The sequence below is a fragment of the Limanda limanda genome, chromosome 2, assembly GCF_963576545.1.
Source record: "Limanda limanda chromosome 2, fLimLim1.1, whole genome shotgun sequence".
NCBI lineage: Eukaryota > Metazoa > Chordata > Actinopteri > Pleuronectiformes > Pleuronectidae > Limanda > Limanda limanda.
The window spans coordinates 4243965-4386991 of NC_083637.1; the positions used below are offsets into that span (position 1 = coordinate 4243965).

Below are 143027 nucleotides of genomic sequence, written 5' to 3' on the forward strand. Positions count from 1 at the left end.
CTATACTTTCTATGAAACTGCTGTGTTTGGAAATGTACTTTTCCTGCTTCTAACATCAGATTGAATGCACAGCAGCAGAACTAACAGATACACTTTACAGGTACATGAGGACTTCCTATAAAAATCGACATTTGTAATCCATCAAATGTTTTCTATATAAACCCCTTTGTTAAATAATTCCTTGATGTGTGTAAATACATTTACATATCTTGCTTAAGTTCCTCTTGTGTTTTTACTGTTTCCTGTTTTGGCTTGTGTCATTTAAAAACCAAATAAAGAGTTAATTATAAAATGGAAAACTGTGTTGGATCCCACCTACGACATCTGAAGAAGGACATGTGTGTATATTCAGTGTCCTCTCCTGAGTTTCTCATGTATCTGCCCCTCTTGTCTGAGTGAATCATCTCCCAGGAGCTCAGCTGATGCTGCTCCTCTCAGATCAGAGGGTCTCTGAGCAGCTGAGCTCATTACCCGGGTCACAGGCTGCAGATTAGCTCGACAGATTTACTGCCACAAAGTGGAGCGACACATTTTCCCTCCGCACCTCAACTGTGTCTTCACGTGAGACCTCATGCACACCACAGAATGTCTTTACTATTTCCTCCTTTGCCATGTGTAGCAGATTATTTAACTTGATAAGGAAATAGAATTCCAATCAACATGAAATTTGTCATTGACTGTGTTACGACATAAGAGGGTAATATTCCTTCTCTCTTCCTTTCCTTTCCTTCTCTATTTCTTTTATTGTGAGGACCAATATCTTTTGTGTGTGCGTGTGTGTGTGTGTGTGTGTGTGTGTGTGTGTGTGTGTGTGTGTGTGTGTGTGTGTGTGTGTGTGTGTGTGTGAAGTCATTTCATGGCATAGTAACTGGAAACAAGGGCGGGAGAAAGAGGAAGAGTGTGCTCACAAATGTGATCTTCTGCAGAAAGAGGAAGTTACAACACAAACCAAACAAAAGAAGAGTTCCTGATAAATTGGTGCAGATGGAATTTGAGTGATAAGGTTTTACTGCACCCTTGTGTTCTAGTTGTTCCTGATCATTGTATCTTCTATAGTGAGTCACTGTCTTTTAATCTGCAGCTCAGGAGCTTCCTCTGGTGTCACTTCTTCAAACTGCAGCCAGAGAGTTTCTGAGAGCGTGTTGAGCAGAGACAGGATATAAAGAGTTGTTGACCTTTACAGTCCTGATGGAGGGACCTGGTATAAATGTAAAGACAGACAGACGGTCTGTCAGACAGACGGTAAATAGATTGATAGAGGAAGTGCACAAAGAAATGTTCAGTACTCAAACCCCCAAACCAAGAATCAGCATATCAGAGTAAGAATCAGATATATTTCATCGATCCCAGGGGAAGAATTGATTTTCATTTCATTTTTTTTACAGTTGCTCCAGCCAAGATTACAAATATGTACTGACCAAAACAATAAAATATAACAGAAATACAAATACAGAAAAGACTATTGAAAAAAAGTTTGTAAAAAAAACGATACAATGTATAAAATGAAGCTAAATAATAATATATAAAGTACAGTATATACGATAAAGACAGAACTGGGATAAGTAGGTCAAAAAAAGTGTAAATAGTTAAATAAATGCAGAATTTAACAATTTCATGCATAAATGAAAGAGAAACAATTTCTACCTGTTTTTTCACATTTCCACATTTATTTCTACATTTTATTTTTGAATTATACATTTCTACTATGATGTATTTCTGTTTCTATGTTGTTTCACCCTCTGGGCCACTGTGCTACACCTTCAGTCCATTAGATGGGGGTAGAGGTTTTTGAAGCAGTTTTACAAAACGCCAGAAGAAGAATCTGAAAAGAGGAAGTGTGAGTTTTAATGTTTCTGTTTTTAAACTTGTTTGTTTTCTATAAAGAGGAAGAGGAGAAGAAGAAATCAGTTTATTGTAACGTGGTTACTTGATGTTGTTTTCAAGCTTCATCCTCAGAAGGTCGGTTCAGTTCATTTTTTAATTAAAAACGTTAATTTAAGAATAAAACAACCCGGAACTCGACGAGCTCACGATCCAGACTCCTTTGAAAAAACAGCTAATTTAACACACAAAGCGTCATTTTCACGTTTAATACAATTGATTTTCACTTTGATTCTTACTTTGACTGAGTCCTGTCACTCAATTCTGAAATGCGGCTCACATGTCATTTATTTAGTTGCTCGTATTTTAACGCAAAAGCTTGATGTTGGTGTCACATTATTTATAACGTGATCAAAGCTGTAAACTGAAATCCTCCTTTTGTATTTATTTATTTAAGGAGGATTTCAGCTTTGATCAGTGAGATCAAGAGTTAAATTTATTTTAATATCTGCAATATTGAGGAGGAAACTTGAAAAAAAATACGACAGAATAAACACAAACAGGCTAAAAAGTTATTTAAAAACTACAAATACAACAAAACATATAGAACTGGAATATAAAACATATTCATTAAATGTTTTCTTTATGTAAATATAAACCATCGGGGTCTGCATTGAATTAAATCTATACAAATGTTTGTTTTAAAAACCATCGGGTCTGCATTGAATTAAATCTATACAAATATTTGTTTTAAAAACTATAAAATAAAGATAAAAAGATGAACTTCAGCTTTAATTGAATCGACAATATCAGAACATTCGTAGAAAATACAGCTTTATCACTACATAGCTTAATGAAAATAAAACACATGTTCCCATCAAATTTAAAAAAGAATCTTATTTTCCTTTTCATTATGTTTTGTTTTATTGTCATGTCATTTTCATATATGAATATTTGACTGTAACACAATGTTTTGTACTATTTTGAAAAGAAGAATCTACGTGTCTCACTTCAATCTTCCACCATGATCTTCTCCTCTCGCTCCACAGAATGTCCTCCGCTCTGTCCCGTCATGTCCTCTGGGAGTCTGAGGGTCTGGTGGCCTACCTCCACCCACGGCCCTGGACCCCGGGCTCCGTCATCCTGGAGAGCCGGACCCCCGGCCGCCCGGGAGGAAGCGTCTTCCACCTGCAGGAGCCGGAGTACCTGTCCTGGCTGCTGGGAGCGAGAGCTGTGGCCCAGCTGCTGTGTGAGAGGCTGGGGGTCCGCAGGTGTGCTCTGGTCAGCAGACCCCACAGGGACAGGCCGGCCCAGGTGAGAGCTGTCCAGTGAAGCCAGTGAGACCTGTAGAAGGTTTACCATCATACTTTAAAGCTACTTTACTGCCAATATTGATTTGTCAGCACCAATGTGTTGAAAAGTTATACTTCTGCCATGATGTGGAAAAACCCCTGAATATTTTAGTCCCTGAAACGTTCCACAAGGGAACTAAAAGGTTCTGGCAGACAAGTGGAAATAAATTTAGCCTATACAGGGCTACAACAAGCTGTTCCACTCCAGTCCACCAGGTGGTGATATTGCTGAACACTATACAACACATAACAACATCCTCCAGCACTTCAACAACAGTAGACATGAAGACTCAAATCGTGCAGCTGTGGATTCGACAGTTTGTTCCTGTTTTCATTTTTTATGTCCTTTTCATTTCCACAGATTTGTGTCCTGCCCTTACATGGTCTGGATGACGAGTGGCGCCCTCACCTGGCGGGAGAGGAGGAGCACAACGCCCAGGACCCGGGGTACTGCACGTCTAAGACAGCGCCCAGATGGAGCGACTCCAGCCTGACTGAAATCCAAACCAAGATTCGAGCCAAACTCCCGTCTCCGGACGCCCCCCCCAACCTGACCTTCCTGGGGTCCGACCCGGCCCACCCCGGGCTGTTCTCACGCATCGTGCGAGGGGAGGAGCAGCAGTGGCGCGTGTGGGAGGACGAGGGTCACGTGGCTTTTCTCACGCCTTTCCCCAACTCCCCTGGACTTACCGTGCTGGTCCCACGCCGACCTTTGACCTCGGATATATTCAGATTAGAAAAAACGGATTATGAAGGATTGGTGCTGGCGACTAAGAAGGTGTCCCGACTCCTGGAGGAGGGGTTGGGTGCCTCGGGGGTGGGGCTTATTTTCGAGGGTTTTGAGATTGACTATGCACATGCCAAGTTGATGCCACTGTTTTCACCTCCGTCATCAGTGGAAGGAGGTGACCTCACTGAACCCAGAACGCCCCGGTTCTACCCGACCTACCCCGGGTACGTGAGCTCAGAGGACGGACCTGAAGCCAGCCTGGAAGCTCTGAAGGAGATACACAGCAAAATGACTCAGGTGTAAAATGATTCCCACTCATTTACCCCCCCAAGGAGATCCCTTTAATTTCAATCTGCACCGAACTGCACACACAGATATCAGGTCCCTAGATATGCCAGATTTTTTTTCAGCAAGATTTATATATATTATTCTCTGGGAAATCAGTAAAAATGTAAATCCACTCCTGACCCATGAAACAACGTCTCATTAAAAAACTGTTCAGTTGTTGTTGTGTATTTTTTTCTTGAAAGAAACAAACAAAGGGTGAAAACTTAACCTTCTCGGTGGAGGCAAAAATAAGTTTCAAAATATAGATCACAAAGACAATTCTAAACTTCAAATCTTTTTAAAACAACGAGTGCAGCGAGTTTTTAATCAGAATAAACTGGATGTATATCTGTGTTCTGTACCTATTAAAGTGTGTTGTGTATTTATGATGTGGACCAATAACACAATGTGGCCGCTCATTACATTCCTGCTAATTGGTCTCACAGTGTGTTTCCCATGATGAGGCTTAATAAAGGACTAATTGCTTAATCAGTGCTCTGTGCTGCAGCCACCGCTCCGGGCCGTCATTAACGTGATGAGGTGAAATAGGTGCAAATCTTTATTTGCTCTCTTGGAATATTCACTTAAACCAGAGACCTCATCTACTTTCATTATTCTCAGTTATCTTTGAAAACTGTTTTCTTAAACTTCTCCAATAATGTTCTGTGAACCAGCTGCTGGTTTCAGGTGGAGACCACAATGAGAACTCTTCCACGACATTTAAAACCGAAACGTTTTCCTTTACGTTTATGAATGTTTCGCTTTTGGAAATGTTTCATATGGTTGTTAGAGTTAAACACTAGTTAAGAAAGAATCTTTTACTCGTATACGTTTATATACGTTTATAACCACGGAAGTTTCAAGTGCATTTAAAGTTTTAAGGCAGGGAAAGAATTTCACAGACAAAAAGATTACAAAACCATAAAATGATTTATTTTCAAATGGTTATTTTACTTCACACATTATTCTCACAGTTTCTACTTTGTAGTTAAAACATTTGGATTCTGGAAAATCTGCAAAAATGAGAGGAGGAAACGCAGCAAACAAATATGTGTTGAATCCATCAAATATGTGTTGAATCCATCTTTAACTAGTTTTACAATGTTATGCAACTTATGTGTTTAAATATATTCCACGAACATTTACTTCCACTGTAAATGATAAATTAATGATGTAATATTCTGGAAACTGACCAGAAAGAGTAAGTTTGAACCAGATGTTGTAGAGACAGCGTTTTGGTTTTGTCCAGCTGTCCAGCTGTCATTTACTTGTGATTGGTGACTTGATTCCTACACCCTGACCTCCTCGGGCTTCTCGGACAGACTCCGCCCGCAGCACTTGATCTCCTTCAGCTCCATCTTGGTGATGTAGAGGAGAGGCTCCAGGCTGCTGCTCAGGTCCATGAGGGCGAACACGCTGGTGCTGATCTGGCAGCGGTACTGCACCAGCGTGTAGTAGGCCACGAAGGGCATGAGCGCCACGGGGGGCAGGTAGTTGACCACGATGATGACCAGGATGTTCAGCACGGTCTTGAAGGCCCTCTTCTTCACCGGGTGCATCACCTCCTTGCCCGCCACGGAGCGCCGCAGCACCCAGATGATGGAGATGTTGCAGAAGACCATGACCGCGAAGGCGAAGAGGATGACCCCGCTGAAGATGCCGCTGGCCTTCACCACATCCAGGAGGCTTTTGGCGACGCCGTACGCCAGCGTGAAGCCCCACACGACCACGGAGATGCCGATGCGCATCTTGTTGTCCCGGATGCTGGTGAAGAGCACCGGGTGGACCACCGCGATGTAGCGGTCCAGGCAGATACACACCTGGGGGAGCAGAACAGTGAAGGAGTGGGGCGTGACTGTTGGTTCTATTTCTACCTGTTTCAGTTTCAGTGACTTTCATCTAAATGAGTGGAGAAGAATTTAAAATGAATACTAAACTAGAGAAAGTGCAGTTTATTATAAGAATAATCTTTCAGAGGCAATTCTGGTATTTTTCAATCTGGGCCCTGAGTGTGTGACTGAATGTTTCAGATTCAGTTCGGTAGTTCGTCTCCATGGCAACAGTGGCTTAGAACCATTAATTTACAAACACACATTAAATAAACATAGGGCCCAGGCAGAAAATACTGGAATTCTATTTTAATTTATTTGGAAATATCCATACGTGAAATTCATTACTTTTTCTTTTATTAAAATATTGAATGGAAGGGAGATAAACAGATGAATTACATAATTTCTCATTAAATTATGAATATTATTATTATTAATTTACTTATTTCCCCTGGAAACAAGGTCCTGAAATACCTTGATGAGATTTCTATTTAACAAAAGAATAAATCTAAAAAGATGAGATTCATATTCAATTCAGAGACACTTATATAAGCTGTGAGTTTTAAGAGCTTTATTAAATCTAAAATAGCAATAGAAATGGATGTTGTACATGAATAAATATATACACTCATGCCTTCTCTATAAACTCTGAAATATTGGGAACAATTACTCACCAAAAAGAGCGGCGCTATATCTTTGACCCCGTACGTGAATCTCAGAAAGTACCAGAAGTTGCTGTCCCCCAGCAGCAGGCGGTTGATCATGTCCACGGGGGTCATCAGGCAGAAGAAGGCGTCCAGCACGGCCAGGTTGAAGATGAACGTGTCCGAGGTGGAGGCGTCGCTCTTCTTGGAGATGATCTGCCAGATGACCAGGATGTTACAGGGCGTCCCCACGAACAGGTTCAGAATCTTCACCACGAAGTAGAAGACGTAGCCGTAAGGAGCCACTGAGCACATGTGGTACTGGTACCATGGAGGAGGCCCAGCGGGGGGGCCGGGGGTGGTGGAGTTGACGGAGAAGTTGCTGGTGGGACTCCACGTGGAGTTGAACATTGTCGGTGGATGCAGGGAGATTAGGCTGGAAGGAAAAGACAGAAGATGGAATAATATTTCTGAGCCTTGCCGTCAGAAATGTGATTTCATCTTCTCACCTCAACAGGGTTTACGGGGTCCTGCAGTCCGACGAGCTGCACCATGTGGGGACCTTCTGCATGTGGCACCACCTCATCAGGACCAGTGGCTTTTAAAGGACCCCCCCCCCCACTGGGACCAGGGCCCCTTTCGGATCGGACCAGTCTGAGCGTTAACAGGTATCAATATTGTGCCTGACCTGAACTACGATTGGACAGTTGTGTTAAACAGAGCCGCTCAGACGTCTTCAGTGATTGGACGGTTTCAGTTGGCATCTCTCCCGTGTAGAAGTAGAAGTTAAAGATGCCACTTGGGTAAATGTTAGTGACTTAATTGCCTCGGTCTCTGAGTAAATGAAAGAAGGTCTTTGCCTGCAGGACGTCAGTAATTGCCAAACAACCTTCCTGCAGAACATAAGCAGTAATTGCTTTTGTGCAAAGACTGGAAACGTGTCTCTTGTGCACAAAGTTGTTTTCTGAGTTGCTGAGTTACAAAGACATTAATCGTAAATTTACATTTTCCCTTTTATTATTTACGCTAAATGCCAGAGTGTAAAAGAGTTAGCTGATCCCAGGTCTGATCCTGTGGGTGCTCTATCTGCAGCAGCCCTGCAGCCGAGCACTGATGCAACTGTTCAGTAAACAGCTGATGCAAGGTAAGACCAGTGAACATGAGAAATCGAATGCAAGGTGTTACTAACGGGCCCCGGCTGCGTTCAGGGTGGAGAGAGAATAGGCCTGAGGGGGTGCGTAAAAACACATTTTAAAAACACATTTTAAAAACACATTTTAAAAACACATTTTAAAAACACATTTTACACACCAGCATGTTCCCGGTCATGTGATCCCATTTGGACTGTTACAGCAGTAAAGGAAACGCAAATTTATGGATAAATAACCTTGAGATGAAGAAATCAGCACTACAAACATCTGGCAAGAGCATTTACCAGAAAGACCCTCCTGTTGCATTATGGGAATTGTAGGATTCTGTGTTCTCAGAGCGTAACCATTACTTTAATTAAGTAAAACATAAAATTACGGCATTTTACACGTACAAAACACCACATGTCTATGGAATGTGATCTGGTTGACACACATATTATATAACAAAAGTCCAATAAAATCCCAAATGATTTAAATACAATAAAAAGATAAATAGAAAGTGATATAAAGAGATAGAAAGTGAATATCCAGCTTCAAGCAGAATGTAGCAAATGAATTCAAACAGATCAATGACGACATTCAATAGATTATTGTGGTTAAATCTGTGGTTTGTGATTTTTATCTCCCGACTCTTTGGTGTTTGTTCATTTAAAACCAGAGCAACAGTCAGAAACTCTTCTGTTTGTGTCAAGTTGACTCAAGTCGATGATGTAAAGATCACGTTGTTGGTTAAACAGGATGTGAGGATGCATTTCATGTCCAGGGATTAGTTAAATTCCGTGGTGTCACAGAATGCAGATGATGCTGTCCCTATGCACCGGGTCTAAAAACACACACAACTTTGAATTTACATGGATCAATCCACGTATAGACGAGGCGTTGAGGAAAAGGTTTCAGTTGTTTGTCTGCGTCTGAGCTGATCTCATCTCTGCCCAGTGACCAACGCCACGGTTTGTGACAGGTACAGTGATTATACATGTTGATATGACGGAAGGTGTTTTTATGTACTTGAACGTTTAATGTTTCTTTTTGAGTTAGATGCACGGGTTCATGAAACTTAATCTTAAGATAAGGGAAAGATCCTTCAAAAGGGAAAATTGCTGTGTTGCAGCTGCAAAGATGAAAATCTAAAAGAAATGGACGTCAGTAAAAGTAATAAATAAGTAAACATGCAATATAAATGTGGATCTGGATGATAACCTACAAATAACTATAATGCTAAGGGCAGAACATTGATGCTGCTGCTTCATTAAAAATGTTCACAAGTGACTTCTGCAAAAGAAGAAAACAATTTAAGTATGTTCAAAAATAGCCTCTTATTATTTCCCTTTGTTGCATCGTGCTTTATCAAAAATAATAATAAGTCATATTGGGTTATTTGTCGTCTGGCTTTTGCCTTTCACTTGTTTTATTTTCTAAATAAATGCAAAAAATACGTTATTTGCAATGATTGACTCTAAAAGATAAAAGATGTGAACCTGTGAATATCAAGAAGCTCTCATCATCTGCAGCCACAAGAAAAGGGATTCAAACTATCTGATCAAAGGAAGTGGTTCTTCCACAAATGTTTATACGCCCAAAACGATTGTTAGTAATAATCTGATATACTATAGACTCACAGTAGTTTTTATTTGACATTGAAGATCCCACAGTTTCCTAAAATATGACTAAATGTCGTGATGATGCCCCAGATATTTAATTATCTCCACCTGCTGCCGAGTCGTGGGTTTGAAAACGTTGAGTCTTAAAACTGAAGATCTGGAAAAACTCCTGATCCAAAATAAATGTTGGTTTCTGACATAATGATGTAAACTTACCTGATTTTACCGACATGCTTCTTAAAGACGCGTCAGAGGAAACAACTGGAAAGGTTGATGTTAGAGAAGTGGGTTTGTTGCCATGACGCTGGACTGAATCCCCAGAATCCTCCGATGCAGAGTCAACACAGACAGTGGTTCGACCGGACAGATCACACGCCACCGTGTCATTCCATCAGGAGAGCGGCCGAGCTTCTCCCAAACATCATGAATACTCAAAAATAAAAGAAAAACTCTGTAAAACTCAACCGCACAAAATAAACTCGGAGCTAAAAGAACTCACGATTTGAATGTGAGGCTTCAAAGTGAATTTGCATCGAGTTAAACACCTGGTACAAGAAAAATAATCGGATGTTTTGCCTGGAGGTTATGTTTTCACCCGTCTGTTTGTTTGTTTAGATAATAAACCACGAAACCTGGAGGGATGGAGGACGAGTGGATCAGGTAACATCCCATAATACAAGATTTCTTCACTTTCTTGAACTTTGTGGGCAGTTTTCAACATTTTCCTCTTCTGCCTCAAGTCTAAGCATTTCTTTGTTGATGCATCTATCAGACAAAGTTGTATGTTTTTCTAATTTTGGTTTTCTGTTCCGACAACATTCTTTCTTTAGCAATTAGGTTCCAACAAAAACCAAAACAAAGATCGCAAAGAGTCTCAAAACTTGGTGATCTGTAGTTTTCATCACATGTTTGACTACTTTTTTAGATACGTTTGGTTTAACTGAGCTATTTGATGCTTTTAAACCGAGGAAATGATCGATAGCGGAGGTTGGCAGGGTGTGTGTATTTGGCTCCACACCATGATTACATCTGCAGTCAACACAAGATGGCAGCTCCTGTCTCCAAGATATTTTGGCTTCATTTCTGCACCGAGGGAGGAAGTGGAGATTCGTCACCGATCTCACACACACATACTCGACCTTAGAACCCGATCAGATGCTGTATGTTACCTGAGCGTGGAGCATTTAGAACGAAACACCTTCATTACGTGATAAAGTTCTGCGTGTTGTTTTTATTTTACAGATATTCAACTGAGAAATTCAACTCAAACATGACCCACGTCTCCGGTAATGGAACGATGATCCCGTACCAGCAGATCCTCTACTGCTACCTTCCCACGGTGATCATCGTGCCTCCACTTGCGATTCCGGCCAACGCTCTGGTCATCGGCCTCCTGCTGTTCAAACCTGGTATCTGCTGCACCTCCGAGATCTTCACCCTCCAGCTGGCCATATTTGACATGTTGTTCTGCTTTATGATCCTCACTGAGTACATCCAGTTCGTGTGGCTTCCATCAATGGAGTCGGCTAACTTCGTGGCTTGGAGTTTGAACCAAGCCGGGGGGCCGCTGCTGCTCTGCCTCCTGAGTCTGGACAGCTACGTGGCAGTCCTCCACCCGCTGGTGTTCCTCCGGCTCAAGGTCCCCAGACTGAGGCTGTCCCTGTGCTTCGTGGTGAACGTGGTCACAGCTCTCTGTTGCCTGCTGATGAAGTTCTCCCGACCCTTGCGGTGGAAGGTGATGATGGTTCTCCTGTGCTCTGTCATCGCGATCATCTCCACCTGCAACGTACGGATCCTCAGGTCCCTCCGGCAGACCGGGCCCGGCGGGAAGGAGCTCCACCCGATGAAGAGGCGTGCGTTCAAAATAGTGCTCACCTCCTTCGTGCTGGTCATCGTCCACTACACCCCCTCCTTCATGGAATACCTGGTGAGGGTGTGTGTTCCCGGTCTGCTGAGTCCCTACTCGGCCCTCACCAGTGTGACCTACACAGTTCTGTCTCTGAGCAGCGTGGCTCAGCCGCTGTGTTATCTCACCCGCACCAAGAAGCTGCCGTGCTGCCGCGGCTCCGCTGCCGAGACCAAGACTGTCACCACGGGTTAGAGACGCTCGTGAACCACAGAGATAAATGAAATATTTCTTTGCAGCGTTTCCCTCCAAATTCATTCAATCTATGGCTGCGGTGCACACACGGGCGCACAAAGGTCATATGCCACTTGTAAACTAGAAGGTCTGACTAATGTCATCAAGTTAGAGACGTCTTACGTTATTTTGAGAGGTGTAAGAATAATTTTTGGTTCTTTATGAAACTGTCGCAGGACAAATTAAAAAACAGTTTGCTGCCACATTCGAGATAATTAATTGGAGATGCGCATTTTCATCAGCGTTTGTTTGTTAGTTAGCAAGACTACGTAATATCTATGTAACTGATTTTCTTGAATTTGTGTAGATGGTTGGGGCTTTACTTTCTTTTTCATTTATAATTTCTACTTAAAGAATTTGACATGTTTCTGATTGTTCAGCCTTGGTGGAGGTATGAGATCCTCTAGTCACTTCTGAGAATATTCAAAAGTTGAAATAAGTACAGTTAGTTTCTGCGTGTGTGTAAATTCTTGTTTGCAAACCTGAAATTACAAAATTTGTATCCTTGATCTTCTTTAAATTTGTGAAACTGATGTAATATGTGTGATAAGGAGTCGATATAAAAAAAGGAACATACTCAACATAGATTGTACGTCCACAACAACATTCATTATTTGGTCATAGGCTACAACATTGTGTTTGTGTTTCTGAATCTGTTTCTGTAATGAGCCTGTGCAGGATTAGAAAACATAACTTTTAAAACAATAAATGCAATAACAAACTATACATATGTTTCAATGTTTTTATTTAATAAATCATACAAACATCCCAGTTTGTCTTACAAATAGGATTTGTAGTCAAATAGAGAACACGTCAGGCAGTAGCTGTAAAGCGCTATAGTTCAATTTAAAGAGAAAACTATTGTTAGAAAAGTAAAATAATCATTCCAGTTACTTTCAGGATTTCTATGAAAATCAGATGTGTAAATATAAAAAAAGAGGAAGGTAATTGACTCTGATAAACACTTTGCTCTCTGTGTTGTTCATATGGCTTTAAACACAAAGGACCCACAGTTCTCATTCTGTGTTCAGGGAACAGACACAGCCAATCAACTTAATTCAGTATCTAACAAAAGTGCCTCTGAATCATAATTCATGGTTACACATAATCAAAACATCTAGAAACTGTTTGGAAATACAAACACCAGTTTAGACACGAAATGCAATGTATGACAATTGTTAATTCATGTTACCAGCACAGATTATATCAATGTTCTGTCCAGGAAAGTTTCATCCTCGCCGAAGGGTTCTCAGTTGGCAGTTTATTAGGAACACCTCGTACTCTACTGAGAGTTATAATGTCTGTGTTGAGACAGTTTCTGAAGTGTGGAACAGAGAGTACAGTGTTATTACACTGCATTATAATAAGTGTACCTAATAAACTGCCAATTAAGGGTTTATAAAATACCGTAACCAACACACAACTCCTGATACTGGGATGTAATTCTGCTTTGTCTTGATCCAAATCATAACTCTCTCTCTCTCAAGTGTTTCTGTTTTTCTACATCTCATCTAAATTTGAATTATGGAAATCAGAGAGACAGAGAGATCCTGGATTTTACCTGAAATAACAACAAGTGTTAAATATTTTCTAAACCAAACAAAACATACATGAACATGAAATGGTTGTGATCCTGAAGCAAGCGCTGCAAAGTGCAGTTTGTCATTGTATGAGCGGAGGAGATTTTCAATGTGTAAACTTTAACGATTATACACTCAAATAATAATTAAACTGAATTCTTGAGCTGAACACATGAATTCAGACATGAAAATTTTCATTTTATAAATAAATAACAATCTTTCTCTACTGGTTGCGTCGCTCATTCAAAACTAAAAGTTTCACGTACAAGAAAGAAGAAACGCTGACGTCACAGAGTCAACGTGACTCTCGGCTCAAAGAGGTTTAGTAAAAGAGGTTTTCAAGTATTCAAGTACCAGCAGTAAATCACTGAGTTGAAACTCACACAGGAAACAGAGAAGGTAAATGTATTAAGCTGCATATTTAACCTTTCAGAGGAATATTGGATTAAATTTAACATCCGGCGCTGCCTTGTGTTTACAGGACGTTTAGTCACAACATCAGCGACACTAGAATATGAAGTTTTGACCTTTGACCTGCACCGATTCATTATATAGTTGATAAACAAAACACATTGATCAACTCAAAACGTGAGATTTAATACTTTTCTTTACGTAAACAACAGTAAACTGAATAACTTTGCATTTCAGACTGTTGGTCCAACATATTAAATAAATTTGAAGACGTCAACGAGGGATTTGGGGAAATTTAAATTGCATTTCTATTATTTTTGGACATTTTATAGACTGAAGATTCATTCATTAATCAGAAAACAATTGTTATTATTTTGTTATTCAAGTCACTTCTTCACGAATGGGGGAGAAGCTAGTTAACGTACCACTGAGGACTGTTTAACATTCAGCTGCTGCACTTTGTAAAGAAACGTTTTTTACTGCGTTTTTCTCCGGTGGGATTGTGAAGCACGAAATATCTAATCACTATTAAATAACAATTAATAACAGCAAGAGTTAAAAAAACATTATTTTGTGGCACGTTCATAAGTCTGACAGCAAAAAGGCCCCCAAGGGTTTTATTAGGTAGATATTTGGTTTTTAGAAATATAATCAACACGTCATTATGTACATTTGTGTGCGCTTCAACTTTTGCATAAAAAAAAACAACTTCCTGTGATTTGTCACTTCAACATTAAGCAGTTTCAAACCACAGCAAACCTGCCGACTCAGAGAAGCTCCATTCATCAACATCAGACACGTTTCAGTAGCATAAGCATGGATTTGACTTTCATGTTCTAAAAGCCACATTTCAAAAGTCCTTCCTGATATGTTTTAACAAGACACGATGCTGCAGCCGGCCGGTCTCACGTGGTGGACGCCATCTTCCCGTGCACGCGGAAGCGGTAGAGACACGTGTACTCGATGTGACCCCAGTTACTGAGGACACGCAGCTCCACAGACCTGTAGACCTCCTCACTGGGCTCCTGGTGCCGGAGCACAGGCGAGAGGAGGGGAGAAGAGAGAGAGAGGGAGAGAGAGAGAGAGAGAGAGAGAGAGAGAGAGAGAGAGAGAGAGAGAGAAGGAGGAAAGGTGTTAAATCAAAAGGTGAAAGAGACATCATAGTGCATTCTGACATTAAAACAGTTTTTTATCTACGTCATCAGTTTCTGTTCTAATTTTGTTACATAGAACAGGAAGTAGTTAGGTCATGTTTTGACTTTATGTAAATATGGAGTCTCTGTCCATTTACGGTTCTTTCACATCTTCCTTGTTTGGTCCGAACTTTTCACTGAAGATTTAACCCTAATTTTCAGGGTTAAAAAGTTCCTCAAACCAAAGGAGCCAAATGTGGTCTGACCAGAAGAGAAGTCAAAGACGTTAATTTAGCTGGAAGTAATAATATCATGATTTTACAATGGCAACAAAATGAATGAAGGACAAAGGTTCATTTATTTTCTCCATTCAAACAGAAAGACCACAAACCAACCAGATGTTTAAAGACTTAAACCTTGGCTCAAGCTTCTTTAGATGTGATGGTGTGAACTCACCAGCAGCTGAAACGTCTGCGTGGATTCTCCTTCCTCATCGTAGGTGAAAGTTCCCAACAGAGTTCCTTCCTCTGTCTCGTCTCTTGCTCCCTGGGAGACAAAGTACAAACTCACTTTAGGAGACTTTCTCAGTTTTCCACTTGAGACTGAATCACAGAACATCCGCAGGACCTTGAACAACGAACGACAACGAGCGACTCACGTAGACTTCAAAGTCTTTGGGCGCGGAGTCGATGCGGCCGGTGGGGGAGTTGCAGCGCGGGAGGTGGTCCAGGGTCACATGGGTGATCCTCACAGGGTGAGACAGAGAGATGACGAGAAGCCCCTGGACGCCGTGGAACGCCCAACACTTCCCCGGGAGCAGCACCGGGTTACCCTGTAGAGGGAGGGAGGGAGGGAGGGAGGGAAGTAAAAGTAAGTCCCAGGTGAAAGCATCAGTAGAATAGAAGTTGAAATGTGGAAGACTCCACAGAAGATTTAAAGGAATCAGAGATGTGAGGTTTGATTGGACCTGAATAACGGTGCGTGGGCTTTCGGACGGATACCACAGAGGGAAACCAAACAGGGTGACACACGCCGAGCGGATCCGATACGTCTCCGAACACCTGGTGCTGATCACGCTGGCTCCTACACACAGACACACAAAGCGGAAACAGGTCGTGAGTATGAATGATGAGTAATCTGTGAAGAAGAACAGTGACGTGGAGATGTGCCCGACCTTGAGTTTCCAGGGCAAAGTCGGCCATTTTGTCGGCCATGGGACGTCCCAGGTCTGCGTCGCTTCCTTTGTCCCCAAGTCTGAGGAAGTCCTGCTCCTGAGAGACAGTCACACACAGAACATCATGAACATCTAGAGCCCATTAGCAGTCTCCGAGCCTTACATCTAGATCCGGAGTCTGTCTCCACCCACCTTGATGCGGTCGGTGAGCCACCTCTCCATGGCCTGCTGCAGCTCTGGGGTCAGGTGGTCCTGGACGGGGGCAGCGGGGGTTTCAGGACAAGGGGCTGGAGGAGGCGTGAGCTGGATGGAGGACAACTCCTGGGAGAGCTACAAGGAAGAGGCCGTCACATCTTAGAGTCACAACCTCAAGGAAACATGGCAGCAGGTTAGATTCCTGCACACATCTCTAGTAGAACCGTTACCTTGGAGTTCTCAGCCTCCACAGCTTGGATCCGGAGGCTGAGGCCGACGGCAGCAGACCGACTGTCCGTCTGATACTCCACAAACTTCCTGTCCAGGCCGGCGACTTCCTGCTTCAGACGCAGCCGAGTGTCCGAGTCCTCAGCGTCGAGACTGGCTTTGATCCCCTGCAGGTCCAGATTCATCCGCTCCTTCATCTGAGGGAAGAAGATGTTACACCAAACTTGAATTTCTTCTTCTCTGACTGATACAACGTCCTTCCAGTAAGTCTCATGTTCATGTGTTCAGTAATTTTTGTGTAACAAACACAATCATGCCAAAATCCGTGTGTTCTCCCTCATCACCACTAGATGTCACTGTGGTACATCTTAATTCTAATCTTGTCCACTTTGACCTCACCAGGTGAAGACGTCCCACCGCCCACAGAGCAAAGAATAAATGAACGAGAGAAGACACAGGAACGACGGAAAGAGAAACAAGTGAAAACTCAGACAGATTGTCTCACCTGGGAGAAAAGCTGCTCCTGCTTCAGCAGCAGCTCTGCCTGCAAACACACACAAAAAGAAGTTAGGTACCAGAATTTACCCTTTTTCTTTTCCTAGAAATCGACAGAGAATCGATTGAGTCGCTTTCTATCTATCTATGTGTTGATTTGTATTTTTAAGCTGGTTTACATGCTGCTAAAATATACGTTTTGGTAAAGTTGGAAAAGTAAAAACAGATAAACTGAGGATCTGCTTCTTACCAAAAGAATCTGCATCTTGGCTTCTACAGCAGCAGAAACAACAGCTGGATCCTGGAGGAACAAGAAGACACTGAACTTTCATCACAAATATACACTTTGTCATGAGGAACTCAATGTTCTTTACAGTTGTTTTCCAGAATTTCGAGCTGCGTTATGGTTTTATACACATACAAACATGTCCAATTACAAGCCCGGACCACAGCCCTGCGTAATCTGAACCAACAACCCGAAAAATGGCCGACCTGACCGACTGATTTGACAATCTACGATACCGTGAGTACCCCATACATATATTATTAATATAAAATGCTGTGGTTGTTGTGGTTAGTTGTTTGCTCCTTGTTTTATATGGTTTGACAAAACTTTTTATTTCTATTTACCATAATATTTGTCAGATTTGACTCAGATTTTTTTTACCAGCATCAAACTTGCTACAAGGTCTGTTAAACACAAATGAAGGAGTGCATACTTTATAAACAGTGATATATTTTGAAAATCTGTATTCTTAGCGGCTCAAATGAAATTACAGACAGACAGACAAAATGAGTGAAATGCAGGTGAGTCCTACCACCACAGGTGCATGAGGCATGGTGCTGGGTTGAGGAGCAGCAGGAGGAAGAGCAGGAGGAGGAAGAGGAGGAGGAGTGGCAGTGATGACAGGTCTACTCTCTGGTTTAGTCGGTGACGGGGTCTTTGTGACACTCATGCGGGAGATGAAAGAAGTCAACAAGGGGAAGAGGAACCAAAGACCTGGAGAGAACAGGAGGCACGGGGCTTTAAGAACAGTCCTGAGGAACATCAACCATCTCAATCAATCACACTGTGGCGGGGGTGCAGAGGAGATCAAAACACATAATGCCACCTGTGCAAAACAACTTCCTGGTGATCTACTACTACTCTCAGATGTCTTGAGTTAAAATCATGGTTTGGAATTTCATTCATCGCCCTAAAAAATAGTTTTTAAAACTCTACAGGTATGACAAGTCGTCTCCTAAATGTAAAACTTTATCAGATGACCTGCAAACCTGAATCTTGTAAAAATGCATATGTCACTTACACAGAATCAGGAGGAGGAGAAGGAGGAGGAGGAGGAGAAACTGAACACAAGCCTTCTTCCTGCGAGGGGTGAACCAAGTGTTTGCTGTGGGGACGAGAAGAAATGTAGAATTACATGGATTTTAATAATCTGGAGCTGAGAGTTGTGCAACGGCTGTGAACACACAATGAGACACGTGGCAGCGGGAACACAGGAAGCACCAGTGGACTTAAGGAAACCAGTGGAACAATGTGTACATTAACATTAACGTACACATGGAGGAAACACAAAGACACCGTACCTCCAGCTGTCAGATCCTTGACTTTGGACTGAGCTGCGACAAGTCTCGCTGCAGTTATTAAAACTGAGCAGCTACTTACTGAGTCGGTTTGTTTCCACGGGAACCAGATGTTTGCATTTCATCTTTCTATTCCTCTTTATTTTTTCACTACCATTTACAGTAGCGTTCAGCTGGAAGCCTGAGTTCAGTGAAGTTCCTCAAAACTCATTTTACAACCTTCCCCTTTATTGCTTGTAGCAGTTTTTAAATCTGCATCTCAGTTTATTTATTCAACTTATTACATGTATTTGTTTTAAACCAGACATTACTGTCATATTCTAGTCTTAGTGTTATGGAGTAGCTAACCTCTAAGCTAATTTCAGTTCACATAAGTTCTTATAGCAACTATGATATTTTGTAATTTATGTAATATGTTATTTCAAATTCTATACGTTTGGTAATACTTGTGGTTGGTTGCTATATATATGATTCATTATAAAGTTTATCATAATAAAATATAAATTTCTTTGAAAGTGCTTGACTATTCTTTTTACTTCCTAATATTGGTATCGTCTTCTGCCCCAGTACAGAAATAAGTATTTGTCTTATTACATACAAATAGTTCAAAGTAGTCAGTTAACTTGACACACTTTTAAATATTAAGCTTAAACACAGTAACACATTAACTTTAATGAAACTGAAGCATGAAACAGTAATCAGACATGTTTCTACAGCAATTACTTTAACTGTATTATAATGGTTATACATCTATTTATTACACATATCCTCACACTGTACCTATTCTTACTGTTTTTTACACTGTAAATAATAGTTTTTAGGGTCAGGAAACCAGTAGAACAATGTGAACATTAACGTACACATGGAGGAAAGACAAAGACACCGTACCTCCAGCGGTCAGATCCTTGACTTTGGACTGAGCTGCAGCAGCCGTCAACGAGGCCGAGTCTGCAAATAAAGAATGAGATTATTATCTATCATCAGGTCAGAGACATTAAAAACACATCATCACATGTTCGTACTCACCCATCAGACTGAAGAAGGCACTGCTGATCCTGGTCCTGTATCCAGGAGTGGGAGCCTCACTGGTTCTAACGGAGCTGCTGGGGGTCCCGAGGGTCTTCTTGTAAAGACCCTCGGAGGACGAGTAGCCCGAGCTGTCCACTGCGCTCTGACTCGGCTCCTTGTGGTTGGGCCTCAGGTGTAATCCTGGCCTGGTGGAGCTGTAATGTCCAGCGTACAGGCTCTTCTCCGGAGGCACGGAGGGGCAGCATGTGGGGGTCCGACTCCGGGATGATGACGGGGTCAGGGCAGGTCGAGGGGTCGCTGCCGGGAAGACGTAGGGCTCCGTCCTCAGGATCACCGGGGGCAGGCTGCTGGAGGGAGAAGGACTCGGGCCTGAGAGACGAGGACCAGGAGGAAGAAAAGCTTTGAATACATGGGTTTTATTCGATTGTGCAACTTTAAAGTACTTCCAGACATCTCTGTCTGTTTGTCTGAGGCTCTCAGAGCATCTCGAGAACTATTATCAGCTTCATAATTTCCACGTGTATTGTAAAGGGTCCGAAGAAGTGCAGCGTCAAATCTTGTGCTATTTAGAAATGCAAATATCACAATGACAGGTTTCTAACAGACTTTGAATTGGGGCTGCGACAAAAGACTATTCTAATAATTTCTCAATTTCTTTTAATTCAATTATTAATCAATTGAGCCAGTTGTTTCCAGAGTTGGGTGCAAACAACACCAGGGGGTCGTAGGTTAATTGCGATGCCAGATATTTAACTGGATCGACAGAAAGAAATATTAAAAACATGTAAAATTTATGTTCACTTTATCTTTAAGTCTTCAAGCCTCTTAACATGAGTCTCATTTTAAAAATGATTCTCATTCATGTTGAACTGGTCACAACCAGTAAATGTACGTTATACAGCCAGAGATGAATGGGTCAAGTAGACACATGAGTTTTCTGGACAGGCTTTTTCCGAATTGCCCCTGAAAGACCCCATCCAAGTTTCATTCATGCTATTGTTACTAAGGTTTCTTTCTTTTTGACAGGAAATTACGTCATCATTACTCTGAAGCAAAGGGGAAGTTGTAATGTAGTGTTTACCATCACGCTGGTCTGCAGTGGTGGGCGACTCGACACTGGGTGAACTGGTATTGCTATTGGCTCTGCTGGAGGTACGAGGGCTGGCCTTGCGGCTGCCTGCCTTCTTCTTGAAAACCCTTGGACAAGAAAAGACAGAAGAGAAAAACAGTGATTCAGATGAACTTTAACATCACAGTTTGTAAACAAGACCTTCTGAATCCAAGCTTGAGACACACACACAGACACACACACACACACACACACACGCAAACACACAGAGCTACATACTTGACAGGGTTTTCACGGTAGGATATGTTTGTCACGCTGCTGGAGTCCGACTCTTCGTCTGAGTTGTAGTAGCCACCGGACAACAGGCGAGAACTCCTCCGAGACATGACTGAGGGACCAGAGAGAAAAACAAGAAGATGATAAATACACGTTCAACACATTTTTACATTTTAGGTTATCACACTGATGAATGTACGTGTTTGTGTCACCTTGGTTTGGTTTGAATTAAATATCTAATGCTATAAAGCAGTGGCAGTATTAGCAGCAGTGCAAAGTGGTACCAGTTCAAAGAGGAGTAGTAGCAGATGATATTAGTGATACCAACAGTTTAAATTTCTGACAGATGCTCTCTCGCTTAATCTGTAATCCAGACTAATCTACAGGAGGCGTCCTGCTGCTCCAACACTCACTGACACCCACAAGAGCAGAAACTAAAAAACAACTAGAAGTATCTGAAGCTTCCAGAACAAAGAGAGAGATATTCAGAGAACAGACTTATCGTAAACACAAGCAGATTGAAAACACACAGATTAATGAGCCAACAAGTATAAAAGAGAAGAATAATCTGGAGGTAATATCACCGTTAAACAGATGAGAGCAGTGACAACCTCATTCTTTAACTTCCAGCTGGCGTCTGTTACAAAGAGACCAGTCTAACGTTTCACACACGCTGCCATCACAAAGGTTATGTAACAGGCGTCTTAATCTGAGCGATCCCATTGGTCACTGGTGTGTTGTTATGGGCGCAGGTCATTAGCATAAACCACAGCTCAGGAGTTTAACTACTTGTGTTGATGTTTCATGTTTATGTTTTAACGAGAGGGAAATCTGTGAAGGCATCATTTACTTTTTTAATAAGTAGCAGGGAGATTTATCACAGTGTCAGTGTTTCCAAATCAACTGTTATACTAATGCTAAAGCTTAGACCCTCCAAGATCTGCTTTACCTAAAACTACAGTAAACAGGAGCTTGTCTCTAATCCATGTTCATATAACTACTTCACTGATGTAAAGCAAGTTGTACAAGTATCGACTCATTTGAATCCAAGCTCTTGTCTTCACAACACACACAGCTTTTGTTTTACAAATGATCTCAATTCAGGCAAGAAAAAAACTAAAAACAAGCCAGTAGGTGGCGATAAAGACGACCTTGTTAATCCATCAAATACCAACGTATAATGGTCCAACCAATAATGTGTGGTGATGCAAAATTAAGCTGCAAATTTGAAATCAAGATTTGTAAACCGAAACACCGCCGTCATTGTTGTTGTTGTTTCTCGTGCATGCGGAGTTTTTGAAAATCGACACTTTGGAAGGTTCTTATGAAAAAGAAAAACTGTTATAGTGTCGACAACGTGGCTCAACCACGAGGAGGTGAAGATGAAGACGCAGCAAACTGAACAACAGCCACATGTGTCGGCTGACACGACATCTTGAGGGAACAGATATACTTTCATCATCAGGAAGTTGTTTTTACAATCATAACAAAGAGTTACGGGACAAATCGGCTATTTAATTAACACTAACATTACAAAATCTATTCTATAAGAAACCTCTGTAAAAGATTCCTCTCTGGGATCCCGTCTCGTAACGTTACAGTAAATCCTTTGACCCCCTGTGCCGGATGAACATGTTAAGTGTTAGAGGAACTAACCTGGTGAAGTTTGAGTCTTACGATATATCAGCGGAGAACAGGACTAACAGGAGTGCAGCGACTAGCTCATGCTGCTGAAAAGAGCGGCAGCAGAAGACAGAAAGGGGAAGCTGTGGTCGAGTGGCCTCGGCAGATAGAGACAGGAAGTCACTGTGATGTCAGATACACACATTCTCTGAAAAGGCAGCTCGGCTCAGATGTGTTCTCATCATGCTCAACATTGCTATATTGAACGTCAGCATCTTATTCTTTACTTTTATATTCTAAAGTAAAGAATGTATACCATTTGCATATTCACACTTGCATCCAGGGAGATTTTCAATACGGGTCATGGTAGAATTTGCTTAAATCACTTGAGTGATATTATAGGGATATTATAATAAGATGCTCACTGACCACAGATTCAGTTGCTTGAGTTTCAGCCAATATAAATAGCAAGGATTAGAAAATATGAAACTGAGAGTAGCGAGATATTAAACCTCCTCCTAAGGCCAACGCTCTCCCTCTGAAACCACATTTACATCTGCTAGATCCAAAAAAAGATTCTCTACCCACTCATAAATTTCAGCATCTAAATATCACAAATTCTTGTATATTTCCCAAAACACGTGTTTCTCTTGTCTAACACAAAACAAACAGCAGCAAGGGTCACAGATATTTCTCCTCTGTCACTGAGCTCAGACTTTCTTCCCTTTCACACAGTTACAGTCACATTTCTTTCCTAACAGCACGTCCACAGGCTTTAGCTTCGAGGCGAGAGAACGGAGCAGTTTGTACTTTAATTCCCTCAAATCCTCCCGTCCACTTGAAATGGCATCTGAGAGCAGCCTGCTGGCTCAGCACTTTTACCCTCCTGAACATACCAACCCCCCCACCTCAGTCGAATACAGGACACACATGCACAGAGCTGTTTCTCCTGCTTTGCATAATGCTTTCGTTCAACCTTTTAGGAATACACCACCCATTCTACGATAACCATATACTGTTTGTTTCTAGCTAATCCTACTATCCACTTAGTCTATGATTCAAATTACATGATAGAATTCTTGAAAGATCTTCATAATTCTTTCAATTTCAGTTTTAGGAGCCTTTGTATTTCCGCTGAAGGCTCAGAAAACAATGTTTTGCTCTAGTTAAATTGCGACTGCATGACTCCCCCTTGTCCCGAGGGGGGGGGGGGCCGAGTCATGAATAGGCAAATCTCAACAAGAAGGGGAATACTGCCAAACAGATAAGAACAGAGCAACCTGTGGGAATCACATGCACAAAGAGACAACAGCTGTTTATTCAGCGCAGGAAGCTTGTAGCCTATGAAATCTCATCATGATTCCAGTGGAAAAATGAGCCAAAACTCCCCAAACTTCACCGTACAGAGCCGCAGCAGAGGAGCACATCACATTTGGCTCTAAGTTCCCGTCTCAAGTGTTGTCAGTGACCACGAGAGTAACACTTGAGGGGGGAACTGCCTCCTGAACACCAGCATGCTGCCCCTGTGTCCTCATCAACTACACTGGCACAAAGTAGAGTCACTCATACCAACGCCCAACTGTCCTGTTACAGATCCAGATTTTAAATTAGATTTGCAACAACTCAGAAGCTATTTAAATCGAGATTTGCCCCAAAGTGTCATGGGTTTCCTTCCTGGCTCGTGTTCCATCATTTAACCAAGTTTTTGGGGAAATCCACAGAGGGTTTTTATTGTGTAATCCTGCTGATAAACAAACAGACCAACAAACCAACAAAGAAACAAATAGACAGGGGTGAAAACATAACCTCCTCCGTAAACTTAACAAATACAAGGGAAATTCTTTTGGGCATAAGACAATAATGCAGGATGGACTCACACTGGTGACTGTAAATCAATTAAGAACAGCAGATACACACACATACACACACACACACACACACAAATGCACAGCAGGGTCAGGGGTCCGAACCGGTCACAGCGGGGGTGGCGGGACGTGACAGCAGGTTCCGGGGGACTCACGGACGGTTGTTGTGACAGCTCCGACGGTTCAACCGCTACTGATGCTGGCAGCAGGAAGAGAGACAGCTTCCGGTTCAGGTTAACAAAATAAAAGGCTTCTCACATCCTAGTTCTCGAGATAAAAAAAGCACAATTTCCGGGTATATTTGTTCAAGAAGATATTCTAAACCTTATCTCTATGTTAGGGATTCCTATTTTTATTCATATATGTTCCTCTTTTGGGCCTTTGTGTGTATTTGAATCTTTGTTGTACTTTAATCTGAAAAATACAGTGTCATCATTGAGTGTACTACATTTTTTTATTTCCTACTGTTGCTCCATAAATGTATAATATTAATATTATTGTAAGTATAATGATTGTTTTATATATATATATATTCACATTTCTGTCAAATAACGTTTAATCTTTCTCAATTGTAAGTACATTTGGACTTTAAGGTTAATATATTCATATGTGAACTAGCTATAAATGAAGATTATTTCCATTCCGACTTAATCTTTCAGTTATACTAGATTGATATTTTGTTCTGTAATTCATCAGGAAATATGTTTAGGTCAGAGTTGATGTCTTTTTGGTATCCAGGAAACAATCCAAAAACCACTTGTACTCAGTTTGATATTATGAAACAACAGGGAGAAGAAGAAAATCCTCATGTTGGAGAAGATGAGACAATCACATTTGAGGTATTTTGGCTTCGTAAAATGACTCAAACGATTTGTCATTTCAAAACATTAGCTGAGCAACTTTCTATCAATCAATTAATCAATCAGCTGATTGGATATTAAGCCCGACAGTGAACGAGCATCGATCTAAACCGGATCAGAACCTGAGGATAGCAGAGATCTGGGTGTAGTGGTGCTGTTTGCTCTGGGCTGGGCCGGGGGGGCGGGGCGCTCTGACTTATTCAGTGGCATGACCGCAGACAGTGGCAGGGCACAGACAAAGAGAGAGAACATGACACGGGACAAAGGAAAGGTGGAGAGAAAGGTGGAGAAATCCCACAACAAAGATGAAAACCTGACACAAAGGGATGAAACGACAAAGAGGAGATGAACATGTGTGTGTGTGTGGAATCGCAGGAGGGAAAAATGTGTAACACGCTGTTGTGGGTTGAAGAGCCAGAGATGGAGTTTGATTTTCTTTTTTTATAAATGAGTGGAAAAAGTGCAGGAATGAGAAGCTGGGGTGAAAATAAGAAGGAAGGAGAGCGGGTAAAGAAAGGAATTCAGAGAATTGGTGTTCATCAAACCACAGCAGCACTGGCAGCCACTCTGATTCTGAGGCTAACTTTAGGCCGGAGCCAGTGAAACGTGACGCAGACACACGGAGCAGATGAGTCATCGCCTTGCAAGTAGAAGAGAAGACAACAAGTCTGGCTGCAGTTATTAAAACTGAGCAGCTACTTACTGAGTCGGTTTGTTTCCACGTGAACCAGATGTTTGCATTTCATCTTTCTATTCCTCTTTATTTCTTCACTACCATTTACAGTAGCGTTCAGCTGTAAGCCTGAGTTCAGTGGAGTTCCTCAAAACTCATTTTACAACCTTCCCCTTATTGCTTATAGCTGTTTAAAAATCTGTATCTCAGTTTATTTATTCAACTTATTACATGTATTTATTTTAAACCAAACACTATTGTACTATTCTAGTCTTAGTATTATGGAGTAGCTAATCTCTAAGCTAATTTCAGGTTCACATAAGTTCTTATACAAACTATGATATTTTTATGTAATATGTTATTTCAAATTCTAGATGTTTGGTTATACTTGTGGTTGGTTGCTATATATATGATTCATAATAAAGTTCATCATAATAAAATATAAATTTCTTTGAAAGTGCTTGACTATTCTTTTTACTTACTTATATTGGTATTGTCTTCTGCCCCCCAAAAATCATATTGATCTGACTCTATTCAGAAATCTGTATTTGTCTTATTACATACAAATAGTTCAAAGTAGTCAGTTAACTTAACTGACCCATATTTTAAAATATTAAGCTTAAACACATTACAATTATCTTTAATGAAAAAAAAGCATGAAACAGTAATCGGACATGTTTCTACAGCAATTACTTTAACTGTATTAATATGGTTATACATCTATTCCTCATCTCTTCACTACACATATTCTTCTTGTTTTTAGACTGTATATATTAGTTTTTACTCCATTCATAAGTTTCTATATCCCTTACACTTAAGTTTTGTCACTTTGTTACTTACTGTTACCTATTTTTTTTTTAACTTTTGCTGCTGTAATATCGCAAATTTCCCCATTGTGGGACTTATAAGGGATTTTATGAACTTATCTTATCTTAAATCTTCCCAAAATGTGTCCATATCTTCTTTTCATTCCATTAGAGTGAAATATGATTTGTACATTTGTGGTACAAAAGAAATTTACATAATATGAAGAATGTTTTCAAGACAAGTAAACATAAACTATGTAAAGTTCTTAAAGAGGATTTGACGCAATACAACATTGAACGATGCTGATTGGTCCTTGAACGCATCAGCAGCAGGAGCATCCTCCTGAAGTGACCGAGAAGAAACAGCAACTGGACCAGAACTCTGCTTTCCAGATGTTTCCCGATGTTTTAAAATGTTTAAAGATGTTTAAAGAAGATAATAAACAGCTCAGAGTCCATTTTGAACCGGGACCTGATCTCAGAGTGAAACTCACCTCGTCCTGTCGCTGTGAGTTTCACAAACTCTCCAGAATCCTCGACTTCTCCACCGGGAGTGTTTCACTCAAACATGTCCGACCGCGTCCCGACGGAAGCAGCGGGGTCAGGGGTCCGAACCGGTCTCAGCGGGTCCGGGGGACTCGAACACACGGACGGTTGTTGTGACAGCGCCGACGGTTCAACCGCTACTGATGCTGGCAGCAGGAAGAGAGACAGGTTCCGGTTCTGGTTTACAAAATAAAAGGCTTCTCACGCCCTAGTTCTTCAGATAAAAAAACACACACGGTATCGTTTAGTGGATTTCCGGGTATATTTGTTCAAGAAGCTATTTTAAACCTTATCTCTATGTTAGGGATTCATATATTTATTCATTTGTGTTCCTCTTTTGGGCTTTTGTGTGTATTTGAATCTTTGTTGTATTTTAATCTGAAATATACAGTGTCATCATTGAGTGTACTACATTTTTTTATTTCCTACTGTTGTTCCATAAATGTATATTATTTATAATATTGTAAGTACAATAATTTTTTTTAATATATATATATTCACTTTCTCAAATGAAATTACATTTGGAGACTTTAAGGTAAATATGTAAATGTCCATGTTCTATATAAATAGGTTGTATTTGTGTTAATTTTGTATCCATGGTTATTAATAACAAAGTTTATAGTCAAACTGTAAAATATTGATTACATTTATTTGTCGTAAGACATTTTTTTAATACTACAGAAATATATTTCTCATTTTTCTTAATTTATAAATTAGATTTGAATGCTGACAGTTTATACAGAATATTGTCAAAACTAGAACAATACTTTCATATCTTCATGTCCTCTTTACGTCTTTTTTTTATTTATGTATATTGTTTTTGGTCCACGTTCATAGAAATGATGCTGCACACTCACACTGAAACTGTTTCCGGTCTGGTCCTAAAGGTGCCAGACACAGGATCTGACAGGAATGAAACATAATTGCGCCCCCTGGTGGTGGTATGCAGTGTGTGGACTCTGTTCGGCTGCATTTAGAGCTTCTGACACACAGTGGAGCCAAATAACTGTTCATGTTCCTCCTGCATCAATGCAATATTATTCACCTGCTATAACATAACGCTTGTGGCTTCTCTCATAGCTTTATATCATTATATATGTTTTTATTTGACAAGGGATTCTACCTGATATGTGTTTTATTGTGTGTTTATCCTTGCATCATTTTGTATTTTGTAATATAAAGCAGTTTAAAAGCAACACATTTATTGCAGCTGTGTTACTCTCCATTAGTTTTACAGAGACAGTTAAGCAATGTGCTGATTAACTGTTTATCCCCAAAAATCCACTGTTCATAAAACCTTTTAATGTATTTTGATTCTCCGAGTTTAAATATGCGACAACACCAGTAGCAGGTGATGCATCCAGTCAAGGTGAAAACCTCTGGGCAGGTTTTTGGGAAATTGTTCCTTTCTGTTGAGAGACTGAAGCCGCCCACAAGCAGAACAAAATGCTTTTAAGGGGAAACCCTGGGGGCTTGGGTTCTCTTCAGCGTTTCAAAGTAGCTCAAAATAAACCCGATCTGACCTTATCACCGGGCAGACCAGGTCCAACCCGAGGGGGGGGCGGAGGAGGAGGGAGAGATATTTACTCCACAGGTCATTTTTAGGGGGTGAGCAGCTCAGAAATGCGGCTGGTATGTCCGGATTGTTCTGTATTTGATAAATAATTTCAGAAGACTATCGGCAGCACAGGCCGGGCCCCTGACCCCCGAGCTGCACCAACACAATATCTGTGTGTGTGTGTGTGTGTGTGTGTGTGTGTGTGTGTGTATTTACGCCTGTTGAACCCATTGTCTCAGGGTCTGTTATCATTATGCAGCAGTTTCCTCCGGCTGGGGTGAGGGAGAGAGACAGAGAGGGGGGGGGGGGGGGAGAGAGAGAGAGAGACGGGAATACACTCGATTATCAGTTTCTCAACAATGAAGAGTCGACAAGCTCATCGCTCCCGAGGACGACTTTCATCACAACACTTTTTATGAGCTTTCATGTCGGGCATGTCCCTCCTCTCCTCAACACAACACACACACACACACACACACACACACACACACACACACACACACACTCACACACACACACACACACACACACACACACAAACACACGCACACACACAGGCAGACTCCCACCCTGCTTATCTACCAAGCTGGTGCCCCAGACACAACCACATTACATAAACAAACAGCTGACATCATAGGCGCACACACACACACACACACACAAACAGACACACAACTGCAAGTTACTTACATTAATTTCATGGAGACTTACTCTAACATTAACCACATTTCCCACTTGCCCAACACTAACCATTAAACCCTAACGATAACCTAAACCTTGACCTCACCTTAAAATATGTCATCCCCTTAAAATGTAATGACACACAGTATGACACACACAAACACACACACACACACACACACACACACACACACACACACACACACACAAACACACACACAACTACTCTAAGCTTTCCCGTTTCTGGTCTGAAGTCACTGGGTTGGAATGTGATCAAAACAGTAAGAGTGTTTGTATGTGACGGAGAGTGTGATGTCTGGGGGGGGGGCAGAGGAGCTATGGGCGAACACACACAGTGAGAGATGTGGAGGGTAAGAGATAATATAATCACACGTACACACACACACTTACAGAAGACACACAGACAGACACATCCCCAGCGATCTGTTATCGAGCTGTAGGAAGCAGCACATAGTGAATCCACCAGTCACACACTGAATGTACACACTGAATGTACACACTGTGCTGCAGCTGTGTACATTGTAGCTACACATGATGCACTTTTATTTACTCTGCAAATCTGACAAGAGCCGGACGTGTTTGTTTTGTTCCTGGATGAACGAGAGGCTGCATGAACACACTGTGTTTATAGAGATACTGCAATTTGCTGTTTGAGCTGGAAGATAAATTATTATATAAGAGATTAATATGAGTAAAATCCCATTTATTACCAAATGTATCCACATTAATGAGTTTGATATGGCTCCTTCCCACCGCCACCAGTGTACAGTCAGGTGAGGGGGGGGAGTTTGTAGGAGGCCGGACATCACGTAGAAGCTCTTCTGCCGAAAGCAACAAAGTTTTTGTTTTACGACACATCAACACAACTTTGAAGCTCTTGAATCTCTTTGTTTTTCCCAAGTTGACATCATCTACACGTCTGGTTCCCTATGAGATATTTGGATTTGGATTTTCCGAACATTCTCCTGCTCTATTCTCACACGGGCAGGACAGGTTTCGGAAAAAATGTGAAAAGGTGAACTGACAATAGAATTGCCCATTAGATTAAAACACACATATTGTTGGTTTCTAACAGATGTATTGTGTCCAGATGTTATAAAGCCTCTCCCGTGTGCAGAGCCAGGTGAACCCTGCCCCAGTGTTAGCGTGTCGTGTGCTGCACTGTTTCCCTCCGCTCCATTTATTCTGGGTCACATTCACTAAATATTTCATGGCCCAAGTCTGGTGAAGAGCTCAAATTTAGATGTTTAAATCTGGGACGGGATCCAGAGCATCCATCAGCCGACCTGTGACCACCTTTAGTGGAATGGGAACATGAATCTGAGTCATTCTGGGGATCTCATCCATTTCCAACCATTAGCTTTACAGCTAGGGTCACAGGGTGAGCTGTTATTATCCATCACAGCCTAACCTTCTCTTTATTTAATTGTTTTATTGGCTTTTTTATTTACTCCTTATTTTAACCAAGTATTACTCAGAGTGCAGCGTTTTACAAGTGAGGACACACAGATCCAACAAACACATGAAGTTGTTTGTGTGGAGTTTCACAGTCGCCTGTTCACAAGTCCACCAGACACAGAACAGCAATTCCATTCATCTGTTTACAGTCACGTGATGAATTTAAGTTCGATATTCAGCATCAGTCTCCACCAACTCCTGAGGGAAATATCTAATAAATAGTCCACTATGTTCACCAGCTTGTTTTGGACTCTGTGTTCCCCAGGCTGCTGAATAAGAAGCATCTTATTTTTACCTTTTAAATAGCTAAAGTTGGTGTTGGCCGTTAAAGCCATCAGCTAAAAGACACTAGGATCAAAAGACATGTATTGTTGCTCTAATCATTAGCTCAGCAAAGGCCCCACCTTCTTTTCCCGTATGATAACTATCATCATAAAACTTATCTGAAGAAGGTTACAAAGTGCTTTACAACACACACGGGAACAAAAGAAACACAGAACCAAACAAAAATAATAAAGATAACAAAAGATTATAGAAAATAGTCAGATGTTTGTTGTCTTCCAGTTTCACGTCCATCACGTATTTGAAACATCATCAAAAAGTCTGGTCGCTCACTGTGAATTTTCTCGCTGTATTCTCACATATTAAGTTTTTATAGCGTCAAACATCCATTTAAAACCAAAAAGTACCAAAAAGGAAAAACCAAGTATACATCAGTGGAATAAGAACTAAGTAAAATACCAATATTTATGTGTATTTTGACTTTTTACTTTGGTAATATTCGAGGAGACACAGTTTATGGTTTATACTGTGTCCCAACAAGAGAACACGAGTACTCACTCCGTGGCGTTGCAACATGCCACAGGTGACGTCTCTTACCGTAACACCTCTCACATCAGTCTGTGACTCACCTTGATGACATCACTGCAGTGAGGTCACAGCGTCCTGCCCGGTGGACAGGGCCCGAGCGGATTACAGCTGCTGTCACACTGGTCTCAGGGCGGCTTAGGCTTGACCACGCGGGTCCGCTCCGTGTGGCTCAGCAGATTAGAATGTGTGCCACGCCGCCGGTGATGTCATGAAGTTCAGCCGTGCACATGACCTATATGAGGTGTCCTCAGTGTGTCCTCGCTGCACAGGCGTCCTCTGCAGGATGCACGGCTTCAGTTCACAGGTACTGGAAAACTGTGTGTGTGTCGTTACTCCAGATATTGACGTTAATACAATGAACACAAAGGAAATGATTCCAACATTGTTTGCAGTTTCTGAGGATCTAAGAATTGAGGGTTTTGAATCAAATCCTGTTTCAATATGGTTGCTACAAAACACAGATTTTGGTGCCTTATTTTGTTTACAGGTCAAATAATCATCTTCACTGCACATGTCTAGTCAACATTAGACTCAACTCTGGTGACAACACTATCTCTACATGGCTCTGGCTACAGGTAACGTTAGCCTGCAGTTCGCTAGTAGCTACTTCAAACTCCAGGGGAGACAATTAATGACAAGTTTGGAGTTTGGAGTATTTTTACTGTTTAAATCCCTTAATTTGTTGTAGTGGAGTAATGGACAGACTTTTGCAGTCATTCACATTTATATATTTAAGTTCAGTAACTGTAAACGGTTAAATTTCAACTTCCAATTTGCCTCAGCAATAAAAAAAAACTGTTCTTTTATTTTAGAAAATCACCTCTGGCATTGTTTAGGCACCGGTGGCATTTAGAAAAAGTTTTAATTTAACTCCTATGGTATCTGGAAAAATCCAAAAGATAACCGACCCTATTAATAACGCCAATTATACAGCAATTACATAACAGAGACTAACACACATCTGTGATATTTAATGTTATAGTTACATCAAATCTAAGCCTCCATGGACAATATGTGACGTTTGAGAGAGTTTATACCCTTGTGTCACTTTTGGAGATTATGTTTAAGTTTACTTTCTGACTTAAAGGGACTCTTACCTTTGTTGCATTTGAGAATTACAGCACATTCAAATCATCCCGCCTTCCTCCAATGCCCCACCCCCTCGTTCCCATCCGCGGTGTTTTTTTGAAGAAACTTTATTTACAAGCAGACTTACAACCTACTGCCTCCGCGCACGCACGTGAGTTTTTGTTTACCAAAGCAATGGATTCGGATTCAGAAGCACCGGTAAGTTATATACATTGATGACGCGGGCCCGAATGCGCCACAAGAAGCAGACGGGCTTCCTGTCTGTTTCCATGCAGCAAACAGACAGGTCTGTCGGCCAATAAGGTCCTTCGGTCCGAAGAATTTTATTGGTTGAAGTTTTCACTAAATATTATGAGAGTGAAATAATTGTTTGTTTTTACTCCTGGTGGGTCTGTCTTGCATTTTAGAGTGTCATTACCTTATTAATACCAATTTAACCTTATCCACAAAAAGTGTAAAAATGCAACAAAGGTAAGAGTCCCTTTAATGTTATTGTGTTGTATGATCACATATTTCTGTTGTTCAACTTTTATATACATTTGGTGTAGTCTGTTTCATAACAACATAACACAACACCCTCAACTATAGACTCCAGCTGCTACACCCGATTACACAATCCTAAGCCCCCTGGTGGAACTTCACAGTATTGATTTGATTTGCCTGAGTGAGTTTGCTGTGCACAAGGAAGTTAAAGAAAAGTAATAATAGCTCAAACTTTCCAGAATCACTTTTCCAATGAGTCAACGCCTTTAATGACTGTGCCTCAGAAGAATAATGAAGGTGATTAAATAAAACGCTGCGTTCTTCCCTTCGAGAACAACATGATGCGGAAAATGCTTGTTATGGACGGAATCTCCATCCTGTTGATTCCATCCAGCACATTCCAAATACGACAGGTCGCACTCTGTCATCTTTCCTGCAGGAAAACAGATCCGAAGGTGGAAATGCCGCTCGGCCTTCTCATGAAAGTCACTCAGGGGCGTTCCTTGGAAAAAAATAATAAAAAACAGAAGAAAGCAGCTGCTGCTATGGAACTTATCAGCAAGTCTCTGTATTTGGCCAATCAGGGAAACTCCACCGGCTCTGTGTGATAACCATCATGCAGAAGAAGGGTCGCAGCACACGGGGTCAGAGGTCGTCTTTGAAGAAATACATAGTACACTTATCCTTGAGTCTGTTTCTGATTGTTTCCCTGGATTTGAACGTCTTTGCGAGTGCAAGTTTTCACTCTCTCTTGACTTAACTTCACTTTGCAGATGGAGTCTGAGATAGAGCTGTGGGCCTCTTTTCATTTTCAAGGTCAAGTGCTTCTGAAGGATGTGATCACAACGGCCACAGGGCTGGATGATGCTTGTTTGTGCTAAAAATATAAATAAAGATAGAAATAAACATGCTCCTTTGGGGAAGTGATGTGTTTTATTATCTTTAAAGTTTCCTCTTGTTCTTTGTGTGTGTGTGTGTGTGTGTGTGTGTGTGTGTGTGTGTGTGTGTGTGTCTTGAGTTTTAGACTTTTGGAGTGAGAGCATTTTGGTCGGCCCTCACTTTCTCCCACACCTTCAAAGATCTTAAACTAAGTTTTTAAAGTTGGTGGTCAGTGGTTAGTTTGTGGTTGAGGGGAAAGGTTCGGATCAGAGAGTCAGTAGTGGTGGATGAGGTTGAGGTTTGGGAACCGCATTATGTCAGTGTTTAAAAATGTGTCAGTATATAAATGTGTTTTTGTGTGAGTGTGTGTGTGTGTGTGTGTGTGTGTGTGTGTGTGTGTGTGTGTGTGTGTGTGTGTGTATGGCACAGGGGTAAGTCCCTGTCAGAGTTGGTCACCTATTAACAGAAGTCTCGCCGGCGGGGAATTCTTTATCAGTGACATCACAGGTAGTGGACAGAGAGAGAGAGAGAGAGAGAGGGACGGAGAGACGGAGGAAAGGTTCCTTAAAAGGACAAACTGTGTTGTTTTGTTGGTTTCAGTCGTTAAACATCATCTCATCACTTCCTCAGATTGTCCTGTGGATGAGTCGACCGGGACCAGGGAGAAGAATGAACCTCCTCAGACTTCTATCTTTACTGAGTGAGTGGGAGAAAAGGCTGTTTTTCAAGATTCTTCCACAATCCACTGAAAGTTCAGATAAAGCTTAAATCCTAAATAAACACAGCAGCATTGTCACAGGAAATCTCTTTGCAGCTGATATTGGTAAAATCGAATATTCAAATAGTAACTGGCTGTTGTCTTGGCAACTCGGGTGAAATGATGCTGCAGAAGAAGGGTTTTTATCGACTCCAGCTCTGATCAGCGGTGATGGAATCATGACACCCGGGCGTACGTGCTAATGTCTTCTTCTTCTTCATTTTCACCGTCTAGACGCTGACGCCGCACCTTCTCCGGGGCGATGCTGTGACGTGCACTGAACTTCTTCTTCAGCTTTGTGTTTGAAAGAGCGACTGAAGTAGAAAGATGCAGCACTGTCACTGGTCTCTGTCGTGCTGTCTTCTGCTGCGTGTTGTGTTTCTGACGAACATCGAACATGACTCAACACTGGAAAAACCAGAAGGGCAAACATGGGACAAACCTCTGTACATCACCTCGGTGGAGAAGAGGTTGTATGAGTCAGTTTGGTTTGACAAAATGAACTTTTTTCAATCTCTAAGAGACAAGCTTTACATTTTTCTTGTTTTAAATTGAGGTGTGAACCTAAAGGCTGTAAATAAAGATGGATGACATGTCTCTACTTCCTCATGTTTTACAAAAATGGCAAAATATCCAACACATGGGTTCGGCCAATTTATGCTTTTGATGTAATTCGGAAAATTTAAAGTTAACGTGCACTTTGGCTTTTTAGTTTAGTCCATGTCCCAACTGCTAACACGGAGGAGGGCTGGTTTTATGTTTCTTGTGCAAGTTTGATTTTCTTTTAGTGGTTGTTGTGTATAACTTAGTTCAAATACACATTTATATAACACACGGTATGAGTGAGAACTGTCTCTGTGCTTTTAGACCGTTCCCCTGAAAGTCATAAAAAATCTTATCATTTCTCTGAGTGTAAAAACTGTGAATCACTGCAGACGCACCACAACACGACTGTTTGAGGGTATAAATAGAACAAGGGCTGTATAGTGTGTAGCGATGGATACGACCACATCAAGAGAAGTACACACAGACACATGACGGAGAACACTGGGTCGTAAATGTTTCGACAACACAAATGGAAAATGGGACATGTTATCTTCTGTGTAATTCATTCGATCAGACAATCTGACTAAGAGACAAATTATGTTTCCACAGTAATGAACAATTCCTCAGCCTTGTCTGATAAAACCACAGCTTCTGCCGCCGGCCAAAGGGCAGAGCTGGAGCTGCAGCAGACTGTAGACACCACACACCTTCTCCTCCTCACCTGGTGGGAGCTGCAGACACCACACACCTTCTCCTCCTCACCTGGTGGGAGCTGCAGACACCACACACCTTCTCCTCCTCACCTGGTGGGAGCTGCAGACACCACACACCTTCTCCTCCTCACCTGGTGGGAGCTGCAGACACCACACACCTTCTCCTCCTCACCTGGTGGGAGCTACAGACACCACACACCTTCTCCTCCTCACCTGGTGGGAGCTGCAGACACCACACACCTTCTCCTCCTCACCTGGTGGGAGCTGCAGACACCACACACCTTCTCCTCCTCACCTGGAGGGAGCTGCAGACACCACACACCTTCTCCTCCTCACCTGGTGGGAGGTGCAGACACCACACACCTTCTCCTCCTCACCTGGTGGGAGCTGCAGACACCACACACCTTCTCCTCCTCACCTGGTGGGAGCTGCAGACACCACACACCTTCTCCCCCTCACCTGGTGGCAGCTGCAGACACCACACACCTTCTCCTCCTCACCTGGTGGGAGCTGCAGACACCACACACCTTCTCCTCCTCACCTGGTGGCAGCTGCAGACACCACACACCTTCTCCTCCTCACCTGGTGGGAGCTGCAGACACCACACACCTTCTCCTCCTCACCTGGTGGGAGCTACAGACACCACACACCTTCTCCTCCTCACCTGGTGGGAGCTGCAGACACCACACACCTTCTCCTCCTCACCTGGAGGGAGCTGCAGACACCACACACCTTCTCCTCCTCACCTGGTGGGAGGTGCAGACACCACACACCTTCTCCTCCTCACCTGGTGGGAGCTGCAGACACCACACACCTTCTCCTCCTCACCTGGAGGGAGCTGCAGACACCACACACCTTCTCCCCCTCACCTGGTGGCAGCTGCAGACACCACACACCTTCTCCTCCTCACCTGGTGGGAGCTGCAGACACCACACACCTTCTCCTCCTCACCTGGTGGCAGCTGCAGACACCACACACCTTCTCCTCCTCACCTGGTGGGAGCTGCAGACACCACACACCTTCTCCTCCTCACCTGGTGGGAGCTACAGACACCACACACCTTCTCCTCCTCACCTGGTGGGAGCTGCAGACACCACACACCTTCTCCTCCTCACCTGGTGGGAGCTGCAGACACCACACACCTTCTCCTCCTCACCTGGTGGGAGCTGCAGACACCACACACCTTCTCCTCCTCACCTGGTGGGAGCTGCAGACACCACACACCTTCTCCTCCTCACCTGGAGGGAGCTGCAGACACCACACACCTTCTCCTCCTCACCTGGAGGGAGCTGCAGACACCACACACCTTCTCCTCCTCACCTGGTGGGAGGTGCAGACACCACACACCTTCTCCTCCTCACCTGGAGGGAGCTGCAGACACCACACACCTTCTCCTCCTCACCTGGTGGGAGGTGCAGACACCACACACCTTCTCCTCCTCACCTGGAGGGAGCTGCAGACACCACACACCTTCTCCTCCTCACCTGGAGGGAGCTGCAGACACCACACACCTTCTCCTCCTCACCTGGTGGGAGCTGCAGACACCACACACCTTCTCCTCCTCACCTGGTGGGAGCTGCAGACCCCACACACCTTCTCCTCCTCACCTGGAGGGAGCTGCAGACACCACACACCTTCTCCTCCTCACCTGGTGGGAGGTGCAGACCCCACACACCTTCTCCTCCTCACCTGGAGGGAGCTGCAGACACCACACACCTTCTCCTCCTCACCTGGTGGGAGCTGCAGGCACCACACACCTTCTCCTCCTCACCTGGTGGGAGCTGCAGACACCACACATCTTCTCCTGCTCACCTGGTGGGAGCTGCAGACACCACACACCTTCTCCTCCTCACCTGGTGGGAGCTGCAGACACCACACACCTTCTCCTCCTCACCTGGAGGGAGCTGCAGACACCACACACCTTCTCCTCCTCACCTGGAGGGAGCTGCAGACACCACACACCCTCTCCTCCTCACCTGGTGGGAGGTGCAGACACCACACACCTTCTCCTCCTCACCTGGAGGGAGCTGCAGACACCACACACCTTCTCCTCCTCACCTGGAGGGAGCTGCAGACCCCACACACCTTCTCCTCCTCACCTGGTGGGAGCTGCAGACACCACACACCTTCTCCTCCTCACCTGGTGGGAGCTGCAGACCCCACACACCTTCTCCTCCTCACCTGGAGGGAGCTGCAGACACCACACACCTTCTCCTCCTCACCTGGAGGGAGCTGCAGACACCACACACCTTCTCCTCCTCACCTGGTGGGAGCTGCAGACACCACACATCTTCTCCTGCTCACCTGGTGGGAGCTGCAGACACCACACACCTTCTCCTCCTCACCTGGAGGGAGCTGCAGACATCACAAACCTGCTCCTCCTCACCTGGAGGGAGCTGCAGACACCACACACCTTCTCCTCCTCACCTGGTGGGAGCTGCAGACACCACACACCTTCTCCTCCTCACCTGGTGGGAGCTGCAGACACCACACACCTTCTCCTCCTCACCTGGAGGGAGCTGCAGACACCACACACCTTCTCCTCCTCACCTGGAGGGAGCTGCAGACACCACACACCTTCTCCTCCTCACCTGGTGGGAGCTGTAGTCACCACACACCTTCTCCTCCTCACCTCCTCGGGGGAGTCTCCCTCTGAGCTCACGTCTGGATCTCTGCCCGCAGCCTGTCTGAACCCGACCAGCCCGGCAACACTCTTTGTTTTCTCTTACTCGACTGTACACGACAGCAGCAGCGCCTCGATAAAACCACTCTTTAATATTCATTAACTTTTAGTTTGTGAGCATTTAGCCCGAGGGGAGAATTTTCCTTTCACCCTGGTTCCCTTGTTTATTTAGGAATAAAGGGCGAAGAGTTTGTAAAGATGGACGATAAGACAACTTGCTCAATGCTCACTTGCAATAGTTTATGGGAAGTAGTTATATAGTTATATAGTTCCTTTACTATTAAAATATTTGTACTTTGGCTTTTTAAGGTATTTTTTGCTTTGAATTAAATGTTTTTTGGTCACAATTCATCTCACACCTGGTCGAACTGATTTGAAATTTAAAACTCTTTTTATGAGGATTTTCTGAAACGTCAGTGGAGACTATGAATGAAAAATTGACTTCAGAGCTGCAGGACCTGTTGAGCACCAGTTAAGAAAATAAATATTCCATTAAATCCAAAATCTCTTCACTTATTAGAATCTCTGCATCGTTTGCTACGTCCCGATAAAGTGACTTTAACTTGTGGAACAGCTATATTGGGTTAATGTAATTTGTTGTTGACTTATTGATTGAACACATTGAGCTTGTGTGAGTGTGTGGAAACTCTGGGTCAGAATGTCTAATGTCGGGCTGAGGCCTGAAAACCAGGATCCACCCAGAGAGCCTCACGCAGGTCTTATCAATGGAGCCATTGATACATGAAAGGCCAGGACGGGTGGAGCGGGTGTGTGAGAGAGCACGAGTGTCTGAGTGCGTCGGAGTGAGTGTGTGTCTGAGCGTTCGGGGGGGAAGAGATTTACGAGAACAAATCCACCAGATGTAGAGTGTGAAGCCAACTTCAGACAATCCATGTTTGCCCAGATCACGACCTGCAGACAGTTTGATTTTTTCCACGACCTGCGGACATTCGACTTCAACTTCCCTCTGCACGACCTGTCTTTACTCAATGCAACTGCAATGTTCTCCCTGTGTTGGTTTGCATTGAGCCACTGAAACAAACAGAAAACTTGTTGTGCGTAGATGCAGAGGCACACACGTAACTGGAGGACGAACACTGAGTTCCATCACAGGATGAGAAGAAGTTCTAATAACTGTTGATTGAGCTTTAATTGTTATTCTTAAATTGAAAATGCAAAAGAGTCAAATATGCAATCAGTGAGGAAAAGTCGCAAATTACACAAATTTATGTGGAATTTCAAGAGCTGATGAACCAAACAAAACTTCTATAAGTAAAGTTTCTGTTCAACAAAGCTACAGCAACACATTTATTTTGTAGGAAATGTAAAAAATTGATGTATTTACTGAATGAAAGAAGAGATCCTTTAAGTAATTAAAGTCTGTGGGTGGGTTCAGACAACAAATACATTTTGGTTAAGGGCAAGTAAATGTCACTTCCCTTAACATTAACAGACAGGACGTTTTTCTACGATTTCATCAATATGTAATGATAAGGAAATAAGGAAATGATAACTTATTTACAAAATATTGAATTCCCACTCAGTCCAAAGATTTGTAGTTTAGGTTAATTGGTGACCGAATGACTGAGTCCTGACTCTGTCCTCCTGCGACCCTCAAGGGAGACGGAAGTTTTACAATTTCCTTACATTTCAAAAGTTATATTTTAAAGTAAACATGACAATACTAAGTGAACACTACAAATCAGATTTGGAAGACTTTGGAGTCAGATCAAATCGACCCAAAGGACACAGATCTAGTTGTGGATATTTCCTGTGAATAGAAATTAAACATGTTGAGGTTTATCTCGCTAATGCTCATTACAACCTGTTCATTTACTCTCTCTTTACTGAGATCAGTGGAAATACTTGAGGACAACAGTGGTTCTGAATGGTTTTCCTCCTCCTCTCCTCCTCTCCTCCTCTCCTCCTCTCCTCCTCCTCCTCCTCTCCTTCTCCTCTCCTTCTCTCCTGGCCCGTCTGTCACCTCCTCATATCTGCCTCATCTGGTTTCCCCTTCATTCTGTGTTTGTCTGCGCTCAGTCTTCCACAGTGAGCTGGTGTTGGAGCAGCTGTCTCTGTTTTGATTTTCACTTGTTGCTCTGTGTTTTCAGCGCTACCTGAACTGTGGCTCACACTCTGTGTTCATCCGGCGAGACACACACAACCACACACACACACAAACATGCACGCACGCACGCACACACAAACACACACATACAAACACACACACACACACACACACATAAAAGAGTCTCACTCTGCATCAAACAGCAGCGACTTTGTCCACCACAGTAAATGACATCAACTTCTATTAAAGCCTTTATTCACAACATGAGAGGTAAGAAGACACTTTAATGACATAATGAAAATTACACTGAACATTAAGATGCAGCCACAGAAACATGTGGCATCAAAGTACATTCACATATTTACATAAAATAATCTTTCTTTTGGTCTTTCTTTTTTTCTTATGCCTCACTGTCTATAACTATGCACTATTACTATGGTCGTTTATTATTATGGCTTATAAAACCAAGATTAAACTGGGTAATAGTGGTTTAAATTATGAAATTATTCATGATAATATTAGATAGAAGAAGTACTGTAAAAATGTGTAAATGAAAATGTGAAAACTGTATACAATAACAATGTACACAATATTAATAATAATACATGATATAAATACTTGCAATAAAATGGAAGAAATTACTAAAATAAAAAGTCAAACCACTTCATAGACTAATAGATCAAGCTCATTTACAGCAGAACGAGTGTTTGGTGATTTGATTGTGTGGGAACACAGTTTTACTGTTTATACCTTCAAGCTTCAGATTCAAAACGATAAAAAGTGACGACAACCTTTTCTAAACACAGTTTTCGCTCTCATTTAAAAGGGATTATTTATTACTGTGATGAAGGATCATGGGATGCGTGGACAGAGTGATGCAGGCAGAAGTCAGGGATTAGGCAAAGTGAAGGATTTCCAGACGTGTCGATATTCATCCCTTGGAGGGAAGGAAAAAAGAGAAGGAGATTATCCTGATAGTTGCGTAATCTCGGTGTGTGTGTGTGTGTGTGTGTGTTGAGCAGACAGCACAATTAGTCACTCACTGAGTCGAGCCCTCGGGCTGCGAGCAGACACACACACACACACATACAGACACACACTTCACATCAGGCGTGCAGCTGCACAACGTTTCCCTGAGGAACACGACCGCTGATGAAAGAGAAGCCGTGTCACTTTTTCAACTTTGGTTTAATGGGTTTCTTGGATTTTCCCTTTTTCTCTCCCTCCCTCTCTCCTTGTCTCCTTTTTCCTTGTCTCCTATTCCATTTTTTGTGCCCTGTCTCCTTCTCACACCTTTCTCTTTTCCCCTTTATTCGTTCTTTCCCCTGCTCCCTCTTTCTTTTGTCCTCCTTTAATCCTTCAATATAAACTTTGTGTCTTCGCTCCTTGTCTTTTCCAGTGCTCAATATCATCTACACCTCCCTCATTCCTTGATCTTCCTCTTTCCTCCTTTCCTTCCCTTCCCCTTATCTCCTTCTGTCTTTTTCCCTCAATCCTTCCTCCCACCTTCTCTGATCTTCTCCTCCGATCTTCCATCTCCCTCCTTCTTCCATCTCCAATCCCCAAACCAACCTTGTTTCCTAACCTCTATAATCTAATTTAAGCAGCTAGACCCATGATGTCATTCTTTTTCTCCATCTGTTTTTTCCAGCGTCTCTCTATCCCTCTCTTTTTCACTCATTAACTTCTCCAGGGATTAGGTGGTGATGTCAGTGCACTTGATTCTCTCTGTTTCTTCCATTGTCTCAGAGCAGTAAATCCCCTCGATCTGTATCTGTGAGGCTGGAATCGTCTTTTCCATAATGTGAACTACAATAGACGTGTGTGTGTGTGTGTGTGTGTGTGTGTGTGTGTGTGTGTGTGTGTGTGTGTGTGTGTGTGTGTGTGTGTGTGTGTGTGTGTGTGTGTGTGTGTTCAACAGTAGTCGTTAAACACTCAACAAAAAGGGACCAGTGAGTCAACAATGGACATTTTTGAGGTCGACTGTTGGTCATTTTCTAAAAGCAAATTAATGTAAAAATACTAATAGCATCTTTAGCAAAAGTCAGAAAGTCAGATTTTCTATTTCTCTATTTCTCTGTATCTCTCTCTCTCTCTCTCTCTCTCTCACACACACACACACACACACACACACACACACACACACACACACACACACACACACACACACACACACACACACACACACAAACTTCAAGTGGAGCATCAACTTCTCAGCATCAGTTTTAGCCAACAGATTTACTTTACGGACTCATATGAGGTCACTGTGAACTTGAACTTTGACCTTTTACCACCAAAATCGGATCAGTTCATCTTTGAGTCCAACTGAACATTTGACCACATTCCTTCAGGCGTTCTTGAGATATCTTGTTCAGAAGAAAAGGATCGACTGATGGATGACCCACTGAAAATATAACAAACAGCCAAAAATTTCTACTGGATTTAAAAACAGTGAATGTATTATTTTTTAAATGTGTGTGTGTTTGTGTATGTTTGTGTGTACCAATCTGATAATGACACACACACACACACACACACACACACTCACAAACATCCTAAACAGCTTCTTGATCTACGTGGGCTCGTATGAAGATCAGAATTGCCATTATTATCGGATTCAGAAGATTAGCACACACCTGCATGGCAGCACATTAGAGAGCTCTCAGATTGGTGTGTGCCTGTGTGTGAGTGTGTTTGTGTGTGTGTGTGTGTGTGTGTTTAAATGTGTGTATTAATGCGCATCACACACTAAACCCCCTTGAAAGGCAGCGGGATGAAAAGAACTTTGGCCATTTGAACCTCTTTAACTTCCAGCTTCCTGTTATTACTCGGCTCCCACTGATCACTTCCTTCATGAAGGACAAAGCAGCCGAGGACACTGACACTATATTCCCTCGGATGGTTCATCTGCTGGTGTGAAGTCTCTCCGACGTACAGACGGATGTAAACAGGAAACCGTGGAAGTGACAGAAACGTGGACGATGAGAGAATCCAACGTTGAGCACAGACTCATAGTTCTCTTATCTTTTACTGTAAAGAAATTTAAAGTAAGATAAAAAAATAGGAGGTTATCTTCCATTTTTATTACCTGTGTTACCAGGAAACTGTGGTTGGTGGTTGTTGTTATGACCATCACATCAGCTCCAAGCATTAATAGTTACTTAGTTCCTTAGTTTATGTCTAAAGTTGGATGACATGACAGCTCCCCCGGTGGCTGGCCGCAGTATAGGTCATAAACCCCACCTCCTCCATGTTAGTGGATTTGCCAAACTAAAAAGTAAAAATACATTCTCAAGGAAGGTTTCTGTCCTTTGAGGAAGTTATAATCACACAGATGTGTAAATGTCAATTTTTCCCTATATGTATTTGATAATGTAAAAACTGAATGAAATAAATTACAGCTGAGACTGACTCGTGATTGGTAGAGAGTGAGTGGCTCAATCAGGAAGACAGCATTTGTGTCCAGCATATTTTTGCTTCATATCAGGACAGTACGATTAAGTAGAGATGCTTCAATCATCTTTATATACAGTCGATGGTCCTGCCAGCACATAGGCACAGTATATACACACGTCTGCAAAATATATCAAACACCAAAATTACAACCAGAAATCCTACTGTAGGGAGGGAGAGAGACAGATACCTTTACAGTGTACTGTATATATGTGAGGTAAAACAGAGATATTCAATTAAATTGAATTATGGGAAATCGTTTGACTCGTTTTTGCGTAAATTCTGCAAACTAACAAACCAACAACCTCCTCGGTAGCAAACATGTGCACAAACAAATTATGTCGAAATGCAAACACACACACACTGACACGCCTCCTCCTCTTCTTCAGGATTAACATTTATAAGTTTGTATATAGTTTCTGGCAGGAGTACACTCACACACACACACAGACACACACACGAGAAGCAGCACCCACACGGGAGTATTAATATCAAAGAATGTAATGAGCGCGCAGGAAGTCCCGTAAATCAGATGGTGTTTGTGGAGGCCGAGTGGAAACCCGACGCCCTTATTACCTTATCACAAGCTGTAGGAACAGGTTGGCTTGTCGCTGTGTGTGCGTGTTGCCTGGTTAGACTTTAAGAGAGAAGGTGCATTCCAGAAATAGTTTGAGCTCACAGTCATTTTCTACTCCAGTCTCTCTCTCTCTCTCTCCCTCTTTCCTCTTACATCTTTCATTAACCCCCTCACCTGCCTTCCAGTTCTGACCCATTTTCGTATCCTCCCCTCTTTTTCTGGGAATAGTGAGACACGTCTGATACTGTCACGCTGCCCAGAGAGTCAGAACATTTCTGATTTCCTGCATTTTGTCTGTAAATCTCTCCATAAACTCGTGGGATTCCTCTTCATGATTTAAGGGGAAGTTTCCTTGATATTAATAGACGGTAATCTCATAATAATCCCTCAATGAAAAAGGTGTTTGAAGCTGTGATCCACTGTTGTGTTGCATGAGAGCGAAGTGACTCACCTCAGTCTGGGGTCGAACATCAAGTCACTGCAGACACACCCAGAGTCTGTGAGTCAAGTCCTGTAGGTTGAATCCAGATCAGGTTACTACTCTTTAACCAATGTGCAGCTCCACGGAGGCGTGTTGCTTTCACCTGAGTGAATACCAGACGAAATTATTTAAAACATTTAGTTTTTTGCTGTTTTATTATGTTTTATTCATCTGCAGTTTTACAATGGGCTACAAGAGCAAAAAGAAACGTGTGCAGGCTTCACGGTTTTGATTTAATGTCCAACCATATCAGTCCTCAAGATTTTTATCATCAAGATCCATAAATCATTCTCTGAGAAACCAAGAGATATATTAAGAAAACGTCAGATCTCTCACGATGATAAAGAAAATGAAAAAAAAAAAATCCTGGATCCAGCTCAGAATGTAATGGTTTCTTCCTCGGGTCATATGCAGTAAAAATAAAGAGAAACAAATAGGATTCACAGTATTTCTTTACTTGAAGCAAATCTCCGAACCCTGTTTGTTCTGGATAATGAAAACAAAGTCCGGGCAGCAAACACTTCTTCTCTCAACTCCTGCGTCTGTTCACACTAGGGTTGCAAAATTCCGGGAATATTCAAAGTTGGAAACTTTCCATGGGAATTAACGGGAATTAATGGGAATATACGGGAATTAACGGGAATAAATGGGAATATACGGGAATTAACGGGAATAAACTGGAAATTGTGGGTAATTTATACTAACCTTGTCATATACAGACATAAATATAAAAATTTTGTTTTGTCATAGGCTGATTTGAGCCCTGAGGAAACTTTGGGCACTTGACTATATGCTTCTGCATCGTTGTGTCATTCTTAACATAGGTCTTTGCACAGTATTTGCAAATGTACACAGCCTTTCCTTCTACATTGGATGGGGTGAAATGTCTCCACACATGAGATAGTGCACGTGGTATTGTTCTGTAAAATAAGATGAGAAAAAAGTTTGTAAAAAAACACTAATGCAATGACAGAGATATAAATAGTTAGCCAAACAATTGGAATCGTCTGTAAACATATTTTACAATTGATGGATAAATGAATGGAAATAGGCTAGATGAACAGATGAACAATCCTCAATCCGCATGCTAATATATTTTGCCCAGTAATATCATGGAAACTTACCTGACTAGTCCTGCACACTACAGCAGGCCTCAATAGTCCTGCTGTAGAGTGAAGGATGCTGGGAGTTATCTGTGCATGTGATGGAAGAATGCTCAGTGGAGGGTTGAAACTCAACGTGCAGCGTGTGCTGCATTCCATACATCTTTAAAATAGAGTTTTGAATGATGTTTTTTATTGCTCAGCGTTTAATTTGCGTAGTTTTTTTTTTTTTCAAAATTCCCGAGCTAAACTTCCCATGGAAACTTTCTGTCCCTTTGCAACCCTAGTTCACACACAGAAATGATTTCCAGTGTAAAACGGCCGAAGCGCAGACAACCTACTTCAGAGGCTTTTCAAACTTCTCGTGTTTACCTGCAGTCTGAGCTGCATTCAGGACAAGGACCCTGACTATGTGGGGGTCATACACACCCAGTGTGGAGCCGCCTGTGTGTGAATGGATGAATGTGTCCTGAAGTTCATATTCCTCCTGCGCTGACGCACTTCCTCTTCTCCAAGCATCCGTACGGACTATTCTTAGCTGCTCGGTAAAAACCACAACTGTGCAAATTTACACAGAAAAACCACCAGAACTTCCCCACATGGTAAATTTAGGGAAGTGTCTCTCCATCGAGCGTGTGTGATGTGTGCGTTAGCGTCTGGCGTACGTGCCGTCTGAGCCCCGGCTGTGTGCACACGCACGCTCACACCAGCTTGTGCTTTTTCCCAAATTAAGAGCTCGGGTCCTCGTGGGTTTTTGCTCTGTTTGCCCCCACGCTGGGGAAATAACCTCGACTGGAAAGAGCAGCGGTCGAGCTTCACTAGAGGTCGTTCATCTTGGAATAGGAAAATGGGAAACACAGGTGCAAGGAGGCTTCTCAGTAAATTCAGGTTTCTCACTCTGCAGCCATGAAGCTGCAGGAGAATCAGAAGGAGGCAGAAGCCGGATTCTGCAGGATTCCTCGGGACTGTCGTCTCCTCACTGCTGCTGCAGAGACTTTACTTACACCGCACTCTCTTTCACCACATCCCTAACACAACATTGACTCTTGCTTTGTGGTTCAGATGTTCTACAGGACACAGATATAATCTAAATATGAATTACTGCAATGCACCTTTGCACAAGTGCTGTCTTTGTTCAATGAGTTTAGCACCAAATTTAATGTGAGGTTACACATCAAATGTGTGGTTTTAAAACTGGTTTTCTAGCTGTATAATTATTACCTCTGTATATTTGCATCAGTTTTTTGGGTTTGTTTGCAGAAGTGTGTAATAACTACCAGGGAAGAAGCCCTCAGGAAGCTTTTTTTTTTTACATTTCAAGATAGAAGATCCAATGATTCATGGATCTAGAAGAAAAATCATATTTAGGGAACTGATTTCTATGACTTGAATTTAAGGGGAACTTCTGGGCCTTGGCCGACGTTTGCTCTCTACTTAGCGTCATTATTACGCTTGAAAAGGAGGAACTGCTGCATCTGAAGTCTGTCAATTTATTAAATATAATATCTTGATGTATTGTCCATCATCCTCGCCTTATTCTGGTTCAAGGGAAGTTTTAAACCCGAGCAGGGAATTTGCCCCCGAGGGCGGCAGAGCGTCGAAGGTGCTTCCCCGTCTCAAGGCCCTCATTTGTTTTTACAACGGAAAATCCTGTCAAAGTTTCACAGCTCGAATTTTCAAACAACTTAGATCAACGCTGCTCAGCACTGAAAAGAAAAGACTCATTCATTTCTGTATGTTTCTTGTCTTTTTAAATCTTAATTGCTGACTTGAACATCCTCTGGAGGCCATGTTAAATGTACATGTATACTCTTATACCTTGTTTCCAAAGTGTATTAATTCTCCGTAATCTCTATTTAATTCAATTCAGTCAATTGACAAGGAATTGTATAATCAAATATAAACTTGTTCAATCAATTTAGCACAGTGTAAATTTCAATAATGTTATTTTGGTAAAAATAAAATCAATCATTGTTAAATAAATGTGTGGGAGTATATTGATAGTTATCGACATAAAAAACATTTGTTATCAATCAATCAAATTTGATTTGTATAACCCATATTCACAAATCACAATTTTTCTCATAGGGCTTTAACATGGTGTGACATCCTCTGTCCTTAACCCTCAGCAAGAGGAAGGAAAAACTACTAAAAACCCTTTTAACAGGGTAAAATTATGTAGACCGCCAAAAATTTGGAGGTACAGAGCTGAGTTTTTATTTTTAAAGAGGATTAATATGATGTTTTTCTGAAAAGAGTACAGCTACTAAAATTCACTCATAACTTTATTATGCCATAAGATGTAATGTATAAGAGACTGAGCTACAGACACAGGGGGTATAGCTCAGTGGTAGAGCATTTGACTGCAGATCAAGAGGTCCTCAGTTCAAATCTGGGTGCCCCCTCTATATTGTTTGCTATATATCTCTATTACAACCACATTTGCAGATAGACATGAGCATTTCAAAAGCTGGTAAACCTACAACAATGAGGTAATTGACTATTTCCCCTACATCTAAGATTTCCGCCCATTTAATGATTGAACAGTTGAACTCCACAAGTACTGAATGTCCACAGTGGGATAACCCATTATGAAAGTCAATGGACCCTTTGCCATTAAAGGAGCTTTCCTTTTTGTTTCTGTCCTGTTTGTCCTCCTTTCAAACTCAATGGCAAATGAAAGCTTTTCTCTTTCTTGCCTGTGCTGCATGTTGTAAGAGAAAGAAAAGGCTGTCGCACAATGTTCCTGAGGTGTGAAAAACAACAGAATGTATTCTATTAGTGACAGTAATAGATGAACAGGGGGTATAGCTCAGTGGTAGAGCATTTGACTGCAGATCAAGAGGTCCCCAGTTCAAATCTGGGTGCCCCCTACAACTAAGGTCCTGGATTCAAATGATAGTAATGTTCACCTATGTGGGCCGTTACCTTCTAAAGTACATTTTTCAATCCCGATGGTTGGTTTGTTTGATTGCAGGTACAGAGCTGAGTTTGTCTTTATAGAGAGGGTTAATATGATGTTTTTATGAAAAGAGTACATTTACTAAATTGATTGATCACTTTATCATGCCGTAAAATATGATCTATTATTGTGAGAGATATAGACATAGGGGGTATAGCTCAGGGTAGTTTCCTTTCATTCCCAATAGTTGTTTCAATGCCAGAGTTGTTATAGCTCATAACAATGAGCGTACATATTTAATGTGAATGATGATTTTGCTTGTTGTAAGGGGGTATAGCTCAGTGGTAGAGCATTTGACTGCAGATCAAGAGGTCCTCAGTTCAAATCTGGGTGCCCCCTGCATGCCTTTTTGTTTGTATGTCACCTGTAGCTGATATGTGTGTTTTTTAATGAAGATAGACCTGCAAAACTTGGCAGTTGACTCCTTCCCCATGCTTCCTTCACTCAGTTGTCAGCACGTACCCAGATTTCAATCAGTCTTTGGACCCCGATCAAATTTTGATGATCTATTATTGATATATCTTCAGACAGGAGGGGGTATAGCTCAGTGGTAGAGCATTTGACTGCAGATCAAGAGGTCCCGAGTTCAAATCTGGGTGCCCCCTTAAACTTAGAGGTCCTCAATACAGATGATAGTAATGTTCACCCCCACTTGGGCCATTACCTTCTAAAGGAAATTTTGTTTTCAATCCCAATGGTTGGTTTGTTTGTCTGCAGGTACAGAGCTGAGTTTGTCTTTATAAAGAGGATTAATATGATATCCTTATGAAAACATAAGAGCTGCTAAAATTGACTGATCACTTTATCATGCCATAACATGTGATCTATTAGAGACTGAGCTACAGACATAGGGGGTATAGCTCAGTGGTAGAGCATTTGACTGCAGATCAAGAGGTCCTCAGTTCAAATCTGGGTGCCCCCTACATCTAAAAGTTCCAAACTTATAATGATTGTATAGTTGCACTCACTGATATTCCACCAAACCCAGTGGTGAAAAACCAACGAAACAACCATGAACACGAGAGGGTGGACTCCATGTATGAAAGGGACACAAAACAAAATGTGAACCTGAGGCTGATGTCAGATGGTGGTGATGATGATGCTAATCAGAATCTGATGCTAAAATAATGATGCTAATCGGAATCTGGCTTTAGCCAAGACAACAAGACAAATTCGTCCTCCATTGGTGTCATCCAGGGCTGAGACACAACATGAGCCCCCCCACCTTCCCCAAGTAGCCACAGAAACCTCTACTTTGTCACTAATGTATTTATTGACAAACTACTCAGTATTAACGAAATAACAAATATACAAATCTATTTAGAATAATACGAATTTATTCTTGTAATATTTAAACATTATTTTTAAAATTGCAGAATTTTTTAAAATCCTCAATCCTCCTTAAGTTGTACCCAACACTCCTAATATTTTTATGTTGCGTTCACTGAATACAGGAAGTCTTTGTTAGTCTGTTTTTTAGTATTTCTGAGTTGCTTGTTGTATTCATGAATCAAGCTGTGCCGTGCTCTGCCCCGCCCCCCCCCCCCCCCTGCTATAGGCCCATGTCAGCAACACAGTGAACATGTTAGGAAAGTGCACGAAGGGGCTTTTTGATCTGTGACACCGAGACCTTATAGAAGACCTATGGAAAAGACTCGGTGGCCTGGATGTGAAAGGATCACAGGGCGATGAACAATGTGAGGATTGAGCGTGGCTGAGAGAGAGAGAGGGGGAGGAAGAGGAAGAAAAAAGGGAGTGAGGAAGAGGAGGAGTGTGCGAGGCTTCCAACCCCAGAGGGCAAACCTTACCAAGCTTCAGAGGACTTTTTCTTTCTTGGAAGGTGGAGGAAGGCAAACCTCCAACAGCGATACAAGTGGAAATCCCCACTAATTTGACAAACCACCTCTCAGATCAAAGCCTGTGTGTGTGTGTAGTTGTGTGTTTGTGTGAGGACAGTGCTACACCTGTGAACACCTCGAGTGCCTTCTGGAGCAAATGAAAATATGACACTGTGAACTCAAACACTGTTTATGTTCATGTTAATATTAAAACATGTTGCAACCGGCTCTATTTCTGAATTCATAGTCAACATGTTTGTGTTTTAAATTGAGCTTAACTGTAAATTCATGGTATGTTTCATCACGTTTATATTAAACATCTTAATGGATGTGTGTTGTACTATATCATGACATATTTTACCAAAACACTTTCTAGTCATATGTGACATATTCTCTGTATTCTACTTTTACAGATTCTTATTTGGCTCATTTTTATTTATTGCATTATAATGCACATATTTTTCTACAGCCTTTTAATTTTATACCTTTGCCTATACTTTGTATTTCTAAATATTGTTATTGTTTTTGTGTATATTTGTTATATTGGCCATGAGGAAAACTTGACAAATTCAGAAATCCCGATTATTGGCATAAGGAAAATTGATCCACTAATATCTCTCTCAGCCTTGATTTCAATTTTGTCAAATTCAAATAGTCGAAAAATACATTAAACACTTCTCTTGACTGTGATGTTACACACAAAAAATGTACAGTTGTGTTGTAGCATGTCCCATCTGCTAACAAGGAGGAAGCGAGCCAGCCACCAGGGGGCGCTCAAGATATTTTGTCTTCACCTTCGGGAAGCCGTCTGTCGAAACAGTTTGTTATTCTTACTTTACTCGTTATAAAATGAGGTTTCTCTGATTCTGTTTGTCTCAGTAAAAGTTTTTCTGCCCGACAGTGAAGCTTCCCCTCATTAACCAGACTCCGGATCATTAACACCACACTGTGACTCCCCCGTGCAAACACAGTGACAGGAGAACTGCTCCTCCTGCTGCTCTGTTTGTCTCAGTGTGTGTAGAGCTGTCACATGATGACTGGCACCGGATCTGTTTCGGTAAACTCAGTCGTTATTGATTCGTGACACACGAACACCAACAACAACAGAGTGATGATAGTGGTGTTCTGGTTCGTGAGTCGTAGTTACTCAGCCGCTAATGTGTGACAGCTCCTTTAACTCTTTCACCACACATTTTACGAGAAACTTAATGTGGTGAAAAGTCAACCACACACACAGATACGCACACAGACACACACACAGTATTGGTACTGAGAAACAAATAAACAACCATTACATTCTTAGTATCATATTTTGTTTTTTTACATCGTGAATTTAAATTGTTTTCTTTAATTCCCAATACTTGTTTCAATGCCAGAGTTGTTATAGCTCATAAAAACGAGTGGACATATTTAAAGTGAATGATGAATTTGCTTTGTCTAAGGGGGTATAGCTCAGTGGTAGAGCATTTGACTGCAGATCAAGAGGTCCTCAGTTCAAATGAGAGTAAAGTTCTCCCCCCACTTGTGCCATTACCGTTAAAGGACATTTTTTTAATCCTGATGGTTGGTTTGTTTGTCTGCAGGTACAGAGCTGAGTTTGTCTTTATAATGACGGTTAATATGATTTTTATGAGTTTTTATGAAAAGAGCACAGCTACTAAAATGGACTGATCACTATATCATGCCATAAGTTGACATCTATTAGAATCTGAATTATAGACACAGGGGGTATAGCTCAGTGGTAGAGCATTTGACTGCAGATCAAGAGGTCCTCAGTTCAAATCTGGGTGCCCCCTTCAACTTAAAAGTCCTCACTTCAAATGATGGTAATGTTCACCCCAACTTGGGCCGTTACCTTCTAAAGGACATTTTGTTTTCAATCCCTATGGTTGGTTTGTTTGTCTGCAGGTACAGAGCTGAGTTTGTCTTTATAAAGAGGATTAATATGATGTTTTTATGAAAACAGTACAGTAACTTAAATTGACTGATCACTTTACTATGCCATAAGATGTGATGTATTAGAGACTGAGATTTCAACATAGGGGGTATAGCTCAGTGGTAGAGCATTTGACTGCAGATCAAGAGGTCCTCAGTTCAAATCTGGGTGCCCCCTCTTTATTGTTTGCTTTACATCTCTATTACATCAACATTTGCAGATATACATGAGCATTTCAAAAGCTGGTAAACCTACAACAATGAGTTAATTGAGTATCTTCCCGTTGCCACTCCTGGTGTGTCATGACTGTGCAGGAAATCAACGTGTCAGAGGCACACGACAGAAGAAAGTGTCATGGGGACCAGAAACAATGTTACTGTGGTTATCCACCTCAGTTTAACTTTAAGAATTACGTGCATATTACAATGAAAAGAACCATTGTTGCCTGTTGTTACTGAGATGTAAAAAATACTGAGCACTGCTGATTTGTTACAGAAAGATAGTGTGTAGAAAGACCAGAGTGACCAATTGGAGTTGACCCTGGTAGAACTTTGCACCTATGTGTGAAGATGCCCAGAGCAGAAAGAGCCTGTGGCCCCCTGGGAGACTGAGTTCCTTGAATGTCTCAGAACAATGGAACCTGTGGCTTCTTGGGAGATTGAGTTCGCTCCAGCACATGCGGCTTTCTCAAGACAAAGAATATGTGCTTTCAGGTTTTGTCCACACATTTAGGCTGAAAGAGAGGCCTGCTTTTTGCACACAAACCATGTCCCAACAGTGCTCATTACAAAGAAAATAATGTAATTGTTGCCTGTCGTCACTAAGACGTAAGAAATACTGAGCAATGCTGATGTGTTACAGAATTATTGTGTGTAGAAAGGGGGTATAGCTCAGTGGTAGAGCATTTGACTGCAGATCAAGAGGTCCTCAGTTCAAATCTGGGTGCCCCCTACTACTAACAGTTCCAAACTTATAATGATTGTACAGTTGCACTCCATGTGTTACACAAGCACTGTTTGTCCACAGTGGGTAATCTTTCTATGAGAGTCAATTGACCCTATTTCATTAGAAGAGCTTTCCTTTTTGTGTCTGTCCTGTTTGTCCTCTTTTCAAACTCAACGGCAACTGAAAGCTTTTCACTTTTTTGCCTGTGCTGCATGTTGCATGGTACAGAGAAAGAAAAGGCTGTCGCACAGTTTACAGTGAACAGGGGGTATAGCTCAGTGGTAGAGCATTTGACTGCAGATCAAGAGGTCCCCAGTTCAAATCTGGGTGCCCCCTGCGACTAATAGGTCCTGAATCCAAATGTCAGCAATGTTCACCCCCACTTGGGCCATTACATTCTAAAGGACATTTTGTCTTCAATCCTGATGGTTGGTTTGTTTGTCTGCAGGTACAGAGCTAAGTTTTGTGTTCATAAAGACTGTTAATATGATGTTTTTATGAAAAGAGTACAGCTACTAAAATGGACTGATCACTCTATCATGCCATAAGTTGTTATCTATTAGAATCTGAATTATAGACATAGGGGGTATAGCTCAGTGGTAGAGCATTTGACTGCAGATCAAGAGGTCCTCAGTTCAAATCTGGGTGCCCCCTCTATATTGTTTGCTTTACATCTCTATTAAATCAACATTTGCAGATATGCATGAGCATTTCAAAAGCTGGTAAATCTTCAACAATGAGTTAATTGACTATCTTCCCGTTGCCACTCCTTGTGTGTCATGACTGTGCAGGAAATCAAAGTGTCAGAGGCACACGACAGAAAAAAGTGTCATGGGGACCAGAAACGATGTTACTGTGGTTATCCACCTCAGTTTAACTTTAACAATTACGTGCATATTACAATGAAAAGAATCATTGTTGCCTGTTGTTACTGAGATGTAAAAAATACTGAGCACTGCTGATTTGTTACAGAAAGATAGCGTGTAGAAAGGGGGTATAGCTCAGTGGTAGAGCATTTGACTGCAGATCAAGAGGTCCTCAGTTCAAATCTGGGTGCCCCCTACGACTAACAGTTCCAAACTTATAATGATTGTACAGTTGCACTCCATGTGTTACACAAGTAGTGTTTGTCCACAGTGGTCAATCTCTCTATGATAGTCAATTGACCCTATTCCATTAGAAGAGCTTTCCTTTTTGTGTCTGTCCTGTTTGTCCTCTTTTCAAACTCAACGGCAACTGAAAGCTTTTCACTTTTTTGCCTGTGCTGCATGTTTCACGGTACAGAGAAAGAAAAGGCTGTCGCACAGTGTAGCGTCTAGAACTAACAGGGGGTATAGCTCAGTGGTAGAGCATTTGACTGCAGATCAAGAGGTCCCCAGTTCAAATCTGGGTGCCCCCTGCGACTAATAGGTCCTGAATCCAAATGACAGCAATGTTCACCCCCACTTGGGCCATTACATTCTAAAGGACATTTTTCACTCCCCAGGGTTGGTTTCTTTGTCTGCAGGTACAGAGCTAAGTTTGTCTTTATAAAGAATATGATGTTTTTATGAAAAGAGTACATCTACTAAATTGACTGATCACTTTATCATGCCATGAGATATGATCTATTAGTGACGGAGCTGTAGACATAGGGGGTATAGCTCAGTGGTAGAGCATTTGACTGCAGATCAAGAGGTCCTCAGTTCAAATCTGGGTGCCCCCTCTATATTGTTTGCTTTACATCAACATTTGCAGATAAACATGAGCATTTCAAATACTGGTAAACATGCAAAAACCAGGTAATTCTCCCTTTTCCCGTTGCCACTCATGGTGTGTTACTGTTGGGACTGTGCCGGAACCCGATGTATCAGAAAGGAATTGCAAACACAAAACAGAAGAAAGTGTCATGGGGACCAGAAACAATATTTCTGTGGTTATCCACCTCAGTTCAAACTCAACAATTATGTTCTGATTACAAATAAAAAACATAATTCTTGCCTTTTGTTACCAAGATGTAAGAAATACTGAGCTATGATGATGTGTTACAGGGAGATGATTCATGAACTGGAGGTGTAGCTCAGTGGTTTTTTAAATGTGGATATACCTGCAAAAATTGGCAGGTGATTTCTTACCCATTGACTCACTTGTCAGCCCGATCCCAGATTTCAATCAGTCTTTGGAACCCAATAAAATTTTGATTATGTCTTATTAAAATAATTTCCTCCATGAGGCGGTATAGCTCAGTGGTAGAGCATTTGACTGCAGATCAAGAGGTCCCCAGTTCAAATCTGGGTGCCCCCTGTGGCTATGATTAATCTGGGCCAATACTTTGCCTACTTTAGAGTTATACCTGTGGTTTGATTGTGAGGTGGGATACACAAAAACATCTGATTGGATTCCCACAAACCTTGCTGGTGCAACACTACAAGCGTCAGGAAATAACTCGTTTATTTTTGTTTTGAATCCAGGAATTGTTTTTCTCTTCCTTTAACAATGTGAGATACGGTATATTTTGGCATTTTCATTGATTTCTCAGAGAATTAAAACAAATCAGACGTACTTAGGAGGATGGTATCTATGAGTGTGCAAAATTATGTGTGGACCGCACATTTTCAGTTGATTGGCCACAGCGTCAGGTGGTTTAGCTCAGTGGTAGAGCACTGGACTGCAGACCAAGAGGTCCCCAGTTCAAACCTGGCTGCCCCCTGTAGTTGTAATGAACTGTGCTGTGGTTCTTGTGTAAATTAATGTCTTCCTGACTGTGGCTGAGGTGTGATTTTGTGTCGTGTGCTGACAGGCTGGATGTGGCGATGCATCAGAACACCAGCGTGTGCTCTCACTCGTCTCTTCCTGTTTGAATGAGCGCTGGTGCTCAGTGCTTCACGCTGACGGAGCCTGGTGACAGTCGGGTTCCACAGCTGCTCCGCTCTCGCCGCCTCATTGTGCTGTTTGTATATTTAGCTGCTCTCTTCCACTTCCTCCGCTGTTGACGCTGGGAAAGCACAAAACAGCACCGCCGCCATTCCGCCCTCTGAGCATTCACCCCCCTCTCTTCCTCCCTCACTCCTCCCCTGGTTTGCTCGCCGTCTCTTCAAAGCGTTCGTTGAGAAAGAAACTCGGAGGTGATTCACAGAGCCACAAACAATGCCAATGGTTTTCCGGGGTCACTCTTAAATTTTTGATTGACCCCAGTTCAAGTACAATATGAGGCTGAAAATGGAATCTTAGCCTGTAGCGTCTAAATCGAGACCTGGGAGGGAAACACCAGCAGATATTAGTCATACTCATAAGTTGGCAAAATATTTTTACTTGTACTTACGTATTTATGGTTCCGCTGTAATTATTCCATTGTGTTCTTCAGGGAGCTGTTAAACTCATTTTCCCAAGGATCACATTAACTGTTGAATCTCACAGTCTGTGCAACCTACAGACACACAAAGACTCACACAAAGACTGTACGATATGTATGTACAGCTACTTTATGATCTATAAGTCACAGTGTGACATGAACAGGGGGTATAGCTCAGTGGTAGAGCATTTGACTGCAGATCAAGAGGTCCTCAGTTCAAATCTGGGTGCCCCCTCTCTATTATTTGCGCTACATCAACATTTGCAGATATACATGAGAATGTCAATTCTGGTAGACCTGCAAAAATGTGGCCATTAACTCTTTTCCCATTTCCACTGCTGGTGTGTTATCACTCTGATGGAAACCTACGTGTCAGAGGCACATGACAGAAGAAGGTGTCATTGGGACCAGAAACAATATTACTGTGGTTATCCACCTCAGTTCACATTTAACAATGATGTGCTCATTACAAAGAAAACACATAACTGTTGCCTGTTATTACAAAGATGTAAGAAATACTGAGCTATGCTAATGTGTTTCAGAAGGATTGTACATAAACAGGGGGTATAGTTCAGTGGTAGAGCATTTGACTGCAGATCAAGAGGTCCTCAGTTCAAATCTGGGTGCCCCCTCTATATTGTTTGCTTTACATCAACATTTGCAGATAAACTTGAGCATTTGAAACGCTGGTAAACCTGCAAAAACGAGGTAATTCTCTGTTTTCCCGTTGCCACTCATATTGTGTTACTGTTGGGACTGTGCCGGAAACCAACGTGTCAGAAGCAAGAATTGCTCAAACACTCAAACATTAAGATTTACAGTATTTATTAGACCTTATGTGAGAAGTGGTAAAAAATACCAAGGAATAATTCTGAAGTACTTTATGTGAGTATCAACGTATATTATGCTCCGGTAGAGTTTTTCCTTGTTTTTATTCCACCCTTCCACCATGTTTAAAGAAAATTGGCTCAGTAAATTTTGTGTAATCCTGCAAACACACAGACAAACAGATATAACGAACAAACAGCCATGGAAACAACGATAATCTTTGACTCGGATGTCAGCACAGACCAGCCACTCCAATATCAGGGGGTATAGCTCAGTGGTAGAGCATTTGACTGCAGATCAAGAGGTCCTCAGTTCAAATCTGGGTGCCCCCTCTCTATTGTTTGCTTTACATCAACATGAGCATGTCAAACGCTGTTACACCTGCAAAAACAAGGTAATTCTCCCTTTTCCCGTTGTGTTCCTGTTGGGACTGTGCCGGAAACCGACATGTCAGAATGAAATTGCAAATACAAAACAGAAGAAAGAGTCATGGGGACCAGAAACAATATGTCTGTGGTTATCCACCTCAGTTCAACCCAACAATTATGTGCTGTTGTGCAGTAATGGTTAAAAGTGATAACATAAGCTGGTGTGCCTTTAGGCGTTCAATAAATTTGGTTATCAAAATAAAAAATAAAACATTGGTATTTAAAATATTAACATTAAATCATAACTTTAGTTTGTTTAAGTTCTCTCGGGGCACCACCCTTCACAGAAGGGAAACGATAGCCAATTTATTGATTAAGATCAGTCTCATTTAGATCTAGTTCAATTAGAAATCTTAATATTTACTATTAAAGATTATATAATGAACAGTTAAGGTTTATAGAGTTCTTGACAGTGTAACGGTTGGCAAAATTCACTTATGCAACATTAATGAAAGGACAAGGTTAAAAGAAAACATTTATTATAAACATAATAAGTATAAAAACACCAATTACTAAACAAAATACTTACTAACAAAGATGTGAGTGTGTGTGTGCGTATAGATACGGGTGCTTTCAGAATGGTGGTTTGACCAAAAGTTCACACCTTCTTCAGCATGCCTTCAAAATGGTGGTTTGACCCCCTAAGATAGCACCCCCCTTCTTCTGCAGAAGTGGTTTTACGACATGCGTTGGGGTCTGAGCTAATGAGGTGAGGAGATATGCGGTGTCTGTGAAAATGCTAATTTGATAATGGCAGAGTCTGAGTAGAGCCTAGCTTACATTAACTTTGATTTAACTTGTAACCACATAACACCACATATATCAAACTTTAAAAACACCACACAGAATCAAATGAACAGTATTCCTTAGTTATAGTGTCATTATTAAGCCCAGTATGTTGCAAGTCCTTGGAAGGGAGAAAGTTGCTATGCAGTTCGCCATGGCTTTGTGTGAAGTCTCTGGTTGGTCGTAAGGTTTCTGCTTTCGCGGTTCTGATGAACTGTGGCTCAGATGCTGGTTCGAAGTTCCTACTTACAGGACACCGAGTTGCTGCAAGGGGTTTAGAAGAAGCTTGAGATGCGTGGAGGTTTCCTTGAGAAGATGAGCTGGAAGACTGCACCTCTGACCTCCGGTTGTTGGGTAGAGATGATTTGAGCTGGAGGAATCCGGTTGTCCCTCTCGCCGATGCAGGAGGCAAGGCCGGCAGCCTCCCCCTTGGAGATACAGCAGAGACGGCTGGTCGCCTGCTGCCCTCAGTGGTGGTAGATGGAGAGAGAAGGAGAAGAGCGTATTTTGGGGGAGCCTTTGTCTTTTTTAGAGCCCAGTGACCCCCAGGTCATGTGACCAGAGTGACCAATTGGAGTAGACCCTGGTAGAACTTCGCACCTATGTGTGAAGATGCCCAGAGCAGAAAGAGCCTGTGGCCCCCTGGGAGACTGAGTTCCTTGAATGTCTCAGAACAATGGAACCTGTTGCTTCTTGGGAGATTGAGTTTGCTCCAGCACATGCGGCTTTCTCAAGACAAAGAACATGTGCTTTCAGGTTTTGTCCACACATTTAGGCTGAAAGAGAGGCCTGCTTTTTGCACACAAACCATGTCCCAACAGTGCTCATTACAAAGCAAATAATGTAATTGTTGCCTGTCGTTACTAAGACGTAAGAAATACTGAGCAATGCTGATGTGTTACAGAAATCTTGTGTGTAGAAAAGGGTTATAGCTCAGTGGTAGAGCATTTGACTGCAGATCAAGAGGTCCTCAGTTCAACTCTGGGTGCCCCCTACTACTAACAGTTCCAAACTTATAATGATTGTACAGTTGCACTTCATGTGTTACACAAGTACTGTATTTCCACAGTTGCTAATCTACTATGTAAGTCAATTGACCCGAAGCCATTAGAGGAGCTTTACTTTTTTTTATGTCCTGTTTGTCCTCCTTTGAAACTCAACGGCAACTGAAAGCTTTTCACTTTTTTGCCTGTGCTGCATGTTTCATGGTACAAGAGAAAGAATAGGCTGTTGCACAATGTTCCCCAGGTGTGAATAACAATAAGATGTCGTCTATGAGTGACAGTATTAGATGTACAGGGGGTATAGCTCAGTGGTAGAGCATTTGACTGCAGATCAAGAGGTCCCCAGTTCAAATCTGGGTGCCCCCTGTGACTAATATGTCCTGAATCCAAATGAGAGTAACGTTCACCCCCACTTGGGCCATTACAATCTAAAGGACATTTTTTCAATCACGAGGGTTCAGTGGTAGAGCATTTGACTGCAGATCAAGAGGTCCTCAGTTCAAATCTGGGTGCCCCCTCTATATTGTTTGCTTTACATCTCTAATATATTAACATTTGCAGACATGATAATTTCAAATACTGTTAACCTAAAATAAATTGATAATTGACTGTTTTCCCATTTCCACTCCTGATGTATTATCACTGTGTTGTAAACCAACATTCAGAGGCACACAACAGAAGAAAGTGTCATGGGGACCAGAAACAATGTTACTGTGGTTATCCACCTCAGTTCAAATTTAACAATGATGTGCTCATTACAAAGAAAACACATAATTGTTGCCTGTTATTACGAAGATTTAAGAAATACTGAGCTATCTGTTTCAGACGGATTTTGCATGTACAGGGGGTATAGCTCAGTGGTAGAGCATTTGACTGCAGATCAAGAGGTCCTCAGTTCAAATCTGGGTGCCCCCTCTCTTTTGTTTGCTTTACTTCTCTGTAACATCAACATTTGCAGATATACGTGATCATTTCAAATACTGGTTAACCTGCAAATATGAGGTAATTAACTCTTTTCCCATTGCTACTGCTGGTGTGTTATCACTGTGCAGGAAACCAACGTGTCAGAGGCACACGACAGAAGAAAGTGTCATTGGGACCAGAAACAATATTACTGTGATTATCCACCTCAGTTCAAATTTAACAATGATGTGCTCATTACAAAGAAAACATAAAATTGTTGCCTGTTATTACGAAGATGTAAGAAATACTGAGCTGCCCACGTGTTTCAGAAGGGTTGTATATGAACAGGGGGTATAGCTCAGTGGTAGAGCATTTGACTGCAGATCAAGAGGTCCTCAGTTCAAATCTGGGTGCCCCCTCTATATTAGTTGCTTCACATCAACATTTACAGATAAACATGTGCATGTCAAAAGCTGGTAAACCTGCAAAAAAACTAGGTAATTCTCTCTTTTCCCATTGCCACTCATGTTGTGTTACTGTTGGGACTGGGCCGGAAACCGACATGTCAGAAGCAGGAATTGCAAACACACAACAGAAGAAAGTGTCATGGGTAACATGGTGTCCTCAGTTCAAATCTTGGTGCCCCCTACAAGTTTTTAAGGACATTAAAGAGGCTCAGGGTACATGAACAGCTGCTGTTTAACTTTCTGAAAAACACAGACAACAAAGATTCTGGCTATCATCAACACACTCAGCGTTTTATCAATCAAACCAGGAAGGATGAACGCTGCACACAAGTACTGTTTGTCCACAGCGAGTAATCTCTCTATGAAAGTCTATTGACTCTATGCCGTTAGAGGAGCTTTCTTTCCTGTTTGTCCTGTTTGTCCTCCTTTCAAACTCAACGGCAACTGAAAACATTCACTTTCTGGCCTGTGCTTCATGTTTCATGGTACAGAATAATAGGCTGTGGCACAATGTTCCCCAGGTGTGAAAAACAATAACTTGACATCTTTTAGTGACACTGTCAGATGAACAGGGGGTATAGCTCAGTGGTAGAGCATTTGACTGCAGATCAAGAGGTCCTCAGTTCAAATCTGGGTGCCCCCTCTCTTTTTTTTGCTTTACATCAACAGATGTACATGATATACATGAGCATTTCAAATACTGCAATGCACTCATGTTGTGTTACTGTTGAGACTCTGCCGGAAACCAACGTGTCAGAAGCAAGAATTGCAAACACACAACAGAAGAAGGTGTCATGGGGACCAGAATTAATGTTACCGTGGTTATCCACCTCAGTTCAGACTCAACAATGATGTGCTCATTACAAAGAAAAAACATAATTGTTGCCTGTTGTTACCAAGATGTAAGAAATACTGAGCAATCCTTATGTGTTACAGGAAGGTTGTTCATGTATAGGGGGTATAGCTCAGTGGTAGAGCATTTGACTGCAGATCAAGAGGTCCTCAGTTCAACTCTGGGTGCCCCCTATGGCTAAGAGTTCCAAACTTATAAAGATTGTACAGTTGCACTTCATGTGTTACACAAGTACTGTATTTCCACAGTTGCTAATCTCACTATGTAAGTCAATTGACCCAAAGCCATTAGAGGAGCTTTACTTTTTTTTATGTCCTGTTTGTCCTCCTTTGAAACTCAACGGCAACTGAAAGCTTTTCACTTTTTTGCCTGTGCTGCATGTTTCATGGTACAAGAGAAAGAATAGGCTGTTGCACAATGTTCCCATGGTGTGAAAAACAATAAGATGTGATCTATGAGTGACAGTGTTAGATGTACAGGGGGTATAGCTCAGTGGTAGAGCATTTGACTGCAGATCAAGAGGTCCCCAGTTCAAATCTGGGTGCCCCCTGCGACTAATAGGTCCTGAATTCAAATGAGAGTAACGTTCACCCCCACTTGGGCCATTACAATCTAAAGGACATTTTTTTCAATCACGAGGGTTGGTTTGTTTGTCTGCAGAGCTGAGTTTGTCTTTATAAAGAGGCTTCAGATGTTTCTATGAAAAGAGTACGGCTACTAAAATTGACTGATCATTTTATCATGCCTTGGCATATCATCTATTAGTGACAGAGCTTCAGACATAGGGGGTATAGCTCAGTGGTAGAGCATTTGACTGCAGATCAAGAGGTCCTCAGTTCAATTCTGGGTGCCCCCTTTATATTGTTTGCTTTACATCTCTATTATAACATTTGCAGATAGACATGATCATTTCAAATACTGTTAACCTAAAAGAAATTGATAATTGACTGTTTTCCCATTTCCACTGCTGCTGTATTATCACTGTGTTGTAAACCAACGTTCAGAGGCACACAACAGAAGAAAGTGTCATGGGGACCAGAAACAATGTTACTGTGGTTATCCACCTCAGTTCAAATTTAACAATGATGTGCTCATTACAAAGAAAACACATAATTGTTGCCTGTTATTACGAAGATTTAAGAAATACTGAGCTATGTGTTTCAGACGGATTGTGCATGTACAGGGGGTATAGCTCAGTGGTAGAGCATTTGACTGCAGATCAAGAGGTCCTCAGTTCAAATCTGGGTGCCCCCTCTCTTTTCTTTGCTTTACTTCTCTATAACATCAACATTTGCAGATATACGTGATCATTTCAAATACTGGTTAACCTGCAAATATGAGGTAATTAACTATTTTCCCATTGCTACTGCTGGTGTGTTATCACTGTGCAGGAAACCAACGTGTCAGAGGCACAAGACAGAAGAAAGTGTCATTGGGACCAGAAACAATATTACTGTGATTATCCACCTCAGTTCAAATTTAACAATGATGTGCTCATTACAAAGAAAACATAAAATTGTTGCCTGTTATTACGAAGATGTAAGAAATACTGAGCTGCCCACGTGTTTCAGAAGGGTTGTATATGAACAGGGGGTATAGCTCAGTGGTAGAGCATTTGACTGCAGATCAAGAGGTCCTCAGTTCAAATCTGGGTGCCCCCTCTATATTAGTTGCTTTACATCCACATTTACAGATAAACATGTGCATGTCAAAAGCTGGTAAACCTGCAAAAAACTAGGTAATTCACTCTTTTCCCGCTGCTGTTTAACTTTCTGAAAAACACAGACAACAAAGATTCTGGTTTATCATCAACACACTCAGCGTTTTATCAATCAAACCAGGAAGGATGAACGCTGCACACAAGTACTGTTTGTCCACAGCGAGTAATCTCTCTATGAAAGTCTATTGACTCTATGCTATTAGAGGAGCTTTCTTTCCTGTTTGTCCTGTTTGTCCTCCTTTCAAACTCAACGGCAACTGAAAACGTTCACTTTCTGGCCTGTGCTTCATGTTTCATGGTACAGAATAATAGGCTGTGGCACAATGTTCCCCAGGTGTGAAAAACAATAACTTGTCATATATTTTTGCCTGATTTAAATGTATTGGGGGTATAGCTCAGTGGTAGAGCATTTGACTGCAGATCAAGAGGTCCTCAGTTCAAATCTGGGTGCCCCCTCGCTATTTTTTGCTTTACATCAACATTTGCAGATATACATGAGCATTTCAAATACTGGTAAACCTGCAACAATTAGGTTCCACTCATGTTGTGTTACTGTTGGGACTGTGCCGGAAACCAAAGTGTCAGAAGCAGGAACTGCAAACACACAACAGAAGAAAGTGTCATGGGGACGAGAAACTATGTTACTGTGGTTATCCACCTCAGTTCAAACTCAACAATGATGTGCTCATTACAAAGAAAAAACATAATTGTTGCCTGTTGTTACCAAGATGTAAGAAACACTGAGCTATCATAATGTGTTATAGAGAGGCTGTTTACGTACAGGGGGTATAGCTCAGTGGTAGAGCATTTGACTGCAGATCAAGAGGTCCTCAGTTCAAATCTGGGTGCCCCCTCTATATTGTTTTCTTTACATCAACATTTGCAGATATACATGATCATTTCAAATACTGCTAAACCATCACATTGCCATTGCTGTTGCGTCATGACCGTGCTGGAAACAAACTTGTCAGAGGCACACAGCAGTAGAAAGTGTCATTGGGACCAGTAATAATGTTACTGTGGTTATCCACCTCAGTTCAAACTCAACAATTATCTGTGCATTACAAAGAAAATAATCAATGTTACCTGTTGTTACCAAGATGTAAGAAAACTGAGCTATGATCATATGTTACAGGGAGGTTGTTCATGTACAGGGGGTTTAGCTCAGTGGTAGAGCATTTGACTGCAGATCAAGGGCCGTTACCTTCTAAAGGACATTTTGTTTTCAATCCTGATGGTTTGTTTGTCTGCAGGTTCAGAGCTGAGTTTGTCTTTATAAAGAGGTTTAATAGGATGTTTTTATGAAAATAGTACAGCTACTAAAATGTACTAATCACTTTATCATTCCATAAGATGTGATCTATTAGTGACAGTGTTGGATGTACAGGGGGTATAGCTCAGTGGTAGAGCATTTGACTGCAGATCAAGAGGTCCTCAGTTCAAATCTGGGTGCCCCCTCTCTATTATTTGCCTTACTTCAACATTTGCAGATATACATTAGCATTTCAAGCCCCCTGTGTCTGTGGGTCATGAGTGGAAACTATGACCAGGTTATGTTTTCACCCTGTTTTTTCATGTATATTTACAAATAACTGGTTTGACAATAAACATCTTTAACCTTGAATCTTTGAAACTTCACTTTCACAACTTTGTCCCATTAATTAGTGGAGGACATTATGAATAGATCTATATGTTATTGTTGATGAAATAATTCAGTAAGTGTCATATTATGATGATGATGATGATAATGTTCTTCCATGTATCAATTGCAGAATTAAATCCTCTTCTTCCAGCGACCATACAATTCTTCTTTATGAATGTATGACCCTTCCCTGTAAAGGTCAACTGTCTCCCAGACACTGTTCAGTGTGTGTCTGCATGTTGCAGCTGTAATCGTCCAAGAATTTCATTAGTCTGGTTTTCAGTTTAAAAAAAATGTGTTGCGACTTGTGTTCGTCTGAATTCTGTTTCAGATTCCAGACACGAATGAGACAAATACAAAAAAGGTTCAATATATTACTTGTGACTGTGATGGCAGCAGAGACTTCAAATGTCTTATTGGTCGAAATAAACAACATCACATGAAGCGTTTTCAAACTAAAACAATGCCAATTTAAAATGTGAGTGGATTTTTATGTTCATGTATAATTTAAAACAAACAAACAGAATAAAAATGTCCCTACAAACCACAATAAAACGTGCATGTAAAGAAAATTTTGTTTTATCTCATCAATATTTTTCATCCTGCACTGTTTACTTTCATTTTTTGTAAAGGTTCCTTTATGAACCTTTACAGTAAGAAATTATAGATTGGTTTAAGATTTAATTTGAGAGATATGAGCAAGTTTAAAATGAAGTGTTCCTGATGTTCTGCTTTATTAAAATCAATTGGAAAAACAACTTTTTGGCATTTTTAAAGATTGCTTGTGTCATAAATCACATGCAGGATGACACAAGTCCCCCATATTTCTATTTATTTATTATATTTAGACATCACTACATCCCACACCTACACATAACTTCATGGAAATCTTTTGAGAAGTTTTTGACAAACAGAAAAACAGCAATGAAGAGATAACCTCTGTTCCCTCATTGATCCTGAGGGATTTATCTGGGATTTATCTCACAGAGAAGATGCAGCTCGGACTCAGACAGACAGTTGTGTGGAGGTTGTGCGTCGCCGGGTGTGTGACCCGGGTTTGAACTCTGCCGGCCGAGCGGCGGCTGCTCGCCTCATCCTGCAACAGGCTGCGGTGACACAGGAAGTTGGCAACAGGACAGGAGAGGGGGGGGAAAGTCATTAATTAGGTCGGGATATTTGACAGGAAGATAATTAACACTCTCACACGGAAGCACACGCTCGGTGAGGTTTTCAAAAGGGAAGCAGGGATGAGGGATGAGAGGAGACATCTGATATCAAACACGTGGAATTAATACGAGTGGAGAGACGCGGCCTTCAGAGGATCTGACAGACAGATGGTTCCGACTTTAACTCACTCAACTCGTCTGTTAACCAACTCTCACCGTCTGATGAGTGAATTACTTCAGTCTAGTCAGAGGGAAACAGTTTGTCTGAACTCAGAGTCTGGATATAGAATCCTTATCTTTCCTCCGTCTTAACGAGTCATTAAACGTGTCTGGACGCACACACACACGTTCGACACAGTCACACCAACACATCCAACAGACCTGCTGGTTTATTCATCCACACTTTCTCATTCAGGGTAAAAGTTTCGTTCACAGATGAATGAAGAGTTTTCGTTTCCCACCAGCGAGACTTCAGCGTTCAGTCACTTTCATGAATCCTTCTTTTGATTGTGCCTCAGAGCAGAAGTTTTCAAGAGGGAAACCAATGTCGACAAATCAATCAATGTCAAGAATGTGTAGACGACAGGATGGACGTATGTCAGACAGGATTCTGTAGTGCGCTCCCTAAATAACGATATGAAACCAGAACTAGCAAATAAACAATAGAACAAACACAAGAAGCTTCCTGTGAAAACATCCTCAATAATTCTTTTTAGCTTCTTTTCATTCATTCTGTCTCTGGTGAGTGACTCATGTCTGATGTTTGATGATGTGAAACTGAAGACTCACATGTTCTCAGGCTTTTGAGTCTTTAATTGTCTTTTTTAATTAACTTTTTAGCCTTTTATTGTATTAACTGTGTATAATTTATTTTATTCTTGTACTTATCTTTGTTTCAGTTTGTTTTTCAGTACTTTGCTCAACGCTGTTTGTTTTAAATGTGCTTTATGAATTAACTTGACTTGACTTGAATTACAAATGTTTAAGGTTTATCATTTTGTGGCCACTTGAGCGAAACTTCAATAGATAAGTAAATAATATTTTCTCATGAGAAAAATATTAAAAGCTAAAAAATAAAGTCTGCATTACATTTTTAACATGTTAAGGGAAATTATCATATTACTATATCAGAACAGCTGATAACTTTCCAGTTTTGAATTGGCTCCTAGTGACACCTGTGCAATCTGTGGACATGTTCTACATTATTTCACCTGCTCTAACAAACACACACACACACACACACACACACACACACACACACACACACACACACACACACACAGTATAGGACTACATCTCCTTCCTCTCTGACATACTGGGAATTCCATCAACACTGAACTGAGAGCATGGACCGCTGTGAACCTGATACATATCCAAATTGTCACACTCACACACACACACACACACACACACACATACTGTACATTTACACTGCGGTCATAATTGAGATGAGTCGTCAGTGTGCAGGAGCAGCGTGTCCCCACAGTGTGTCAATCACCCTGTGCACAGTGCACAAAGGTATGTGTGTTTGTGTGTGTGTGTGTGTGTGTGTGTGTGTGTGTGTGTGTGTGTGTGTGTGTGTCCGTGTGTGTCCGTGTGGTCCAGGAATAGCTGCCCTGGGCCTGTTTCCTCTGTCTTCCCTCTGCAGGGAGGAAGAATCCAGCGGGACCCCTCACTTCCACAGCGATCCATCCAGTCGTGACCCCAAAATGAAACTCACAGCTTCCTGGAAAACAGAACCCGTCTCCCCTGGACTTGTGCACAGATCTGTCTCCTGGTCAAAGATCTTCTCAGCGCAACACGGACAAAACACACTCAGGACAAACCTGTACGCAGCAGAAGAGATCAAAAAAAGATATGTAAAACGTTTCTCCAGAGATCCAGTGTTTATCAGAGTGCTGTTTTCACTTTTCTTTGCTAATTTCTGAGAAATACTTAACATGTCCACCAGATATTATGAATGAAATGTTGTACAAAAGAATTATCTGAGCTCCACATCTTCTTTAAAGTCTAAGATCATTAACTTTTATGGTTTGAGCTGCGGAGCAAACCCCACCTCCCAAGCAGTCCAAACTTTCTGTTCCTCTTTGTTTTGTTTGACATCCACGAGTTTTCAATCCACACAATAATCCCAGAGGGTTACAACAAATGCAAGGAGAAATTTCACTCACAAAATCATGAACCAAGCAGAATTTGCAGATGACATAATGCAGAGTTGGTGTTTTTAATTAGAGGAAGAGAAACTGAACAGATATATTACAGAAGTTCTAAATGTTCCTGAGAATTTTATGATGAAATCTGGATTAAAACGTAAACAAAAATGAGGCTTCTGCTATTTGGTTTAAATCCCTTCACACATACAAACGTTCACTCTCTACTGGGATGTTTGGAAAAGTTTGAATCAGTTTTCATGGAACAATACCATTAGCTTCTGTTTTCGGGTTTTCAGTCACAATATCTCAAGAACGCCTGGAGAGAATCTGTTCTAATTTGCTCTCAAAATGAACTGATTATAATTTAGTGGTCAAAGGTCAAAGGTCAAACGTTGCTGTGTTTGAGCCTGTTTTGTCTTGTTTCAACATTTTTTATTTCCCTGTCTCCAGACTTGACCTGGACTCCCTGGCAAAAGAAACACTCAGTGGGAACTTCCTGGTTCAATAAATGATTCATACATTATAGAACTGAAATAATTAATATTTACTGAGGCTGTAAAGAGGTTGTTTATTTCACACTTTCTGTCTTTTTAGTTGTATTATATTCACATGAGATAACAACACTTTAAATAAACATTTAATAGAATAAAAGAAGAATCACAACATTACAGTAATCATATTGCAGATAGGAATTAATGCCCTGACATAATGTTTCCTAACTTCCCCTTTAAGAGCACCCATGGGCCCCCGGGTCTCCCTGCTCCTAATAAGGAGGTGGTAAGTCTTTCCTTCCAGAGGAGAGGAGCGAGGCCCCCCGGGGCTGAGTTGAGGACCACGGTCAAGTTCCGCACCGGAGGACTCCTACTTCCAGTGAGGTACTTTCAAAATAAAACCTCATATCTACACTAACACCAATTATCATTAATAGATCCGAGGAGGAATTAAATGTCAGTAGTAAAGTAACTTATAACACCTATACTTTTTACTTCTCCTTTCCACGTAGCTCCGTTGTCTTGTGTCTTTTGAGCTTTTTTAAGTTTGTTTGTCCTTGTTTACACTTTGCTTTTCAGAGGCACTGTGTAGATATCTTTATCTCCCTATTTATATGTGATTTATGTATGTATGTCGGTGAGGTGTATAAGTGTATAAGTGTATAAGTGTATAAGTGTATAAGCTACTGGATGACCTAAATTTTCCACGGGATTAATAAAGTATCTATCTATCTATCTATCTATCTATCTATCTATCTATCTATCTATCTATCTATCTATCTATCTATCTATCTATCTATCTATCTATCTATCTATCTATCTATCTATCTATCTATCTATCTATCTATCTATCTATCTATCTATCTATCTATCTATCTAACTTTCTATCTATCTATCTATCTATCTATCTATCTATCTATCTATCTATCTATCTATCTATCTATCTATCTATCTATCTATCTATCTATCTATCTATCTATCTATCTATCTATCTATCTATCTATCTATCTATCTATGTATCTATCTATCTATCTATCTATGTATCTATCTATGTATCTATCTATGTATCTATCTATCTATCTATCTATCTATCTATCTATCTATGTATCTATCTGTGTATCTATCTATCCATCCATCCATCCATCTATCTATCTATCTATCTATCTATCTATCTATCTATCTATCTATCTATCTATCTATCTATCTATCTATCTATCTATCTATCTATCTATCTATCTATCTATCTATCTATATATCTATCTAACTTTCTATCTATCTATCTATCTATCTATCTATCTATCTATCTATCTATCTATCTATCTATCTATCTATCTATCTATCTATCTATCTATCTATCTATCTATCTATCTATCTATATCTATCTATCTATCTATCTATCTATCTATCTATCTATCTATCTATCTATCTATCTATCTATATCTATATATATATATATCTTTCTTTCTATCTATCTATCTATCTATCTATCTATCTATCTATCTATCTATCTATCTATCTATCTATCTATCTATCTATCTATCTATCTATCTATCTATCTATCTATCTATCTATCTATCTATCTATCTATCTATCTATCTATCTATCTATCTATCTATCTATCTAATTGTAATATGTATATTTTATGTATGACCTGTGTGATATGAATTTGCAATTTACTTTGCAGAACTCCATCATATGTAAATATTTTTTTTTTTCATGATTATTTATGCTTTATTTTCCTCATTCATTCTTTTTGCTGGATGTTTCGTTTGAAATCACTAAATTCCAACGCAATCTCAAACTACCCTCTTATTTTGAAAAGCCATATCGTCTTGGTTTCCGGTGTGCACCCGCGTTTCTCTTGCTTCTCTTTGGAGAAAAGCTGCTCCTCCGCCTGAGCCGCGACCAGAGAGGAGCCGCACCAGAGGCGAGCACATCCGGATCCAGCGGAGCCGCAGCGCGCAGCCGCAGTGTGGGGAGGCAGCAGAGAGACCCACAGTGGAGGGGGGGGCGGAGGCGAGGTGTGAGACATGCAGGAGGAGGCAGATAACCAGGAGAGGGACGTTCAGACCCGAGCAGATGCGACGAGCAGCGCAGTGGATCCCGGGAGGAGAAGAGTCTGACGCGTCCGGAGAATTACGCACGACGCGCTGCTCCAACTTTTACGCACGGACCTCTGGAGTTCTGGGGGTTTCTACTCATGCAATATTATAATTTTTAATTTGTTTTACACTGAAGTGCGATTTTTGAAACGGGGATTCTCGTCACCTGACACGTTCATCTGGAGTTTTGACTTTGAACGTGGACGCATCTTGCACCTTTACGCACGGGGTTTTTCTAGAAATCCCACATTTGGAGACATTTTTGGATCATAACTTGGACTCCTCATCACTCTGCACTGGTTTAACTGGAACTGCGTTTGCTGTTAGATTCCCTCAATCCCACCACCTCGCATTCACGCACCTGTCCCGCAGCTCCAGTGACGTCTCTTTGGGTATGGACACATTCAGACGTCTCGCCTGCGTGTGACTCACCGAAAGCAAATATTTGGTTTTGCGCTTAAAGGCAGCGGCACTTTGCGTTTGGGGATATTCTGACTGTGCGGGACGAGGACCGGTGCAGCCGCGGGGATTGGACGCCGACGAGCTAAATGCCCAGCCGGTCGCTGGCGGCTCCTCGGAGACATGAGGTCCTGGGTCCTGCTGCTGCTGGGGGTCCTGTCAGCGGGGGGTCTTCTGAGGCTCGGCAGCGCTGAGGTAAGACCGCGAGAAGAACCGTGGATTCACATGTGTTGACCTGTCAGTGGACAAGGGGTTTAAAGGTGGAGCCATTACTTGTTACACTTAGTTTATATGAAAGGACACTAGGAGAAATGTCCGGGAAAGATATTGTGCATGAGTTAAACATATTTTCAACATGTCAGAATAATATCATGATGATTTTAACTCATGAATCTGGAAACTTTTCACAACTTCCCCCATTTGAGAGCCAACAACCAACAGGAATAGTTCAATATCAGAAAAACCTTTATCCTCAAGTCTATCTGATTTGATTGGACAGGTTGGGTTCACCTCCATTCCTCCACCTGTTTTTCCTTAGACTTTATTTTGGGCCCTTTACCAACTGAATCCCCTGGATGGGCTGAATGCTGTTGAAAGACGTTTTCATTCCCTGTGACCAGTCTCTCCCTCTGATCTCTAACCAGCCTGTAAACACTCAGTCCTCCTGAGGAATCTCTGTAAAGATGAAGAGAACATCTTCTGATGCACAGAGAGAATCTGACATCCACATTGTGCAGGAGATGTTTTCTACACTTCATCTGAACCTTTTCCATCCTGTGCTGCGCCTGTTTCTCTCCATGGTTCCTTTTTCTCATGTTGCGTGGTCGTGATTCTCCCGGAGTGTTGCGAGGAAGAGTCACAGTGTCATAGAGAGAGAGAGGGAGAGAGAGAGGGAGGGAGAGAGAGGGTGAGGCAGGGCCTTGGCTTTGGGCCGACAGCAGCAGGAGCTAAAATCTCCCCATCAGCCCAGCTGCTGTTTGCACTGTGGCACCACAGCATCAAGGTCCTTGCTGTCACTCTGCTGATGAAATCATTTCTCTCTCTCAGTTATTGTTTTTAATGCAGTGACTTCGTCTTATTAACGACTCATATCCACAGCAGACTCACGTTTCTCTGCTCATTCATACCAGCTGGGTTTCCATATGTCAAGCATTCGACAAAGTACATGAATGGATTCAAAGTGTTCATTCATTAGTTTTTCTCTGTGCCAGTGAATATTACGCATCTTCATAATTAACTCACAGAGGAGGTTTTCATCTTAGTTCGTTTGTCTGTTGGTTTGCAAGATTATGCAAAAACTACCGAATGTCTTAATACGCAACTTGGAGGCTGGATGTGGTGTAAGTCAGAGAGGAAGGCATCAAAATCTGGAGCAGATCCAGGAATGTTTCTATCACTTACTTAAATATTGTGAGATTGCGTTTTTCTCAGATAATTATTCATCGATCTTGACGAGATACTCTCTCTCCGAGTGTCACTCAAGTTACTTCTCAGGAGAGGACGTAGAAGAACACTTAAAGGTCATGTGCCCTTTCAGGTGACCTCTGTGAGGCCGGTGATGAATTGTTCTGTAGCAATGGACTGCCCACGGGAGCATTTCTTTGATGTGTCACCTCTTCCGTCTCGGAAAGTTTTGGCTACTAAAGCTACTTTGTTATGATTTGTTGTGAGGGGACAGGACGTGAAGTCTGGTCTCTGGAGTTTGTCATATGTGTGTTTCTTATCACTGTTGCTTCTTTCAAGTCGTGTAGATGTGGAGAAAGGTGTCATACGTGTGTTTCTTATCACTTATGTCGGATTCTCACCCCCTGGTGGCTGGCTGCAGTATAGGTCATGAACCCCGCCTCCTCCGAGTTAGCAATTGGGACATGGATCAAACTAAATAAACCTTAATGCATTTCTCTCAGACGGTTTCTGTCTTGATAGGTAGTTCGTATCACACAGATGTTAAAAGTATTCATGTTTCTGATAAGTTTGGTTATAATTAATTAGTTAATTGATGATACATCTTGATTGACAGCTGAGACTGACTCGCACAGACTCTGACTTCAAATAACGTCAGAAGTTCAAGATGCTGCAGCTTCATCCACGATGTTTCAGTTACATTTTTGTACAACAGCAGTTCTTGACTTTCAGAAAATTACAATTCACACAGTCCACAGTCCACATTTCCCTCTGAGCTGCTGCCAGAGAGGCTCAGTGCCTTGCACAAGGGGCATTAGGCCGTCGGGGGGGGAACATGTCTGTTATTGGACCTGACCGGTCGTCCTGTAGTCTGCAGGATAATCACGGAAACTATTAGCACCTCCGATGACTTGTGTGCGTGAGGAGATCAGCTGCAGCTTAAGATCTGACAACTTTTCATATTCAAACCAACACTGACCTGACATGTGACCTGAGGGAGAGACGGCATCAGGTCGGTGTGTGAGTCACAGATTCTGAAGTGAGTGTGTGTGTGTGTGTGTGTGTGTGTGTGTGTGTGTGTGTGTGTGTGTGTGTGTGTGTGTGTGAGTCTGTGTGTGTGTGACTCTTTAATCCTCATCTGGTCACAATGTTTCGTCCTGTGATGGAACAAATGGAAATGTCTTTGACATCGTAGTTCTGCCACAACTGTCTTTGGAAAATACTGTGGAAAAGAAATACACAAATGTATGCAAGCCAGGACACACACACTCAAACACACACTCAAACACACACACACACACACACGCACACAAATCATCAGAATTTACAACTGAAAGATCATTTTCTATTCACTGTGCAGCTGCTGTGTCAGCGAGTAATCCAGTCAAAGTGTGTTGCTTATACAATATGCTCTTTAACACACAGACACACACACACACAGACACACACACACACACACACACATTGAGAGCTGTTACGGTTCATTTTATAAATCCATTAAACAGAAGTCAAACACACAACAGCCCTCAGTCACCCGCTCAGTCCTCAAAATGTTCATCATCTGTCGTCCGCATCACAACTGCTGCTTCGACACACACTCACAAGGACACACACACACACACACACACACACACACCCACACACTGATTGGTGGGTTCTGAACAGGTTGCTGTCAGACGGGATGATTTGCTGCTGCCTGGCTTGATCCATTTTACATAAGAACAGCAACTAATCTGTTCGGGGATTTCACGGACTTTGTGTGCTATGTAGCTGTGTGTGTATTTATGTGTGTGTGTGTGTGTGCACATCTGGGTGCCTGGCCGAGTGGAGCTGCGTCATGTGTTAGTGGACATATGTGCTTGTGTGTTTGTGTGTGTGTGCAGCGGGGGGGGGGTTATGCCTCCGTGTGCGTGCATGTGTGTCAGATAGAAAAGCGCAGTGGCACATAAGAGTATTTGAGTGTAAGCCCCGTGTGCTGCAGCATTAGAGGAGAGTCTTTTCTATACTTTCTTTATAAAGAGGAATAAAAGTAGTGAATACAAAAGTTTAAAGTGTAGCTTGACACCCTCACCCGGGGAATCTGTTGTCGTTGCCGTTGTCGTGAACGTCACTCACGTTGAGAAGTTGCCGCTGCTCCTTTGATTTGATTGCAGCAAATTCCATCCTGCACTTCCCTCGGGGCCTTAGCGACACACATGACAAGTGCGACGCTGATAAGATGAACGGTTCCTGAGAAACGTGACACACACACTCACACACTGAGGTTATTAGTTTGGATTCAACTTCTCAACTTTCCCGAACAGCAGATTCTCTTCTATTCGTCTAAAAGAAGTTAAATTGAGTCTATAAACTTTAATGAAGTTTCTGTGACAGCATTGGAAGTAAACTCTGACACCTCAGTGTTATTTGCCCGTGGCTGCTTCACAATAAAAGCCCCCCGGTGACGCCTCACTGCTTCCAGTCTGACTTCCTGCACCTGAGGGCCTTTACCTTGAAGCTAACTATTAACTCAGATGTGGTGTTCATTTACCTGTTTTGACTGTTTGTGTAATGGACAATTTGGCGTCACTCTCTATAAACAGTCTGTGATATCTTTATCTATTCCATCCTCCTCTTCCTCTTTGCTCCTCTTTCCATCCATCATCTCTCCTGCTGTTGGACGGGAGATGTTTATCTCGTTTATCTGTTCTGCTGGTTTGTGTGCACCCACATCTTATATTTGTGTGTGTGTGTGTGTGTGTGTGTGTGTGTGTGTGTGTGTGTGTGTGTGTGTGTCAGTATCAAGTTTGTGCGACAGTCAGTTGGCCATCTGCCACGCCTCTGATAAAAAAACACATGTGTTGTGACAGCGTGGTGTGATTGTGAGTCACTCATCACACACTTGTGATTCTGTGTTTTTGTGTGTGTTTACTTTTTATCCCGTTGCCTCCGACTATACCAATGTGTGTGTGTTTGTGTGTGTGTTAGTGTGCAGTCAGCTGGCCCCATAATTACATTCCATTACACTTCACCTTTCTCCTCAAACATTCCATACAATCTCTTTGCCTTCCAGGCTTCCTCCGAGGCCCCATGCAGTGTGTGTTTTCATGAGTGTGTGTGTGTGTGTGTGTGTGTGTGTGTGTGTGTGTGTGTGTGTGTGTGTGTGTGTGTGCGACCTGCTTGTAGATCATGTCATGCTAGCAGACAGCCTTCTCCTCCCAACAGTTCAGCGACACACACTCACGCAGTGTGCGATATGAGAAACGTTGAGCCCTCAGGCTTCTCTCACTCACCACAAACACACACAGGCCTGTTTCCCTGTGTGTGTTACATGGTTGTGTTACACGGCAAACAAGGAAGCAAGTGTCGGAGTCATTGTGGCTAATTTAGCTCTTCTGCTCAAACCACTATTATTAGCATGTTGTCCAAACGCTGCTCTTTTTTTAACCAGCGGTTTGTTGTCCGCCTTGTGAGGAACTGTGTGTCCCACTCTCCAGTTTGTGTGTGTGTGTTGTGTGTTTGCAATCAACACTGGGGCTGTAATGATGGTTTGTTGCAGAGTGAAAACTGCCCCTGCACCTGTGTCTGTGTGCATGTGTGTGTCTGTGTGTGTGTGTGTGTGTCTGTGTGTGTGTTTGTGTGTGTGTGTGTGTGTCTGTGTGTGGCTGTCTGGACAAACTGGGCGGACAGTTAAGTGGTTAAGCATCCGTATGAGAAGTGGAAAAGATGGGGTGAGTGATTGTGTGTGTGTGTGTGTGTGTGTGTGTGTGTGTGTGTGTGTGTGTGTGTGTGTGTGTGTGTGTGTGTGTGTGTGTGTGTGTGTTTTCTTAACTAGGTCAGCCAGTGGCTCGTGAAAGTCGTCCAGGTGTCATGAGCCACCGCCGCCCCGAGAGAGAGAGAGAGAGAGAGAGAGAGGGAGAGAGGGAGAGAGAGAGAGAGAGAGGAATTCTTTTCATCCACATTCATGAATTATAAATTCCCAAAAATGGTTCACATTCATATTTTGTGCTCAAAGTGACCGATAACCCAGATTTGAACCGAGGACCTCTTGATCTGCACTGAGCTCCACCTCCGGATACTGAGATGAAATACCCAAAGAAAACTGTGATCAAACCTTATGAAACCACATTTAGATCAATGAGAACCAGATTTACATTTGGATCTGCAGCAAATCATAAATATCAGTCCCTTAAACATGTCAGATTTTTTTAGATCAAGTAATGTTTGGTTGGAAATCAAGGAGAAGGTTTGAAAATGTTTTGTTTCACAATATAAATGGAATAAAAACCCAGAATCTAACCCCTGAGTTGGATTAAAGTTATAGTTTTGTTTGGGTTCATTGTAATTGAATGAGGACGAACACAAACATACAGTTTTGATTTGTTTAACCAAAGCTTTGACATAAAGCATTAAGACTCATCAGGATCCGGATCATATTAATGGAAAATCACGTCGCCAACATTTTCATTTGAAGTCCACATATTTGACTTTATCTTTAAAATATCTCCCATTAAAACAGAAGCAAACCCAGTATAAGGACATTTTCATTCATAAATAAAACATCACATAATATAATAACTCATTTATGTTTTGACTTTGATTAAACAGTGTTTAAATGATTCTGCACTTTCATGACTAAACCCTCTGACTTACTGAGATTCAGACCCTTTTTAAATCCTCATGTCTGAGTTCTGCCTTCATCATTAAAGAGGCAACATGTTTACTTATAAACTTCTATAAACACTTCATATCTTGACTCATACATTTTGCATCAAGCGGGAGGACGAGAGTCTTTTTACTTTGCTCCTCATACTCCTCACACTCCTTAATTTGTTTTGGCATCTTTCTGGCATGTGACTGTATCGAGTCCTGTTGCAACCGCTCCGAGATAAGATCGACTTACGGCCGACCAAAGCAGAATGTGACACACAACACTGAGTACACTGCTTTTGATCTGCACGCAGAAACCGCAGGAGTCTCCTGAAGGAGCTGAATCCGAAATGAGTTCCTGCAGCGGCATTCATTAAAAGTTCATTAAGTATCACGGCCCCTTATCTTTGCCCCGTTTGAAAACGCACAACTTGCATAAGTCAGTTGAATAAGAGCAAACAAGTTGTCTGTTGTATAAGAGCAACATAACATTTTGGTTGTGTGTTGTATAACGTGCAGATGTTTTCTAATTTCAGAATAAAGTGGACAAAAGGTGGAATCTAACAAAGAAAGTTGATCTTGATCTTGATGCTTAGTGACGGCACAGAAATGGACGAGATAGAGAGAAAGTGTGTGTGAGAGAGAGAGAGAGAGAGAGAGAGAGAGACGGGGTGAGAGGGGCGAGTTTCCTGTCTTACGTTTGAGGGTAAACAGACGAGGAGAGAGAGTGACAACAGCAACAACACACACAGTCACAAGCATCACTTCCTCTGCAGGAGGAAACAGAAGTGGAGCAGGAGTTGAGATGGAGGTCTGAGATGTGTGTGTCTCTCTCTCTCTCTCTCTCTCTCTCTCTCACTCTCTCTCTTGAAAAACACACTTTGAAAAATCATCAGAGGAACTATCCCCCTCTGAAGGACGTAGTCGGCGCCATCATGTAGTTTTAGTTTTTTTATTTTGTGTATTTAATGATTGTGTATATCCCTTTTCCTCAGTGGCTTCATCTGAATTCAAAAACCTGCAACATATCATTAAAGTCGTTGTATTTTATGCACGTTACAAGTCGACTGGAATCACTCGATTGCTTCATTTCACAACTGATGACTGTGCACGAGAACTATGACACATGGAGGGCTTCACCCTCACCGGTTATCTTATCTAGTGTCAGGGGGAAAGTTGAGGTTGGACAGGTCTTGTTACCTCATTATAATTTGGGACGTAGCTGCATATTCACCAGGTTCACTGTATCGTTGGTTGTTTGTGAAGTAAAGTCTGATTAAACCTGTGTCTGTCTCCACAGGGCGATCCTCTCCCTCCGTCGCTGGTCGACCTGGTGAGGAATTCTCCCATCGCCTCTGTGGACGAGCTGAAAGTGCTGCTGCTGCAGGAGGCCGATGGAATAGGTACTACACACACGCACACGCACACACACACACACACACACTAATTACACAGACGTGGAGGAGTTGAATCTGTGTGAGGCCTGAAGACATAGGAATGCAGTAAGAGAGTATCATGCCAAGCACCATGTTAAAGCAATATTTACCCGAGACAGCAGCAAGACTGATGAACCAGCTCGATGTGTGTGTGTGTGTGTTTGTGTGTCTGTGTGTGTTTGTGTGTGTGAGAGAGTCAGAGAGTTAGAGAGAGAGAGAGAGGCTGTGACCTTGGTGAGCGTCAGACAAACTGAGACAGAGAGACAGAGAGAAACTTCACAGCACAAGGTCACTGCATTGTTCTCCTGCTCTGGATTCCTCTCTCAGTCCTGAAATATAGATGTGTCTGTGTGACAGACACACACACACACACGCACACACACACACACACACACACACACACCCGCCCTACATCTCCGACCCCAAACAGAGTCCAAACAAACTTGTGCACACAGTCAGACGCATGCCCACGCAGCTGATTAAAAGATTCATTATAGACGTATCCCTCTGAGGAACCAAGTCACACATACATATATTAATGGATTGTCGTTTGATCATTTCTTTTAATGCATAAATAACACGGTGACATAACAGCCACCGTGGAGAGGAACCAACAGAGGGAGGGAGGCACGAGGAAATGACGCCGACTCTTTGTATCTGGGATCATCTTGAAACCGAAGCCTGAAGTTTAAGCTAAACTAGAACGTTTCACTTTTAAAGATCTCGTGCTTTCCTTCCTCTTCTGTCGTGCTTCCATATCTGTTGTTAAATTGTGGGTTATCATTCCATATATATATATATAGCTTCCATATCTGTTGCTCCTCATGTTAAATACCGGGTTTTAGCATTGACTGTATTTAAACGTAGAAAGTGAAGCTGATGCGGAAAAAATGCCTGAAACTCTCCAATGACCAGCAGAGGTAGCAGCTAGTACTGTCCAATGGGTGCAGGTTGCAGGTGTAAGTGGGCGTGTATGGTCATTAAGCTCCACCCCCAACAGATTTCAGACCATCAGTTCTCAAATCAATTGGAGAGGTCCGGTTGGTTTAGTCGTAGCAGCGTCACTCACGCCAACACAGCTCGTACTGACCAATGGGCGCAGGTGTAAGTGGGCGTGTAGTGTCATTAAGCTCCACCCCCCTGCTCCCCCGAATATGATTACTTCTGGTTTCAAAACAACTGGATGGCGCAGGACAAAATGGCAAACTGGAGATTTCAAACCATCAGTTTTCAAATCAATGGGAGACGTGACGGTTGAACACTTTTTCAAAACACTAATATTGGATGGATTTTGATATTTGTTAAAGATATTCATGGAGCCAGAGGTGGGAAATAAACCAATCAAATGTCTCCTCTGCTCAGATTTATGACGTTAGCATCCGTCTCTGCTGTGTTTTGTTTGTAATTAGCAACAGCGAGCATGACAACACGCTAAATTAAGCTGCCGAACACTAAGAATACAGTTCAACCTGCTCAGCGTCGTTGTGTGTTAGCATTCAGACTTCAGCCGGGCAAATAAAAACATGACCTTATAATAATCTGTGAGCACGGATCTGAAAAAGAAACTGTTTCTGAGAACAATAACAAACTGTTCTCCTTTCTGCAGCGGGCAGTTAATTAGGGCTAACAGGCACACCGAATACCACCTACACACACACACACACTAACAGACACACACACTCCAGAACGCACATGCACACACACATGCACACACACAGTGACCAAAGGCAATCCACACCGGGGTTATAATTAGCACCGGGGGGCAACAGTATGAAATGACGGCATGTTCAAACACACACATTCACCCACACTCTTTCAGAACCACACATGAGTTATATTTAACAACTCATATCTCTCCTCAACAGTTTTCTTGACGGCAGCGAGATAAATTGTAGCAGAAAATAGCCTAATTGTTTTAGCAGAGCCAGAAAAAAAAAAACGTCTTCCTGTGCAAAGTGAACAATGAGCTCGGCTGAAATCTGCTGGAAAGACCTCACACGGCTGGAAGAGTTCTAACGTCACTCGTGAAAGTGCTTTACAAGCCGACGCTGGAAAATCCTAAGTTGATTTGATCAAACTCGCTAATTGTGTTTTTCTCTCATCTCCTCTCCCGCCCCCCCCCCCCTCTGTTTCTGCAGAAGAGGAAGAGGATGAGCACGACTCTCTCACTAACCACACCCACGGCAGATACAGCAGAAGCCTTGGTAGGTCTCCACATCTATTTGTGTCCCTTCCTGTTTATATGTCTGTTTTGAATCCTTCTCTTTCTTCCGTCCGCCTCTCATCACTCTTGTGCTCGTCTAATGTCTCCCTCTAATGCCCCTCCCCCCCCCCTCTCTGACCCTTTCACAGTGGAGGCGCAGATGGCGCAGCTGGCGGTCTGTAAGGTTCGGACGGAGGTGATGGAGGTGACCAGGTCCATGCTCGACCGCCGCAACGCCGACTTCATCCTGTGGCCGCCGTGCGTGGAGGTGCAGAGGTGTTCGGGCTGCTGCAACACCAGGCACCTGCAGTGCACCCCCACTGTCACCTCCAGCAGATTCCTGAAGGTGTGTGGAGACGTTACAAGTTAGAATACAGAATCAGACTTGTGATGAAACTTCACTTTCCACTGCCGCAGTTAAAATGAATTATTAGGATGTTGGGAAACAACCAATCAGATGTCTTTGCTGCATGTTTTCATTATTACTATATACTGCTATTATATTGGTATAATTACTATCATATATAAATATATATTATGTTATTTTATATACTATATATACTGTACTATTTTTATATACTGTCTAACAATAACATTACCATCATATCATCAGTACTATTACCATCATCTTGCCACTGCACCTTATCTACCTATTTATCTTGTGTTTCTGTTTTTATTCTTTCTACCTCAATATTTTTTATTTTATTCTATTGTATTGTATTTTATTGTATTCAAATATACCGGCTGCTATGACGACTTAATTTCCCTTCGGGGATGAATAAAGTAATCTATCTATCTATCTATCTATCTATCTATCTATCTATCTATCTATCTATCTATCTATCTATCTATCTATCTATCTATCTATCTATCTATCTATCTATCTATCTATCTATCTATCTATCTATCTATCTATCTATCTATCTATCTATCTATCTATCTATCTATCTATCTATCTATCTATCTATCTATCTATCTATCTATCTATCTATCTATCTATCTATCTATCTATCTATCTATCTATCTATCTATCTATCTATCTATCTATCTATCTATCTATCTATCTATCTATCTATCTATCTATCTATCTATCTATCTATCTATCTATCTATCTATCTATCTATCTATCTATCTATCTATCTATCTATCTATCTATCTATCTATCTATCTATCTATCTATCTATCTATCTATCTATCTATCTATCTATCTATCTATCTATCTATCTATCTATCTATCTATCTATCTATCTATCTATCTATCTATCTATCTATCTATCTATCTATCTATCTATCTATCTATCTATCTATCTATCTATATTTTATATCGCACAGGCAGCTACATTTTGTTCTGTTTTGTAAAACAAAAAAGTCAGACTGGTTTTCTTGAGTTTTGTGTCTGAGTTTATTTCTCTAATGTCTCTTTTCTCTTCTCCAGGTGCTAAAGATCCAGGTCATCAGCAGTAAACCTCACTACACCAACGCCATGATATCAGTGGAGGACCACGTCAGCTGCAGATGCCTACCTGCCACATCTTCCTCTTCGTCCTCATCGTCCTCTTCGTCCTCTTCATCCTCTTCATCCTCTTCATCCTCTTCATCCTACTCGTCCCTTCCTGTCGCTAACACCCCTGTTCCGAGCAATCCCAACCCGCCTCCGCCTCCACCACAGCAGCCTGCCTCCTCCTCCCACCTTCCCCTGCCCCTCCCACGATCCGTCCACCCTGCTCCGCCCAAGAGTCCCGCCTCCAAGGCTGACCTCCATCGCCACGACGACCTGAAGCACAACCAGCAGCGCTACCGTTCCGAGGAGCGCGAGCCGGCGGCCAGGCAGTGGCAGCAGGGCAGCTACACCCAGCTGGTGCACTGGACGCAGCCCCGGGTGCACCAGGGCCCCGCCCACCAGCCGCTCGCCGGCGTGCTGGGGTCCGTCAGCAGCTGGCCGTCGGAGGCGAGGGCGGAGCATAGCGTCATGGGAAGTACGCAGCAGCTGGGGAGCGGGTCCGAGGGCAGCAGGGAGGAGGGCAGCGTGGCCTCCAACACTGAAGGGCATCACCCGGATCACGCCCAGAGGCAGCAGCAGGTACTGCAGCATCAGCAGAGACAGCAGCATCAGCAGCAGTATCATCATCAGCTGTACAACCACGGGGGGGCCGCGGACCCCCAGCTGAGGACGCAACATCGACTGAACGCTCCTCAGTCCGACAGCGCCTCCCCCCCCGTCAGCCCGACACACCCACCCGCTTCGGAGCTAAACCCCACCCTCCCTCTAACCACCAATCAGAGAGACTCAGTGACCAGCCAAATAATCACACAGGTCACACAACAGACTGAGACTGAAGCAGTCAGTCAGAGAGAAGGGAGCGAGAAGGAGGAGAGCGGCTCGGCCAATAGTGGGGACTCGGCCGCTGCTGAGCCGGCCAATCAGGGGAGAGAGAGAGACTCTGAGCCGGCCAATCAGGGGAGAGAGAGAGACTCTGAGCCGGCCAATCAGGGGAGAGAGAGAGACTCTAAGCCGACCGTGGAGGACGGTCATTTCACAGAGGAGGAGAGGAGGCTCCGACTTCTGGAGATGGTACAGAGCGAACCGGATAAACAGACTCATCTTCATCCTCATCCTCCTCATCCTCCTCAGCAAAGACCAAAGACGACCACGTTTATAACAGGTGCTGCTCAGCTGTGTGAGAACGTGTGTGTCAGTGTGGAGGCTCAGAGGATCCTGATTCCATCCTGATTCCATCCTGAATTCATTCTGATTTAATCCTGATTGAGTTGCACATTTCAACAACCTAGCGATTTATATGGAGGACCATACATGACTTAAGCATAAATAAATAAATAAATAAATGTGGAAATATATTTAAGACATTTATTTAGACATTGCTGTTGTTATTAACATATTTATTTCTGTATTTATTTATACATTTATTTATTTATACTTAAGTCATGTATGGTCCTCCATAGATTTACAGTCCTTTACATGAAATATAAAAGGTATCAGATGTAAAAACAAAAGAAGACAATTCAAAAAATTTGGCTTTTAATAAGAATTTAGTAATAAAACGTGTGACAGTGCAGTGTAAGAAAGGAGTAATTATCTGATTCAATAAAAGCCCGTGGCAAACAGGAAAGAATTCAGCATCGTGAAAAGATTCTCTTGGAGCTCCTTCCACTAAAGAAGCTAAACTCTGCAACTCGATGTTTAGTCTCGACACAGAAACACAGACGTGTCCCAGACGACCTGAAGGGTCTGAATGTTCATAACGTAGACGTACAAGTGATGGTGTGGCTGAAAAACCTTATGAATAGATACTGATTCTAACACCTGGACTCCACGTATCGGCTGAAACTGAGAACTGGTCTGATACCAGTGCATTTAAACAAATAGCAAATCACTATTCAAAGTATTATAACAGCTGCTAACCCCGTATGGAAGAGTTGATAGATACTATTGTTGTCTAGCTCAGATCAAACCCTGTAAAAAACAAATACGATTAACATAGAACTCCCTGTTTCTCAGTCATAACTGAAAAGGAACATAAATAAATAAATCTAGGAAGAGGCCACACACAATTATTACTGAGAATCTTCACAGACAAGAACTACTTCCTTTAAAAAGCTCTAAACTGAACTGATGTCTTACATATGATACACGTTTGCATGTTTTTAGATGTGGGACATGTGGTAAATGCAATACCAAAAATACAGAATGAGCACAGGTCACACATATACTTAGTGGAGCACATACATCTGCAAAGACCTAACAGACCCTTTGACTTCAATCAAAATGCACCAAATTACACAAACTTTTAGATTTAAACTTAATTGTTCTCTGGGAAAACAGTGAAAAGGTCAAATATAAAACATCCTTGACACTGGTTTGGTTTAACACCAAAATAAACATTTTTGTGAACCAACAAAGTAACAACCAGGAAGGAAATTATTACCTTCTTGGCACACGTAATGCTTTCTTTGAATCAACCTCTTATTACGCATGCTTGTGATTTATTAGTAAAGTTATCAACAATAAAAACCGGGCCTTTGTGTATTCAGTGCAAATATTCCAGACACACCTCTTGGCGCGGTTCACCAGTGTTGCTCCGGGCCAAAAACAATAGTTTGGAAGAATCTGGAAGACGCAGGACACAACGCTACACGCCGGAGAACTTGTTTGTACAATCGCTGCCCTTGTTAGTTGTCGTCGAGGACAGATTTACAGGAGGGTTGACAAATGTAATGACTGCTGTATTTCAGTGGTCATGTGCGTGTTGTAATTTTTATATGAGCGGTTCACGTGTGGTGAGAGAATCGGTGTGAGAGTTTCCCAGGTGCCGGAAGCAGCTCCTCGTACACGTATGACCGTAAACACCAGGTCCACGTGCGTCCTGCTATTCTTCCTCATCCCCCTGAGAGCTGAGCGCTCAGACAGCTGCACTTCCCAGCGCTCCGGGTTCCACTCCAACCTGCAAGGCTTTGTTGTGCAGGCTCCAAGGTTATCAGCTGCCCTTCAGAGTTCAGCCAGAGCCGGAGCTCCACGCCGCTTTCTGTTCTCCACTGCTGCTCTGTGACGCTGTTCACACTGAGAGGAGACTGAGACACATCTGGCTCCTGCTCCTGATTTAAATTTGTTTTATTACTCAAAAGGGTTCACATGCTCTTAAGTTCCAAAAACACAAATTCAGACGGTCCCCTGCTGCAGCTCCTCTGTTCAGCCTCTGTCTCAAACACTTGGACTGAGCTCCTGTCTCTTTAAGGCCGCCCCCCGCTACTGATAAAGCCCACTCTCTTGTGATTGGTCAACCGAATACATAATAATAATGATAATAATAATAATAATAATAATAATAATAATAATAATAATAATAACACACGAAATTTGAAAAAAAGTATAATATAAATATAAGTGCAAAGGCATTAAATTGAAGAAAAGACAGACATTTCCAGCGATGCGATAAAACAAATCAACGATAGAACAAGACAAAAATAAAATCTATACAAATACCACAAATCCACAAACAACCACAATACATCACAATAAAGGAAAAGGAAAAACAAATATCATATAAAATTACTTTTTTTGTTTTGTGTTTTCTCTCAGTATTAAGTCTGTATTTTGTTAATTTGGTCGAAGGACACTCACATCAACATCTACCTGTTTTCAAATACAGGTTCAGCCAATCAAACTACTTGGTTATGGAATAATTGTTTTACTGCTTTGTTTGTTGTTTACTCTCATATTTACCTTATTGTCTCTTTTTGTGTTGTCTCTTCCAGTCGTGTCTACTGTGGCCCCCGTGTCCTCCGCTGCTCGCCAGGCTCCGTTCCGTCCGGCTTCCCCTCGCCGCCGGAGGAAACATCGCAAACGCATCAGCAAAGCCGCCCTGAGAGCCATGATCATGTAGAGCTGCAGGTGAGAGGAGGATCTTTTTGTTTTTACGTGACTATGAGTATTTTTGATGCAGTGAATCGGCTACAGGGAGGTTGTTCTGTAGCCGGGCTTGAAACCTGATCTTGATATTTGACTTTATCCAATTAATGAGTGAGAGAAACGTGCACCTGTACAGACTTTTTACAGAAGACCTGAATGGTTCATAACGTAGAAGTACAAGTGATGGTGTGGTTGAAAACCATATAAATAGAGATTTTGTGGGATAGAGACCCACTTCACTTCACAATGAGTGAGAGAAAATCGATCAAAATCTCCAATTATCTCCTAATCATGATACAGTTGATATTTACCAAAGCAATACAGTGATAAATAAACTGAATAATGTGATAAGGAGATTTACCTGCTGCTGCTTATATGTTTCCTCTTGTAATCAAATTCTGTGATACCGAGAAAGAAATGTTTAAATCTGTAAATATTTAAGGTACAAAAACAATCTTACAAATCTTTTTTTCTTATAGGAAACGCTGAAGCTGATCCAAGCTTTCCAAGCGGAGAGATGAAGAATGTGGGATTCTTGAATGTGCCGCCGGTCGACTCTGTGGACGGAGGTGACGGACGCTGCTGCTGCTGCTTTCTGATTGGACGGCTCCGGACTAAGTTACCTTTCCTGCTCCAGAGCTGCCGCAGAGCGTCCGGTTTCGTGGATTTGAGAAGAAAAAAAACAATTTAAAAAGTGCAATCTTATGAACTCGATGGACTGGAAGTTACTCGTCACCCTGAACACTGGATCTATAAAACATCCCGTTAACGTGGATGGATGGAAGCTCGTCAGATTCCCAAAGCTAAGCTGGTGCGCCCTTGCAGTCGGCAGCCATTGATTGGCTCCTCTGACTTCCAGCTCGACTACTGATTGGCTCCTCTAACGATGACTCGGACTAAGATTTCACCGTTTGGGGCTGAAAGTGGAAACGTGGAGAACTGGATTTCTACACTGGGACAATAACTGGAAACGCAGCTGAGGCCTCGATGCCAAACCTTACTGTTATCTTACAATGTCTAACTGTATCTAACACTGGAGTAGCCGTACACTGATCATTACACTGACCTTAGAGAAGTACTCCGCCGTGTACTGTAGCTTCATGTACTGGAAAAATATCAATAACCTGCTCTTTTTGTACTACTGCCGGATCCAAACGGAATAACAAACAAATGCCTGCCTAGATAACCTGTTATGAATATCCACGTTAAAGCAAGTCTTAAAGACCTGGCTGTTAGAGATCGCTGTTATAGCCAACACTGTATAAATGCTTTTAGAAAAAAAACGATATCCAAGGGGGGGGGGGAGACAGAGAAAAACTTTATTTCTTAACTTATTTAAAAAAAAGTGTAATTATTGTTGCAGACATGTTTCAGATTATAATTATTGGTTGTACAACTGTTACTGTTATGAATGTTATTTTTAATATAAAATAAAAATGTTCAACAAATATACAGTTCAATTAACGTCGGCTCTGCTTTTGTTTCACTTTTTTTTTATATCTCTGCCCAGGAGGTTATGTTTTCACCCCTGTTCCTGTTGGTATCTCATGTGAATCTGCAGGATCTGAAGGGGAGGGGCTAGATTTGGGGTCACGGAAACCTTTTAATTTACGTTTGACCAATCACGTTCGAGTAGTTGCAGGTCTTAAATTCATCAGTATCCATATAAAGAGAGAATTACTCTTTGTGTTTCGTTTGGAGAAACGTTTGACTTTTGTGACAAAAGAGATTAGTCGGACTATAAATAGTGTAATGTGAACAGAAGTACTAAAATATTGGCCGTTGCCCCAAGAGGCTCATTCATTGTCAGACGATGGACGATGGATTCAAATATTGCCATGAAAATTAATAAAAGGATGTGCCATTACATTTTGGTGCAGAACTGGATCAATGGGATAGATTTAGGAATATTTTTTATGTCTTTTTCAACATTGCATTTGTTGATGTTTTACCCAACATGTTTTTAAGCTTGTTTAGGGGACTGATATTTATGAGTTTGTGCTATTCAGGTCAATTCAATTTAAATGTGGTGTCCTGGTTTTGACTAGATATAACCTCCTCAGTATCAGTGGTAGAGCTTTTCACTTCAGATCAAGACGTCCCCAGTTCAAACCTGGTCGCCCGCTTCACTTATCTAACTGGAGTCAACTCTAAGAAAACATTAGGGTTCTTCTGGGAACTTTTAAAACCCAGTGAGTGTGAATACCAGAGCGTTGAGATGAAAACCAATGGAGATTATCCATGAAATATAATCATGTCTCTTGATGATTAAATTATATTTATTAGGGGGCTGATATCTAATGATGTGTGAAATTTGGTGCAACTTGATTTACACCTTTGCAGAGATATGAACTCTCCTGAGGGCGTCTTTGCATGTTATTTCTGTTAAATTAATGTATGCATATGAGTACAAGTGCATGCATTTATTTAACTCTTAAGTGAATGTGTGTGTGTGTGTGTGTATGTGCACTTGTACAGTCGACCCATCTTTGCCCTACGGCTGCTCGTCCTCCTCTGTCACGCGAAGCAAGCGGGGGGGTCAGCAGAAACGTCCAGTTGGTATAGCAACCTGTCGACGGACACGTCAACAGACAAGTATCGTATGGTGAAAGAGAGATGAGGGAGCGGGGGGAGGGAGGGGAATGGGGGAGAGGGGTGTCAGTCTCAGGAATGGTCGGAAGATGAACGACAGAGTGAGTGAGAGAGAGAGAGAGAAAGACGGAGAGAGGGAGAAGGGAGAGAAGTCAGGGGTGACGTGAGGTCAAACATCAGGGGAAAGTGAGAAGGAGGAAAAAGGGAAAAGGGACAGAATAAAAGAAATGTGCCAGAAAAATATATATGAGGGAGAAAACGTAGAAGCAGCGAGAGAAAGATGAACACTTGTCAAAAAGAGAGAGAGAGAGAGCGAGAGAGAGAGAGAGAGAGAGAGAGAGAGAGAGAGAGAGAGAGAGAGAGTCAGTGTAAATGTCATTCTGTGGAGCGACGGGGTTTCCCCTGCAGACCTGACGTGGTCAGCACATTCTCCTCGTCCAGAACCATGAGTCAGCGTTACCAGGCCTCGAGGAACATAAACACAAAATTAACACACAAATACACACACACACACACACACACACACACTCTAATAAGACTATGGGAATATGGCAGAACATGACTGTAAATTCAAGTTATGTGAAAAACTCAAAACTATGATTTTTTTGCAGGATATATTCAGGATATATATCAGTTTTAAATTCTACTATAGAACTTAAACTATTTCACAGCAATGATACGAATGTTTCCAAGACTTTAAAACCCGAGGTGAAAGTGAAGCCAAAGACCCTTTAAGCTTTCTGAAATAAATAAATTAAACACCACACAGGGCAATCACAGCAGAGGATGTCGTTGTGAGTCACGATGAAATATGTCACCAGACAAATCTTGATTGTTAAATGAAAACACCAAGACGCCACACGCTGCTCGAAAGTGGCAGCTATTAATAAGAAGGAAGAAATAAAAGAAAAAGATGATTTATATCCGATGCTTTTTTTTTGAAGCAGCAAAGATTCGCACAAAGTGATGTTGTGTGTTTGTTCCTCTAACTACGTGAGGAAGTGGTGGCACGGTGGTGCAGTGGTTCGCCCGGTCCCTTACCAGTAAGAAGGTTCTGGGTTCGAACCTGTGGGCCTTTCTGAGTGAAGAGTGAACCACGATTCTTCAGCAACCTTCAAAGTATAAATTGTAGAGAAATAATGAGATCAAACAAGGAAACTGGATTCAGACGTTGGTGATTTGGATCAACAGATGAAGATTTGGGATAAATTAAGAAATTGTCTGTTCCTCCTTCTGTCCTGAGATGCTCAGAAGAAATTGTTTTGCCAGTTTTGCTGAGCAAACTTTTTCAACACCCGGTGGATTCTGTGAAAACACAATGTCCCCAAGATCGAATCTGGAAGAGTTTCTGGAAAGATAACGTTGATTTAAAGGTTTCCACCAATAGTAAAATAGTAAAAACTAAATCTGCTCTCCTCTCCTCTCTCCTCTCTCCTCTCTCCTCTCTCCTCTCTCCTCTCTCCTCTCTCCTCTCTCCTCTCTCCTCTCTCCTCTCTCCTCTCTCCTCTCTCCTCTCTCCTCTCTTGGGGAAGATGGGGAACTGAATATTAAACCTTTAATTTGAGAAACTACAGTGTGTACAGATGTGTGCATGTACATGCGTGTATATATATGTGTGTGTGTATGTATGTGTGTGATATACGTGTATATATAGAAAGGAAACTATATGTATTATTTACTAACCTTGTTTGTTTGGGTTGTTATGGGGGTTGATGTAAGAAGTGTATTTGTTCCTGGAAATGCACAATAAATAGATTTTGAAAAACCTCTCCCTTCCTCTCCTCTCCTCTCCCCTCCTCTCCTCTCCTCTCCTCCCCTTCCTCTCCTCCTCCTCCTCCTCCCGGTCATGAACCCACGGTCTGGTCCAGCAGCCAGCAGGCGTCTAGGTGTGAGGTTGTGTGGTGCAGTGAACCAATGAGGGTGAGCCAGAGTTCAGCCGGGTCACAGGGGCCAGACGGACTCCGTGCACATGCATGAGGCGGCCTGCACCCCCCCCCCTCTCCCCCCCCCGTGGCGTCCTGCCAGACCTGCAGTGTCCCGCTGGCGAGTGTGCGTGACTTTGCCCGTGTGTTGTGAAACAAATGGAGAGTGTGTCTCCTGGCACCGTGTCCCCGTGTGAGTGGCTTAATGAGCTGCGAGCTGGCGGCCAATCACGGCCAACCGGTAACCTCCGAGGTCACACCGAGGCGCCGTGTGACAACAGTGCGGTCGGCCCGCCCACGTTTGACGCACACCTGACAAGATGCACACACACACTTGAGGTGGGGTCACGGTTGGAGCAGATAAACACTCACACAGATGTTTACATGCATATATGCAGACGAGTTACACACACACACACATACACACACACACACACACACACACACACAGACACACCTTCCTGACTCACCGCTGTGTGTGTGTGTGTGTGTCTGTGCTGAGGTGTGTGTGAGATCTTATCCCTTTCACCTGAGGGGAGACGTGACATGACTCCCCAGAAAATGACTCACTGGAGCTGACTGGAGGTGATCATAGACTCACTACACACACACACACACACACACACACACACACAGACACACGCAAGTCTCATCTTAATTGCGCCATTTATTCAAATATCTCAAAATCAGCAGAACAACAAGGTTATCAAAAAATTAAAACTAAAACAAGACTAGACTGGTTCCCAGTGGAGCTCATGCTTCCACCAAGGTGCAACATTCCGAACTGAACCAAATCCCACTCATAGATCTCACTCTGCTAAATATGCCTGATTCATCAAAACCATTAATAAATCCCCCTTTGGGACATTACATCAAAAAGGTTTACCACATGTTTTCGAATACTAACACAACACAAGTGATTATCTAGAATGAATGAATCAGTCTGGGATCCAGTGCTGACATATTTGGGTTAACTTAAGACTATGCCTGCTTAGTACCACTTAGCAGCCCCTTAGCATCTACAAGTGTGATATTTATCCTTGTGAGCTATAATGTGTAGTACACAACTTGAAAAAAATGGTGAGCCTATGTTAAGATATGTGTTTTGTTCATTTTTTTTTTTTTTTTCCTAGATGGATGTCCTGTATGTTCGGGGAGGGGGGAGGGCGATAATTTATGCAAAATGATGTGAGCATTTGTCTAAAAGTTCTTTTGTGAATGTTGTATCATGTACAACTCCTGTGACATGAGTGCTCAATAAAAAATATATTTCAAAAAAAAAAAAAAAATAGAATGATTTGAATGTAGCAGAATATTTAGTCCAGGGCCATATAACTGTAATACCCCAGGAATCAAGGGCCAAAAAGTTGCTGTGAGCCCCTTTTGATTAATTCTTAATAATTTTTGGTAACTTGAAAAATGTGCAATGCAATCTGGCGAAGGGCCGAAACATTCTTTAGAAGTTAAAGCAGCTCAGAGTGTAAAATTGATAATAAAACTTTCTCCTCTGCTCACTGTCAAACTGAGATTTTGTGAATTTGCCCCACAGACGACTCAGAGGCACAAACAGAACTTATACAAACATCCTCACATACCAGAAAAAATCAATATCCTTCTTCTTGTGATTGAAAAAGTCAGTTTTAATTAATTCATTGTATAGACAAACTCTCAGTAAACTCATTATCCTGGGGGGGGTGAGGCTCAGTCTGACTCTTATTGTGACAGACTGTGTCAATATTATCTGTCTGTCCCATTGGGGAAGTGAATCTCCCTTCTTCCATTTGTTTGACTCTCTGGAGGAAACCCAGCGGACCACCCCACCCCACCGACAACACACACACACACACACACACACACACACACACACACACACACACACACACACACACACACACACACACACACACACACACACACACACACACACACACACACACACACACACACACACACACACACACACACAGTCTCCCTCCACCACAATAGTGTTGTGGTGATGAGAGTGTGTTTGTATGGGCTGGGCTGCTGGTTTGGTCTCCCTCTTGTTTGCTGTGGGGGTGTTGTGGCTCCATGTGCAGCCTTGTCTCGTCCTCCCACACTTTGTCCTCAGTCCACCCTCTGTCTCAGGACACACACATGCACGGCCCATGTGCACATCATCCCGAAAACACTAGTTTGCAAATTCTGCTCACGAACACCGAAACAACAAGACGCGACATTCTGGCTTCGCTTCAGAGGAATGAACAACAGGGAGTCTCCTGATTTAATACCTTAACAATCCCCTAACTTCTCCTATGACAACGAACTTCAACACTTAAACTTGAGCTGTTGTTTCGTCTTTCGGGGGAGAAGTGAAAGTCCGGCTGCAGATCTTGTGAAAGAAGGTCTGAAGCCAAGTTGCTGAGTGCAAGTAAAGTCACACGTATTTGTGAGCAAACTGAAAGTCAGCTGCAAATCTCTCAGTTCTCCGAATATCCATCGTTAAATCCACATGGCAGCGGTTTAACGCGACGCTGAGGCCAAGTCCTCTCGATGCTGAGGCTTAGGAATGAGATGAGCGGCCATCGAAGGCTGGACCCATGTTCTCTGCAGGTGTTAGTCTGGGGTTCTCACTGAGGTCAAGTTCAATTTAAGACCCAAGTCATTCATTTTATTATAAAAGGTCTGAGTTCTAGCGTTACATCCACACGACTACGTTTGCTAAAGATACGCCTGGCGTCCACAGTACGAGTTTTAGAGCCGCTACAATGGATAGGTGTAGAACTCTGTTGGTCCCGTTTTACTTTGAAAACTAGAATAGATTAGATAAAATTAGATTCACTACTGCACAAATTGAACATTCATCTGTAAAGATATATATTTAGATGTATATATTTTATTTTCTATTTTAAATTTTTGATATTCTATTTCATTGTTATTCTATTTTATTCTTTTTTATTCTATTTTATACTATTTCTATTTTATTCTTTTTTATTCTATTTTATACTATTTCTATTTTATTTTTTTGGGTTGAAATTACTGAGCATTGCTTAAAGAGAGAGTGTGACCCAAGCATTTCATTGACAGTGACTACTTCATGTTATCTCTGTTCATTTGACAATAAAAAATCTTGAATCTTGAATCTTGAATCTTGAACTTTATTGTCATTGCACAGTACAAGTACTTATACAAACGAAATGCAGTTTAGCATCTTACCAGAAGTGCAAAAAAGGCAGTAAAAGTGCAGAGTATTGTGCATATCTAAAGTGGAATATGTAAATAAATAAGATCTGTACAGTCAGAAATATATATGGAATATTACAGTATTAAGAGGTATTGAATGATATAAGAACGATGAATACACTATGAGCAAGATAAATATATAAATATATAAAAATACACTATAGGTGGGATAATACAGTAGTAAAGGGTTCAGTCTGGACCGTTTTCTAATTGCATCTTCAGGCTTGTATGACATCACCTCTTTCAAGTATGAAAACAATCGGTATCAACCTCGGCTTCCAGAGTTCACGTCCTCAACCTCCTTATGTTGCACCTCAGTAAACAAGGAAGTAGCTCATCCTGGAGGGAAAATCCATTCCCGGTCAAAATTGGATGAATAATTAACCCAATTCCAGGTTTAGAGGTCACAAGTAAGTGAAGTAGGCCGAAGTACACAAATATCAAATTGTCTAATCTCAAGTCTCACGTTCGGTCTTAACATCTCAAACATTCTCAATGACGTCACTGAACAAAGATATCCGAACTCTAAATGATCAGGTCCCAAAGATTTTACAAAAAACCACTAAAGTGCACATATGAAATACTTCAGAACCTCAGAACAGCTTTGTATTCACATCATTCAATTTCCTGTTATTATCCTTCAGGGAGCTGATGTCATTAATACTGGTGAGTAAGTGTGTGGGAGAGAGAAACATCCTTTTCTCCTGCGTTTATCCGTCAACCTCACATAGACCTTTTTTAATTTCACCTGCCACAGTGAGAGGTTCAGATGTCACCAAAACAATTTTCCCTTTTCACTCATCTTCTTCATAAGGCGTCTTGACAAATTTGTTTTTTTGTCCGGTGGGAAATGAACTCCTCTTCCCAGGGAGCTTCCTCTCAGGAGGTCGGAGCAGGGAGGTGGCCGAGCCCTCACGCTCGCTCTGAGAAATACTTGAAGAGAGTTTATTTGCTCAGGGACCTGAAGTCAGTTGTTCATTAACAAGCAGGAGCCTGCGGACACCTCTCAGAGTTTCAGGAACAGGTTTATTTGTCCCCGGGCTCTTGGTTACGGTCACTAGGTCTGAGCTCATTTCCAGATACGGACGCAGGTTTACAGAAGTGAAACAAGAAGTTCATGTTTGTCCGTCTCTCCTCCTCGTCCTGTTTTTCACACAGAAGCGCTAAGATCCATTCCCCCCCCACACACTGCCCCTCGCCCCCCCCCCCACTCATGTATTCCTGCATTTATTTTCATCGCACTCTTCTCATCATCCTTGTTCTTCGCATGAAAACAGAAGGAAAAGCGACGTGAAAAGAGGAACAATTCTTTCTTTCCAACCAGAACAATGAAAGTCTCTTGGGGTTTTTTTTTTGGGTGGGGTGGGGGGGATGTGTGGTGTAATCCAGTATCCGTGTTGCAACATTTTGTATAAACTCACATCCTCAAAAAAACACTGACACACAAATATGATGTGACTTAATAACCGCTAATAACCTTAAATCACGGTGATATCATGGTTACAGATATTTCTCTTAGTGTGCATTTTTCAAAAGTGGAAATGTGAATATTGTCTTTATTTCTGTGAGGGACGTGCGGACTCTGTGGCTCAGGAGGTATCTGGTGGTTTGATCGGTGTGTGTGTGTGTGTGTGTGTGTGTGTGTGTGTGTGTGTGTGTGTGTGTGCATTAATGGGTGATTTGAGGGACGATTACACTAGAAAAACACTACAAGCTCAGCACATTAACTAGAGTGTGTTTTCTGCCTTGCACAGCACTTGGTTAACGGCTCGTTCCCGTTTCAACACAACCTCGTGTTTGAGTTGTGTGAGGTTGTGAGTTTGCTGCAGAGGAACGAGACCCATCTCCTCCACCACATCCAACACATCTGGTCGAGTTCACCTAAAGTTCTTCTCACTGCAGCAGAGTCAAAGCACCATCCTGATCTCTGCAGTAAACAAACGCCATCAGTGTTTGCTGCAGCTTTTCAAACAACTGCTGCTCGAGCTGCTGTTCTAATCGCCTCTAATAAGCCCCACCCCCTCAAAACCCATTTCCTCATTGGCACTGATAAGGACAGAGCTAATACCAACTTCAACATCGTACATCATGTAAGTAAATGTTGTTAAACCCAAATGAGAGTGGATCCGTGCAGCCAGGATCCTAAATGTGGAAACAACTTGAAACCAACTTAATGACCACGTGTCCACATTCGTGAATATCACCTTCATCAACGGTCAAATTCGGTCTTTTCCTTTGTTCTATTATCGTTTCCTATCTTATCTTTCTTCCCTTGTGTACTCCCTCTCCTCCTCGTCACTCACTCTTTGGCGTGTTACACACACTGACCTCACACTCGGCACTCTCACTCGACCCTGATCTCTGTCTCACTCTCTAATCCGCTGTTGTCCTCACTGGCCCACTGCTTATTATCATGGAGCTCAGCTGCCCTGTCATAACCTCTCCTTATAGCACGTGTGGGTCTGTGTGTGTGTGTGTGTGGCGTCTCTCTGTGTGTGTGTGTTTGTGTGTGTGTTTTCTTTGATTAAAACATTCCGTGCTGATTCATGTAGTTAGTTACACTGAGTCACACACATGTATAAACCTCTGAGGAGAGATTGCAGCATTGAATGTGATAGAAAGAGTTTGTGTATAATGTGAGTGTATAAATGTTGTGTGCACCCTGAGGTTGTGATGACTTGCACTTGCATCGTGGGTGTATATTGTTGTGTGTGTTATGTTGTGCATATTTTCTCTCTGTGTACTTCTTTGAATGTTTGTGAGCTGTAATTGGTATTTGCCCGCATATATGTGTCTCTGTGTGTGTGTGTTTGTGTGTGTGTGTTGTGTGTGTGTGTGTGTGTGTGTGTGTGTGTGTGTGTGTGTGTGTGTGTGTGTGTGTGTGTGTGTGTGTGTGTATCTGCATGTTACTACATATCATTAGCATGAAGTCAGTGCAGTGGAAACTCTGACATTGGAGGTGTGTCGCAGCCTCGGAGGCTTTAGCTTATGTAAGAAACCAGGTGTATCTGCCTATTAACCCCCCCCAGACACACACACACACACACACACACACACACACACACACACACACACACACACACACACACACACACACACACACACACACACACACACACACAAACTGATGGCTACAGAACTAAAATTGCCAACTTACATCTCAGTGAGAAAAAACATTTAAAGAAATAAGTTGTATTTCCATTTTTGTATATGAATATGTTATTAAATTGTCCTAATTCTTCCTTCTTGCACGAGGAAACATGGGGCTGTGACATGTGAGCAATCACATTAAAAGCACACAGACCAGACTTGTTCTCTGTTCTGTCACGAGGACGAGAACATTTACATTTTCTGAATATCTCCATTTGTCCAGAAGGACGATTTCAAACGGCTCATCGTCCTTTCATCACGTCACCACTGGACCCAGTGCTTCTGTCTCCCAGATGTTATCTCTCTGTTTCGCTCCTTTGTTGACAGCTGGAAACCACGAGAACAGACTTTTCTCAAAGTCACAAGTCAACACTCAACATCCTCTCTTTCTTTTTGACCCCCCAGCCCCCCCCGTCCAGCAGCACCAGCGCCCCTCACACACCCCCTCTGTCTGTTGCTCTGGATGTTGACAATGGCATTTTCTGTGAGCAAGTGACTAAGACTGAAAGAATGTGAGTCTGTGTGTGTGTGTGTGTGTGTGTGTGTGTGTGTGTGTGTGTGTGTGTGTGTGTGTGTGTGTGTGTGTGTGTGTGTGTCCCTCCGTGCTGTCACAGGCTGTCAGGACCAGAGAGATGAGTCCCATGAAATGACAGCAGGACAGTATTTCAGTCTCCCATTGTGGTCGAGTCGGGGTCAACGGGTTGCTGCGACTGTCAAAAAGGAGAGAGAGAGAGAGAGATAGAGAGAGAGAGAGAGAGAGAGAGAGAGAGAGAGAGAGAGAGAGAGAGAGAGAGAGAGAGAGAGAGAGAGAGAGAGAGAGCGAGAGAGAGAGGGAATAGAAAGCGAAGCTACTCTGAATGTTAAAGTGTATGAGAGTCACTCCACTGCAGAGATATTCAAGAGAGTCCTTGTATTTTATACCCAGGATAAATTTAGTTATAAATTCTTTTACAAAAGGAAAATCTTCTTAAGTTAATTCAAAACGTCTGATTTCCCAAAATTTATATATTTTTTAATTTCCACTTGTGTTTGGATGCTGAAGAAAAGAAACGCAATGTCCCATTAAAGCTTTAACTGATGTTTTTGTGTTTGACTACATACTGTTCAATATATTCTTTGGCAAACAATTAACTATTTATGAATCCAGTATTAGAACGATTTGTAGTTGATGTTCTTTCCATTTTAATCTCTAATTTGAAGCCCGTGCCCTTAACGTTGAGTTTTATCATAAATATGTAATTGTGTGTATATGTCCAGTGTGATTGAATACAGTGGAGATGTGTGCTCATGTGGATCTGGGCACACGTGTGTTTCCAGCTCCTGAGACAGGAAGTGCTACCTTAGTAACACGCCGAAAAACACAGGAAGTACAAACTGCGTGCTTCGAATTCCAGCGTTAACATTTGTGATGGAGAGAGAGGGAGAGAGAGAGAGAGAGAGAGAGAGAGAGAGAGAGAGAGAGAGAGAGAGAGAGAGAGAGAGAGAGAGAGAGAGAGAGAGAGAGAGAGAGAGAGAGAGAGAGAGGGAGAGAGAGAGAACAATGAGCAGTTTCACCAAAAAGACATAAATGTTCAAACTGGAGCTCTGGCGTTACACAGATGGTCACACACACACACACACCACACACACACACACACACACACACACACACACACACACACACACACACACACACACACGCACACACACACACACAAAAGGTCAGTTATGAAGCTGTGGAAAGAAAAGACAATTAGGGAGGATGTGGACGAATACACACGTTTTCTCCAGAAAACAGTTGCAGCAGGAATCTCTCTGGCACTTAAAGCAGAAACATAAATCCTCAAACTTTCCTCTGGAACACTTCCTGACAGATTGTTTCTCAAAAGAAAAGAAATTAAAAAGAAAATTCACCTTGTCCTTTCGACTGTAATAGAAGCAACTTTTCATCCGTTGACAGACTCAAGTGCTGCTTGTCCACTTGAGTGACGACAGACACTCGTCCTCCATCTGTCCCTGCTGGAGTTACAGTGGTGCAGGAGTACCATGCTGTCTTCTGATGAGAGGAATAAATACTTTTACACAATACTACATGTAATACTATATGCATGTTCAGTGTTCAAAATTACTTTTATCATCTGGGATTGTTTAAGTTTCTGATGGTTGCAGGATTAACCCAAAATTTGATTTATTGGAGGGATGGGGCACGAATCAAAGAAGAAGGTTTTATATTTTGAAGTGGATTTGATTAAATAGGCAAATCCAGGTTAGTTTTTCACATTGTTTAACATATCTAAGCGGAGGTTTGTGTTCAAAATTCTGATTACACCTTTTGAATGGACGTACATGTAAAGTTTGCACGTGTTCAGTGATAAAGCTTGTTAAATGACTTTTATCATCTGCTAGTTTGCAGGATTATCCCAAAAATGTGATTTATCGAAGGGATGGGGCTTGAATCAAGGAAGAAGGTTTTATATTTTGAAGTGGATTTGCTTAAATGGGCAAATCCAGGTTTGTTTTTTCACTGTGTTTAACATGTCTTAGCGGAGGTTTGTGTTCAACTGAGAGACATTCTGATGACACCTTTTTAATGGAAGTACATGTAAATATATAAACTTTAATAAAGGCTCAGGGCCCACAGAGAAAAACAACAACAATACATACAATCAATACATTACATAAAAATATACAGGGAAAGAAGGGCTAAAAAAGGCACTCATGCCAGTGTTCCCAGATCTTGGATGTGTATTTGACCGAGCTGCGGCCAGGGTCTGTCATAAGATCAATTATTAAATTTGTCGAGCGGTCCAGCCGACTCATAAACTTAAACGCTAGGTTCCTCAGCAAGGCTATGAAGGTGGTTAGACCCATATTACAAAACAACTCACTGGCTCTAGTACTCCTGGGTTTCTTCAGGAGTATCCTAAGACAGTCATTACGTATAGGCTACTTTCAACCTACGCAAGCTCTCCTTCTTGTAGTTCACCCAGAGTGGAGCTGTATAGAGAGGGGTGCAGTAGGCTCTAAACAAATTAATCTTAACATCATCTGTACAGTGGTGGAATTTTCTGACCAACATGTTAGCTTGGACATAGAGCTCTCCCCTCTGTCTGCACATGTTAGCATCATCCTCCAACGTGTCTGTAATAATGTGCCCTAAGTATTTGGTACTATTGGAGACCCCCAGAGTTTGCCCAGAAAGATGAAAGGCAGGGAACTTAATATCCATAGTCATCCTTTAGTTTGAAAATCTTCACGTTGGACATATATCTTCAGAATATTTGATATAAATGATTTTCTGCTAAATGGACCACATGGGTAATGAGCTTCTCTTCTTACAATAATTCGGCTTTGAAAAGAAACATAATCTCATTAGTCGTCTTCAAACTAAAAACATCTTCTATCATCGACATTGTCGGTGAGACCGAAACACATCAGAGCCGACGTGGATTACACTTTGGTTTCCAGCCGTGTGGACTTGGACCCAGAGTCAAAGCCGGCGTCTCAGTGAGCTGCGTAACTTTTCCTCTCGAGCTCAATCGGCCGTGACGCTTCATGATTGGATTTCTCGTCCCCATTAACACCGCGAGCTCCTCAGAACATTCCTGTGAGCATTGGGCCGACTTCATCTCCACACACACACACACACGGAATGAGCTCGTTCCCTCAAGCGCTTGAGATAACAATTTAAGTGCAGGCTGTAAAAGTAAAACGCTCCCGAGAATCATTCATCGTCTGGCACATAAATGTACAGTCGTGAGACGTGGTGCATGAATAAGGTTGAGATGAGTGCATGCGTTTCTTGGGAGAATCTGATTCTCTGTACGTCTTTGCTGCATTTACACCTGTATTTTTAGCCTCTGGTTATAATCAGATGGTGGAGGATGGATCGTGGCCTGGACTGCCACACACCCTCCTCCAACCACTGAACATTTGAACATTTGCACTGACTGTTACTTTTTTTTAATACTGTATTATCCCGCCTATAGTGTATTCATATTTATATCCTGCTCATAGTGTATTCATCGTCCTTATATCTTACAATTCCTGTTAATACTGTAATATTCCATATATATTTCTTTCTGTACAGATCTTATTTATTTACATTTTCACTTTAATATGCACAATACTCATATACTTCCCCCCACCACCCTGGCCTGGACTGCCACACACCCTCCTCCAACCACTGAACATTTGTACATTTGTACATTTGCACTAACTGTTACTTTTTTTACTACTGTATTATCCCGCCTATAGTGTATTCATATTTATATATATTTATATTTTTATCCTGCTCATAGTGTATTCATCGCCCTTATATCTTACAATTCCTGTTAATACTGTAATATTCCATATATATTTCTTACTGTACAGATCTTATTTATTTACATTTTCACATTAATATGCACAATACTCATATACTTCCCCCCTCCACCCTGGCCTGGACTGCCACACACCTTCGTCCAACCACTGAACATTTGTACATTTGCACTAACTGTTACTTTTTTTTTACTACTGTATTATTCCGCCTATAGTGTATTCATATTTATATATATTTATATTTTTATCCTGCTCATAGTGTATTCATTGTCCTTATATCTTACAATTCCTGTTAATACTGTAATATTCCATATATATTTCTTACTGTACAGATCTTATTTATTTACATTTTCACATTAATATGCACAATACTCATATACTTCCCCCCTCCACCCTGGCCTGGACTGCCACACACCTTCGTCCAACCACTGAACATTTGTACATTTGCACTAACTGTTACTTTTTTTACTACTGTATTATCCCGCCTATAGTGTATTCATATTTATTTATATATTTATATTTTTATCCTGCTCATAGTGTCTTCATCGTCCTTATATCTTACAATACCTGTTAATACTGTAATATTCCATATATATTTCTTTCTGTACAGATCTTATTTATATACATTTTCACTTTAATATGCACAATACTCATATACTTCCCCCCACCACCCATTTATATTTTTATCCTGCTCATAGTGTATTCATCGTTCTTATATCTTACAATTCCTGTTAATACTGTAATATTCCATATATATTTCTTGCTGTACAGATCTTATTTATTTACATTTTCACTTTAATAAGCACAATACTCTGCACTTTTACTTTTACTGCCTTTTTTGCACTTCTGGTTAGATGCTAAACTGCATTTCGTTGTATAAGTACTTGTACTGTACAATGACAATAAAGTTGAATCTAATCTAATCTAATCTAATCTAAAACATCAGGTCTGAACAGTGACAGTGTTCACTTCACTGATCCTTCACCAAATCTGCTCTGCTTATCTCGCTGTTCCTTCCTCCTTTTCCTTTATTCAAACCTTCCTCCTCCTCCTCTCTCTCTGCCGTGTGGCCTTGCTTCACCTCCCTCACCCTTGGTCCTCAGCGCCTCCCTCCATCACTCTTTCTTTCTCCCCCTCCTCTCGGCCTCGCCACCCGTCAGTGACGTTATCATGTTGGCATAGATTATGCTCAGGCCAAACGCTGGCTGGATTTACTCCTCTGCCGCTGCCCTCCATTCTCCATTCTTATCCTTCCTCTCTTTCTTCTGAGCCCCCACCCCCCTCCCTTCCTTCCTCTGCATCCCTCAATTCTCTCCTCTTCCAATAACTCTCTCGTTCCCGTTTCTCCAGCACTCCTAGTCTTACATCATCTTCCTTCGCTCTTCTCTTCTTATTTAAGCTCCTCTTTACCTGTTTAGTCACTTCCTCCTCTCTAATGACTCCGGCCTACGTCCTCATCTGCCTTCACTCCTCCTTCATCCATCACTTTCTGCATAATGTGGCCAAAAGTATGTGGACACTCAAACACATATTAGATGATTGTTAAACGTTTAATTCCGAAATCCTGGGCACCCCGATATTAACTGAGACATAAGACATTTATAGGTTTAAAAATGTGAGATCATTGTATATTTGAGGACTAGACAATAATAATAATAATATATTATTACATCATGTTATATTTAGGGATGGGTATCGTTTGTTTTTTATCCGATACCGGTTCCTAACCGATACTTTTAAAACGATACCGGTGCCTAAACGGTGCCTGAACCGATACTTTTTTCAAAAAAGTGCACAAAACGATACTTGACTAAGAAAGGCTTTTTTATTGCCAAATATATTAACTGTATAAAGTAGATTATAAATATAAATAAATACAAAACCCTTTTTAACTTAAAACTATGAATAACATACGAACTGTTAACAAAAGTTTACACTATACTTAAATAAATAAAAATAAATACAAAACACACACACTCTGACTCGTGACTCTGACTTCGATGCCTGAGCCAAATGAAGACTGAGGGTCGCTTTTCCATCACTCGGAGACCCCCGTGTCTCCGCGGCGGGGGCTGTCGCAGGCAGGCTTCGGTCCGCCTTCGTCCCCCTAAAATGCGGTCGCTTTTATGAAACATTTCTCGGCGTGGTCTTCGCCCCGGCTCCGGGGCCGGTCCCGGAGCACCGCCAAGGAGGAAATGCGCCCGGCGGGGGGGGGGCAGCCAGCGCCGGGGAGAGGTCTCACGAGGAGACCCCCCCCCCCCCCCTCCCCTTGCACGGGAGCCTGTCCTGTCAGGAGTCTGTCCACCGGCAGCCGCCCCCGCGGGGGCCCGGCGGGAGCCGCCGCTTCCCGTGAAGGAAGGAGTGGAAGTGTGAGGAGGCGGGACGAGCGGAGACCTCAGTCTTCCATTGGCTCAGGCACCGAAATGAGGCACCGAAATCTCCGTTGCATTTCGGTCCGGGTAGGTATCGGTTGTATTGGAACCGGTTCCATATTGGAACCGGTTCTCGGTACCCAACCCTAGTTATATTACAGATAGGAAACCGGCTGCTTCGAGAAAGTTTTCGTTCACGCACTTGCTTGGGAACTACGCTAAATATGATCGAAAAACTCAGGTCAGGAGACTTTGACTGAGACAAATCTGGAAACCTCCACGGTCAACATAAACAAAGATGGCGAAGATCAGGGAGATCCACTTTTGGCTTAATGTACAAAACACGTAATCTGCACCTGGGACCATTTTTCATCGTGCACAGACGTAGCAGTCTCTGACTTGTTTCCATTTAGTCTTGCAGGGAACACGTCCACTTGTAAAATGGTACTGATCTCTCTGGTGCAGTGGCAATGACACATCATATAAATTCTGACAATTTTGTACCTGGTCACACAGCTTGTCTTCAATACTCCGGCTGACGATGTGAGCATTGCATCTTGTGTACAAGTCACGTTTATTTCTGTCGACGTACACAAGTGATTCACCGAATGGGCACAGGAGTGAATCAGCCATCTTGTTCGTAAGTATATTCCGACCCCTTGTCTTTCCTCTTTACCTTCTTCTAAAACTTTAACCTTTTGTACAGTCCAATCCCTGTGGTGTGCACTTTAAAAGTCTTTTAAAAGTTTCTCCTCTCTGCACCCACATCCCTCGCTCTCCTGTCCTCCCTCCCTCCGCCCTCCTCCCTCCTTCCTCACACTCTGTGTCCCTCTCTGTTCTGACAGTGTGATCCATGGGGGCATTATCTTTCCATTATCTGTCCATCCCATAATCGTTTCCCTCACCTCGCCCGGCGTCTCGGGAGAATATTAATCAGCTCACAGACAACTCTAATCACTGCTCTGGGGCTATAACGGGAGCTGCAGTCCATCAGGCGGTAACCACACACACACACACACACACACTCGCTCGCCCAGAGACACACACGCAGGAACAGTTTCCAATTAGTCTCTCACTCTCTCTCTCTATGACTCAGTGCGTTGTGTGTTCACATTAATCATAAAATAAAAAGCTTAGCACGTACAGATGTGGCCGTTATACAAACTGATACACACAAGCACGGGCAATTTGTCAGGTGTACTCTCCAAACTTCACACTTCACACAAAATATACATTACAATAAACAAGTCGTACATCAAGTAACCCTGGTGTGTGGTGTAAATCAGACAGAGAAGCAGGTCATGACCTTTGAGATGCGTTTCCCAAACAGCTGTCACCTCTTAAGCTTTTCATATTGTCTCGAGAGGTTTGAGAGAGCAAACTATTTAAGTTACGCTAAGTGGTGAGCATTACTTTAAGAGATGGATGGATGGATGGCTCATACATTAAACTCCCCCTAAAGAGGCTTTAACCAGGACCATGTATCTAAGGAGATGTCCAGTTAAGTATAAGTTACACAGGCAGTGAAGTTGTAGTGGAAGTTTTTATGCCTCATATTTTGGCGCCTCTGTTAATCATATGAATAATAATCCCAACATCCATTCTATGCCATTTTTCTGTATCCGAGTGGAGGATGTGTCAAATCTTGTAAAATCCTTACGCGTTAAATTGGTAATTTCAGGCTTCATAAATAAACCTGACCTGACTTGACTTGATAACACAGCGAGTCAGAGGATGTTCAGTCTCCGAACGGTTCCAGGGACATCACAGCGTGTTTTATTGCACTTTTATTGCTTTTATCCCAGTGGGTTTTTGTTTTTTTTAACTGTGCCAAGATCTCAGTCTCATTGAGAATATTTGGGATGAAGTGCTGTCTTGGCTCTGGAGAGTAAAGACTGTGCAGCCAATGTGACGGCTAATTTATAGCAACTGCATCAGAGCAGCAAGGAACAAGGCATAAAAAAGTTTAATGATATGAAGTTATGGAGGTTGTTGGTGGGAGGAAAGAGAAAAAGTGTTGGAGGACATATATCCTTTGGTGAAGCTGGTTGGAGATGGATGTAATGGAAGGTGGCAGGAGGAGACTGGGGGGGGGTAGTTCATCAGCTCAGTGTCAGAGGAGATGAAGGTGCAGCTGAGGCCAAATGTAAGTTATCAACTGAACTTGATCTTCTATTCATCATCTCGACAAAAGTAAATTATTTTGAAGGCCGTAAGAGAGTCGAGAAAAGGATCCACTCAGAAATACTAATTAGGACAACTGCCTCAAGATAGGTATTCTTTATGTTATGGCATTATATTATAAAATTCAATGTAATTTTGGGGTATTATATGATCTTTTTTCTATCCATCCATTTATTTTCCTCAGCTGATCTGAGATTGGGTCGTGGAGTTTAGGCAAATCAGGAAGTTCCAGACATCCCTCACCCGGCTGTGCTTTCCAGGGATCCCAAGGCCGTTCCAGACCAGAGAGGATGTGTAGAGACTTGTGAGTCAGCTTCAGGTTCTCCTCCCACTGGGGCGTGTGCCGGCTTCACCTCCAATGGAAGTTCTCCCAGCATGCATCCTGCTAAGATGCCTGATCAACCTCAACTGGCTCCTTGTGGTGAAGGAGCAGCGACTCCACTTCCTATCTTCGTTCAGACACTTCACCACAAGTCCAGTAAAACGCCCACAGTACTGCTAACGACAAACCGACCTGCTCGTCCATCTTCACCTGACACGTGAACAAGACCCCCCCGAGCGACTTCAACTCCTACTTTCATTCTGCAGACATGCTGTATCACACTGTATCACGCAGCCAATTTCATCCCATAAATCCTTCTGCAGCACATAACTGAAGCACAACTGAATCCAAATGGCAGAAGGACAAAAGGGGCCGGAGATGAAAGAATAAAATGTCCCCCCCCCCCCCCCCCCCTCCCAACAGACCTCTTTTCTTTGCAGAATGAGGCTGATTATGAATGGCTGCCCCGGGGAGGATGAGAGTAGAGGAGGAGGAGAGCAGAGAAGAGGAGGAGAGAAGGGAGGGATGAAAAGAGGAAGATCAGAGGCTGAGGAATGTTCGCCATGGGGGTGCACGGGGACTAAACACACATCAGGCCATGAGCGTCCACATGCATGAGCCTGCACATCGTGTACCTGGGCGCAGGCATAAAAAAAGGAGTGATGAAATTATGCGGAATAATGTTAATGTTACTGCACAAACTGGCAAACGCACAAAGACACACAACGTCCACATTGCTACACAAGTCATGTCACGATGTCGAAGGCAGAGACATCTTGAAATCCCCAAATTCAGAGTCAGGGAGGGTGTAGCGTAGCGTGAGGCTGGATTTTATGGAAAGATAAGAGATGAGGGGTTGCATGAGGAAGTCTGGTGTGTGTGTGTTTGTGTGTGTGTGTGTGTTTGTGTGTGTGCGAGCGCATATAGGCAATAAATCCCAAGGGGGACTGCAGCAGACACAGCTGTTTCACACCCGTCCAGATGTCAGAGGAGCAGGAGAGACGGAGCAGCATAGAGGGGGAGAGGGACATGCACAGACCCATACTGTACACATCAAAGTACAGTAACACACACACACACACACAGACACACACCTACACACTACAGATGGCGTTTGGACTCATTGAGAGCAGCAGAAAACACTTTGAACTCGGTGACCAGGCTCCTCTTCTGCACCAGAGTTAAAGTGTTGGAGCTGCAGACCCACTTCTCGGGTTCTCGGCCTCGGTCACAGCAGCAGCTGGCTCCCATCCAGATCCACACAATAATCTGCAAATTATTGAATGATGAATGTTGAAATTGTGATGTCTAAAGAATCAATAATGACGCCATCTGCGTTTAACTGCACATTTTATAGCTCACGGAGCGGATAGTGCTTTCCTCAGGTAGAGAAAATGGTGATACTGTGGAAAATTGGGTTAATGAGTGGTTATGATGTAGAGTGGGTCATCCACTAATCTTAAAGTCTGAGGTTTGACTCCTGGCACTTCCAGTGATTTGAGGGCTGGTCTCTAGTCAATCACAAATGTAAATTGTGCTCGGCCCTCACAGGCTAATTTGTCATCTATAGCCAATGGGCTTTGAGATTGGTTCGTCATATACATGCATACCAAGTCTGAAAACAACAATAGTTTTAAAAAGACAAGTAAGCTCAAAGGACAAAGTTTGAATAAACAAACTGCGACTGCCATCCGACATGTTTTTGGTGATTTAACGTTTTTGCAGCTTCGATATTTGTCCTCTGTAACTCGCCTCATCTCCAGTGAGCTGCAGCCCTTTCATTTAGCTGTGTCATTTGTGAAGCCCAGCTGCAGCCGAGGAAGAAGCAGCAAAGCGTGTTTGGATCGGGAGCCAGATTGATCTGCCCGTGGGCGGCCTCTCAGTGGGGGGGTGTCGGCAGTGCCTGCCAGCCGCGCCACATCTCATCTGGCTGCGCCTGGAGAGAGTCGGACCACGGGCACAGGTCGGACTGACCTCAGTTCACTCCTGTGTCGCGTTTCACTCTTCAACTCAAGTTGCTAGAAAGGGAATTTCCTCACATTTAAGTAATAGGTCGATAAAGCTGTCGGAAATAAATCTGTTGCTTTTTATCTGAGTCCAAAATACATGTTGAGAGACGTATGGCAGGAATCAAGAAAAGGTGTGATTATACTTTTTGGCATTCTGGTTTAAGATATTTATAACCCAGAGTAAGACGATTAAACAATTTGAATAAATCAGTTCATGAAGAGGATTCTCTGGTTTTAACTTTCTGTGTGTGCTGAGCCTTCGTCTGTTTAAAGCTGTAATAAGATGTGATGGTTGTGGTTTGTGAGTGAAAGACGATCGTTCTCCCATCAAGTGGCCGATAGGGGACGAATGCACTTTGGCTCACACCCCCCCCCCCCCGACCAACACACACACATTCACACACACACACACACAATGAGAGCATCACTGAGGAAGGACTGTATCTGTTTCCCTCTTCAGGATGTTGTGAAAGTGAAAGTGGAGCCGCTTTCTGTCTTTCATACGGGTGCACACACACACACACACACACACACACACACACACACACACACACACACACACCAGCATGTCAAGCCTGCATCTGTCACCTCTTTAAGTGGAAATCTAAAAGTGGTGCAAGCGCAGCTGTATGAAGACGCTGGAGGCAAAAGACAAAACACAAAGCATGAAGGTCATGGTGGAGTGTGATAACTGACACTTTTGTCTTTTCTTGTGCCGACAGCTACTGAGCAACCACAGGATCTAGTGTGAGGCCACATCAGGAGAAAACCTTTCTAAAGCCACTGGTTTTTATTGATTGTATATATTGATTAATAATCATATGACTTACCATTTACTTCCAGTTATGGCCATGAATTAAATCAATCAATCAATCTATTCAATTTCTTTCTACAGTACTTAGCATACGTCAAGGGGCACCACACTACGATATGAACCTCCACCAGCTTCACTCCATCCAGGACTCTCATTGGCTGTAGTTGTCGCAGATACTCCTCGATATTCAGCCCCAAAAATAGACAATGACTGCAGCGTGTTGGTGAGCTTCACCAATCACGTATTTGAAGAGTTCCCACATAGCGATCGTTGCTTTTGTCAGCAACTTCCCAAACTCACCAGTGACTGTAAAATGAACTAGACTTACTTCTCGGGTTTATTCCTCCAGAAGATCAGGCTGTACGCCGATGATACGATTATTTACATGAACAAATATTCTAACGTCTACCTAAAGGGAACAGGGTCAACAGAAAATTGTTCTGGTCACCAATTGGCAACGTAGTCTACCATTGTATGATCACGTGCACTGCAAATCCTCACACAACCGAATAGAAAAATGCACTGCAAATATTAATATGTTTTAATTCTTAGTATCCTTGTTAACAGGTTATTATGTATAAACTGCTGTAGGTTGGGAATACATCAGATAAATTAACCTTATTATAGGATTAGGCTGGTGTGTGACAGTTTCCACACCAAAGAGCTGCATCACTGCCTGATAGAAGACACTGGATTCAGCTGTGTCACTGTGAGACAAACCACAGAAACCAATTCAAACACACCACGGTCGTGGGTTCAGGGGGGAGGGGGGGCACTGATACGCAACCGCCCCAAACAACACTGGAGGTGTGAGTCCTTCAGTAGTTCCTCCACACAAGGCCTTTCAAGGGCAGCAGCTCTTTGTTTGTGCAAAAAACCCTAATTACAGTTTGGACCGTGATGAAAAAGCTTCCGCTGCTGACATCAAACACAAAGTCAGTGAAGTACAAAGGCTTTCGTTTGTTCCTTTTGTTTCGGATGCCAGCGCAGCACAAGCACCAGAGCAGCGCGGAGGAAGTGACGGAGAGATAACGGGATTCAGAACGAGTCTGCAGAGAAAGGGAATTGGACCAAGACAATAGGGGGAGACAAAAATGGTCCAGCGAGAAACGAAGACAGACAAGAATGAATCAGAAATGAGATAAGAATGATAAATGTAGAGAGAGAGAGAGGGAGGGATGGAGGGAGGGAGGGGGGGAAATGTCATTACGAGATGAAAGAGATCAGAAAAAGTGAATCACAAAGTTAATTTACAAACTTTGGAGAACCGGGCGCTTCCAGTTTCCACTTCTCCAGAAAGTCGATGTGCGTAAATCTGAGGGACTTTTCCTGATTGTTTTTCCTTTCTCTGTCACTTCAGGTTAACAATGGTCTATTCTGTGTTTCACTGGAGACGCAACACACCCACACACATGTCGGCCCATTGTCCCAGTCTGTCTGTGTGTGTCTGTGTGTGTGTGTGTGTGTGTGTGTGTGTGTTGGATATTTCTGGGTTATTCTGATGACAGTGACGTGATGTGATGATTATAACAGTTTATTGTTGCGCACGTATGTGTGTGACGGAGAAAATTTGGCGTGTGGACGCGTGTTCCTGTTTGTCAGTTGTCCGTTTACACTTCAGATCCTGTGAAGGTGAGGATGTGTGTGGTTGTGTGTGTGTGTGTGTGTGTGTGTGTGTGTGTGTGTGTGTGTGTGTGTGTTTATGGGTGTCTGTAAGTATACTGTATGTGTTTCTTTCGTCTGTTTTGTCTCAACAAACATTTAAAGGGTGAATTAAAGAATGACAAACCTTTCTCTCGTTGCTGAACTTTAGCCGATATTTTCCTTCCTATACCTCGTCCATTGACGACAAATATAAAAGCTTATGAATACATTTTAACAAGCCATACAAATCTATTTACCAATAATTCATGAGATTAACTTTGATTAATATCTGTCCAAGTTGTAATAAAGGTTGAGGACAACTCACGCTGGACACGTTGCCAGTGAATCAGAGGATGGATCCAGAGAAAAGCAACCAACGTTCACATATTCTTAACTGGTTCAATATTAAGAAAAATGTAAGTTAAGATAAGCAGCTGAGCAGGAAAAGATTTGAAACTAGGTTTAAAGATTCTGTCGACAATACTCAACAGATTCGGAAATTGCCGACATGTACGAAAACATCACAGCAGTTCAGGGAATCATTCAAACTTGTTTATTAACCACACACGATGAACAATGACAAAGCAAATTCAGTTTGGTTTCATGAAAACAATTGAGTACAATATCTTCACTTCGCATAATAGGATGAACACAGTGTTTTCTAAATTCACCTACTGACTGTTTATGCAGACTAACAAAAGAAAGTGACTGTTGAATTAATAGAAGTCAGAGCATTCAATGAATGGGATTTATCTAACCCCGCTCTGCATGTGTTTGGAATGTTGGTGGAAACCAGAGAAAAACCAGCAAGAACATGCAAAGTCCGCACAAAGAGAGGAGATAAAACATGTTCCTGATATGTTTATTCTCTTTGACTGATCTGTTCAAATGGAAGTGAAGATGAAGGATGGTAAACGCAGCAACATCCTTTTTTCCCGGGAGGAACCAGGTTGGTTTATGTGGAGAACAAAAAATGACCAAAACCTAATTTTCTCTTGGATTACATCACAGAGCTTATGCACAAGATAATAAAACTCTTTTTTTTTTTGTACCACTAAATAGAAAAGTCTTTATGCGCTTCTCCTGGATTTTAAACTCCATAATGTTAAAGTTAATCTTTGATCTTTTTCTAAAAAATCTCTCACGCACTCGTCACATCCCAACACACACAGAATAAACCATTCTCCGGGCTTATAGTAATCCAGCAACACAGATTTATTACTGTAAATCTCCTGTTTTTATCATTGTCAGCATCAAAAGTCTCTTTCTTTGGTTTCTGACCTCCTCCTCTTCTCAATCTCTCACTTTTGTTTCTTGATTCCTCCACCCACCTGCCTCAGGTCCTCACCAACATGTAGAGATCTAAGATCTGTGCAGCGACAAACACACACACACTCACACACACACACAAACACACAAACACAGTGTCCTCACACCAACGTCTCAGGCCAAGTCACAACAGACTCCCAGAAGTCTCATCCTCCTCCACAGCTTCATAATTGACCTTCTGTGTGTGTCTGGCATCTGTGTGACTCCACTCGTCCTGTTTGAACATTTTCACTGTGACTCCAGCTCAACTTATTTGATTTGCCCTCTCTCTCCCCCCCCTCTCTCTCTCTCTCTCTCCCCCTCTCTCTCTCTCTCTCTCTCTCCTTCTTCTCTCTCTGCCCATCCCTTCAAGCCCTGCCGACCTAAACGGAGATGACAGTATATCGATCAGTTTCTCCTCCTCCTCCTCCTCCTCCTCCTCCTCCTCCTCCTCCTCCTCCTCCTCCTCCTCCTCCTCCTCCTCCTCCTCCTCCTCCTCCTCCTCCTCCTCCTCCTCCTCCTCTCCTGTGAGATGGAGAATGTACTGCAGTATCCTGCAGGTTTACCCGGTCGTGCTCCTGCTCTGACTGCAATACGGCATCAATCATATCGATGTTTCCTTTTCATTTTGATGTAAAATAAGGCTCTGATCCAAAACCTAAAGGGATTCAAACTTAAAAAATAATTATATTTGGTTGCTTAACTGCAAATTCAACATTATAAGCAGTACTAAAGAGTCGGAGTGTTATTTACCATGTGTTGTAATATTCTAACTGGATTCACAAGCTACTGGAAAAAAGAAATGTAGCAGCACAGAGGGCGATTTCTTTTTCTTGTCGCAGAACCTAATCAACAGGAAGCAGCTAATAGTGATGATGATGATGTTGACAATGATGATGGTTGTGACGATGATGAAGACGATGACCTTGACCATCAGGACTATGATGTTGAAATGTGCAGTGTCTCTGCAGCACAGAGCCAGACTGACCCCTGGTAACGAGCAGATCAACAGCACCGCTCGGTGGTGATCATGGGGAAGGATTTAAACACAGGGTTCACACACTCTCATTAAAGATTATTAATAAATCATGAGTAAATGTCCACCAGTCGGTGATAAGTGATCTCATATTCACGGCTCGAACCTGAATGACTCAGCATCTGAGTCTCGACCTCCTATGTAAGGCTGGAAATGGAAAATCAATTAGGAGAATTGATGAATCCAGGACTAATATGTAAATTATATGGACTTTCACTTGCATCTGCCTACATGAGGTTAAAGGTTCAGTGTGTAAGACTTAGGTAAATGGATTGGATAAGAATCAGCCTTTTATATTTAAATACTTCATATTTAAATACTATATATTTATGTCGGGAGCGGGTCTTCTTTATGGAGGCAGCCATGGCTAAGGATGTTGCACCTTGTTCAGCCCAATGAAACAAATTTTGATTTGTGAATATGGGCTGTACAAATAAAGTTTGTTTGATTGAGGTACAGTCACTGGTGGAATGTGAGAAAGTACATTAACTTAGTTACTTACACTTTTTATGAAGCTGCACTTTACTAAAGTACTTTTACTCAACTACATAGATCGACAAATATCTGCATGTTCTTCTCGTTCATTGTGGTACATGTTCATTTTGTTTATATATTTTTCTAAAGTAATCAGTGACTGAAGTGAATTAGTCTGATTCAATCAGAGAGCACAGGTAACATTAGACCCCGCCTCCTGCATCATCATCATCATCATCATCATCATCATCATCATCATCATCATCATCATCATCATCATCATCATCATCATCATCATCATCATCATCATCATCATCATCATCATCATCATCTCTGGTAAAGAAACAGCAGAATCACAGACACATGATGATGTAATATATCTCTGCATTAGGGAACAGGATACACTCTGCAAGTACTTCATTACTATACTTCAATACTTGTAATAATGTATTCAAAAGCAAGTGCTAACTATTTTTGGGTACTTCCACCACCACCACGTCTTCTTGTGTTCTATCTTCAGCTACAATAAAATATTTATTCTCTTCATAAAATACGATGGAGAACTATTTATTACTTCAAGCAGTTAAACAGCGCCTCCTTGTGTTATCACATGGAAATATCAAGCTGTAGTGACAGAGTGTCAAGGTTATCACCAGTGTTTCAAATGTTAGCTGCCCTCCCATGTTCTGAAGTCTGTCTGGAGTGTGTGTGTGTGTGTGTGTGCGTGTGTGTTCTACATGACAGATCTCTACATGATCATAAATGAGGATGAGGAGGATGAATGTCTGGCGACTGGAATAGAATGAGATGAAGATGGATTGAACTCATCACCAGAGACCAGGAGCAGACAGACGGATCCATCTCTCACCAGCCCGTGTGTGTGTGTGTGTGTGTGTGTGTGTGTGTGTGTGTGTGTGTGTGTGTGTGTGTGTGTGTGTGTGTGTGTGTGTGTGTGTGTGTGTGTGTGGTCATACTGTACACGTCTAAATGTAGAGCCCAGAAACAGATGTAAACACAAACATTCACACATCATCGTATTTATCTTCATCTGTCTCGATGTCAGAGGTTCTTCATCACTGTCTCTCAGCAGCAGAGGAAACACAACAACACTGAGCTGCTCACATGTGACCTGTGGAGCCTCAGCTTTTCAAAAAAACGTATAAAACTAAACGACACACGTCAACTGAATCAATTAACAGCAACAATTAGACTCGATGACACTGCAGTACCTCACAGAGACCAACGAGGGGCAGCACTTCACAGCACAACTGATTTATGAGGCGCTCGAAACAAGAGGGGGTGATTTATGTCAAATTGTGTATTGTATAAATAGAAAATAAATACAAATCTATCTATCAATCAATCTATCTATCTCTATCTCTCTCTATATATACTACATATGTATCCTGAAGTGAACAATGATCCTTAAATGCCCAATTTGGTGCAGCTTGATTGAATCTGATGACTGTTGAGAGTATTGTTGGTGTTTGAGTCTCCTCTGTCATTAACTGAGGTCAATCGGTAGAGTTTTGCCTTTCAGATCCATCCGAAAAGAGATGCAACATGGATTATTTGCAGCATGTTCAGATCTTGAATGAAGGAATGAGGGACCAGTGACCAGCAGATTTAAAACGCGACTCATTAAACTGCCATGTCTGTCTCCTTTTCACTAATTCACATCCTCCAACGTTTTTCCTACGCTCACGAACTCTCCATTCGCCTGCAGCCTCTCTGCCTCCAGTCACCCGATCCCTCACACCTACGCTCACCTGTTCCCCTGAACCAGATCCCTGGTTCTCACACCGCCACTTGTGTCTCATATTCATATCTTTCACTCACTCTCTGTCAGACTGTCCATCCTGCCTTTGCACCTGCAGACTCCTGAACCTACTTTTGGGGGATTTTTGCCCTTTTTTTCTGACTCCTTCCACCTCTTCCTCTGGTCTTTTACTCTCCTGTCTCTAACTAATCCTTTGCCCTTTGCACTTTGCCCCTCTTGCCCTTTGCCTGTTCCTTCCTAAGCAAATATGAACCTTGACATTCCATCGTTTGCTTCTCTGAGTCATGTCTTCAGCTGTTTACTGAGCTGTGACCACACACTTTTGTGAAACCGGCTTTAAATCCAGTCCCAAGCTCAGATAACATCATCAGGGTTATTTTCCTCAGACTTTAGCGAGCGGCTCCAGAACAACAGAGGACTATAAAGATTTATTTTGATAAAATATAAAACTAAAAGCACGTCTTTTCAACATAGTTTATTCTGTAAAATAAAAGCTTTCTCATCTGTTCCTATCAGCAAACGCATATGGAAGCACGAGCCTGTGAAAGGCTGATATCCTCAGATGTTATCGGCCGGCCGAAATATCAGTGGAGCTCTGTTGGTACGTGTCCAACAAATGTTTAGCCCACCTTCTATGAAAAGGTCTAAAAAAAAATCATTTTCAAAAGCTACATAACTCAAACTAATGGTGGGGTTTAGCTTATCAGGGAACTTTAAATGGATATCCTCCGTCCTCACTGCTAAAGCCTCTCCAAAAGCAATTTGGGTCGTAGAATAATGTGATTTTGAAAAAAAAAAAGCAATCTCCCGACACAAACTGCAGTGAGAAACAGCAGCAGCAGCATCGGTAACTTATCACGACTCGTTCTATTCCGAGTGTCTACCTGCTGTAAATGGAAAAGTTTGATTCCAGTAAGGGAAGATTTAAAACACTGGGGTTTGCCAAATGGAGAGAGAAAACAAAGGGAGAGCGAAGAGGAGAAGGTGAGAGGAAGGTCGGGGATGTAAAGGAGGAAACAGGGGGGGGGGGGGGAAATAAATAAAACACAGGTCGAGGCCTCACATCTGTTTGTTTCACTCATGGAGGTGAACAAGCAAAGATTCAACTATTTCAGTCTCTCTGATACAAACCAGTGTTACGTCCCAGCAGAGATGTTCTCTCGCTGACCCCTCCCCCCCTCTCTCTCTCCTTACCTCACCTGTGGTGGTTGAAAAGAAGATTCACGACTCTTTAGGGTATCACAAAAAAATAAAAAAAGCCTGATGCCAGTTACTGTGGTAACTGGAGGAGAGTATTTTTAGCCACGCCAGCAGCTCCGCTCTGTGGATGGATATCAGTCTGTGGCTCCTCTGCGTTTGGTCCACAGTGAAATATCTCAACAGCTACATAATGGATCACTGTGGAATTCTGTATTCATGGTATCCAGAGGATGAATCCTTAAGTAACCCCTGATATTTGCTGTAGCGCCACCACGAGGTTTACTTTTGTGGTTTTGAGAGACAAATTGGACACTGTAATTCTCCCCCCCCTCTGTGCTGTGATGTCTCTGACACAGTGAACCCACCTGTCACCTTCCCATCACTGTGGTGGTGAAGCAGAAGCAGCTGCAGCTCATCATGTGGTCCGCGGGCTGCAACATCAATGTTAGCCATCCTCACGAGCTGCAAGCGAATACTAAACCCACTGAGAGAGTGTTGGCACTGGAAACCATCTTCATAACCCTAACCCTCCACTGGCTAGAATCCCATCCTCCTCACTGGGGATCCTCTTCTATCCTGAGTTCAGATATTTCAATATTCTGATATTTTCCTGGAGACACATTCTGAGTTTTCAGTGTCCCACACTGTCAGCTCAGGTTGACAGCTGTCAGTTGTCAGTCAGGTACCAGCAGCCATCGTTCATCCTCAGGAGTCCGTGTCCACTTGGAGGTTCTGGGTCCAAAAGTGCTATATAAGCATAACAGCTGATATTCCGATATTGAGATTGTGATCAAATTTATAACTGTTAAAGGTTCAGGGGGTAGAAGTTAGTGACATCTAGTGGTGAAGTTGCATTTTGCCCTTTTAAACATGAAAGAGAACCTGTGGAAACCTTCAAATGTCATAAAAACTCAAAAGATGTTTAATTTGTCTAGTTTGGGCTACTGTAAAAAACATGGCTGCCTCCGTAGAGGAGACCTGAACCAGATGTAAATATAAAGTATTTAAATATAAAGGCTCATTCTGAGGTAAAAAAAAAATCACAATTCGTACAGTTAAGATGATTAAACACTAGTAAAACATCACTAGGATTATTTTATATTAATTTTCTGCCACTAGGTCCTTTCACCTAAATCAACACTGGACCTTCAAAAGAAAAGCTTCCCTTGTCACTGTTGCCGAAAGTTTGCTAATGAGGAAATGTTGGGTCACACTGGGTGAATTATATTCTGAAGAGTTCATGCTGAAGCTGCTCTTTATAAAAAGTGCCCTGAGAAAACTGCTTCTATGATTTGAGGCTATTTAAATCAAAATAAATTGAGAGATATGCAACATTTTAAAAAAGTCTTGTTCCTTTACACACTTCTGCTGATACATTAAATAAACTAATAGGCGGATTTTGCTCCGATTAGCTAACATAAAATTATAATATATAGTTTCAAACCCTCACTTTGCTCTTTTCGAGCATGTACCCTGTGTTTCATCTACTCACAGTAAATGGCTGGTTCACAGGCTGACATGACTTCGGTCCTAATTCATTATGAGCTTAATTAGATGTACAACATCATCGTGGCAGCGAAGAGGAACGTGGATAATTAGATTCTGGGCAAAGGTGGACGAGCGACCAGCTCCTCAGATGGAGTTCGCCCTCTGTCACCGAGAGGCTGAGGATGAGTGACAGAGAGATACAGAACCTGAAAGAGACAGAATGTGAAACTGACTCACTGGGTCTGACTGACGGGTAAATACAGACCTGGCCTATTCTGGTATTCAACTATGAACTTTACTGTTAAGTGTCAGCACACATTCCTAAAGCTAACAACAGGATCTCGACTATTTTTGGTACAGAGACCAGTGCAGGATTTCATTATATCCGTATTCAGGGGCCAGGGAAACAGAAACACTCTGCAAATTGTAAAAAAACTGGAGAGGAAATGTTTCCAGGGGAACCAAAGAAGTGATGATCAACGCTTTGTGAAGTTGCCTCACCACTGACGAGTAGTAACTTCACAAAGCATTAAATTACTGCAGGTCCATCACTTATCTGGGTCCTCTGGAAACACTTCTAGGGTTTGCACGTGTATTTGCATGTGTTGAACTCTCTCAGTCTCTCAGTCAACTATCATTTTTCAGATTCCCTGGATGAAAGCGTCAGATAAATGTGAGTGGTGAACACGACGGCAGGTCACGACCTTGGAGGGCTGCACCTTTTATAGCCACAAATACAAGGCAGTGACTGAAAACAATCACAAGGCTTAATAACCAAAAGAAAAGGTGACGGTGCTCACGAGGATTCACTGACTTCTGCACCACAAAGAACCACAGTGTTCACCTCACTTCAATATCAACCCAGTGTCACCGCGCTGGAAAACCCCTGGAATTCTCATCTGCTCTATAACAGTGAAAAAGACAAATCAATCTAATTGGAGTCATATGTAAATAAAGTTATCACTGAGACAAACGGGTTTATCAAGGACATGTCCCCTAAATGACTGTAACTGCCCCTGTACTGATGTGATTTAGACTTGGATATATCAAGGTATGTGTGTGTGTGTGTGTGTGTGTGTGTGTGTGTGTGTGTGTGATCACTTGAGTGTTTTACTAAAGTGTCCTAACCCTTTATCAGGGATTACGTTTTGTGTCTCTGATCCTTTAAGTCCAAAATCATCAATATAATCTCACAGTTCTTGCACAGATCATCTCTGTGAGAGTTAATATCAGAACAGTGGGGAGGATCCACATCCGTGTGCTGAGCTTCACAGGAGCAGATGATCAACAAAAAACCCATTAACACCTAAAAAATACATAATTTACACCCACATGTGTCCAGGGAGCACATCTGTTTTTTAGGATACTGTCAAAAAAAACAACACTTTTTTGGACAATGGTCTAAAATAAGTTGCATTTCTCCCAAAACTGGCAATTAAATATATTTTCTCATTATGAAGAAGCAGATAAAGATGTGAATTTAAAATTCAAGACGTATTTCCATAAAAATGCTTACTCCTCAAGACAGGAACAAAACAAGCACATGAATACTGAATAGAATGAAGGTGCTTATGCTTAAGTGCGAGCGAGTTCCAGTCACCTCTGGTGCAACTTTTAAAGATGCATAACTTCCACGGTGTCTGGGAGAGGTTGTTCAACGGGAATATGAGGGGAATAATTTTGCATTAGAGATGAGGAGGAAAAACTGTCCTGCCAGCAAAGGCAATATCTGAATGTCCCGAGGCGAGTGTGAATGAGAAGCAGACACCTGGACAAAATGTGAGAGTGAGACAAAGACATGGAGGACAAAAACAAACAGAAAATCCAAGCACGTGTTCTCAAAAACCTCAGGATTAGATAGTTGCAAAGATCGATACTCTGGGATTGTTCTGTTTTTGGAAATTCAAATGTTGCTTTATTAATTCTAAAGTCTTGACAAGATGCAAAGAATAATCTGGCAGGAAGTGTTAAGTTAATATGTTCTGTACCCATAAATAGAGAGTGGAGGAAACGGTTTGCTCTGGTGTAAATTCTGTGCAAATGCTAAATAAAACATCTCCATATTAGACTTTGACATATTAGAAAGTATTGAAAAAACCATGTCCATCATCAACCTGAATCCAGAGGTGATGTCTTCTTTCGATTGTTTTTTGTGGGACCAACTGTCCAGAGATTCAGTTTTTTTCATGGACGTACAAATTCTGCAGATCTTCACATTTAAGAGCAAGCAACCAGCAAATATGAATATTTCCATTCCTGGCCTCTGTCTTAACTCTCTCCCTCTTTCTTCTCCTCTTTCTCATCTCTCCACCCACCTCTCCTCCCCCCCACTTCTCTTCTCCCAGCCCAACAGGTGGAGGTATGGATGCAGAGTCCGGTTCTGTTCGAGGTTTCCTTAGATTTTCTCTCCACCGTCGCAGAGTATTTGTCCATTGTGGAAATTGTTGAGTTTCTGTATAACATGAAAAACGTAATAATATTTGGTGGGACTCGCCACCATCTATTATAAGTGGAGAACCGTTCATCTTATCGGCTTCAGGCTCGTCATGTGTGTTGTTAAGGGACAGAGGAAGTGCAGTGTTGAATTCGGTGTGATTTGGATTTGGCAAAAAATTCTATATTATAAACTTAGAATAAACTTGAATCCACAGAATCAACATACACCGAATGTGAACAGCTTTTTATTAACAAGAGAAAAGTTTCAGTATAAAAGTAACTTCAAGCTGAGTCAGAAAACCTCTGACCTGTTTTGAAGTAATATTAATTTTTTACATATTCAATTTTTCTGTTCTCTGAGATATTTTCCTCAGGCTGAGCTGAGACGCCCGGGTTGATTCTAAAACAAGCTGCTCAGCTTCTCCAGAATAAGAACAAATCTGAAGCTTATAAAATGTGAAGAGGCCATTAAATTAGTATAAATGTGAAATGTAAAGGACGTTAACTCTCACGAAGTGTCAAACTGTTTCTCTGCCTCCAGGGATTGAACCTCAGTTCCTCTCTCTCACGCCTCTGTGTTGTAAACAGAGAGGTCAGAGGTCAAGGTCACATGCAGTTCCCATGGAAACTGATTGACAGGTCTCTTGTTGTTGACCTGCTGACCGCAGCTCTCCCTGATCATCAGCTGGACGTCCTCGTCGTCCAGGATGCGGATGAGGTCGCCCTCGGGGTCTCGGTAGTTCAGGGCGATGTCGTCCTCCTTGAAGACGTTTCTGAGGGAGACGCAGAGAAGAAAGTTCGGAAAGTTTAAACCTCAGTTTGAAAGTATGACATCACAGCTGAGATTTAAACCCGACCAATCAAACCAGGACTAGAGCTTCTCAGAGACAGAGTCCATGCAGCAGCGATCAGGGGAGGAGCCTCAGTAGCACTCAACTTATTGTGAGTCAGTCTCAGCTGTCAATCACGATGTTTCATAATGTTTTTATATCATCAAATAATGAATTAAAACTTTCTGGTTTTGCCCATGTCCCATCCACTAACATGGAGGAGGTGGTTATGACCTATACAGCAGACAATGACCAGAGGGAAACTGAGACGCTTTGGCTTCACTTTCTAGGAGCTGTCATGTCGTCCATCTTTAAATTATGGTATATTCTGGTCAGCCGAGAGGTCGAGGTGGTTGTCGAAGTTGATGATGAAGGAAAGGAACGCTGACCCAGTACTTACAAGTACAATAATGTTTATTACACAAAGTAGTGCAGGTCAAGACGAGCTCTAGAACTCGGAGATACCACCCAGGCCAAATAGTGAAGTCTGACTTGCCGGGGTCTTTATAGAGAGGTTAGTTCCGCCCATGACTTCAGGAGAATGCCGTCCCCCATGGTATTTCTGACTAAAGAAGGACATGTTTTTGTCCGAACATGAAGACACATTGGTCAAGAACATTCCTTCTGCGCCCATCCATAAGCTGGTCAGAGGTCATTCCCAAAGTCAGGGATCATTTCAAAAAGGTAGAGAACTTCTAAGATAAACATCTGGAGGACTCTCTGAGAATGTCTGAGAGTCCAGAAGGCAGGTATCATAAACGTAAGCCTGTCATTTTGTTTTGAACACACACAGCAAAATGATCTACTCTAACGAATATACAACATAATACAGTTAATGTTTGACATCGACATTAAAATAAAGTGATGCACCAAAGTTCCAGTGAAGTTACTGCTGCCACTCGGCCTCCTCGTCTTTTTATTACAGTTTTATGTCGGATCACAGTAAAAGTTAAAGTAACAAGTCCAGCAACACCTTCTCTAGAGTGACTGGAACGCTTGTGTCCAGGAAGTCGTACTAGAAAGAAATTGAGTGAGAGTTTTATGAGGGGTTTTTCTCTTTGCTTCTTCGAGGCCGAACACGATAAAGTATTAAATCTGATGAAGGACAAGCGCAGAAATATTTACTTCCTGCACCGAGCTATGAAAGGACACGGGAAGGACACAGAGATCTGAATTATCAGGTTAAAGTCACGTTCTCGGTTTAATAGTGAAATCTCCACAAAGTCCTGTATGATAAACGATGTGGTGACTATATATGATCAAATACTATAAGAACAGCAGTGTGATACGGCTAGAGACAGAATTACCATGTTTAGGTTTTTCAAATGTGATCAAATGTGGTGAGGATTATTACGAATAAGTAATAATCATAAGATGACCTTTCTAAATGAACTAGTTTTATTCCACAGTACAGTTCAGCAGCATCTGTAGTTGCTTCTCTCTTTCCTCACTGATTCTTCTCCTCTTCCTCTTTTCTTGTTTCACGATACACAACCCTCCCTCTTCTCGTCTTCTCTTCATCATCCTCCCTTTTTCTTTATCAGCATCGAGCCATTTTAAAACTCAGGACCAGGGTCTCATCCATCCTGCTCCGGGGCACAACAGGCCCGAACGCAGACAAACAATAATGAGCAGATAAGCGGTGGAAATGAACTGATTATGAATGGGGAGGACTAATCATCACAGCGCTCACCTATCTAAATTACCAGATAATGAGAGATGGAGGGAGCGGCAGAACCAAAGAGAGAAAAAGACGGAGAGGAGCAGATATGGCGGCGTAATGACCATGTGCATCCGGTGATGGCGGCGCGGGTGGGTAGGGGGGGGGCGGGGGTAGTCGGAGGTCCCACAGGAACCAATTTGATGAGAGGTGATGATTGGCAAACGGTAATTTGCAGGTTTTTTGGTGCACAACAGCTCCCGGGCGTCTACTCATCCGTGTTCTATCTGGAACGTTACTGCAACTTCACACTCAAAAAATACTCAGGCTGTGAAATACACAAAGGTCGACCGAGTTCATCGGAGCATCTCTCGAACAAATAGCTCAATTCATATCTTCAGCATCCAAGTCCAAGTAGAAATGGGTAGAAAGAGGTCAAAGGTCACCACTCAGCAATCAGTCACTTTTTCGTTGATTTGCAACAGAAGCAAGAAACTGAGGCTTTTCATTCCTCATCAAATACGTCCGTGTTGTATCCCATTAGCACATCATTTAGAAGGTGTGAGGTTGGATCCCATCATTTCCCAAGAAACTACTAAACAAGCGTCCAGAGGAATTATTAACACGTTGTTTCTCCTCATCACTGTTTCCCCACGTGAGTATAAATTTAATGAAGAGGCACGAAACACGATATTTGTCATTGCTTCATACGTGTTGAAGGAAAATCAGTGAAAGGAAGTGAAACCTGTGCTGAGGGGACGTACCTCATGCGGGACAGTAGCTCCTTGTGGGACGGCTGGATGGTGAGATCCTCCTGGACACACACGTCTCTGCACAAACACAAACACACAATCTTAAAAGATCAGTTTTAAAACGCTGAGGTTATCTCAAAGGTTCATGAAATATTCAACCCTACAGGTGTAATCACCAGAGATGAAGCAAGAGATTGGAAGTTACACAAAACAAAACGATTCCATCGACCTGTTCCCAAAGAGCTTAACTCAGAAGAAGTGTTTTCTCAGGAGGTTCATTTTAGGGAAGTTAGTATTGATTTAGTCTTTTAGCCTTAATATGACATTTTCAGCTGCTGGGATGAATTTAGCTCGAGGCAATCTTTTATTTATCTGTGAGTAAAGACCCTCAGCTTTTAAAAACTAATCCAGATTTCTGCAGGTTTCATTCTAAACCTTTTAGCATTCAGTTGAACTCACAGCCGATCATATCCATGCAAGTCTTTACTCAAACAGAATCTGTTGTTGGACTGATTGAGGCTCAACTTAATATTCAACACAATGAGTTCTGAGTTCAAGTCCGGTTGCTGGAAATATGCCGATCCAAGCAATATTCCCTGAATCTAAGACTTAAGACCAAACTCAGTGGGATGTCAGACATGTTCAATTTCAACACTACAAAACTTTCTTTTGCAAATCCATTTTTTTTTCTACTTGTCTCACCCTTAAACCAAGTTTAGTGGAAACCAGCTCAGCAGTATTTTTGCTAAATCCTGCTGACAAATAAAGAAACGGACTCACAGGGGTGAAAACATAACCTCACATACACACACACACACACACACACACACACACACACACACACACACAAACACACACACACACACACACTCCTGATCAGACCTGGTGGCGACTCCAGAGGGGGTGAGCAGGAAGCAGCGCAGGCAGCTGTAGGTGTGAGCTCCACCTTCACCTTCCGATTCACTCTCTGGGAGGGGCTTAATGATCTTCACAAAGGATTCTGGGAAAATGCCCGTCTGATTCTTCACTGTGCCCTGAAGAAAAGAAAAGAAAAGAGAAGAGGAGAGGAGAGAGTGAACGGTCGGACGGATAGAACACTGACGACCAGATGAGTGGATGATTTGAAGGAGAGAAATATGAGGATGGAGCTTCGTCTGGAGAATCGTTTTCCCCGACTAATGAACCTATTATTCAGGACGTGCTGCTGCTGCTACAAACACTCAACCCAACCGCTCAGTGTTTAAAACCCTCCAGGTGTCTATTTGCTCCAAGTCTGCACAGACACGTGCAGAGAATATCTCATGAAGCACATCTCCAGCAGTTCACTGTACAAGGAAGCATCCACCTTATCAGGATGAACGTGTGAAACATGAGGTTCGGTCCCATCGGTCCTGACACGTGTGATTCTCTCCAGGCTTCTTATTCAAGCATTTCAATGATCTCATGCTGCAACTCAAAGGCTTCACTCCTGAAGATTATTATACGAGTTACGATAAACCAGGTTATTTGTAGAGGAGCTTCCTGGAGCACTTAACAGTTAAGGGACTCTGTTGTCAGTTTTGGCTTCTTGACGAATGCATTCTGCCAAAACCAGGCAGAGTTTTGGTTAAATATGAGGTTTAAGCACTTTGAGGGTTGATAAGACTGAATAAATGCTATAAAAACACAGTGAATCCACCATTTACTACAACCATGCCATGGAAATAAAGGTACTTTATTTGTTAGATAGGAGAGTACCTTAGAGTTTACTTTATTTCAATTTGTAAGACCACTTAAAAGATTAGGGGAATGGAGATTTTTACGTTTAAGTGAACCATAGTAATATACAGACTAATACAAATCCTACCCAGTCAAGTCAAAAGATGATATTAAAGATACCTATTGTATATTTTAATAAATGTCATATAAGCTTCTTTCCTCTCCACTCACCAGTTAATCTAATTTCTGGAAGGTGGAAACATTTTGGTGATTTCTTGGTGATGTGGTTTTGGATAAATGTGACACCAGATGCAGATGAAGTTGGTTTCTCATCGGAAACTTTTGCAGCTTCTCCTGCTCACAGAGTTTTTCTACTCTTCTCTCCTTTTCTCTCCTGAAACTGATGAGATCTCTCTCTCCTTTGGTGAGTTTGAAACATTTTACCTTGCTGCACCAGTCTGCCCGTTGGATTCGTCACGCTCGCCACCCACAGCCTCTTCGTCTACTGACTAAATCAAATGCACTCAGTCAACTTTTCACGAGTTGTAAGTGTTGCATTAACCCCGCCCACCCTAAAATACTGAAAAACCCCCACAAGGGTGGAGGCAAAGTTGCCGAAAATGACCAACGAGTGTTTGCAGTGTTGCATAAGAATAAACAGATTATCATTCTCCTCCGTGGTGATTTCTAGGATCTGTATCGAGAGAAGCCAGGGGCAGGATAAGTGCATCCTCCTCCTCCTCCACTCGCTCCCTTGCTCCCACCACAGCTTCCACCTCCTCTCTCTCTCTCTCTCTCTCTCTCTGTCTCCCACTCACCCACTCCCGGCTTCTCATCACTCCATCTCAACACCTCACACATTTTCATTAAACACGTTTCCTGACCTTCTTCTTTACGTACGATGTGACAACGCAGGTTTTCTACGACAAATGTGTTCCTTGCATCGAGTTTTCACGTCGGGCAGCTAATTAAAAATGTCCCACATCCCATTTTTGGACGGCAGCGACTTCCACGTGACACACGCAGTGTGGAATCAGGTCATTTTGTTCATTAAGTAATTGTTCCTGCGAAGGAAAGTGGAGCAGGGCACCTCCACCACACCAGTGACTGTTCTGGTCTGTTGCTATGTGGAGATGACACAAATTCTAATCTCTCTTTCAAAGTGTCATTAAAATGTAATAAGCAAGAGCCGGGCTGCAGGAAATTAACCAGGAGAGCATCACTGGAGATGTAGTTGGATCACATGTTCCAGTTCATCTCTCAGAGACCAAATAGAGTTGAGGTCAAGTCTCTCTTCAGGCCAGTCGAGTACTTCTACTTCAAACTAAAAAAGAATCCTTCTCTTATGACCCAACAAGTACAAATAAAGGAGCAGATATCTTCCAAAAAATTGTTTGCAACTAAATTAACGGGTATACGCAGGTTTTTTCAAACGCTTGTAAACACGCCATTCAAAAATCGTTCGACTTCCTTCCCAATAGAAGGAGTTTGCTCTTTTTTCTTCTTCTTTCTCTCCTGGAAGTCATACTCAATGTCCAGATACAACAGAAACTGAGTTGTCTCACGTCGCTGTTGTTCTGCCTCGTCTCATCAAGTTTTGCACGATACAAAGAAAAGGTAATGCTGTTGTGCATTTGTCTTTACACAAACAAAGATCTATTCACACCCACATTCACCTCTAACGCCCGATTAACCCAACCTGGAGAGAAAACCCACAGGAGAATATAACTCCACAAAGAAGTGGCCGAACCAGGACTCGAACCAGGAGCCCGATGAGGGGACCATGCTAACTGTAGGAGCCAAATTAACCTTTATGTTATCTTTCTTTATTAGCCATGCATGTGTGTGTGTGTGTGTGTGTGTGTGTGTGTATGAGTGACACTGTGTCTGTAGGTGTTTCTACCCCACCTTAAGGACACCTGAACTGAACCTGAGAGGCGGAGGGTGGAGCCAAGGGGAAAGGCTTAAGGAGCCAGCCATGAGAGCATCTGGGCGTGGCTGAGCAAGGCAACACTCTTTTGACCGTGTTTTGTGACGTTCGATGTGCTCTACGAGAGTCTCTTTAGTTTAATGCATTTTAGTTTGTTTCAAGCAAATTGTAATGGTCAAAGGGACCAACTGGACAAACCTCTAGTCCTCATCTTTTATACAAGCTTCAGGATCAAACCGAGCTCAGCCACCAGTAGTAGTTAAGTAGAAATTGCTGCTACACTAACCACTGCACAACATCTTGGTACAGACACAAATGTGTGAACGCATCTTTATCTGCAAATATCTTCCAGTTGTGTGTTCACGACTTGCTGTGATATATTTAGTTCTGTGCTGCAAACTAAAAAAGAATCCTTCTCTTATGACCCAACAAGTACAAATAAAGGAGCAGATATCTTCCAAAAAATTGTTTGCAACTAAATTAACGGGTATACGCAGGTTTTTTCAAACGCTTGTAAACACGCCGTTCAAAAATCGACGTCGAACTTCCTTCCCAATAGAAGGAGTTTGCTCTTTATTCTTCTTCTTTCTCTCCTGTAAGTCATTCTCAATGTCCCAAATACAACAGAAACTGAGTTGTCTCACGTCGATGTCTTTCTGCCTCGTCTCATCAAGTTTTGCACGATACAAAGAAAAGGTAATGCTGTTGTGCATTTGTCTTTACACAAACAAAGATCTATTCACACCCACATTCACCTCTAACGCCTCGATTAACCCAACCTGGAGAGAAAACCCACAGGAGCATATAACTCCACAAAGAAGTGGCCGAACCAGGACTCGAACCAGGAGCCCGATGAGGGGACCATGCTAACTGTAGGAGCCAAATTAACCTTTATGTTATCTTTCTTTATTAGCCATGCATGTGTGTGTGTGTGTGTGTGTGTGTGTGTGTATGAGTGACACTGTGTCTGTAGGTGTTTTTACCCCACCTAAAGGACACCTGAACTGAACCTGAGAGGCGGAGGGTGGAGCCAAGGGGAAAGGCTTAAGGAGCCAGCCACGAGAGCATCTGGGCGTGGCTGAGCAAGGCAACACTTTTTTGACCGTGTTTTGTGACGTTCGATGTGCTCTACGAGAGTCTCTTTAGTTTAATGTATTTTAGTTTGTTTCAAGCGAATTGTAATCCATCTTTAAACAATAAATGGTCAAAGGGACCAACTGGACAAACCTCTAGTCCTCATCTTTTATACAAGCTTCAGGATCAAACCGAGCTCAGCCACCAGTAGTAGTTAAGTAGAAATTGCTGCTACACTAACCACTGCACAACATCTCGGTACAGACACAAATGTGTGAACGCATCTTTATCTGCAAACATCTTCCAGTTGTGTGTTCACGACTTGCTGTGATATATTTAGTTCTGTGCTGCAGCTTCTTGCAGACGAGCGAGACGACAAGATCACAGCCACACGAATGCAGAATCAAAGTTTGCTTTTCATAATGTTCGTTCCATCTCATCCTCTCGTCTTTCACCCCATCATCTCCCCTTTTTCCCCCCTCTCTTCAGCCCTAACATCATCTCCTTCCTGTCTTTGCCTCCATCACTTTCCTCCTCCACTCTTTCATCTCTTTCCTTCCCTCCACCACCCTGAACAAGATTCCTCCCTCTCTTTCCATTTTTACTCTCGTGCCTCCTCTCCCCCGCCACCTCTTCAATATCTCTCCCATCCCTCCCTCTCCCTCTCCATCCATCTTTCACCGCGATCCACTCTCCCACTCTTTCTCTCCTCCCTCCCTCCCTCCCTCTCCCACTCTCGCTCCCTCTCTCTCAGCTCTTACCTCCAGCCAGTCGGCGTTGACTCGTCGCAGCAGGAAGATCACCTCTCCCCTCTTCAGGTTCAACTCCGACTTGTCATTGCCGCGAAAGTCAAACATCGCCTGGAAGACACACACACACACACACACACACACACACACACACACACACGCATAAAAGTCAGTGAGAGGAGAGAGAGAAGAGAGCAGAGCGACGGACACACTCAACCCAGAGAGAGAAGAGACGGTGAGAGCAGACAGGTAAGACTTTACACACTTTTTACTGGTGGAGAATAACGTGATGTAACAGTAAGTGAAGAACGGAGAGAGGAAGAAGGGACGTTTCATAAGAAATGATGAATGCAAAAAAAGATGACTGATGCACAAAGGAGAGATGTTTGGTGTAGAAGGTGAAGAAGGTATCTGTGTCTTCATATATGACAGTATTTTATGTTATTGCTATATCCAGGTGTGTGATGATCCATGTGCATGAGGTGAAGCTGCAACTATTGATGACTTTCATTATCTGAGGATTGATTTGAGATTTTTGAAACTTCTGAAAAAGTGACACGTGACAAAGTCCGAGGTCCAGTTCTTCGTTTTTCCAATTCCATTCACGTGACAGTGAGAAAAAGAAAAAATGATTCCTCACGTGTGTGAAGCTGAAACCTGTGAAAGTTTCTCATTGGTTGATTGATAGATGATTTAAATGGAGAAACATTTGCATATATGAATTGCGTTTTTAGTTTCTGTGTGAAATACATGCGTACAACTGGAAGTATGATGAATGTGGTACTATTTGTGTGTACATCTAAGAGTGTGTGTGTGTGAGAGAGAGAGAGAGCGAGAGAGAGAGAGAGAGAGAGAGAGAGAGAGAGAGAGAGAGAGAGAGAGAGAGAGAGAGATATTAGACACAAAAGTATGAGCCATTTTCTAAAGTGATGAAGAGGAGATGCCCTCCTCCAAAGCAAATGTGTGTGGGTGTGCGTGTGTTTGTGTGTGTGTGTGTGTGTGTGTGTGTGTGTGTGTGTGTGTGTGTGTGTGTGTGTGTGTGAGGCAGGGAGAGAGAGAGAGTAGAGAGAGAGGGAGAGAGAGAGAGAGAGAGAGAGAGAGAGAGAGAGAGAGAGAAAGAGAGAGAGAGAGATATTAGGCACAAAAGTATGAGCCATTTTCTAAAGTGATGAAGAGGCAAATGTGTGTGTGTGTGTGTGTGTGTGTGTGTGTGTGTGTGTGTGTGTGTGTGTGTGTGTGTGTGTGTGTGTGTGTGTGTGTGTGTGTGTGTGTGTGTGTGTGTGTGTGTGTGTGTGTGTGTGTGTGTGTGTGTGTGAGATGCTCAACAGTCCTGGTTATCATTAGTGTGTCGGGTATAAAAAAATCTGCCAGATTTTTAATTAGCATTCATGTCAATAGGGTCGTTAAGGATGCTGTAAACCAAATCGTGTTCTCCTGCAGAGACACAACGATGATGAAGTGGCACGAGAACATGTGTGCAGGAGAGAGAGAGAAACATAAAGTGTGTGTGGGGGGGGGCTCACGAGAGACGGTAAAATTGGAAGAGCGTTGGAGCTGTGGAGACGAAATGGGAGCCCAAAAAAAGAGAAAAAGAACGAGGAGCGGTTAAAGCAGTGGGAGGGAGGTGAAGATGAGGGGGAGGAGGAGGAGGAGAAAAGGAAAGTAAAAGTTGAACAGAGGTGCAGAGAGAGAGAGAGAGAGAGAGTCTGTGGGATACAGCAATCCTCCCAGGACAGAGTGAGAGTGAGGGAGTGAGAAGGAACCTCTGCTTTCCTCTGGAAGAAGAGTTACACTAAAGCATTACTCAATTTAAAATATTGATTATTTAGCTGGTGATCCCATGATTTTAGCTGTAGCGCCACCATGTGGTTGACTTTAGTATGCACAAACCTCCACCAAGACCAAACAGCCAACTTGAGTTCAACCAGGCTGCAGATGAACATGTTGTAAATTAATGATTACACATTTAACAAACATGTTCAAGCATGGACAAGTGTCTGTAGGTGAATGGCGGACTGCATGCACAAGTGTGTGTGTGTGTGTTTGGGTGAATGTGTGTGTGTGTGAGTGTGTGTGTGTGAAGAAGAAAATGAGACAGAGGCAAGTGGCAGATTAATGAAGCTGGGGAGTGAGGGAGTCGGCTGGATTAACAATCCACTGAGATTACCCTGACCCCGACGACAAACACACACACACACACACACACACACACACACACACACACACACACACACACACACACACACACACACACACACACTCACTCACACACACACACACACAGGGTTTGAATTCATGGCTGTTATTTTTAAATGCATCCTTGCAGAAGATGTTTCATAATCACGCTGACACGCCGCTGGCTGTAATTTATAGATGATGTGAAAATGTGTTACCGGGGCGATAAGATACTATCTCCAACAAAAACACCAAATATGATGTGACAAAGCAATCCCTCCTTTCTCTAAACCTCCCTCCATCGCTCCCTCTCTCGCTCCAGCTCCTCACCATCATAATTCCACCTCCTTATACCCGTCCTTGTCTTTTTACATTTGTCTCTGAAGCATCTGTTTCTATTTTTCAATTTACTGTTTTATTTTTAGCAGTTCAGCCTGTTAATAAAACCAGAAACTGAATTTGTTATTTAAAAAGCTGCATAAAAAAGCAATCCCTTCATTGAATCCAATTTCTTTCAGCCTTTGCTCACGAAAAAGTGAAAAGGTGATAAACAGACAAAAACCCTTTTAAACCAGGATGAGCCATTTTGTGTGTTAAGCTGCTTTCACACATTTCCAGAGTTTCCTTTTCACATATGAAGCAGCAGGAGATTTTCCAGGTCAGACTTGTCATCAGCCTTTATCACCACAGATCTCGTATCTAAGAATCTTTCCACGTCTTTGTCAGCTCTTGTTCATCCGGAGATCTTTGTTTTCTTCCACTTTCAAGTCAACGATCAACGATAGTCGAACGATCTAGACATTTTACTTGGGATCTGGCAGGAAAATGTCCAGAACAGCTGACTCGGACATTTACGTTACCAAATACAGCTTCTCCGCAAAAGTTCAGGAAAGTATCCAGACTTCATAACTCAAGATACCAGATACACGGCAACATCACCACGACCCTATGAACCAAAGACAAGGGGCTCGATTCACTATTTCCTACACGCAGTAGTACGAATAGACCAGAATGCATTGCAGCCACAGATAGCTTCTCTTCTTCCTATTGCAGCTCAGTGTTGATGAGCCCTGGGTGCCCGAGGAGGAGCAGATCTCTAAATGTAGCCGTCCAACCCCTGGGTTCACGCAGCCACAGGAGCAATCATCTGGTACAATTAGACTCCGGCCGACCCCGCCTTAATGAGCTTGTTAAACCTGCAGCTCATTAGTCAACAGGGAGGAGGAGATGAGAGGTGAGGGTTTTCTTTTCTCTCTCTCTCTCTCTCTTTCTCTCCCTGACGTTCGATAACAGTGTCATATTTTAAGCAGCTGGCCCAGTTCCTCGAAAGCCCGGAGAGAAGGATCACAGTTCACAGATGGATCTGAGAATGAGAACAAGCTGAGGTCGTGAACCTCGGCGTGGGTCACTACTGCTCCTTCTCAGCCGTCACGCTACACGACAACAGGATGGATCTGGGCTGTAGCAAAAAAAAAATCTAATTAAAACGTCCCCGACTTCTTACTGTACGAGTGTTTGTGGCTCACCTTTACTTACTGTACTTTGCATTTGTAAAAGATCCTGACCGCCTGACAGAGTCCTAAATTAACTCTCATTCTGAAAATAACTGGCTGTCATGTCGCTGGATGCTCCACTTTTTTTCATAGAGCTAAATCTGTCCGTCTCCTGCTCGGTGATTGACAGGTGGCAGTGGGTTTAATGGCTTCAGCTGGAAAACACCTGCTGCTGCTGGAAACACTGAACCATGTGATGAGCTGCAACACTTTGAGAAAAAGGAAGCTACACAACATCGTACAAGTGCAGAGTTGGGTGATTTATATTTGTGTATTTCACTGTGACACTGCTTTTACGTTAAAGTTCTACAGAGTGAATCTCATACACTCATGAAATCTGCTGACGAAGCAGCTTCATTGATTTAAAACGTACGATATGTGAATGTGGTCAGTAGGGGTCTCACAATCGTAATCAAAACTAAATACGTTTGACATTGTGAAGCAGCATGGGATTTTTACATCGGAGTTTTCCCGTTTTTTCGTCGTCGTACATTGTTTCCCCCGATTTGAAGTTATCACAATATCGCAATATAACTTCGGCCACTGGGGGCTCTCAATCAAAACAATAACAATCTATCTAGCTTGATGTTATGCAGCAAACGATAATGATTAATCATGATCCATCACAAGTGACCAATACAAACAGTAGAAGGTGAAAACAGCCGATCGGCTAACTGGCTAGCATGGTGGTTTTCCTTCATCGTACATAGTGGATATTACGCAATTAAAAGGCGTTTCTCTGGGTTTGAACATTGTTGGAAGTACACGATATCTTTACATTTTTAAATTCAATGTTAAAGCTCTTATCTTAAACATATCCACAGACCTAAACTGTTAATAATCGGTGCCATGACTCTGCTGGTCTCATATATTCTTCTCAGCTTCCGTATTAACCTTCCTGAATCTGTGGTTATTGCAACAATGAACCTTCTACTGCATCATTTCACTTCTTTACACACGTTCAAGTGGATATTTGGATTCTGAGGTTGTATCTCTTCCAATAGAGAAGGACAAAGTGTACTTTACCTTCATTTAATCTTCTTTTCTTTATCTTGGAAAGGTCTTTATCTAAAATAGGATCTAATTTATGCTTCAATGCCTCTCACTGCAAAAGAGAAAGAGCTGAGCCTCAGTCGACTACCAGCCCTCTGCATTTTAATTTCTAATTTGATGAGCTTTTGTGCATTTATTTTCACCTCTCTGACTCTTTTCTCTCCTTCAAGCTGTTTCTGAGAGAGATGATCTCATTGTCCCGTCCCAACGTGATACCTGGACCGGTAACGTTATTTAACCTGGTTGTTGTTTGGCCTACAGCTCAGGTTAAACCCTTTGAAAACAAGTTCATACAGAGAATATATGCCAGTTAACTTTATTTATTGACGATCAGAACTGAAAAACAACAGAATAAATAAATCTAAGTATACTCATAACAAGTATTTCCTTCGAACTGCTTGAATCTTAAGACTTTCATAACGTACACGTCGACGTTTTACTTGCAGCTTGAATTATCACCCAATTGCTGACATCTTACTTCGGTCTGGGTAACTCGACAAAACCGTTATTATTCTTCTCTGCTCTAAAAACTGGACTCGCCAGTGGCAATCCAGTGGCACGGCTGTTTAAGAGAAGAAGAAGAAGTGATTTCTTGGAAAAGTGCAGTTTTATCTGGGTGAAACTAATAAAGTTCTTTAAAGACGTATGGGATCAGTGCAAAGATTCACGCACACGCTGATGCTTGACCTGTTGTCTTCTTCTGTTTCAGAGGCGTTTCTGATGCTAGGATCGGTATCGCAGTGTTTCCCATTAACCATATAGACTGTAGTGGTCTCATAATGAACCAAAACACTTCTAATAATATCATAAGACATCTCTAACTTGCTGTTGGGCCACCACATGCTGGTGCTGTGGTCCATAATGTTGTTACCATCCCTGCAGACAGTCAGACCTCATATTTCAGCTGCAGCTCTGGTATCCAATGCAGTTCTTTCTCTCTTCAGTCTAGCTACCTGTCACTCGGAATCTGATATGCGTGAGAGATTGTTCTCCGTGCATGTGCACATTCAGCCCATCTTACCGCCATAGATTGAATTCATTCTTTAAGAAACATCAGTATCTGAGCATATCCTGTTTGCTCCTGCCTCTTTGTCTTTCCTGCCCCACTTTACAGATCAGACCAACTACCCCTCAGGCGCAGGCATCATTAAAAGCTTCTGCTAACCAACAGCACCCTTCCCATTGACCTTGTTGGAAACCGATAGCGCCAAAGTCAACAATTACTCATCGCAGGCTGCGGGGTTGAGCCTGAGCTGATACTGAGTGGAGTGGAATGAAGTGTTGCTCAGTGTAAACACCGACGCTTGCACCAGCTCGTCTGTGACAAACACCGGCGCCCTCCTGCGATCCATCAGGCTGCGGCCGGCCACTGATCAGCGAGTGGACGGACTTTTGCAGCCACTTCCCTGCACAGCGGGTCACACACACAAACACACACACACACACACACACACACACACACACACACACACACACACACACACACACACACACACAAACGCACAGAGGAGCGCTCATTTTCCCTCTGAGAAGGAGAGAGGGAGCTAAAATAAATGTTGAGTAGGCTGGTAGGTCTGGTGGAGGAGAGAGCAGCGATGTTTTACATCTGTGTGGGAGGGAGGGGAGGCAAGGGGGGGGGGGGGCGGAGTGGAATGGAGTTGCTGCTACGAGTTTGGCAAAAAGACCAGTGAAGTGTGCAGTGAGGGATTCAGTGTGTTTGTGTGTCTGTGTGCGCAGCTGGATGCAGGTTTGTGGAGAGAGCATGGTTAGGAGAAGTTTGGTAATGGGGCTAAAGCACACAGGAGCTGCAGAAACACACACTCACAGACACACACAGACACACACACACACACACCACCTGCAGATAACAACTCACAGCTTGTTCTGGCTTTAAACATAACCACCGATAAAACTAGACAAATGTGCATCACACACAAACATTTGAATTCCTGTCAATTGCATAACCAATTATTTTACTAATTTCAACCATTCTCTCATAGAAATCTACTTGATTTAACTACTTTCTAGAAAATGTAATAGTTTAAAAAAGATTTTAGTGCACTGCGTAAAGGTTTAAATACTCTGCATACAAATACTGCTGCACTGACAGATTTATTTCACCTGTGTAAACGATACGAGACGAGCACATATTTGAATAGGGTGTCATTAGTGAGCAGAAACTCCACCTGTCAGTTCAGAGCCGGGATGATTGACACATAGTGCACGAAACGACACGGAGCTTATGAATATTTCCAGAAGCATCCGCCCCTTTTTAGAAATACACTTAAAATAAACTATGCAACAAACATGCACATAAAACGTAAACACTAAACAAGCTGCAGAATCCAATGAAACAGTAGCATCGACATCATTACTCCCACACACACATTATTACACACACACTACAAATGTAACTGCATTGATTCCATTTTAAAAATAGGCCTTTGTGGAGCGTGTGCATGCTCGTGTTCTTCTATCTCTGTGAGGACCCCCGTGAGTCGCAGGCCTTAAGGAGGTTTATAGGATGCATCGTGTCAACAAGAGTAGAAACCATCGCACTTAGAATAAAAGGCTTCTTTAACTTTAACTTTCAGGTCATTAAAACTTTGACCCCTTGACCTCGACACACAGCAGCTACACACTGACGCACAACTTTCTGCAACGCCTGCAGGATATAAACTGTTCTTTTTCACCTCTCTATATAAGGGCGTTTAGGTGCAGAGTGTGAACGGAATAAAAATTAGAGGATGTGAAGAAGAGGAGGAGGAGGAGGAGGAGGAGGAGGAGGAGGAGGAGGAGGAGGAGGAGGAGGAGGAGGAGGAGGAGGAGGAGGAGGAGGAGGAGGAGGAGGAGGAGGAGGAGGAGGAGGAGAGATGGATGAGAGATGGTCACAACCTTGAAAAGAGACGGATGGAGGGGAGAGGAAAAAGGAAAGAAGAGGACACTTAAGGGTTGTTTGAAACGAAAAGGGGGATGAAGGGGGAGAGAGGGTAAAGCGGGGGGGGGGGCGGCTAATAAGAGAGGAGAGAAGGATGCAGGAATAAAAAGAGGATGTGAAGCGAGGCCGGAACTTTTGATGAGGTCAACGGAGTCACAGGCAAGAAGGAGGAGAAGAAGTTTGGTACAAGACTTTTAAACTCCGTCCTTATTGATTTGTCACATCAGTCAATAGATTCGGTGTGTGTGTGTGTGTGTGTGTGTGTGTGTGTGTGTGTGTGTGTGTGTGTGTGTGTGTTTGTGTGTGTGTGTGTATGTGTGTGTGTTTGTGTGTGTTGACAGGATCATACGGTATTTCTCGGGGTGATGTGGTGCATTGTGCGTGGTTGTTAGACTGAGGAGTTGTTGCTCTGTGGGTGGCCATGGAGACCGTTACCAAAGCAACAACAACAAGAAAGAAGGATTAAGCACACATAGATACCTCTGCCCTCGGGGAGGAGAAGAGGTCCATCTTGGGTTTGACTGTTTTACTAAAAGATAAAACAGAGAAGACACGAGTCAGTGACATGAACGTCGTCAATAACAGAATCCATTATCTCTTAAATAATAATAATTACAATAATAAGAAACTTGATCTGAAGAGCACATTTCCTTTTTAATGTGTCTGAACCGAACAATCTCCTGCTGTGTTCCTCACGTGTGAAAGACAAACTGATCACAGTGTTTTATTTTGCCTCCAACTCCTCACAGAAGGATGTGTTGAACTACAGTTGTGTGTTTTGTATGCACGCCATCGCCATCCATCACAACCATCTCCCGGCGACTCTGATATTAAAAAGCGAAGTGATTCAATAATTCATTCATTAAAAAGAGAAACTCAATAACCGCGTCGCCACCACGAGGTAATTAGAATGAAAACAGGTGAGGTGTATGAACGGAAATTCAATATACAACTTGGATCACTTTGTAACGAGTGCGACAAATGAGAATAAAACTCTCAATCGCAGGAAATTACAGTAACGATATCTTGCCACACGCAGGTGGTTTCCAGGGCGATGAGGGAATCGAACGTGTGGCAACACAGAAAAAGAGGAAACATCGCACTTCCTCGTGTTGTCCGTCTAAACGAAGGCAGGTCAGGTGTAAGAGCAGAGGAAGTAACCAGAGTGTGGCTTTGCATCACTTCCTGTTGAGAGAATCCCCCCCTTCACCACATCGCCTGTAACCTGACCACAGGGGGATGAGCCAATCAGAGGCAGGAACGGTCGTTATAGAAGAGGAAGTAGAGAATAGCAAAAGGTCATAGAAGCCAAATGGAGCGCAGTTCTAAATTCATGTATATTTTCTCTATTGCTTCCTCGCGACTTATATTATTTTAGGTGAGGAGGAGACAGTCGAGGCGGCGTCATTTTGTTATATATGAATATTAAAAGAAGGAGGAGTCTCCCAGGGACGCCCAAGAGTTTGAATAAAGATTCACGAGGATGGAACTGGTTGTTTTAACCTCTAAATAGATCAGGAACTCATTGATGATTGGTTCTAAGGGAGTTCAGCCTCACGACCCTGTTTCATCTTGTCAGCAGGGCGTGCTGTGGAGGGGGCGGGGCTTACATTCTGCGGGTCGGTGGTCGCAGGCGCCTCAGGGCCAGAGGCTGATGTTTACTGTCCCGGTCGGTCTGGTAGAAGAACATCCGGAGAGCGTCTCCCAGCAGGAACCATGTCGGCAGGCCCAGCAGCCCCTGGGACAAGAGGAGAGGGGGGGTGGGGTTAAGATGAAGGGAAGAAGACGTGTGATGAAGTAGAGATGGAGAAAAGAGCGTGGAAGGAGTGTATGAGAAGAGAGAGAGAGAGAGAAAGACACGAAGCGAGAGTGATTACAAGTGCAAGGCGAGAGGAGGCGAGGGAGCGTGGCAAAGTAGAAACCACGTAGGTTGCCGGGAGAAGAAGTGAGTGAGTGAGTGAGTGGGAGAGAGAGAGAGAGAGAGAGAGAGAGAGAGAGAGAGAGAGAGAGAGAGAGAGAGAGAAACCTGATTTGTGTTTTTAGCGATGCAACATGTCAAAAGTCGCACAACTACAGTCAGTGAGCCGTGATGTGGGCACAGGGCAGAGAGAGAGAGAGAGAGAGAGAGAGAGAGAGAGAGAGAGAGAGAGAGAGAGAGAGAGAGAGAGAGAAGCAGCTCCGCCTCCGCGTTGAGCTGCAGCTGCACAACCACGGCTGAAACATCCGAGTCAGCGCTCATCCACCTACGGCTTCGCTCAGCCCACCGAGTTGTAGAGGAGGCCGGCTCCTCCTTCCTCTGCAGCATGAACACTCACAGGAGGAGTAAATACCTTCATGTACGTGTTGAGCTCAGGGATCCGGCTCTCGGCGATCTCCTGCTTCGCGCCCATGAAGACTTTTCCTGAAGAGAAATATGGAAAGAGAGAATAAAAACAACACACAGGGTCACACACACACACAAACATGAGTCATAAGCACGGCTGAGATCACACACTTCACATGAACAGATGTTTTTTTGTGTGTCGTGGTTCAGTGGAAGAACGAGAAACGTAAAGACGCCCTGAAGTACATTCCTTTAGTTGATTGACAGTTCAAGCTCAGCGATGTGACAACAAATACAGTAATCAACACGTCTGCTGATGAGAAGGTGAAGAATCCTAAGCAAGTTCTCATGAGGAGGAGGAGGAAGAATCCACAGAGCGACACTGAAAACTTTAAAACTCCACAGGTCACCTTCAGATCCAAAACCTTGTTTCAAAGATTGTTGTTGTCCAATGTTACTAATTTTAATTTATTCAGCCTTTGTCATTTTCCAGAGTTTACGTGTAGTTTTCAACTTGTTTTTAGTTCATAAAGTCAAATCTGTCAAAACACACAGATTCAGTCTTTCCAAACAATAGAAAAGTGTAATTATAAGAAGTTATTGTAAAAAGATGGAAGACAAAGTGAAACCCTGATCGCCCCCTGGAGGCTGGCTGCAGTGTAGGTCATCCATCCCACTTCCTCAATCTTAGTGGATGGGACATGGACCAAACTATAACTCAAAGATGGTTTCTGTCATGTTACTTATAGTTCTTATCCCACTGGTGTTTGTTCATGTGCTAACTTCTCCACTAGGTTTGGTTTTGTCACGATTAACGAATGAGACTGACTCCAGATGTTATCGGCTGCAAAATGCACAAGATGACAATTTCTGTATAAGGGCGAGAAAGAGGAGGATGTGTCTCTTTTTAAAACCATAGTTTGGATACTATTATATTTTGACTGATGAATCCTAAAGAAATTAAATCTCATTCGGTTGTATTTTTTAAGTAGACCTCCATGAAAGCTTAGTATGTTTCTTGTATTTTATACAAACTAATCTGGCGTCTACACATTCACGCATCTGGGCCTGGTGTTAGTTCCCTGATGTTAGTTCCCTGGTGTTAGTTCCCTGGTGTTAGTTCCCTTGTGTTAAAATCCATCACAGCACCATCTGGAGTTATTGGCATTTTGAAAAACATCTTTTCCTGAAACCTGTCGACCTCCAAGTCCAGTCGGAAATTAAGAAGCACAAAGTCCAAACGCTCTGAATCGGCCCCGTCCCACAAATCATCCGAGTCCATCCAGCGCCGATGTTAAATCAGATTTAGCACAGTCTTAATGACCCCCCCCCCCCCCCCCCCCCTTACAATATGCAGCTCTCGCTCTCCTCCCATCAGTTTCTCTCATCTCACTCACTCTTCAGCTCGATAACTCACTCAACCACTCGGAGACAGAAATTCACCCATTCACTCTCTCTCCTTATGAAACCTTCACTTCCCATCATCTCCCCCTCCCCCCCCGAGCCTCGATGGATGAACGTCCCTTTGACCTTGGATCTATCACACGCCTGGTTCTATTCCTGTTTTCTATTGTAGGACGTGTGATGGATCTGGTCCAGGCAATATTCAGGTGACTCATAAATAAAAAGACAGAGAAATAGATAAAGCAAAATCTGAAAGAAGGATATTCTCTCTATTAGGTGTTTCTCATTAATCAAAAAATATACTTTCTTTTTTCTGCTCCCACCCGACACGTCTGTCTTTCCCCCTTTTCATTCTGATGAGATCTGGCAGCGCAATTAAACTCATCATATCTAATATTATCCAGAAAACTCCTAAGCGGCAGATACTAAATCAGAGTTTGTGGCAAAATAGAACTTTCCTGATACAGCGAGAGACGATGAGGGACACAGAGTGAAATCCAATGAGCACCTTCCTGTTAATTTCACAATAAAAGACAGGTGACTGCATATATAACGTGTGACTTAAGAGTAAGATCAATCTCTGTAATAAAATAAACTATTTTATACACTACACATGTAACAGTGGTGATTATAACAGAGTTCCTGCAGGTTGCAATAACTTTTTAAGAAATAATGAATGAAATTTAAGATTTATGTCAAGTATAACTGATATAAAGGGATATCAGAGTCAGAATTATCTTTATTTATCTTTATTATTACACGTCCCAGTAGTTAAATATAAGGTGAAGTAGCTCAATAGACATAAAAAACTATGCACGCTGCAAAATGTCAATAAAAATATCAGAATAAGTGTTGAATGAACGTCAACTTGATTAAGAATTAAACATATTTAATCCATTTACAACTTTTTAAGGCCTAATATTCAGAGAAAGTGTAAATTGGGATTAATATATGAAATACGTG

At 42.3% G+C, this 143027-nt stretch overlaps 4 protein-coding genes and 30 non-coding genes across 34 annotated transcripts in view; 31 read left to right on the top strand and 3 right to left on the bottom strand.

Moving 5' to 3' along the window:
• Window positions 1-5519: 5519 nt before the first annotated feature.
• Window positions 5520-7114, bottom strand: LOC132996729 (hydroxycarboxylic acid receptor 2-like). The gene is made up of 2 exons (XM_061067077.1): window positions 6734-7114; window positions 5520-6050 (listed from the first exon to the last, which is right to left on the bottom strand). The coding sequence occupies exons 1-2, from the start codon at window positions 7112-7114 to the stop codon at window positions 5520-5522; spliced, it is 912 nt and encodes a 303-aa protein (XP_060923060.1).
• A 6850-nt stretch (window positions 7115-13964) lies between these two features.
• sun2 (Sad1 and UNC84 domain containing 2) lies at window positions 13965-27134 on the bottom strand. The gene is made up of 16 exons (XM_061067101.1): window positions 27091-27134; window positions 20773-20881; window positions 20506-20621; window positions 19422-19793; window positions 19284-19343; window positions 18119-18202; window positions 17630-17811; window positions 17062-17112; window positions 16822-16860; window positions 16319-16513; window positions 16086-16223; window positions 15894-15990; window positions 15687-15802; window positions 15378-15551; window positions 15176-15265; window positions 13965-14611 (listed from the first exon to the last, which is right to left on the bottom strand). Exons 2-16 carry the CDS (start codon window positions 20877-20879, stop codon window positions 14492-14494), a joined length of 1941 nt encoding a protein of 646 aa, XP_060923084.1. The 5' UTR covers window positions 20880-20881; window positions 27091-27134; the 3' UTR covers window positions 13965-14491.
• A 21761-nt stretch (window positions 27135-48895) lies between these two features.
• On the top strand, window positions 48896-48967 carry trnac-gca (transfer RNA cysteine (anticodon GCA)). Its single transcript has one exon. It is a non-coding gene; the product is annotated as a tRNA-Cys (tRNA).
• Window positions 48968-49363: 396 nt separating this feature from the next.
• trnac-gca (transfer RNA cysteine (anticodon GCA)) lies at window positions 49364-49435 on the top strand. Its single transcript has one exon. It is a non-coding gene; the product is annotated as a tRNA-Cys (tRNA).
• Window positions 49436-49791: 356 nt separating this feature from the next.
• On the top strand, window positions 49792-49863 carry trnac-gca (transfer RNA cysteine (anticodon GCA)). The gene has a single exon. It is a non-coding gene; the product is annotated as a tRNA-Cys (tRNA).
• Window positions 49864-50057: 194 nt separating this feature from the next.
• trnac-gca (transfer RNA cysteine (anticodon GCA)) lies at window positions 50058-50129 on the top strand. The gene has a single exon. It is a non-coding gene; the product is annotated as a tRNA-Cys (tRNA).
• Window positions 50130-50374: 245 nt separating this feature from the next.
• On the top strand, window positions 50375-50446 carry trnac-gca (transfer RNA cysteine (anticodon GCA)). Its single transcript has one exon. It is a non-coding gene; the product is annotated as a tRNA-Cys (tRNA).
• Window positions 50447-53086: 2640 nt separating this feature from the next.
• On the top strand, window positions 53087-53158 carry trnac-gca (transfer RNA cysteine (anticodon GCA)). Its single transcript has one exon. It is a non-coding gene; the product is annotated as a tRNA-Cys (tRNA).
• Window positions 53159-53403: 245 nt separating this feature from the next.
• On the top strand, window positions 53404-53475 carry trnac-gca (transfer RNA cysteine (anticodon GCA)). Its single transcript has one exon. It is a non-coding gene; the product is annotated as a tRNA-Cys (tRNA).
• A 702-nt stretch (window positions 53476-54177) lies between these two features.
• On the top strand, window positions 54178-54249 carry trnac-gca (transfer RNA cysteine (anticodon GCA)). The gene has a single exon. It is a non-coding gene; the product is annotated as a tRNA-Cys (tRNA).
• A 258-nt stretch (window positions 54250-54507) lies between these two features.
• On the top strand, window positions 54508-54579 carry trnac-gca (transfer RNA cysteine (anticodon GCA)). Its single transcript has one exon. It is a non-coding gene; the product is annotated as a tRNA-Cys (tRNA).
• Window positions 54580-54825: 246 nt separating this feature from the next.
• Window positions 54826-54897, top strand: trnac-gca (transfer RNA cysteine (anticodon GCA)). The gene has a single exon. It is a non-coding gene; the product is annotated as a tRNA-Cys (tRNA).
• A 336-nt stretch (window positions 54898-55233) lies between these two features.
• Window positions 55234-55305, top strand: trnac-gca (transfer RNA cysteine (anticodon GCA)). The gene has a single exon. It is a non-coding gene; the product is annotated as a tRNA-Cys (tRNA).
• Window positions 55306-55570: 265 nt separating this feature from the next.
• Window positions 55571-55642, top strand: trnac-gca (transfer RNA cysteine (anticodon GCA)). The gene has a single exon. It is a non-coding gene; the product is annotated as a tRNA-Cys (tRNA).
• Window positions 55643-55876: 234 nt separating this feature from the next.
• On the top strand, window positions 55877-55948 carry trnac-gca (transfer RNA cysteine (anticodon GCA)). Its single transcript has one exon. It is a non-coding gene; the product is annotated as a tRNA-Cys (tRNA).
• A 506-nt stretch (window positions 55949-56454) lies between these two features.
• On the top strand, window positions 56455-56526 carry trnac-gca (transfer RNA cysteine (anticodon GCA)). The gene has a single exon. It is a non-coding gene; the product is annotated as a tRNA-Cys (tRNA).
• A 1211-nt stretch (window positions 56527-57737) lies between these two features.
• On the top strand, window positions 57738-57809 carry trnac-gca (transfer RNA cysteine (anticodon GCA)). The gene has a single exon. It is a non-coding gene; the product is annotated as a tRNA-Cys (tRNA).
• Window positions 57810-58134: 325 nt separating this feature from the next.
• On the top strand, window positions 58135-58206 carry trnac-gca (transfer RNA cysteine (anticodon GCA)). The gene has a single exon. It is a non-coding gene; the product is annotated as a tRNA-Cys (tRNA).
• A 456-nt stretch (window positions 58207-58662) lies between these two features.
• trnac-gca (transfer RNA cysteine (anticodon GCA)) lies at window positions 58663-58734 on the top strand. Its single transcript has one exon. It is a non-coding gene; the product is annotated as a tRNA-Cys (tRNA).
• A 1804-nt stretch (window positions 58735-60538) lies between these two features.
• trnac-gca (transfer RNA cysteine (anticodon GCA)) lies at window positions 60539-60610 on the top strand. Its single transcript has one exon. It is a non-coding gene; the product is annotated as a tRNA-Cys (tRNA).
• Window positions 60611-60914: 304 nt separating this feature from the next.
• Window positions 60915-60986, top strand: trnac-gca (transfer RNA cysteine (anticodon GCA)). The gene has a single exon. It is a non-coding gene; the product is annotated as a tRNA-Cys (tRNA).
• A 477-nt stretch (window positions 60987-61463) lies between these two features.
• trnac-gca (transfer RNA cysteine (anticodon GCA)) lies at window positions 61464-61535 on the top strand. Its single transcript has one exon. It is a non-coding gene; the product is annotated as a tRNA-Cys (tRNA).
• A 335-nt stretch (window positions 61536-61870) lies between these two features.
• trnac-gca (transfer RNA cysteine (anticodon GCA)) lies at window positions 61871-61942 on the top strand. The gene has a single exon. It is a non-coding gene; the product is annotated as a tRNA-Cys (tRNA).
• A 619-nt stretch (window positions 61943-62561) lies between these two features.
• Window positions 62562-62633, top strand: trnac-gca (transfer RNA cysteine (anticodon GCA)). Its single transcript has one exon. It is a non-coding gene; the product is annotated as a tRNA-Cys (tRNA).
• Window positions 62634-62944: 311 nt separating this feature from the next.
• Window positions 62945-63016, top strand: trnac-gca (transfer RNA cysteine (anticodon GCA)). The gene has a single exon. It is a non-coding gene; the product is annotated as a tRNA-Cys (tRNA).
• Window positions 63017-63321: 305 nt separating this feature from the next.
• trnac-gca (transfer RNA cysteine (anticodon GCA)) lies at window positions 63322-63393 on the top strand. Its single transcript has one exon. It is a non-coding gene; the product is annotated as a tRNA-Cys (tRNA).
• Window positions 63394-63627: 234 nt separating this feature from the next.
• On the top strand, window positions 63628-63699 carry trnac-gca (transfer RNA cysteine (anticodon GCA)). Its single transcript has one exon. It is a non-coding gene; the product is annotated as a tRNA-Cys (tRNA).
• A 326-nt stretch (window positions 63700-64025) lies between these two features.
• On the top strand, window positions 64026-64097 carry trnac-gca (transfer RNA cysteine (anticodon GCA)). Its single transcript has one exon. It is a non-coding gene; the product is annotated as a tRNA-Cys (tRNA).
• A 335-nt stretch (window positions 64098-64432) lies between these two features.
• trnac-gca (transfer RNA cysteine (anticodon GCA)) lies at window positions 64433-64504 on the top strand. The gene has a single exon. It is a non-coding gene; the product is annotated as a tRNA-Cys (tRNA).
• A 443-nt stretch (window positions 64505-64947) lies between these two features.
• trnac-gca (transfer RNA cysteine (anticodon GCA)) lies at window positions 64948-65019 on the top strand. The gene has a single exon. It is a non-coding gene; the product is annotated as a tRNA-Cys (tRNA).
• Window positions 65020-65345: 326 nt separating this feature from the next.
• trnac-gca (transfer RNA cysteine (anticodon GCA)) lies at window positions 65346-65417 on the top strand. Its single transcript has one exon. It is a non-coding gene; the product is annotated as a tRNA-Cys (tRNA).
• Window positions 65418-65949: 532 nt separating this feature from the next.
• On the top strand, window positions 65950-66021 carry trnac-gca (transfer RNA cysteine (anticodon GCA)). The gene has a single exon. It is a non-coding gene; the product is annotated as a tRNA-Cys (tRNA).
• Window positions 66022-71944: 5923 nt separating this feature from the next.
• Window positions 71945-89121, top strand: pdgfba (platelet-derived growth factor beta polypeptide a). The gene is made up of 7 exons (XM_061087229.1): window positions 71945-72771; window positions 79910-80012; window positions 82184-82249; window positions 82398-82594; window positions 83684-84911; window positions 87520-87655; window positions 88153-89121. The coding sequence occupies exons 1-6, from the start codon at window positions 72700-72702 to the stop codon at window positions 87645-87647; spliced, it is 1794 nt and encodes a 597-aa protein (XP_060943212.1). The 5' UTR covers window positions 71945-72699; the 3' UTR covers window positions 87648-87655; window positions 88153-89121.
• Window positions 89122-122154: 33033 nt separating this feature from the next.
• Window positions 122155-143027, bottom strand: part of ncf4 (neutrophil cytosolic factor 4) — a 25634-nt gene continuing 4761 nt past the window's right edge. The window contains exons 4-10 of the mRNA XM_061093452.1: window positions 140668-140738; window positions 139948-140075; window positions 138818-138866; window positions 130631-130729; window positions 126050-126201; window positions 125180-125245; window positions 122155-122698 (exon numbers count right to left, since the gene is read on the bottom strand). Coding sequence (XP_060949435.1) covers window positions 122491-122698; window positions 125180-125245; window positions 126050-126201; window positions 130631-130729; window positions 138818-138866; window positions 139948-140075; window positions 140668-140738 — 773 coding nt within the window. The 3' untranslated portion in view covers window positions 122155-122490. The remainder of the gene's footprint in view (window positions 122699-125179; window positions 125246-126049; window positions 126202-130630; window positions 130730-138817; window positions 138867-139947; window positions 140076-140667; window positions 140739-143027) is intronic.

Coding starts and splice junctions, on each gene's coding strand:
- pdgfba (XM_061087229.1), top strand. CDS start 72,700: ATGAGGTCCTGGGTCCTGCTGCTGCTGGGGGTCCTGTCAGCGGGGGGT. Junction 80,013..82,183: donor GCAGGAGGCCGATGGAATAG/GTACTACACACA, acceptor CTGTTTCTGCAG/AAGAGGAAGAGGATGAGCAC. Junction 82,595..83,683: donor CCTCCAGCAGATTCCTGAAG/GTGTGTGGAGAC, acceptor TCTCTTCTCCAG/GTGCTAAAGATCCAGGTCAT.
- LOC132996729 (XM_061067077.1), bottom strand. CDS start 7,114: ATGTTCAACTCCACGTGGAGTCCCACCAGCAACTTCTCCGTCAACTCC. Junction 6,051..6,733: donor ATATAGCGCCGCTCTTTTTG/GTGAGTAATTGT, acceptor CTGCTCCCCCAG/GTGTGTATCTGCCTGGACCG.
- sun2 (XM_061067101.1), bottom strand. CDS start 20,879: ATGTCTCGGAGGAGTTCTCGCCTGTTGTCCGGTGGCTACTACAACTCA. Junction 20,622..20,772: donor TACCGTGAAAACCCTGTCAA/GTATGTAGCTCT, acceptor TTCTTGTCCAAG/GGTTTTCAAGAAGAAGGCAG. Junction 14,612..15,175: donor CGCAGACGTTTCAGCTGCTG/GTGAGTTCACAC, acceptor CTCCGGCACCAG/GAGCCCAGTGAGGAGGTCTA.